Genomic DNA, 144,179 nt, shown 5'->3' on the forward strand with positions numbered 1-144,179 from the left:
CCATGCTAAAATTATTAAAATACACTTTTGTGGGGGGTTTTTTTTGGGGGGGGGGCTCAATAATGCATTTATTTTTTGCACAAGTGAGGTGTGACGTCACATCTGTCACGTGACCCGCGCACGTGGAAGCGTCACGCATTGTAGTGTAGCAGGTTAGCGCGCCGCGCTACGAATCCAGCGACCCGAGTTCGATTCCCGCTCACGGCCACCACCGGTGACGATTATTTCAACCGCTCCTGGGCCTCCCCTAGGTCGACTCAGCCTCAAACGAGTAACTGGTGTGTGAACATCGCCACTGGGAAGACAAAGGCGGCCGGGCGTGGTGGATCCAAGCTCGTGTGTATATAAAATACAGGATCAGAATCGTGAGTGTAAAGCCCAGTGAGCTTAAGGCCGACTCGACCGGTAGGCAACATCAAAGCATTCCACGGTTACAGTTCCGTATATCATCTCGAGAACGCTACGTTTGCTGCGAGACATTTCTATACGCGCGGTACAAGTGTTTGTTTTTATTCGCGCGAGTTACCCGTTAATCCACTTTATTAGGTAAACACATTCCTGCGGAGGGAGCTGGTAGGAACGTTGGGTTGCTCGGTCAATGGCCAGGGTCAACGGCGGCGTGGTGTATTCCGCAAATATGCCCGACTGAGGGCGGGCACAAGCCGGCGTGAGTAGGTTAAACGTTGAGTTTTATAAGGGCACCACGGGGTGACCAGCCCCTCCACAGCCAGCCCCACCCTCCCCACCCAGCCCCTCCCCACCCAGCCCCACCCAGCCCCACCCCTCCCACCCAGCCCCTCCCCACCCAGCCCCTCCGCACCCTCCCCTCTCCACCAAGCCCCTCCCTCCCTCCCCACCCAGCCCCTCCCCACCCAGCCCCTCCCCACCCAGCCCCACCCAGCCCCACCCCTCCCACCCAGCCCCTCCCCACCCAGCCCCTCCGCACCCTCCCCTCTCCACCAAGCCCCTCCCTCCCTCCCCACCCAGCCCCTCCCCACCAAGCCCCTCCCCACCCAGCCCCTCCCTACCCTCCCCTCTCCACCCAGCCCCACCCCTCCCATTTTTGGATGCACGACGGACGGAAACAATAATCCCCTGTGGGCTGGTGGAACCAGGTGGTTCCTACCAGTAAAACATCCCAGGTTGAGAAGACCCACTGCTCTAAGGAAGTGGTTACCATCCCCCCCGTTATCCGTGACTCAAATAAATGTCTTCAAGACGCCGGTGTATGGCAAGCAAGAGCTGTTGAGTTTAACACGGAGACTTTCGAGACCAATATCCATAATAGAGTTGTTGTTTTTTTGGGTTAGATCGCGTCAGGGACCGTCCATAAATGATGTCACGCACTTAGGGGGGGGGGGGGGTCAGAGAGTTTGTGACGATGTGTGAGGAGGGAGGGGGGGTTTGAGAAATGTGAGGTCACGTCAAAATGCGCAATTTTAAATAAATATAGACAACACGTTCTATTTAATTAAATAGACTTTTTAATAAATGTTTTCTCCTACAACATCAGAGTGCAGCGGCACATTAAATACGCACTACTATCCCAATAGTTTAAAGCGATTTGAAGCATGTTTTATTCTTTTTGAGGGGGGGTCTGACTATTTGTGACGCCGTGTGACGAGGGGGGGGGGGGGGGTCAAAAATCGTCCAAATTCGCGTGACGTCATTTATGGACGGCCCCTCAATATATAAATGTGTCGTTAAAACTCCGCCAACACACGAGTACAGCACTATACACTAGTGCTGTACTCGTGACAAATTGGCCACGTTCTGTTTACGTGACAACCCTTACTAGTTGGCCGTGTCGGGTGGTGGCGGGTTTGAACGACACATCTATATAACACGACCCTGCGGGGTGGGCTGGTAGGAACGAATAACCAAAGAATATAAACATCATGTATTATTACACTTGTTTAGCCAGGAAAGCCCCACTGAGTCAAAAGGTTTTTGTAGGGTCCTGCCAAGTGTTTGCAGTAGGGGGCGATGTTGATACACGGACGGACGGACCGACGGATTAATCTATTGGTGGTCTGGTCCACTTCGTTCCTACCAGTATTAGGCACTGATAAGGGGTTGACAGGTTTGATCTATATATTAGGCACTGATAAGGGGTTGACAGGTTTGATGTGCCAGCAACGTTCTTCCCCGGCCTGACTGGACATCTGTGAAAAAGAGCTTCATAGCTCATCGGATTCCTTCAGTATAAATACATGTGGTGTGATTCTGAAGTGCCTATTTTTACACGCCGTACGATGTACGATAATAGTGTTATCTTTTCCCCACACCTCCGATTACCACGATTGGCTATGTACGGTACGAAAGAAGTTGCACATAATAATATGATAATTCATCTTCTTGGTTCTTTCGGTAAAGTCACGTAGAATGGAAATAATAAAATAATAAAATTAAAACATAATAAAATAATTCTCACGACGTTTCGGCCATAACGCAAGCAGCCGTCCTCAGGTGGAGAACAGGTCTGTCGAGAAGACAGAGTCTGAATGACTCTGTCTCCACCTGAGGACGGCTGCTTGCGTTGTGGCCGAAACGTCGTGGGAATTATTATGTTTTATTATAATTATTTTATTATTTCCATTCTACGTGACTTTACCGAAAGAACCAAGAAGATGAATCCCTGCAGTCACGAAAGCTTTAAATCGAAATGTAATATGATAATTGGTTTTTTACCCTTTTATCTGGCAACAAAACTGACACCTTTTTTTACAAGGAGTCATGTTTGCAATGACCACAATACCTGCAATCGAAATGCAAACAAAAAACATAACTCTGATAATGTATGCACTGTCCTTGAAATTGATTGGTCCACACCCGAGACAGCTTTCTTTAGAGCCTAGTCTCACATGGTGTTGGACCAGATGACGCCAAAAGGCTCCAATGGTGAAGTTGCACATACATTCATTTTAGGTCAAGTCGACCTAGTGCATGCCCAGGACCTGTTCAGATATTTGTCACAGGTGTTGGCCGTGAGAAGGAATAGAACTCGCTGGTCGCTGGGTTCGTAAAAACTCCCCTCACCACCCGATTATAAACTACCACTTTGTAATGTGTGCGATACGTTTTGAAAAATGCTTTGCACTGGTTTTACAACAACCGTTTGGTAAATCGGTTTAAACCGGTTCATTTCCATATTTCGGGCAATTAGTGGGGAGTGGTGGCGCTCCGGTTAGCGCATTGCATCTCACCATCTTTCATTGACCAGCGTGGTGAAGTATGGTTAAACAACCCCCTCGACTAACGATATTGCAAGTCCTTCATCCAGTAGTGGAATGACAAAAGAGCTGAAATTAAGATAGTATGCGGTATGATTTCATATATTAAGTACTGTATTATAAACTATTGGTTATCCGTGTGATGAGTCATACTGAAATGTGAAACGATTAGAGAGATTAGTAGGGTGTAGTTGGTTTTAAATTGAACGGTTTTAGTCAAATCGGGTTTTCTGAACAAGTACATTTCGTCCGTAAGGAGCTAGTGGTACAAAGGGGTTTGCCTTTGAACAAAAATTCAGGTTTATTCTACCCAGCTGTCTATAAAACTTAACACGTGTTTTTTTTGGCTTGATTACGAATGGTGACTATCTGTAGGCTTTAGGGTTTTGGTTACGTATAGCAAGTTCTTCGGTCATAACTGCGATGACAGTGCTGAACGAGCACAAATAACAACAACAAAAACTCAATAGCTTACCTTCAATAGCACTGTGGCCTTAAAATACATTAATAAATATATTTAACTTAATATTTGTTTCAATTTAAAGGCAGTATTATTCACGCATGTATTGATTTTGTTGGTTAAATTGTAGGTGTGTATTTGGCAAAAAAAACCGTTTAAGGTATGTTCAGGGAATCCTAAAGTTTTAGTCCGTAAGTCTGGAGGCGTTTTTTTTTGCTTGTGATCTGGAAACACTGGTTTGGCGAGAAATCCACTCACTGCCCGCCCCCCTGCCCCTACAAAACAACAGCCGCCAATGCTGCTGCCAGATGTGGAGAATAAAAATACTGTGAACTCGGGCGCAAAATCCTCTAAATATAGTGAAACTTTGCGAAAACTACTAAACCAACCACCTCGATCGTGATGTTAGCTTTCAGTTGTCACATTCTCTCCCAGATAGGTAAAGGTGTTAAGGATCCTCAGGGTGGGGGGGGGTTATCGGAGCAGTGGTATCGTGGTTAGCGTGCTGTGGGATTGGAACCCAGCACCACAATGACTAACATGAGTGGCACAGTGATAACAGGATTGATCCTGTCAACCACCCCCCCACCACCCCCCCACCACCCCCCCCACCACCCCCCCACCACCCCCCCACCACCCCCTACCACCCCCCCACCACCCCCCACCACCCCCTACCACCCCCCACCAACCCGCACCGACCAGCATGCTGAAGTACATCTATGGGACCTTTTTTGCCAGAATCAAAATGATGAAAAATACTCTTAGGTTTTTTCAGTAAAGTCACGTAGGAATAAATAAATAAATAATAAATAATAGAAATAAAATAATGATGAAAAATATAAGAATAGGCTTTATCCTTTCTGGCATTAAAACAGGTGTTAAGATGTTCAAACACGAAATAGATACCTTTTGCAAGGCATCAGTTCTGCATTAACCACACGTACCTGTTGGTATAAAACATGTAAAACAAACATGGCTCTGATGATAATATATGCATTGTCTTTGAAACCGATTGGCCTAACTGCTCAACCCGAGCGATGATGCCCTGACACGTGCATGGTCGTTGTACTGGTCGCATTTTGGCGTTCTCTGGTCTGACACTGGTGAGACTAGGCCATAAAGAACAAGGCTGTCTCTGGTGTAGACCAATCAGTTTCAAAGACAATGCTTATGTTACCAGAGCACGTTGGTTTGCATGTTTTTCCACAAGGGGCCGTCCATAAATGACGTCACGCGATTTTGGACGATTCTTGACCCCCCCCTCGTCACACGGCGTCACAAATATGCCGTCACAAAGCTCTGCCCCTCCACAAAAAAAATAAAACATGCTTCAAATCGCTTAAAACTATTGTCATTGTAGTGCGTATTTAATGTGGCGCTGCACTCTGATGTTGTAGGAGAAAACATTTATCAAAAAGTCTATTTAATTAAGTAGAACGTGTTGTCTATATTTATTTAAAGTTGCGCATTTTGACGTGACGTCACATTTCTCAAACCCCCCCTCCCTCGTCACACATCGTCACAAATGTCTGACCCCCGCCCCCCTAGGTGCGTGACGTCATTTATGGACGGCCCCCAAGTCCGTGTGGTTATTGTAGACTTGGCGTTTGAACATCTTAACACCTCCTGGCCGCGAAAGCCTACGTGATAAACCTCCTGTTTTATTGCCAGACAGGGAGGGTAAAGTCTATGGTTATATTTTTCATGTCTTACAGCGTGAGGAGACCTTCATCCATTGGTGGATTGAGAATGACAATTTTTTTTTATTTTAAGGGATCCTATAAGAAATCCTAAAAGTCACAAATTCAAACCTGTCAACCCCTTATCAGCGCCTACCTTATACATCTCAACGTTCATCCTACAAAGTCCCATCACAAAGGAGAAACACAAACAAATAAACAAAAAATAAGTAATATTTAAAAATCCTTTTTTAAAAACACGCTTTAATGAAATGTACCGTACGAGTAATGGCAGAACTCCACGACTCCAGGAAATGGCCCCGAGGCTTTCTATAACGTAAGGGGCCTTGGTCATTTACAGCCAACGTCAGTTGAGCATGGACAATTAGACCCAAGGCGAAACATAACGTATAAAAAAGATGGTTTACAAATATTTTCTTTTCTTTTTAATGATAGAATACAGTATTGTCATCAGTATGACATAAGTATACAAAGTTTGTAGTCGATACCACATTGGGAAGTATCTTAAAATTGAGTTACAAGATTTGAGGATACGACAACAACAACAGACAGAGTGAGTTAATAGAAAGCGTGTAAAATAAATGGCCTGTATTGAAATGGCTGTATGCCATATCGACCCGAAAGCTCTATCCCTATACAAGAATACGGGTAAACCGTATGGGTTGATAGGTATACTTCTATACACTACTATACACTACACTATACACTACACTATAAACATTGCCCTATTGAAATGGCTGTACGCCGTATGGACCTGAAAACTCAATTGCACTCGACAAGAATATGGGGTAAACCCTATGGGTTAACAGCTTATGCGAATTCATACACGTCAACCCCAATCGGTTCAAATCGGTGGGACCCCCGACTGAAAAACGTTGGGAAAACCCCCAAAAAACTGAGAGAGAAACCCAAGAAAAGAGAGAGAGAACGCCAAGAAACTGGGAGGAAGCACCAAGGGATTGATCGATTCAAGAATCCAAGAATAAAACCCAATAATCAGAGTTACACACCAACTTAAGTGTCCCGCAGGTAAGGGCGAGTCCACTTTTGGAGAAGATGGGAAGAAGGTTGTCACTAAACAATGCTTGCATATCACAAATTAGTGAAACTCCCCCAAAGTAAACGATTCATATTGATAACCTTCAACAGTTGTTATTACTTTCCCGCTTCTTGCTCAGAGAGAGGCTGTGACTCTAGGCACACGTAAAGATCTAAGACCGGATCCAGCGGCAGTAGCTGCCGGTGCATTGCAGTAAAGAGGGCCCAGTCAAGTAGATTATTTACAACAGGTAAACAACAACAGACAACGCGAGGATCCATTGCGCGCCCCGTGAGACACTCAGCATAGATGACACTGGTCAACAAAAAAAAAATTCTGGCCTGGACTTTTGCAGCTGTTTTAGACTAATTTCAGGGTACTGATTCCAAATCTGATCTCAGATTTGCTCTATCACATCATTTTTATGCTATCGGCATACCCCATTTTCATTGATTTTACCCGAAATTAACTCTTGTCACTTATGATTGCAAGTTGTTGCGAGTCAGTGGCTGCTTTAGTGTTAAAATATGGTGCTGTATTTTTAGGATAGTGTGTTTATAATATTATTTTATGTAGATATCCACATTTATTTAATATTTTTCTTCTGCAGTTTTTATTCAAAATGCAATATTTGATATCTCAAAAACCTGATGTGATAGACAAAAACAGATTTGGAATCAGCACCTCAAAATTACCTTAAAACCTTTGGAATACCTTATGCCAGAAAAAGTGTGTTGACCAGTGTTATCAAGGGTAACTCGTGAGATTTGACACGTGTGCAACTTAGAGCTACTATCCCAAATGTCCTAAAGCTGTTTTAAAAACGAATTTATGCGATCTTGGGGGGCAACCACTGGTTTGGCAATTTTTTGACATTCACCCTCCCATTTAGTCTACCCCAAACGTTCATGATGATGAGATGTAGTGCAGCATTTGTTTAAACCATAACATCAGTGGCGAGTGATATCTTCCCCACTTTCACCGGTCAGCACTGGTCAGCCTGGCCAAACAAACACCCATGATTCACACGGCATGGGGAGGCATTTATTAAGCAGTGCATTTACAAAGGGCTGTCAATTTATTTCTGGGCTGTACAATTTGCATATCGCAGGACATGTAAAATATCAGACACAATTACAGAATAAAATAATAAAAATAAAATCAAACATAATAAAATCATTCTCACGACGTTTCGGCCACAACGCAAGCAGCCGTCCTCAGGTGAAAAACAGGTCTGTCGGAAAGACAGCTGTCTTTTCGACAGACCTGTTTTTTCCGACAGACCTGTTCTTCACCTGAGGACCGCTGCTTGCGTTGTGGCCGAAACGTCGTGAGAATTATGTTATCATGTTTTATTTTTATTATTTCCCTTCTACGTGACTTTACCGAAAGAACCAAGAAGATGAATCCCTGCAGTCACGAAAGCTTTAAATCGAAAAATACAATTACATAAATATAACAATCGTCACATATTCACACAACCTGCACCAAGATGCTCTTAAGCCACCCCTATTCATGTACAATACACACGACCATTATCTACTATAATACTCCAACTAGAAATCCCGGCTCCTAACCCACTTTAAAACCCGTCAGAAATTGACGTAACACCTCCACTTTCGCACACTGACACATTCACACCACCCCAATCGTCAACATGCCACTCCCACCCGCTCTGTCACACAGAGACATGCCATCAGGATCAAACGAACTCTTTATCCCCAACATCATACACACACACATACCCATCCTCATTATAAGACACACTCTAGTCTCAATCACAACACACAAGCACGCGACACACACACACGCGAGGCATGTGACGGTACTATAATCCCAACTATTAGATACGTTATCCAACAACCAAAACACCCAGACTATAAGAACACCCACCCTCAACATAACACACATTCATACCCCCCACCATAACCGCACTTGCCCCTACTACAGTGATAATACGCACTAAAAATCACCATCATCTGACACACTACAACAAAGACAAAGATGCCCCGTGTAGCCTCAACAGACTGTTGGGGCAAGTGCTGTTAGCGAGCACCTATGAAGGCCTGCGAATGTTTGAACCGGTCCTGGGTCTTCCCCTAGGTTGACTCAGCCTTAAATGAGTGCTTTGTGCGGTTGTGTGAAATCATCGTCAATCAGGAGACAAAGGCGGTTGTGCGTGGTTGCTGGCCACCCCACCCCCTCGTGTACCATAATACAACCCCCCCCCCCCACTATCAAACACACACACACCACTCCCCCATCATTCACACACTGACGTCCCCCCCCACCATTACCCATCCTATAACACACACACACAGACACAAATCCTCCACCCATCACGCCCACGCATATACAGCCCCACGACTGCATACAAACTCTCTCGTCACTCCCCCATCTTACACACACTCTCTCAGGCTAACCCCCCCCACCACCACCAATGTTTCTCACTCACAAAAGCATGACCCCCCCCCCACACACACAACACTCTCAGAGGGCCAATCCTCCATCTCTCCTCTCTCTGGCTCACATAGTCACACAGCTACGCCACTCCCTCATCTCTCACACGCAAACACTCCCCCATAGCCACACCCCCATCACGCAGACACACACACAGATCACAGCCCTCATACTCACAGTCCCACGCCACTCCCTCTGTCACACAGACACGCATTCCCCCATCACACACACACATCATACACAGTCTCACTCTACTCCCTCTGTCACACAGACACACATTCCTCCATCACACACACACACCTCATACACACAGTCTCACTCTACTTCCCTCTGTCACACAGACACACATTCCTCCATCACACACACACACATCATACACAGTCCCACGCCACTCCATTTGTCACACAGACACACATCCTCCATCACACACACCTTACACAGTCTCACTCTACTGCCCTGTCACACAGACACACATTCCCCCACCACACACACACACCTCATACACAGTCTCACTACTCCCTCTGTCACACAGACACACATTACTCCATCACACACACACATCATACACAGTCTCACTCTACTCTCTCTGTCACACAGACACACATTCCTCCATCACACACACACACATCATACACAGTCCCACGCCACTCCATCTGTCACACAGACACACATCCTCCATCACACACAATCTTACACAGTCTCACTCTACTGCCCTGTCACACAGACATACATCCTCCATCACACATACACATCATACACAGTCCCACGCCACTCCCTCTGTCACACAGACACACATTCCCCCATCACACACACACACACACACCTCATACACACAGTCTCACTCTACTGCCCTGTCACACAGACTCACATCCTCCATCACACACACACCTTCTCAGTCAAACAGTTCCACGCCACTCCCTCTGTCACACAGACACATTCCGCCACCACAAACACACATCACAGAACCCACCCCCTCACTCACAGTCCCACGCCACTGCCCTATCACACAGACACACATTCCCCCATCACACACACATCATACACAGTTACACGCCACTCCCTCTGTCACACAGACACACATTCCCCCATCACACACACCTCATACACACAGTCTCACTCTACTCCCTCTGTCACACAGACACACATTCCCCCATCACACACATCATACACAGTCTCACTCTACTCCCTCTGTCACACAGACACACATTCCTCCATCACACACACACATCATACACAGTCTCACTCTACTCCCTCTGTCACACAGACACACATTCCTCCATCACACACACACATCATACACAGTCCCACGCCACTGCCCTGTCACACAGACACACATTCCTCCATCACACGCACACAAAACCCACCCCTCACAGTCTCACGCAACACCCACACGTCTCTTTCTCTCGCACACACACACACACTCCCCCGTCACACACACACCTCAACACACACACACACCTCAACACACACACTCCCCCGTCACACACACACACCTCAACACACACCTCAACACACACACTCCCCCGTCACACACACACACCTCAACACACACACCTCAACACACACACCCCCGTCACACACACCTCAACACACACACACACCTCAACACACACACTCCCCCGTCACACACACACACCTCAACACACACACCTCAACACACACACACACGCCCGTCACACACACACACCTCAACACACACACACACACCCCCGTCACACACACCTCAACACACACACACACTCCCCCGTCACACACACACCTCAACACACACACACACTTCCCCGTCACACACACACCTCAACACACAGACACACACACACCTCAACACACACACCTCAACACACACACACACCCGTCACACACACACCTCAACACACACACACCCCCGTCACACACACCTCAACACACACACACACACCTCAACACACACACACACTTCCCCGTAACGCACACACACCTCAACACACACACACACCCGTCACACACACCCCTCAACACACACACCCGTCACACACACACACACCTCAACATACACACACACCTCAACACACACACACACTCCCCCATCACACACACCCCCCCGTCACGCACACACACACCTCAACATACACACACACCTCAACACACACACACACTCCCCCATCACACACACCCCCCCGTCACGCACACACACCTCAACACACACACACCCCCGTCACGCACACACACCTCAACATACACACACACACCCCCGTCACACACACACACCTCAACACACACACACCCCCGTCACGCACACACACCTCAACATACACACACACACCCGTCACACACACACCTCAACACACACGCACCCCCGTCACACACACACACCTCAACACACACACACACCCCCCCGTCACACACACACACACCTCAACACACACACACACTCCCCCGTCACACACACCTCAACACACACACCCGTCACACACACACACACACCCGTCACACACACACACCTCAACACACACACACACCCCCGTCACACACACACACACCTCAACACACACACACACACTCCCCCATCACACACACACACCTTAACACACACACACACTTCCCCGTAACGCACACACACCTCAACACACACACACCCCCGTCACACACCTCAACACACACACCCGTCACACACAAAGTCCCACATGACACAAAGACAAAGAATCCCGCTTACAGCCTTTCACAGCCTGTAGGGGGCAAGTGCTGTTAGCGAGTGGCCAGCACCACGCCCGGCCGCCTTTGTCTCCCCAGTCGCTACGTTTACTACACACGGAGCACCAAGTACTCATTTGAGGCTGAGTCGACTACCGCTATCAAGCACACGGTCTCAGACCACTGTCAAAACACAACACAGTGGTGTGAGACTGTCAAAAAACACAGCCACACACACACACACGCGCGTGTCACGTGACTCCCCCCATCTCACACAGTCACACACACAGCCATACGGCACTCCCCCATCACACACACTCCCCCATTACAAAGATTCCCCGTGTAGCCTTAACAGACTGTAGGGGCAAGTGCTGTTAGCGGGCACCTATAAAGGCCACGCACGTACTCTCTCCCTATCACACACGCACACAGCCCCCATCACACACACACTCCCCCATCACACACCACACACCCCCATCACACACACTTACCCCATCACACACACACTCCCCCATCACACACACACTCCCCCATCACACACCACACCCCCCATCACACACACACTCCCCCATCACACACACACTCTCCCATCACACACCACACACCCCCATCACACACACACTCCCCCATCACACACACACTCCCCCATCACACACCTCAACACACACACACCCCCATCACACACACACATTTACACCCATACGCCCCCACCACACACACACCACACACACACACCACACCCCCATCACACACAGACCACACACCCCCCCCCACCACACACCCCACACACACACACCACACACCCCCCACCACACATACACACACCCCCCCCACACACACCCCCCCCCCACACACACACCACACAACCCACACACACCCCCCCACACACACCACACACACACCCCAACACCCCACACATACACACACCACACACACACCCCAACACACACACACCCCACACACACACCACACACACCCCCCCCCCCACACACACCCCCCCCCCCCCCACACACACACCACACACCCCACACACACCACACACCCCCCACACACACCCCACACCACACACACACCCCACACCACCCCCCCACCACACACATACACACACCACACACACACCCCTCTCTCCCCTCCCCCACTGTGGCCATGATGCCGGAAGTGACTCGCGACTCCGCGCAGAGTTGCGGAATGGCGCTGGCGCGGCGGAGCGCGGCTCCTGCAGGCTCCTCGGTAGCGGCGAGGAGGAGGCGATCGCTCCTCCAGTGACACAGCCCCATCCTCAACCACGAGCAGAAGCAGCAGCAGCAGCCAGCCAGCCAGCCTTGCTCAGCCAGCACCCTGGGCGGTGTGGGGGTGAGGGCAGGAGGGAGGTTGGTGGGACGAGGGGTGAAAGAGCGGCGCTAAGGGGGCCGGAGCGCGGGTAGCCGGGGGTGGGGAGAAGGAGGGGACAGGGACACCCCCCCTCCTCCTCCTCTTCTTCCTCCTCCTCCTCAAAGCTCATCATCATCATCCTTCTCCTACCCCCCCCCCAAGCTCCTCTTCATCGCCGAGGCTTTGCTTGGGCCGTGCTGCGTTCGCGGTGTTCGAGGCGTCCATGGGGCGCCGTCACTTTCACGTTTGGCGCCTCAGCGTTGGCGACTGAGTGGGGATCGGTGGGGTGGAGGTAGGGGGGGGGGGGTCTTGTTGTTATTGTTTGTTGTTGTTGTTGGTTGTTGTTTTTGATTCCACCCTCCACCAACAAAGCATCCGACGGACGCATGTTGATGTTTGTGGTTATTATTCATGCGTTGTTGTTATCGGCGTAATCGTCATTAGCATCGTCGTCGTCATTTTTTCTTCTTCTTAAAGATGTTGTTTATTGTGAATTCCTTCCTCACCGCTACATTGTAATCGGCAGTATCTTTAAACGAATTTTCGCTGTTTTGTACTTGGGTAGATTTGCCTTTTCTTCTTCATAAGCATCATCATCATCGTCATCAACAACAACAGCAGCAGTCGTCTTTATCGCTCCATTGCTTGTTCTCTTGTTGTTTGAAGAGCTTGCTATTCTTGACACTAGCACCACCACCATCATCACCTTACCACCGCCAACAACAATCGTTCCGCTGTTTTAATCGCCCCCCTTTTGTCCCCTTTGATGGTCCACCACCATCACCACCGCCATCAACAACAACAACATTAGCGACATTACTAACAACCAACCAACCAACCATTATCACCACCACCACCACCTCGTCCAACGAAGAGCATGTACAAACACAAAAGACTTGCAGTGGTGCAACCACACTCCCAACAACAATCAATCGACGAGTATCTGTCCAGCCACGGCCTCTATCGGAAGTTCATAGCCAAAGATGGGTCCTGTCTCTTCAGAGTCGTGGCAGAGCAGGTAAGAGATGTTTGTGTGTTTGTTTGTGTGTTTGTTTGTGTTGTGGGTTTTAAAGATGTCATAGCCATCAACCCATACGATGTGGGGTTACTCTGTATTCTTGTACAGGGAAATTGAGTTTGCAGGTCCATACGGCCTACAGGCGTTTGAATGCGGGCACATTTTTGTTTTAATTTGTCTTTTTGTGTTGATCTCCTTGTGATGGGACTTTGTAGGATGAACGTTGAGATTTATAAGGGGACACGGGGTGACCATTGAGGTCTAACTTGGTCTGTGATAAGGTAGGGGGACACTGGTAAGGGGTTGACAGGTATGAAATGTATTTGTCGTTTTTGGTGAACTTAACATGCCGTATACGCTTGGTGTTGTGTCATGTTGCTATTGTGTTGTGTTGCTATTGTGTTGGTAGTAGTGGTGTGTGTGGTGGTTGTGGGTGAGTTTTGGAAAATGAACGAGCACATGTTGAAGTTGTTTCGTGACATCTGTGAACGTTACACGCCCACTTTCTGTCCCCCCCCCATCTTCATCATTTGTCTGGAAATGTTCATTGTTTTGAATACTCTACAACGTCCATTCACAATTTGACATGGCGTGAACATCATAATTACTGCTGCAGTTCACAACAACAATGGCATTATGACAGTAACATGCTTGGCCCATTGTTGTTGTTGTTGAATTACTCTTGTGGTGTCCTTTGTGTCCCCCGACTTGTGGCGTGTAGGTGTTCCACACACAGTCCCTCCATGTGGACGTAAGGAAAGCGTGCGTTGCCTTCCTACGAAGGAATAAAGACAAGTTTGAAGCGGTGAGTTCTGTCACTTGCGTCTTACATCACCTCGTGTTCAATGAGCCCTCGGGCTCCCATTTCTGGCGGTGTTCATTGATAACTTGCTTGATGGATTTAGACGTTATAGATCTTGACACAACCAGTGGCTTTAATCTTGTTTTATATACCGAGGGAGATTACGTTCATGGTTGTGATGGTGTTGCTGCTGGTAGCAATGGTGTGGGTGGAAGGTGATTACAATGGTGTGATATTGTATGCAGACTTCAGTTTGACAACAGTGCATTTTATTGAAAGTGTTTTCATTGGACCATCAGCCAAAGCCATTGCGCAGGAAGCGAAACATCAAAACAAGTTCTGTTACATTTGAAGTGAGAAGGCCAGAATTTCGGATCCTGGTTTTGAGGGTTCAACGGCATCCCTCCGCCGTTGATATGAAAATGAGTAATATTGCGTGACGTGAACATTGGCTGTCAATTTGGAAACAAATATTTACCATCGATGGGAATGTTGAATTGTCAGTAATTGACTCAGAGCCGCCAACACAGATTTTCACCAGGACATTTCTCAGCTGAGCAGCCACTTGCGTTTGTGCCGTATATACATACAAGACATCCTATTGTAAATGACGTTATCATCTTAGCCAACTCTCGCAGTGTTTCACCGACAACCTCGGCTTAGGATGTTAAGTTGTTTCGGTGTATTCATTTCGGCTGTGGACGCTTGCGCGAGGTCTTTCTTGGTTTTATATCTCATCCAGGCGGAATGAACGCGTCAAGAAATGTAAACTGACGCCGTTTATCATAAAAGTTACGACCCGTGGGTGTCTGTTAATCTCTTTCAACTACATCACGTTATTACCCAGTAGCTGCCGCTGTTGCTACAGCATTTACAAAGCATACATGAAAAAGATATGTTATAGTTGAGGAATCGTTACAAATCAGTTGTTTTGATGCTCCTAAATTAACTGTAGTATATATAAACACACTGTAAAAAAAATATATGACGTGTACAATTTTAAACAAAGCAGCCAGAGTAAAGTTTATATTTTGTAAAGAATGCAGTGAACAATTTGGTTAAAGTTCTTTCTGGAATCATCAACTTTATTATGACTATAATACTTATACACAGTCTTTTCTCAAAGCGTACATGAAACAGTTGGTAGAACTTTTTATCGCTTAAAAAGGGTTTTCGTCTGAAGCAATGTTTCTAAAGTTGGCTACACAGTACGGTACATTGCCAGGTGATATCACAATTGGGGTTGCTCCTAAGAACTCTCTGCACATCACGAATATTAATTACAACTACCAGTGCAGCCATAGATATTTTTGGAACGACGGTGTATACCTGAGTAGTCCCGCAGGAGAAAATACGGTGGATTATTTGTAATATCCCATGACTGTGAGAGATGGCGATGTCTTGAATGGGGGCTTGTTGCAGCAGTGGATGGATCTTGGCCGTTGATTATGACTGTGTGTACATATTCCACTGAGGTTTTTAATTGCGGAGATGCATTGTGTGATATTATGATCAACTATTGTTACAAATTGCCTGGTCCTGCCATCAAATTAACCGACCAATCAGTGTCAATGTTACCCCAGACTGAACAGTAGTAAAATACCGTGTGATTGGTTGGTTGTTGCCGGAAGGGTGGTTATTTGCTTTATTAAGGCCCGGTTGCCATGCCCATTTATAAGGTGGCTGTGGTCTTCCCTTAATGAAGCTGTAATTGGGGCTCTGTAACCAAGGCCTAGCAGTGGTGCTTTGGCGAGATCAATTACAATTGTATTTGTGTAATTCGTAATGGTTTGCCATCACAATGTAATTGTTACTATCATTTCAGCTCTACAATGCTCCCGTAATTATAATTATAACTGGCCCCAGGTATGGATGTCATAAGCTTGTCGTTCCTCAGCCACACTGGTCCTTTCACGCAACACAATTGACCCTGGGCTTCAGGGCTGACCTAGAAACCATTGTGAGGTTGTGGGGTCAACGTGACCCGGCGTTTACAGGCTGTGACATCACCACATCAACCGCTGACACCATGTTGGATTTGAAACAACACTCACACAAATTGCAAATGTTTGGGTGTTTTAAAAATATAGCCCGAGTAATGAGCTGCAACCATTGAGGGCGACCAATGCGGAGATGGAGCGATTAGATCTCTTCGTGTGCTGGAGCGAGATGGATTGTTACATCGTTGTATGCTGGTCGAGGGCTCGTGGTGGCATGGAGGGGCCTTCATCCAGCAGTGGATAGATGAAGATTTCAAATGCAATCCAAAGTGCACTTGCAATTACTGAGCATTCTCCAAGGTCTTCACATCCATGTCGTCTGCCTCAGGGAGGTGTGACGATGTTGGTGTGGATGAGTGCTTGTTCAGTTCGTTGTTGAAATGGAACAGTTATTTGTGACCAACTTAATACGTGATGCAGGAACCCATACGTGACCAGGTTTAAAGCCGGTATATATTTAACTGAGCAACTTATTTAAATGTTCTCATCAGAACGTTTGTGGATTTAATATTGTGGAGAGCACAGCGTGTGGGTTCAATAACATTTGCATTTTTTAGTGATTAGAAATTATTTGATTATTTTCCGTATTATTTTGTTTGAATATTAAATAAAATACATCGGAGCTCTGCTAAGGTGCTTTTTGGCCTCTTCATAAAAGGGGGCCATTTTTTATTCATTTTTCAGGATATATTGTCCATCTTGGTCTGCCTCCAGTGTACATAACCGACTTCGAGCTGAGTGAAACATTAGACCACTTTTTGAGGATCAATGGCTTGTAGCTGTGTTGGAGGAGGCTGGTTTTTTGGACCACTTTTTTGGTGAGGGAACAGATTGATTCTTAGTGGCATCACTTGAAGACTACTTGCCTCGACTGCATCAGCCATTGGCGTTCCCACATTTAATCGGGAATCTTACTGTCTGGCTGGCTGGTAAAAACCTGAAAATTACTTCTTTAGTGTAATGCTGACAATGCAGTCTTTCACAAGTTTTGCAGCGTTGTGATGGATGCACTGTGTAGGGGCGGGGGGGGGAGCAGTGGTAAAGTATTTGTGTACTGCACCACCACTTTTCTTCACTATATCTTTTACATGTCGACCTGAATGATTCCCGGCCACGGTTTACACCGTTGGCGAGTGATATCTGAACTTGCCCTGTGCCTCTCGTACTTTAACCACCTGCACTGACCACTGTGGCGCAGTATCGTCGAACAACCTCCGAAGACCAAAGGACAGAGGGAAGCCTCCAACCGAATTGGATTGCAAAAGGGCCGTTAATTTATTATTATGATGATTCCGAAGGTGGTAGAAATTGACTATTTTCTTTTAACAAAATAAATAAGCACACAATGTCTCTTTCATATGTGTGTCTCTCCACTTGAAGCATTTAAGTATTTCTCACGCAACCCATCGCCGCACAGCCTTTCTGGAAGTGCATAATTTCAGCGGCATTGACTCAGTACGCGCAAATTATGGACAGGTTTCGACATGTTAGTGGCTCATCAGCAGTGTCGGGCTTGTTTGATTCCTGTCTTTTTTGTTTACTTGAAGTTTGTAAATAACGGTGAGTAGCATGTAATGGTGTAAACATTCAACCTTACCTGGTGATTCGAGGAATATTTGACATTCTGGCTCTAAAATCAATTCAAGAATGCATTATTTATTTATCACTTAGTGGTTGCAGCGGTCACGTGAACCCATTACATATCTAAATATCGATTCTTACAAAAGTGATTTGACACGCGTATCGTGAGTTGAATAACGGGCATTGATCGATGCATCATTCTACCTCTTTAACTTGCTGACGCGCCCATACTAGACGTCTGAAAAGAGCTTCATAGCTCATCGGCTTCCTCTAGTCGAAATAAAGATTTTGATACTTGTAGCCAGTCAAAACCAGTATTTGAAGGAAATTGCAACCCAAATGAAGACATGCCTTGTTGATACAAACTTTCGCTGTGTTTTGGTCTACCCCAACATTATCTTCGCTCACAATGAAACGATTTTACGATCTGTACTATAGGTATTGGATTTACATAGCATCGAATTTCAACCGAATCTCAAGACACTTCTACAGAAAAGGAGTGGGACATGGGCATCCTGGAGAAAGGGGGCACAATTCACATTTACTTCCAAGGCACACAGTCTCGTGATGGAAATTACGGAGGTCAGACTGTTCTGTAATCGGACCAATGTGCTCCTGTTCTAAGTGACCTCAAACTGTACGAGTATTTTTTTCTTCTTCTTAATAACAGTTCAGGAAATACAGCCAAGGTTTTCTATTTGATGGTTGTGGTGCATGTTCATTTAAGGAGGTGTCGCTTACCTGTCTTAACGGCAGATCCATCGCTCATTACATATGTTTGCCCAAGGCCCCTGGACTAATTCAATGATGTGTTTTCACTTTTTCTGCACTCACTGGTGACCAGAAGGCACCTAATAATGCATCGTTTCACTGATTAAAACCAGGTCTTACTCTTGCGATACATGCATTGAATCATGAGCGTCAGAACCCATTATTAAGAGTTTACGCATATGATTGTTATACAGTTATCACACTTCAGATAGTGTAGCGAACAAAACGGTACAATAGAGGCAGAAAAAAGGAAAACAATACAAATGACACGGCAAAACACGATTACGAAAAAAACATTGATTCTGGCATTTAATCATGGCCTTATATCGGGGAAAACTCATCCAATTGCTGGAGAAGTTAATCATTGCGTGCCTAGTGACCAGGCTGAGACGGTCACATTTCTTGCACTCGCAAATCTCGTTCGGTCATGGTCGGCTGCCTGCACCGAAATCAACAATCTCGGATTTGCTGGCTCAGGGTTTCTGACTTTGTTGTTACGATTCTCCCCAACTGTCCAGCCACCTCATTGCCCATTATTTTTTTCAAAGAAAATACTTACCCATGACCAAATCATCCAGAATGCACCCGATGTTGTCACATCTCGGAAGTCAAGTATGGTTTATTCTGGTTAGTGCTTGGATGGGCGACCGCTATGAACAAACAGGTTGTTACAAGGGCTACGAGGCTGCCCTAGTTGGCAGCCGAGGGCAGTGCGGCAAAATCCGTTGTTGTGCCGCACTTCTATGTTCCCCTCCTATACACTCCCCACTCTCACCAACCCGCACTGACCGGCATGGTGAGGGTACGGTCAAATAACTTGGACACGCAAAGCGGGGAGGCCGCCGTCATTCAGCAGTGGATTTCCAAAAGGGGTCTACTTGAACTATTACACTTAATCAGTTTGACCCCGATCCTAAGTGAACATTTATCTGGCACACAATGGCCAACTGTTGGTGTTTGAGGCTATCCGCCACTGTTCACATCGTTGCGTTATCGGAAGAGGGGCTTCAAAAGCTGGCAAAGTGTTTGGAGCCAAGAGAGGAGTTTTCAAAATTGCCTCCAATTGTCCATGCTCTAATTTCTTCAGGAAGCTAAACATGGGAGCCTTTGTGGTAATGATACCAGTTAATTAAATGATTTGTAGTGTTAACCTCTGGTGTACGATACTCATGCACAAACATGCATTTGCCTATGCAACATTTAAAATAAGTTTGTTAACTCACAGCCTTTTTGTAAAGCTACTGCTGGATAAAGGCCTCCCCACATGTGCTGGTCATGAGGCTTGTTTCGCCATATTTCTCCCCACTGGTCAGTTCAGGCTAGTGAAGGAGGGACCCAAGACTGGTTCAAGTATCTCTTTCCACCAACATTCGCCGTGGCCGGGAATTGAACTCAGGGGTTGGTCTGGTTCAAAGCTCATTCTGCTAACCACTGCACCCACCACTCCATCCGGCATACGGATTCAATACGCTTTGTATATCCATATATAATTGATAAAAATCCAATACAGACGTAAAGTGCGGCGTTCATCCTGTAGTGGATAGTTCATGGCTTCTGATGATAATGAGAGATTTTAGATATTTGACAAATGTTCATTTTGGCAAGTTGAGTGTGATACCAATAACGGTTTGACCTTTATGAACATATTTGTTTGTTTTCCTTTCCGTGTTATTGTAGGAAAGAATGTGGTCCATACAGACTTGGTGTTCCTATCAGAAGTCACGTTTGCGTGCAAGCCCTTACGAGTGCCAGGTTTCTTCAGAGTGATTTAATTTGCATCCCCGTTACGTCAGGGAGAGGGGGTGCTGAAGGCTGAGCCCCCTTGTGTGGCGATGCCATTGTAGCGAAATGTTATCTGCCTCGTCCGGTATACAGGAGATCGTGGGTTCGATCCCAACCCTGATGTGCATGTGTTTTTGGAGTTTGCATATTCTTCCCGTGGTCACGTGGATTTTTCTCTGGGTTCTCCGGTTTTTCTGCCTGCATTTATAAACATTGGTTTCGAGTATTTAGCTGATATACATTTCCACACGATGAACTGCTTCGTTGCACTATCATTTGTGGCCAGGTTGCTTTTGAAAAAGAGCTGTATAGCTCAGTGGGCCTTACCTGGTAAAATGAAAAAAAATAGTTTTTAGATAATTCTAGTTTTCGTGTAAATTTTGAGAGGTTAAAGTTTGTTAAAAAAAATCTTAATCAATGTAATAACCGCATTCTTGCAAAACTTTCTTGGCTGCCTTTTAATAATAGAAAACAGATCCCCAAAGGGGGCTTCCGCTTGGCTAAATTCATTGTTGTGTAGAAACGTTAATACTCGAATGACTAGAACTTGTGAGAAGAAATTAAAATGCAATTAGTTACAGTGGCAAGAGCACTGAACTCAGTTGCAAGTTCACATTCTTCGCTGCGGGTTGACTTTGCCCGTAATACCTCCAGGGAGCAGAAAATAAGTAGCACTTTTTAAGGCATTTATCATGGTCGTCCTGTGGATACACCAGTTGCTGCCATAGGAATGTGGAATTTCCACCACTCTCTCAGGGCTGCCAAAGGAGATGAGCATCGCTGCACGCTTGCTCGACAATGTAGACACGTTGACCTGACTTTCACTGCAGGTTATTCATAGCGAAAAATTACAAATGAGTTCTGCAGCTGCGAAACTGTCTTTTTTCCACAAATCAGTGTTTTACAAAGAAAGGTCATGTTTAATCAATAAACCAATTAGCCAATCAATCCGTCACTCGATCAATGACCTTTATTTGTAACCAGGTCAGCGCACGGTGACACTCCGCCTCCCTCGGGTTTCTTCACTTTGGGAAGTTCAGCGAGTGCACAAAGTGCATGGGCCTAGAAACACTAACTGGCAGTTCTTCACATTTGCAGTGCAGCCGAGCTAGCTCAGCTGGAGGGGCCCAGTGTGTGGCTTTCCCTGCACTTGGCACCGTTCGTCAAGGCGGAGAAGTGTGCCGAGGGGCATTAGCGATCACCAGCAGCTGACTCCACGTCAGCTCGACGCAGCTGTTTGTTTAGTAGCAGAAACCGCGGCCCCCGCCAACGAATGAAATGCGCGGCACTGCCTTTAACACACAGGCCGAGCGAGAGCAGATATTAGCAACGACTGAAAAAATATATTGAGTTGGCCCGGGAGCTCGTGATGGCCGTGTCAGAATTACCGAGCCAATAGCAATACCAAAACTGTTATGAAACTGGGCTCTTATAATAAGAATAATGATATTCATTTACCACCGAGGCTAAAGAGCTTTTTTTTTCGGTGGGGCGGGGGGACATGCATTGGCTTCATGTGGAAGGTAAGCGCAGAGTAGGCAGAGCAATGCCCAATTGTATGAGGGGGTAACACTCAAGAGATCCCCGTGTATGAATTCAAGAATCGTATTGCTGTACTGCCATCTCCTGGCCCCTGGCAGCCTGCGCTAGCAATAGCTGGTATCCACTGGCCCGTAGTCTTTCTTTCAAGCACTAACCAGTGAAGCTGTAACGATGGGTAAATTAATCGATCAATGATCAAATCCTACATGCTCGTTTTTTTCACTTCACATATGTTGTGTGCAAAGGGTTCATTCGACCTCCGCTAACCAGGCTCGACTCCGCTTAGTTTCCGAGGGTCGCCGGGGTTCAAGTGTCATTCATGTGGCGAGTTGATGGTTGCTGTCCGGTCACCCATGACCATAAACAAAAAGAAAAATTGTGGAATTTACTGAATTCATCCTAACCCAGTTATGACTTCCAGAACTGTGTAGATCGAATAATTGATGTGGGGAACCACTCTCTTTGGTGGTCGATGTGATGGGTCTGTTGTCTGTGGTCGATAAACTTACAGCCGTTCTATGATATGAAATCAAGAGACCAGGATAGTCTCATTGCAAGTGACCTGTGCATCCTTTCCAGGGCCTCTTCCTGATGTGACGTGATGCATCGACTCATTGATTTAAAGCAATGTTTACATTCGCGATACATGTATCGAATGGTGTGTGCAATAATTATTCTATTTACAAATCATTATTTGCTGATGTTGCTTTTATGCTCATGTAGTCATGGGTGGAGTGGTTGGCGAACGCGGCCGTCTGAGTTTGATTTCTCTTAACGGCGAACATCCGTGGCGATGTGGTGTTTAAATCGGCTTTGGGTCACCGGTTCACCAACGAGAATTGATGAGCAAATGGTGAAGTATGATCAAACAAGCCCACATGACAGTACGTCATGGGTAAGCTTTCAATCCATCGGTGGATTAAAAAAGAGCCGAGATATGAAGACGTGCACATGGTAAAAATGAGACAAACAATAGCAATGAGACAGTATTTTTTTAATGTTTACTCCCGATTCATGACAATTCATCAAATTACTAAAGTTGGGTGAATTGTTAACTGGCAGAATATGAGGCTGTTTTCAATGTTCTCTGGTTCTTTCGGTAATGTCACGCAGATAGAAAGAATAATAAAAGAAACGCGACGTTTCGGTCGCAACACAACCACCTGCAGGGACTAGTACATCAGGTGATGACGGACGCTTGTGTTGCGACCAAAACGTCGTGTTTATTTTTTTTTATACCTACATGACTTTACCGAAAGAATCAGAAAGTATGGATTCCTGCAGTCACGGAAGCAAAATCCTGACTATAAATGAATACGCAACTTTTGCTTACGGATATGAGACGTCCCGTTGTATTTTGTGGCATCGTTGAACCATCTCGCGTCTGTGAAAATGTAATTGTGTTTCCACGATGTTCGGTGACGTGGAAACAGAATTTCACAAAATCCCGTTCACCATCCCGACATCTGCGCGTAATTGAAGCGTTTTATAAATTCAAGACAGCGTTTGATGGCATCTAATGATCCTCTTAACCGTATCATTATAAACTTCTCTCTTATTTTATGCACGCGAGATGACAAAGCTTATGCACCTTGGCGCGCATGAGGCACGGACACCACCTGCAGGGACTAATATACGTTGCTCTGTACACCGTGGAGTGCAGCTTGTGCACCGTATCTTCTGATTAGTTTGTAGAAATACGTATATATGTTGAACTTCTTTCACACCGTACGTAGCCAACCGTGCTAATTGGAGGCGCGAACATCGGAACCCTTTGGCATAGTGGCTCACGCACTACGCTACAATCTTGCCTATGGCCACATTACCTCGAATGTTTATGAAAAATAACACTCGACTCATTCATCTAAATTTCTACCGTTCGTGATACATCTCAGGAGTTTAAGCAGGGATGAGCCAGGTTAATGCTCCGATGGATGGCCACCACCAAGGATTGGTAGGCATTATAGCCATGGGGCTGCGAGGTGCGGCCGGGGATGGCAGTTCTGAGTGTCACCCACCCTCGTATGCTCGGTAGGTTTCCCCCGGGCTGTGGCTTCTTGCCACGTGATACCAAACTCTCATTAGTGGACACGACGACCAAACAATTTAAGGCAGGATCCTCCTCAATAGAGAGTGTTGAGACTTGGCGAGGCTTTCCATTATTATTAATATTAACCCAGATTTGATGCATGACCACTCATTATACCCGTGGCAGTGTGTTTCTGATCCCAGCTTGGACCTACCTTAGGTTGATTCAACCTCAAATGAGCACCTGGTAGAGTAGTTTGTCAGCGTCATTACAAATATGGTCAGGCATGAGTGGATCGTGCCACACCGTTCGTTGTGTGGTGTGTTGGCTTTTAACAGGTGCTCACAAACAGCATATCCTCGGCAATCATTTTAGCTAACGAACAGAACTTTGAGTTGTTAATGGAGGTGACAGTGGCATAGCGTTTAACACTGCACTGATCTTCAGTTCCGGTGACCAGATGTAATATTTGCTGGACACTGACATCTGTGGAACTTGGCTTTGTGTGGGTCTCTCCTAGGTTGACAGAGAATAAAATTAATACCTGGTACGAAAAGTTTCAACAAACATGAGCTCAGCCTTACCACCGCCACCTGTTCCATCACCACTTGCACAACCACCTTGTCATGCTTGCCAATAACAACACTTGCTTATACAAGTCAAGAAGGATTTCCACTTTTTATTTTCATTGTTTAGTTTGGAGAGGCTACTCGGTGGGAAGATGTTAACTGCCTCGCCTGGTATACAGGAGGTCCTGAGTTTGATCCCGACCCTAACGCCTGCATAGTTGGAGTTTGCATGTTCTCCCCGCGGTTGCGTGGATTTTTCTCCAGTTCCTCCGGTTTTTCCCTCTACGTTTAGGAACATGATTTCAGAGTATTTGGCTACTATAAATTTTGACCTGATAAGCCGCTTCGTTGAGTTATCGTTTATGGCTTGGTCGCTTGTGAAAAAGAGCTATACCGTACAGCTCAGTGGGCTTTACCTGGTAAAATAACAAGTTTAGTTTTGGAGAGCCTGACTTAGTCTCATGAGTTTTTTTAGGAGGCACCTGCCAAGTTTTTTTTTACAGTAGGGGGTGATTATTGCTATGTAGATTCCAATTGAGTAATTTAAAAAAGGATTATGCGGCAGTCATGTATTTATACACGGCATTACGCCTGTGTATGTTCCACCCCTTGTATTTTAATGCATATATATGAGAAGTAATTGGCTTCATTGCCTTGAAAGCGTTGACAGTGTTGTAATGATTGGGTGTTGTGTCCCAAGGGTTCATGCTGCACATGCCTAAAGACTTGTCTGATTCCTGCCACACTTAAACTATACACTTTTTTATTTTACCAGGTAAGGCCCACTGAGCTTTATAGAGCTCTTTTTCAGAAGCAACCTGGCCACAAATGATAGCTCAACGAAGTGGCTTATTACGTGGAAATTTATAGCAGCTAAAGACTCTAAATGTATAATGTTGATTCTAAATGTGGAGGGATAAAAATCCACGCGACCATGGGGTTAACATGCAAACTCCAAATTTTCAGCAGGCATTAGGGTCGGGATAGAATCCATGACCTGTTTACAAGGCGAGATAGTTAGCATCTTGACACCGTGGTATAAGAAGTTAGGAGTGGTAGTAGAGTGGTTGCACTACAAATCTGGCGACCAGAGTTCGATTCCCACTCATGGCTAACACCGTTGACGATTATCTGAGCCGGTCATGGGCCTCCCCTAGGTCGAATCAGCCTCACAATAAGTATGGTGTGGTGTGTAAACATCACTGGGGAGACAAAGGCGGCTGGGTATGGTGCTGGCCACCCATCCCCTCATCTACCCTGCAGGCCTTCATAGGTGTTAGTGAACAGCACTTGCCCCAAAAAGTCTGTTTCGGCTATACAGGGGGGGTCTGTACACTATGTGATGGCACACGCCTTTGATCTACAACCTTTGAAGCAAACTCTCACTGGGCTGCGAGGCGGTCAAGCGATGGCAGTTCATCAAATAGATTATTGAATACACGTGTGGAGCTTTGAATGTAATAGTTTTCTGCACTTTTGTCCACGTAAATAATTGGTTTATTATCATTATTAGCATCTCGTCATATTCATGGGTTTCTGCAGTTCATCTAGTTTCCTCGCCCATTAATTGACTTGGTAAATCTTTCCAACGTGTTACAGTATCCTCCTGACAGAGTCTTGAGGCTCGGTGAGGCTTTCCTCGATAAAAAAAGGCTCTCCGGACGGTTCTGATCAGGGGCCGACCCAGAGATATCTCCAGGAATGACGCATCTCTTGTTGATGATATTTCTCGACTTGAACACATTGTGTGTTCTTTTATGAAATGCTGACTCTGCTCTGCTGCCCAATACACATGAGAATATAAGAATAGGTTTTACACTTTCTGGCAATAAACCAAGTGTTAAGATGTTTAAACACCAAACAGAAACCTTTTGCAAGGAATCGTGTCTGCATTAACCACATATACAGGTACTCCTCTACTTACGATGGAGATGCGTTACGACGATCCCATTGTAAGTCGAATATATCGTAAGTCGAAGATGACCTAGCCTACTCAGGAGTCTTAAAGAATGGTGATAATTTAGCAAAACAGAGCAATTTACAGTAGCGTACTGTATAAACTATATACTGTATGTATTTATTAATTACAATACTGTATTGCACAGTAAAATGTAAAGTAAAAAACATGGTAAATTCTTAGCCTACCTATATGAACTTTAATTTAATAGAAAGTTTTTTCAGGAAACAATCCTATGCCATAAATACTTTTAACATGCATTGAACGCATCGTATCGTGGTAACCCTAAAATGAAATCGCTAAAGCTACGTATCATACATGCATTGAACGTATCGTAACGTACCACATTGTACTGTACTCGCCAAGATTCTGTCCGTCGTCTGCATACTTGAATGATGTTAGGTTGTTGATGGCAATTTTGTCGTATCGCCATCGTAAGATCTAAATATCGTAAGTCGGACCATCGTAACTCGGGGACTACCTGTACTTGTGGTGAACATGCAAACAAAAAACATGCTCTGGTAGTATATGCAGTGTCTTTGAAACTGATTGGTCCACACCAGAGGACAGCTTTCTTTCGAGCCTCGTCTCCCATGATGCCCACTTACACATTGGCTGCTGTCCCGAGAAGGGGAAGGGGTTTAGTCCATTTGGACCAAATGCCATTCTCGTTTATCGATCATCCTCTCTGGAGCTGTTGTCATCGCTCCATCCTTGTGGTAGGCACACTATCAGGCATGTTCTGTCTTTTGGTTTCCACTCTTGTCATGAGCGTCCACCAACGGGCATCATCTCTTTCAATGTTTTGCCCAAGACCACTGACTTTTTAAAGTCCTTTATATTAAGTTCACTTGCGCGCTTGCTTGCTTGCTTACGACCGTGCAAATCTTTCGGTCGTTTTTTAACCCACTTCCCGTGATCCAATCGAGCTGACATTTTCCACACAGACTCGTTGTGCTTGACAATTACTTTTCGTGAAAAAAATTTCCAAAATTTTACACTTTTTAGGACAAAAATATTATATTTAATTACCAATTGCTTAATGGTTGCATGCAATCATCTGACCCATAGGTGGCAGCCATCTCAAGCCAGAGGACGAGAGGACTCTAGCCGCCACGCATATAAAGGATTTATAGTGAAAAGCTTTGTTTTTACGGGTTAATTTTTTACCCAGTCAAATTCATCCCTCCGATTAGTGTTTGTTTCCCCGATTTACGTGTTCCTCTTCTTCCTATCTCTTTGACGCAATTCCAAACTTCCGTTATTCCTCCGTGTCTCTTACAAATTTGACATTGTTACGTCATCTATATTTTGTGATTGTCGTACTCGTGTTGTTTCTTGTCACCACAATTTATCCTTGAAAACAATTCCCCTTGTCTCCTGTGCAAAAACATGTTCTTTATCAGTTGTCCCTTGACCACTGATACCTGCTTGATGATGTAAAAACATATATAATAATAATAATCACATTTTCCACGTGCTTTACGTTTGGGTTTAAGAAACGTTTAAGTCTGGTCACCTAATTGTGAGTCGACCAGTGCTGTTTTTGGTGAGTTTTGTTGTATGGTGCGGAGGCCTGGACACTGCTTCAAGCTGATTTGAATCGGCTGCAATCCTTCCACTCGCGATGCCAAAGACGCCTTCTTGGCATCTTGACGGTTCGACTTTGTCAGAAATGTCACCGTTGCATCTGCGACCGGTCCCCTAGCGATTGAGAGCTTAGTTCGAGGGAGACGACTCACTCTGTAGACACGTCGCCCGTCTTGATGTGCAAACTTCAGGAAAGTTGCACTCCCTTCAGTTGGCGGTCCATGTTCGAAGTGAAAGCTGCGACCCTCAAGTTATGGTACCTCCCCCGTGGTCGCCTCCCGTGATGCGTGGATAAAACAAATTAGTCGAGACAACGGTGTATGGCAGCCAGAGCAGTTTATTCGAATGCTGTCGCAAGAAGTCACATGTTCGGCGAAGCGGTCCTTCGCAGACGATGTGTGTTGAATGAATGAATATACTTAGCAATCGTACTGCTATTTAAATAATCTGTGCCTCGAGTTTTCTGGCTGTCTGCTGGCTGGGCTCCTCACCACCCCAACTCTATTGTTTGGTGGCTGCTGCGGGCCGTTGCCACAGCAATGAGTTAAATAACTGTGTAAATGGGATTTTCCGTGTAACAAATAAACAGCGGGTTGAATTGAAACGGCGGCGTCAGATGTTCGGAGGACGTGTCGTAGATCACGGCACCAAAGATGTGGGAGTAGCGGAATGCCGAAGACTGACACGGTTTAAACTTTTTAATTTGTGCTTCTATTAATGTCATTCTTTTACCAGAATATTATTTACATGTTTAGAGAATATATAAAAAAACCCCACCTTAATGACATTATTTTGCCATTTTATTATTTTCAGTGCTCTGAGTACCGGATTGTGAGAAGAGTATGAAAATGTACATCTGTCTCTTATTTTTTATTGTAGTGAAATGGGTTCTCTACGATTAATGGTATACATGATAATAATACTTTATATTCGTTTGCCAATACACTGCTGGTTAAATGCTTCCCCAAGCTTTATTGGTCATGGAGGTTGTTTGACCATACATCACCACGCTGGTCAGTGCAGGTTGGTGAAAAGGGCAGGTGGGGAGGGTCCCAGGACCGGTTGTGATATCACACATGTGAGCCGTGGCCGGGGATTGAATTCGTGTCGTTCGCCGCATAAACCACTGCACCACCGCCGTTCGCTACGTGTATACGTTAGTTTGACTTAAAGTATTCTGGAACAATCTGATTTGTTTTCACGTGTAAGGCCAGCTATCCAAAACATTAATTTTCATTTTATCTCACTGAGACAAACAGCCACCCAGTTTGTATTGCGTCTATTTTTTTAAATGATAGCCGAATGCGGTCACTGAAGCAGCGATTCGCTGCATTATATCCTGCATGTATATATAATCTGCCCCATGTGCACGCAGCATTTGCTATGGCTTAAAGCCCTACTAGCCACCCAGCCAGTTCTCTTTTTATTGTTGTAAATGTTTGTTTAGAATTGACGGCGTCGATGTTAATCGACGTACAATCGTGTCTAACATAGGTGGCTCTGTCCGTGTATAAATGTTACAAAAGACAAAATGGGCAACCATAGTGTGGCATTGTGTCTGCTTCATGATCATTTTAATAGCCACCACTAATATCCAGACAAACGCCACACACAGGAATCAAGCCCCCTGTATGCAAGCTTCATAGAGCCTTCATTGAGCCTTCATTGAGTCTCTGTGTAAATATAGTTCCCTACACAATCAGGGGCCCTGTAAACAATCTGCACGCAGCTAAATCGAGTTGTGCTTGAAAACATTTTCCAAATGTGCGAAGAACCTCAAAAACAGTGTGTCTATGTAATTGTTTTAATAGTTTTAATGGGCATAATGGGACTGTCCTGACAAACACAAACACATATCTAGGCACACAGACACACAAAATGGAACAAAAGCTGGTAAGTGCGAAAAGGAGCGTGAATAAATAATGATTGGAGTGACATCTGGAGAGAAGGGGGAGGAACACATGGATTTGAAAACGCACTCAAGATAGAGACTTCTTATTTACCGTAATCTATGGGGCCCTTTTGCCAGTAGCAAGATGATGAAAAAACATTCTTGGCGGAAAGGGTGAAGCCTCTTCTTGGTTCTTTCGGTAAAGTCACGTAGAAGGGAAATAATAAAATAATAAAAATGAAACATAATAATAAAATATAAATTGTGAGAATTATTTTATTATGTTTTATTTTTATTATTTTATTATTTCCCTTCTACGTGACTTTACCAAAAGAACCAAGAAGATGAATCCCTGCAGTCACGAAAGCTTGAAATCGAAAGGGTAAAGCCTGTTCATTTTTTCATCATCTTGATACTGCCAAAAAGGGTCCCATATATTAAATTGTGTGACCCAAGCTATTAATGCTCTGATGTCTGCATTGCCTTTGTATTGTTCACTTTTTGGCGTTCTCTGGTCTGACACAGGTGAGACAGAGCCATGAAGGAGTCTCTCTGGTGTAGGCCAATGCGTACATTATTATCAAAGCATGTTTGTTAGCATGTTTGTTAGCATGTTTTGCTACAAGCATGTGTGGTTAACTTGATGTCTATTTGGTGTTTGAACATTTTAACACCTCCTGTATTCTTGCCGGAAAGGGCATTAAGCCTCTAAGATGTTTCATCTTCTTTTAAATCCTTTATATTAAGTTCATTGCTTGCTTGCGTGCTTACGACCCACTTCCCGTGATCCAATCTAGCTGACATTTTGCACACAGACTCGTTGTGCGTGACAATTTATTTTCGTGAAATTTTTTTCCCAAAATTTGACACTTTTTAGGAAAAAATAAATTATATTTAATTACCAATTGCTTAATGGTGGCAGGCAATCATCTGACCCATAGGTGGCAGCCATCTCAAGCCAGAGGACGAGAGGACTCTAGCCGCCACGCATATAAAGGATTTATAGTGAAAAACTTTGTTTTTACGGGTTAATTTTTTACTGTTATGAAAAGCAAGTGGGCTGGAACAGGACGCTTGGCTAGAAGGGACGATGGCCGGTGGTCTAAACTAATGACAGTGGCGGCAAAGGGAGAGAACATCCCTGAGATGGCAAACTCTGTAACGCATGTTAAACTATCATAACGGTGCACGTAACACACCGAAATTGACATTTATTAAAAAACTTTTTCTTGTAGAAATGCAAATGGCAGCAGCGTGTCCTTATATGTTTCCACAAGGGGACGGCATGTGTGGGTCACTGAAGATTTCAGCGTTGACATCGTCTCGTTTCTGGTTTTAATTTCATGTGTGGAATGCATATGTAAGTCGGATCATTTTCTCGAGGGACCAGAGGGAAGAGATGGTGTATTCTCTATTAATTGAACACCTGATGCATTTCCATGCAATTCCCTTCGACTGGTGTGACCCTTAAGTGGACTCCGTGGCCTTTAATTACGGTGCTCCCACGGTCATTGGCACTAATTCGGACAATCTAGAATGATCTTCTTGGTTCTTTCGGTAAAGTCACGTAGAAGGGAAATAATAAAATAATAAAAATAAAACATAATAAAATAATTCTCACGACGTTTCGGCCACAACGCAAGCAGCCGACAGACCTGTTCTTCACCTGAGGACGGCTGCTTGCGTTGTGGCCGAAACGTCGTGAGAATTATTTTATTATGTTTTATTTTTATTATTTTATTATTTCCATTCTACGTGACTTTACCGAAAGAACCAAGAAGATGAATCCCTGCAGTCACGAAAGCTTTAAATCGAAATCTAGAATGAGTATAAAAAAACAGTGAATAATTGGATAACACACGCATATGTATGTATGTTGAAATTCATTTGCACCGTACATAGCCATCCACGCTAATCGGAGGTGCGGTTGGATTAATATCAAAGTGACCCTTTGCTGTAATATGTGATAATTCCCCCTTTTGGCAATTTCATGAATTGTCACCGTTCAGGATCATGATTAGATTTATGAGTTTTTATATTTTTTCGTCTGTTTTTCCCTTACTCGTTTGTATTTAAATTTGGATTTGTTCACTTCATGATCATAAATGGAACATTTTCATGTCATTTCAATATATTTGCATATATTGTGTTCAATGAGGAGTTACACGTACGACTCATTGCATATATCATGCGCGAAAGATTCCACTATATTGATTAATTCATGCCCCGTGAACTGCCTAAAAATGAATCCTGGGAATTGCTCATTTCCATTGGCTTCCTTGAGCCATTATTGGAAATTCCACATTCCGTTGATAAGAATGAGGTCCATTTTTCAGTCAACCACTGATAAGTCGTTCTGTCTCATCTGCTGGTGCTTTGTTATTGATTTTTGAGGAATGACAATGACTGTTGAGGCCGTGTCATCCCTGACCAGGGTTTACACTTGCATATTCATAACTTCGGGAGGAAACTTTGCTGCTCTGTCCATTGAGCTGTATTGTACCTCGAACACAAAAGTACAAAACGTCCATGCTAGTGATCTTTATTGCAAGGCCCGTGGGCCACTGGCAGCCTCTGGAGGTCTTTCGTGCGGCCCCTGACAATACACAAATGTTAAAACACCCCCATTGTGCTGTCAAACCCCCCAATGGTTTCAAATGTGTGGCGGTCCTCACACTGATGATGTCTTACTGTCAAAAGCGGCCCCCTCTGAAAATGTGTGATAAACACTGCGTTTGTTGCAAACGCCACTCCACATGCAAACGTGTTGGCAAGCATGCTCTGTTTTACCAACGCAGTATTTTTTTTTTAAGATAGACATTCGATGATATTATGGATCGTATCTGTCATAGTTTGTGTGTCCAATGCAGCGCAGTGCGTGAGGTTGAGTGAATCCTCCGATGCAAACGCGGCAGTCGAGTTGGCAGGCGTTGGCCGAATAAGATTTTGAGATCACTTTTGGTGGATTAGTGTGAAGATTTTTGCAGTGATGGATGAATATCGTTTGTGGGCTCGATGAATTGATAGACTTCGTGTGTGCAGCGGACCGTGTAAATTAAAACGTCATGGGTCCCCCGTATGGCCCTTGGGGTCTGTAGGCTGTCCCAACTCTGGTTTAGGCACGCTTTTCTGAACAAGTGAATTAATATTCTTGGTTCTTTCGGTAAAGTCACGTAGAAGGGAAATAATACGATAATAAAAATATAAAACGATAAAATTATCACGACGTTTCGACTGCAACACGAAGCAATCGTCATCAGGTGTGAAATCCACAGCAAGAAAATGTTATAATTGTATTATTTCCCTTCTACAGTAGAACCTCTGGTCACGAATGCTTCTGACCACGACCCAATCGGGTTCCGACCAAAAAATTCACAATTTTTTAAAATCTGGTCACGAACACATACTCGGGTGGCGATCAAACACGGCCGCGCCCTTCCGCGCCATTTTTTTGTAAGCGCCAAATTTCCTGTTGTTTGTTTACAAAAAACAAACCTTGCACGTGGGTCGCTGTTGTTTACAAACAACAGCGACCCACACGCAAGGTTTGTTTCCTTGGTTATTTACGGTAATTTTTTTCCCTCTGTTATTTAAGTTTTTTTTTCTCTGTTTGAGGTTTTTTCTCTGTTCAAGGTTTTAAAATTTATATTTTACTATTAAACTGTTCATTATTTTTGTATAATTAATGATTTTTCAAACTTTAATTATGTTTTCTGTGCTTAAAACTCAAAACAAAACTGTGGGGTCTAGAACGGACTCGTGAAATTCGGAGAGAACTCTGAGTTAAGTTTTGTTTGTTTTGTTGAATTACACAAAGCGTAACAGTTATGTATATAACTTTTGTTATATTAAATTCCTAGTAAGATATTAATTCTGTGAGTGTAGTCATACCCCTCCCCCCTCATTCAAGCCGTAATTTAGAGAGTGAAAGCGCCGAGTACGTAAATCGCTAACATAAGAACTCGTTAATCTCTTCTCGCATCATTCATACGATGATGCGGTGAAGTAAACGTTCATACGATATTACGGTGAATGCTTCCAAAAACAATACTGTACCCAAATATTACTGTTAACTTACTTTCAATAGAAACATGAAATGCTCATATTAATATTCTCTCTCTCAGAATCGACCGACTTGTTGAACGATTCTAAACCTTGACGCGGCAATGTTCGTTTTCTCTGTTGTTCAAGGTTTTCTCAGTGTTATTCAATGTTTTTACATTTAGTTTACTATTACACTGAATTATATGGCATAATTAACTATTTCTGTGCTTAAAAATCTTTAAAAAACTACATTTATCTACCGTTCGTAGGAGTCTGGAACGAATTAATCGTATTTACATACAATCCAATGGGGAAAATTAAGTTTGAGTCACGACCAAATCGGGTTGCCTACCAAAGTTATGGAACGAATTATGGTCGTGACCAGAGGTTTTACTGTCCGTGACTTTACCGAAAGAACCAAGAATATGAATCCCTGCAGTCACGAAAGCTTTAAATCAAAATTTAAGTGAATTAATGTTTACAATGACGGTTTTATTTCATTGCAGTTCGTCGAAGGCTCGTTTGAAGATCATTTGCAGCAGCTTTCAAATCCGAAGGTAAAAATGTCACGATGTTACATCATTGTCGGTATTCATTTGCACGTCACTTCGCGTTGTATCGCTTTGCCAAATGGTAGGTCAATGTAATCATTCTAATTCCAGTTATTTACCCACTTCAGTCTCTGAGATTAAGAAAGTAAATTAAAACTAAACTTTTTTTTATTTTACCGGGTAAGGCCCACTAAGTTATATCGCTCTTTTTTAGAAGGCACCTAGCCACAAATGATAGCTCAATGAAATGGCTTCTCATATGGAAATTTATAGCAGCCATATACTCTAAACCATGGCTGGAAAAAACCCGATTTTTCCAGCGACAGGCATCGGGTTTTTTCTTTAATACAATTAAACCCGATTTCGGGGAATTAAAACCTGGTTTAATGAATACGAAACTCTGATCCAAGGCTTAGGGTGCTTCCTCGTCGGTGCTACTATCGTACTCGGGGCTGTCGGGCACGGGGTAGTCGTAGAATGCGGCGGGCAGGTTGGTCTTGATGAACACGAGCTTCTCCACAATCGTGGGCGCCAGTGAGTTCTTTGGCTTGGAATGGATGAAGCCCATCGTTGACAAGTTCCGCTCGGATGCCGCAATTAGAACCAATTAAACCGGATTTCTCTCAAACTCAGATGATCGGGTTTAATATAAAAAGACAATTAAACCCGATTGTAAAAAACCCGACTGTGCCACCCTTGCTCTAAACGCATGTTGATTCTAAATGTGGAGGGAAAAACAAGAGCACCAGAGAAAAATCCATGCGACCACAGGGAGAACATGCAAACTCCAAATATACAGCAGGCGTCAGTCAGGATCAAACTCCCGAACACCTGTATATCAGGCGCAGATATTAGGTGGATCAAGACATGATGGGATCATGAGGTGTGCGGGCGGCTTGGAGAGGCTTGAATCCAACAGTGGATTGACCGTGGCTGATGATGGTGATGATAATTCAGTGTACATTGTGAGTGCAAGAATTGCTTTTAATGGTCATTACCCACACTGCCATGTGAAGCTGAAGCGGAGTTGGCGTGTGTCACGTTGTTAGGAACGTTGCTAAGGTATCGTGGCTTTGTTGTTCGAAAGTCGTGATCAGCGTTTGAGAAAATGCCCGTCACCGCTTTTAAAAATTGTTCAGTGTGTCGTTGATGAGACGAACGGCATAACCCAGTGTGGTTCCCTGTCGTGTGTGTGTAAATATCATCCTGTGTCGATCTTACCAAAAATGATGCCTCCTTTAAACCCCCACAAAATGTGGAATAAAATGTATTTTGTGATACTGCATTGGCAGTGGTGTACAAGTAACAAAAAAAACTCAATACATTCGTCAAGAACACTGTGTGTGGCCTTAAAATGAAAATTACAATAGGTGTCATTTCGAGCAATGGCCCTTCATAGCACGAAGTGCACAAAGTAGCACAAAGTGTACGATGAAGCGCCACCGTGACATTTTGAGCAATCTTCATCGCATAAAGTGCTATGAAGTTTGAATCCTATGGATTCAATGTGCTACGAATGAGGGCCAATGCCAAAAACATCACCTATTACATATTTCCCAATTTAAGGCCACGTGGTGTTATTGACAAATCTGTCAATAACACATATTGACAAATGTGTTGATTTGTTTTTATTGTGCAGTACAGTGTTGTTTCTTTTCCTCCTTCCAATTCGGTGAAATTTGCCACGATTCGTGGTCACCACTCTATACAAGAATCGAGGGAGGAGGAGGAAGGTGGGGGGGTTTAGTCTGAATTTTCCGATCTTATTTGCCTTCTCTGGCTTTTGTTGCGCTCCGTCTCATTTGTTCTGTCGTGTTCATTGTATTCATATACAGGTACGTTAATGTGCAATTCGCACGTCACTTTCACAAATTGAACACAATCGGTGGCGAGGTGCGCGATTTTTGACGTGTGTTTCATGCACATTAGAATCGATTGTGATTCACGAATCCTCGCAAGCCCTAGTTATATTGTTTGCTTGCACCTGCATTACTTTGAAATTAAATCGCAGAAATTACTATGCACTCCGTTCAGTCCATTGAGATGCATCACCTCTTTCACAATGGGGGCCTGGCAAATTATTGGTGACAATGAGAAACATTTAGAGGTTGTGGGGGGGGTGAGTGAGAACTTCATGAAAGTTTGTCACGAACAAGAACATCAGTTTTTAAACAACTGCTCATTCGATTTCTTCCCGCAGGAATGGGGCGGCGACTTAGAAATAAATGCACTTTCCATAATGTACAGGTAAGTCCTCAGCGAGGCGGGATTTTCTTTTGCCGTCTAAGACTTAAAGGCGCTAAATCCGATTTTACCCAATGAACAATGACGTAAACGATGCCCCTAAAAGCCTTAAGTCCCAGCGTAAGCAAAGACACGCGCGTCCACATACACGTTCCCACCACAAATGTGCGTTTATTTTTCGATTTAAAGCGTTCGTGACTGCAGGGATTCATCTTCTTGGTTCTTTCAATAAAGTCATGTAGAATGGAAATAATAAAAATAAAACATAATAAAATAAATTCTCACGACGTTTCGGCCACAATGCAAGCAGCCGTCCTCAGGTGGAGAACAGGTCTGTCCATTCTACGTGACTTTACCGAAAGAACCAAGAAGATGTGCGTTTATTGTTCACTCAAAACATTTATTTTAAAAAGTCGTTCAGAAACCTTGAGAAACCAACGCCTTGCACAGTCACATGACCGACGATGACTCCGTTGCTCACAGAGCCTGCTGATTGGCCAGAGGCGAAATGTTTGTTGGGAAATGTTTCTCAAAGTAGAACGCGGGTCTGCTAATCCGGGAGACTTGTTGCTCTGCTTGGGGAAACGTCGCGCCTAAAGCGAAGGAAACACATTTTGTCTGGAAACGTGCGTCCTTGAGTGTGCCGGGCTTTCGAGGCACATAAAAAGGGTAGGGTAGGGATGTTTGATTTTAGTATCAGGGTCGACTGCCCTCAATCATGAAAAGCAATCGGCTGCATGGCGCTAATGCATGAGAAGTGTCCTGGAAGAAATTGTTATCCTTTGCATAAGCCTCCTTTCCATATCTGATTTCTACTCGTAAAGATACACGAGATTGTGTTTACACATCCCATTGTCCACGTGGCCTTCTAGGAGTGATTTATTTTTGAGCTGCATTGGTTCAATGCATACAAATTCTTGAACTGTTTTGACATTCACTGTCTCATCGGCAGAGTGAGGCTGTCTTAATCGAGGTTTTTAGGGTTAGATTCCGTAAATATAAATGTGTCGTTAAACCCGCCACCACCCGACACGGCCATTTAAAAAGGTTTGTCACGTCAACAAAATATGCCAATTCGTTACTAGTACAGCACAACATTTACAGTTTGAGTAGGACGTTTGATCAGTAATTACAACTAGCATCATCAGGCGACATACAGATTTGTGGAGAAATCCTGTTTCGGTCTTGAATAGAGGGATAAGTGTGAAGTCGTCACTTGTGAACCAATCAGGTGTGTAGGCTAGAGGGCGGCTCTGCCAGTCACTCAGAAACGTAGTAATAATGAGCACTCAATCTGGCCACTTAAAAACAAAAAACCTCATACTTTCAGGACAACGAGATGTGGGTTATCATGTTTTTCTTTCATATTTGTCCATAATTAATCCCTGGAGCATCTTAATTCAGAGCTCGTGAATAGTTGTATTAGCCACACCTGTGTTAATCGATGTCAGTTGATTGGTGTTTAACCACGAGTGATAATTTAATAGTTTATTCATAGTTGATCACTTGCATTCCACAACAAGTGTCAGCTGTATCTTGTCTAAGTGTTTTAAAGTGTTGCGTTTATTTGTGTAATTTTTGTTTCATTTTCTCTTTGCTCGTAGTCGAGATTTTATCATCTACCAAGAACCGGGGAGACCACCAGCAAACGTAACGGAGCATGGATTCAAAGACAAAGTACGAATCGACGGAGTTGAGCGTATCCATTGATTCACGTCACAGTCCTTAGAGCACGTTCAAATTCTTAGTCACTGCTTTTGCTCTGAGAAGCAGGACAAATATCTCCACTTATCTGTAGGAACATTGCAATGTTTTTGTTTAAATTTATTCCGTTTTTATTTAATGGCCACCACGACTATGGGCCTTGTGATTCATCCGTTGTTCTCACGGCATGCGTTCCACAACCTGGAGCTTACTTTTGCTTAAAACATATTCACTGCGTACGAGTGTTACTGAACTTGTGGTTCTAACAATAGGGCAAATCAAATGAAGCAGTTTGTTTCGGCTGATCCATCATCGGCGTGCGAATCTGCCTGTTAGACATTTCTGCCGTATAATGCTAATTTCAGCTTGTAACGCGCACGGTATTAGTTTCTTCTCGTAGACGGAGAGAACAACTCCGAGGCAAAAGGAGCCACAGACCAGCAGGAAGGCAGCCATGCAATGCGCCAGCGCCAACAATTGCCCAAGCTTTGCAGTCCTCTATATATTAAGGTGTTATCGGCCAATTTCACGAGTGGAAACCAGAGCACCCAGAGAAAACCCACGCGTGCGAGGGGGAAACACTCTATCCCACAGAGGCAGAACAGGTGGAGTCCACATTTTTTTGCTGTACCTCCTCTTGGCATGCCAGGGTATGTAATACTAATGAATGGCGTGTAGATTTGTAAGGGTTGTTTGTTGTTGTTGTTGTACACGATTCTTGGCTTTATTGGCAGATCCTGTTGTGTTTCTCAAACGGGAATCACTACGACAGCGTCTACTCGCGGAAGTTCCCGGCCGTCGCTGGGATCTGTCAGGGTGAGCCTACACACTGGGGTCACACAGCAAGCAAGCGCTTTGTCCTAAACCCTCTTGACGTAACGGGGCACCGGTTGCGCTTGCCGCTTGTTAATCAAGGCAGTTTGTATGTACATATGTACGTACGTATGTACATATGTACGTATGTATGTTCTGAGAATTGGAGGTGCGGGGGGAAGGACATCTGTTGCTTGTTAGACCTTGATAGGCGAAATAAGAAATTAATTCATTTGCCAACAAGCAACAAAAAAAATCTATTTTGTTTTATTATTGTCTGCCTCGCATGTTATTCCCACACTGCGTCTTTTGTTCAATGGAAGTGAATCCAGCAATTGAATGCGATTTCCGTAAATGGAAGCAATTGATTTTTACACATGCAATTTGAGGCTTGCATCATGAGATTAAGAATATCTTAATTGTTGAATCGATCAATCATTTGAGCAGTACATTGCCTACTAATGACATTATGACAGGGAGATCTGACACAATATTGCCACGGCAGATCTCTCGCCTACTTCAGCATTTTTCTTGCTGTGGTTGTTCCACCTGATGAAGATTGCTTGTGTTGTGATCGAAACGTCGTGATTTGTTTTATTATATTTTCTACCTTCGTGACTTTACCGAAAGAACCAAAGAGTATGGATTCCTGCAGTCACGAAAGCTTCAAATCAAGATTGAAGCTGTTTTATTGTTCACGACAGTGCCCATCTAACCACATATCCTGACCTATCGCACTGTGTGGTGAAGCTTTGTGTCTTTTTAAAGCCATTTTCATTATTTACGATTTACAAACGCATGGCACAGTTCCAACAATGAACACATGGCCCAGGTCCTAGGCATCCTTAATCACAGAGCCTACAGTTGGAATATCACAAAGGTTGGCTGTTCTTTTATTTTAATAAACACAAGAGGGGTAGGGAAAGATGGGGGGGGAGGTGTGAAGTAGAGGCCGACTGAAATTCGGTTTTGGTTTCGTCGCCGAAAGTTTGTAAATGGCCTGTTTCGGCATACTTTCGGTTTCGGCCAAAAGAAAATTTTTAACTTTCGGTCTGGATTCAGTTTCGGCCGAAACCAGGAATTCAGTTTCGGTTGGCCTCTAGTGTGAAGCTTTGGATTACACTGGTCAACAAAAAAAAAATATATTTCTGGCCTGGACTTTTGCAGCTGTTTTAGACTAATTTCAGGGTGCTGATTCCAAATCTGATCTCAGATTTGGTCTATCACATCATTTTTATGCTATCGGCATACCCCATTTTCATTGATTTTACCCGAAATTAACTCTGTCACTTATGATTGCAAGTTGTTGCGAGTCAGTGATTGCTTTAGTGTTAAAATATGGTGCTGTATTTTTAGGATAGTGTGTTTATAATATCATTTTATGTAGATATCCACATTTATTTAATATTTTTCTTCTGCAGTTTTTATTGAAACTGCAATATTTGATATCTCAAAAACCTGATGTGATCGACAAAAACTGATGCCAGATTTGGAGTCAGCACCCCAAAATTACATTAAAACCGTTGGAATACCTTATGCCAGAAAAAGTGTGTTGACCAGTGTTATTTAACACAGATTGCCTTTGACTTTCTCATTCACAACCCAGTCTGTCTGTCTGTTTCTGTTAAATGTCGTTGCTCCTTTACAGATCGTGTGTTGTCTGAGAACCCCATGTTGAGTAGATGTTTATCTCTTCACCTTCCGCAGTGCCTCGATTGCTTTTCGACTGCGGTCAACAGATATGCCTTGCAAATGCTAACGTTGAAAACCAGACGGAAGAGATGATTTGCATGACGCTGCGTTTGATGGAGCGGCTGCATTCATGCTGCTGTACTAGCGGATAAGAGGCTTTTGTTAATACCGAGATTAACAATGATGGTGATGATTAAACATGTAGCAATTCAACCCTCCAGAGATTCGATTTGTATTTATGAATTGGGGCTGTGATTCAATTGCAAAATATATATTTCAACTCGTCTTTGACCTTTTTTTTTATTGTGTTCCAACCAGTTTGGTTTTCCCCTTGAGCTTAATCGTAACATGAACGTAACAATTTCATAATTTTTTACACGAATTGTAAATAATCGGTTGGCACACACGCATGACTCGACTGAAGTGTAAGAGTATATTTTTATTGAACGCAGGGCCTCGATGGCGCCCTTCCCCCCTTCCCGCTCCGCACCTCCATTTAGCACGGTTAGCTCCATAAGGTGTGAAATAATTTCAACATACATACAACCAGAATGCCATTTCCGTGTCTCTCTCTGTCCACCTCCCGGCTCGCTCCCTCCCCCCTGCCAGCGGTGCTGTACGAGCTGCTGTACGAGCACGTGTTCGAGGTGAACAGGCAGACGCTACGGGCCTCCGTGGAGCTCTATCGCAGCCGCAAGAACCATGACAGCTCATCTGAGGAGGCCATCCTGGATAGTTTCGGGTGCGTTCTGCCTCCCACTGCCTCCCGTCCACCGACCTTCACCTCACCCCGCTTTGGTTGCATTTGAATCGCAGAACCTCCCCTCACCCGCCCCTTCCTCACCTCCCTTCTCTTCACCTCTTTTCTTTTTAAATCCTTTATATTAAGTTCACTTGCTTGCTTAGGACCGTGCAAATCTTTCGGTCGTTTTTTAACCCACTTCCCGTGATCCAATCGAGCTGACATTTTGCACACAGACTCGTTGTGCGTGACAATTAATGTTCGTGAAAATTTTTTTCCAAAATTTTACACTTTTTAGGACAAAAATATTATATTTAATTACCAATTGCTTAATGCTGCCATGCAATCATCTGACCCATAGGTGGCAGCCATCTCAAGCCAGAGGACGAGAGGACTTTAGCCGCCACGCATATAAAAGATTTATAGTGAAAAACTTAGTTTTTACGGGTTATACTTGTTTTCACCTTCCCTCGTCTCAACCTTTCCTCTCTTCACCTCACCTCCTCACCTCCCCTCCTCGCCTCACCTTACCTGACCTCCCCCTCCTCTTGCCTCACCTTCCCTCGCCTCACCTTCCCTCGCCTTGCCTCACCGCAACTCCCCTCATCTCTCCTTCCCTCGCCTCACCTCTCCTCGTCTCCCCTTCCCTCACTTCCCTAACCTCCCCACATCTCCCATCACACCACATCACAACCTCCCATAACCTTCCCTCACCTCACCTCCACCTCCTCTCGCTTCACCTCGCCGCACCTCCCCTCCCCCTCTTCTCTCTTCATCTCCCCTCGTCGCACCTTCTCTCACCTGAACTCCCCTCATCTCTCCTTCCTCTCGCCTCACCTTCCCACGCCTCACCTTCCCACGCCTCACCTACCCTCATCTCTCCTTCCTCTCGCCTCACCTTCCGTCACATACCCTGACCTCACGTCACCTTCCCTCACCTCACTTCCCTCACCTCCCCGCATCTCCCCTCACACCACATCACAACCTCCCATGACCTTCCCTCACCTTCCACCTCCCCTGCTTTGTGCCACGCTCATTCATTTCATGCAGTGGTTCAAGTTTCAAGTTTATCTTGTTTAACCAGGTCAGAACTCAAGAGATCAGGATAAAGTCTCATTTGCAAGAGTGACCTAGGCCACGAGTCTGCCAGTGGGGGGGGGGGGCGATGCTTGCCGTGTATAATCCCACTACAGTCATTTGACGGCTATTTTCGACTTTGGCAAATTTTGCGCACACTGCATTGCGTGGGTTTGGGCACGTCATTATGAACCCGCCGACGCCGAGTTCTATGCCCGACAATTAATTTCATCGGTGGCGAGTGGTATCCGAGCTGGTAGTGGGCCCCCACCTCTCCTTCCTTCGCCGGCTCGCGCTCACCAGCGTGGTGAAGTATGGTCAAACAACCCAACGGTTGACGTGGAATATGAGGAGGCCTTCATCCTGCAATGGATTGACGGGGGGGGGGCTGTAAAACAAATTGAGCGGTGTGGTGTACAAAGCGGAGTGTCAGCCTGGAGCTGAGTCAACATGTACAGTACATTGTCGTGTGTATAACAGTTGGACATTCATTACCTTGAGCAGTCGTGTTGCATTGGTAAAGTTACATGGAGTTGTTTTATTGATACTGTCCTTTTTACTTTGTCTTTCCAGGGGAGATATTGAGGTGAGCAATATACGATGATTTATTCTTCTTATGTTTTTAAAAGAATTGCATTATGTAATAGTGTTCAGTAACCCAAGCTAACACGATGACCCATTTCCCATTAACTGCCACAGTTTACTCGTCAACTAATCAGCAGCTAGCCTACCATGTTTACAAGTAAAATTAGTAAATGTATGGATGTTTAATTTATTCGGGGAATGCCGCATCTCGTGTCCGAGATTTTTACAGTTGGGTCCTGCACGTGGAGTTTTGGCAATTTCCATAAACACACGTTTTGCCTGTGAGAGCTAACTCGATTACCAAGGGAAAACCAGCACGTACGAGGGGATAACTCTTACAGCTTCGCACAGATGGATTTAAGAATCTGCTTCCTGTAGTGACATCTGAAGAACAGCTCGGAGCTCTACGTGTTTGGGCATTTTACAAATATTTTATTTTACAAAACTGCATGAGCCACCAACCTAAAATATAGGCACTTTCTGGAATAGATTTTATGATCATTGAACACGCCTGCAACGATGAAATGGGTTTTTGTGCAGGAGCTAGATGGATTGTTATCTTGCGTGTCTACGGGAGAATGGCAACTGCTCGGCAAGGCCTTCATCCAGCAGTGAATTGATCAAGGCTGCTGGTGTTGAACCTACATGGACGGTGTGCGCGTAGTTGATTGCGTGCGTGTGCTTGCGTGCGTGCTTACGATTGCAGTCCGTCCCATTCAGCGTCATGAAGTCGCTGGACCCGTTTGTGTACAGAAACGTGGAGTTTGAGGTGTGGGTTGCTTCCAGGAAAGGTAAATGTTGCTCTAGCCCACCCACCGCCTGTTGTCAAAGACAGACACCACAGGTATTGTTTGTCGTCAGCAAACAGTGCTGAACAAAGGGGGGCAGGGCAGAGTCTTGGTGTTGTGTATGAATGAGCGTTTTACAGTATGGGGCTTGTGCCTTTGTCATCCACTATGAAAATCGTGCCGGTCGCCATAGGGGTTGAGGAGCGTGAACGCCGCGGTGGCTAGGAGATGTTAACTACCTCGCCTGGTATACAGGAGATCGTGGGTTCCATCCCGACCCTGACGCCTGTTGTGTATTTGGAGTTTGCGTCTCTCTCTCGCTCATCATCACGGTGGCTAGGTGATGTTAACTACCTTGCCTCGTATGCAGGAGGTCGTGGGTTTGAGCCCGACCCTGACGCCTACTGTATATTTGGAGTGTGCAAGTTTCTCTCCCCGTGGTCGCGTGGATATTTCTCCAGGTCCTCTGGTTTTTCCCTCCACATTTAGGAACATGCGATTAAAGTATTTGGCTGCTATTAATTTCCACATCATTCGTTGCCAGGTCGCTTCTGAAAAAGAGCTATATAGCTCAGTGGGCCCTTACCTGGTAAAATAATTAGTAGCTTTAGTTTAGTTGAACTAATTTTATTAAAATAGTTCTAGTTTCGTTTCGCACGGGAGACGCGGGCGGCTCTTTCGTCATACACCTATGGACAATTGTGAATAGTATTCTTAGGTTTTTTCGGTAAAGTCACGTAGGTAAAACATTAAAATTAATAAAAATAAAATAAAAATCACGACGTTTCGGAGGCAACACAAGCTTCCGTCTTCAGGTGGAACCGTCACAGCCACGACAGCTGTATCAAGTATTTACTCACAGCCACGACAGCCGTATCAAGTATTTACTTGATACAGCTGTCGTGGCTGTGACGGTTCCACCTGAAGACGGAAGCTTGTGTTGCCTCCGAAACGTCGTGATTTTTATTTTATTTTACTTTTATTAATTTTAATGTTTTACCTACGTGACTTTACCGAAAAATCCTAAGAATATGAATCCTTGCAGTCATGAAAGCTTCAAATCTAGAATTGTGAATAGCCCACAGTGCGACTGTAAAATAAAAAAAACTCTCCTGTAGCAGTGTGCGACTGTGGTCATCCAGAACAGACCGTACAACGTGTAACGATGCAATGCCCCGATTCACAAATTTACGAAGGCGAAATCGCAGCGGTGTACAACTCCGCTCCTCCTGACGCCGTTATCTTGGCTTGAGCACCTGCATGTGACATTGTAGTTGTTGCTCTGCATCTACATCGGTGCCGATCTCAAACCGTGGGAAAGCGCATAGTGACGAAGCTGTTCGTGTTGATCATTCGCAGGCTGCATTAGAGATATTTACCACGGCGCTTGTGAAGCTGTCCGCTGGCTCCAGCGACCTCCACACGAGCATAGAAAACATTGCCGACCAACCAACTCCCCGCCATATAAACTGCCAATTTAGATTTGATTAATCGTTTTAATTTTAATATTTGAATAGTTCTCCCAGTTGGTCATGATGTGGATCTGTGAGTCCCAGTGATCGCGAATTCAACTTTGGCTGCCATCTTGCAGCTAAACTTTTGTACATGTGTCGACAAAACTTACTCCGTATTTAACGTTTGGCTCGTATGAAACCCAGATAATCCGCCCTCGGATAATCGAAGGTTAACTGCAATGTTGTGAACTCCGGCTGTACTTTTTTTAACATTCGAAAGCTTTGCCGAGGCAAATTGATCATGAGCGTGCCTACTTTCTGGCGCAGAGCAACACGAAGCAGATCATGGATCGGCTCCTGGAGTTCATTTCTCAGAAGGCGATCAGTGTCTGGTGAGCTCTCTTCCTATTCGCACTTTTGTGTGTTGTGTATGAGGACGTGATGCGACTGTTGCGCCCTTTGCCTCACTCTTGGGCATCGACACCCCCCACTGATGAATTGTTACATTCGTGGTCACATTTCAGTAAAGAATCGTCCGTTCTGTTTTGTTTCCACATGTGCTTTAGATCTTCGTGGACTGGACGATGATACGAATTTATTTAAATCTGCAAATTGAATGATCCTTGGCATGCTTACTCCGTTGTGTGCATGTTCGTTTCTTCCATTACGTAATATCTATAAACACGCGGTCGTATTTAGGCACTGTGTATATCCATATAGTGTTGTGTTTGATCGTCATGTGTTTGCGTGTTCGGCCGCTGCCAGGTGCGCGTTGAGGAGCGGGGAGACCGCTACTACCCCGCATACATCACGGAGATCTTCACGGAGAACGGGCCCGTCAACGTCTACGTGGAGGAGCTCAAGGGCAGGTGAGCACCGTTTTCTGGTTGCCGTTAGAAGGTCGCACTCGTTACACACAAAGTGCTTTCCACAAATAAACCACAATACTTTGCTGGTATTGTTGAAGGGCATAAACCGTCACGCGATCTCCGGTCGTTCTCTCAGCAGCAGCAGTCTGCAGCAATGGCTCTTGGCTGGCCATCGAACATAGATGGTTACTGCATCGTGCGCTTTCAGATGCGCTTCTGCGGCCGTCTGGAATGCTCTTCCTTTTGATATTAGGAATCCACTGGAGTTATGCACTTTTAAATGGAAATTGAAAACCCATTTTTTTAGAACTGCTTTTTGTGTTTAGTTTGTTGTCCTTCTCCCGCACCTCAGATTAGCAAGGTTGGCTACGTATGGTACGAAAGAAGTTGAACGTACACACGTTCTCGTGCTGTTGCTGGTGGTGGTTCGTTGTTGCTGGCACTGGCTTTGATGGTGACCAGCCGTAGCCGACGCCCCAATCATCCCATCAGGATGCAGCAGCTGTTTTTATTTTTGTTAGGAATGTTGAAGATAATGATGATGATCATGTTCGGGGGCTGTGTCACTCCTGATCAGGATTTGAACTTGCACTTTCATTCTTGGGAGTTTTTGTGTTTTGTCAATTGAGATGTGTATTGGCCATGTATAGTAAACTATTTAACAGGCACACGATTGCAAAGCATTATCTGACTTGTGAGATTTTGTATTTCTCTCTTAGTTACCTTAGCCGGGTGCGCGAATGTATAAGTGATAAGATATTAACTACCTCGCCTGGTATACAGAAGGTCGTGTTCAATACCGACCCTGCCGCCTGTATATTTGGAGTTTGCATGTTCTCCCCGTGGCCGCGTGGATTTTTCTCCGGTTCCTCTGTTTTTTTTCTCCACATTTAGAATCAACATGCATTTAGAGTATTTGGCTGCTGCAAATTTCCACGCAATAAGCCACTTCGTTGCGCTATCATTTGTGGCCAGGTCGCTTCTGAAAGAGAGCTATACTGTACAGCTCAGTGGGCCTTACCTGGTTGAAATAAAACATGTTTTTGTCAATGTGTGTCTCGGTGCGATTTCATGATAATGCGTGCGTGTGTTTCAGTAAATGTGTTGCCTTGAAGAATCTGAAGCCGCTCTCCTGGAACCCGACACTAACGTACTGGGGATCAGCTCCAGGTATCCTCTTACAGCGACGCGCGCGCACAAATTATTTATCAGGGCTGCCGTGTGGCCCCACACACGGGGGGTGAATACATTTCACTTTGATCGACAAAACTGCGCATGCCTCGTATCGCGTGGCTCGCAGCGCCAGCTGCGTTCATTCTGTTGACGTCAATGAGCGTTTTTTAGTACATGAGTAAGGTTAACACCTGATTATTTGAGCCACATTTAATTTGTACATTGTGTGCAATGCAATGCATGGCTCGGAATTCAACGACACGAGAGTTACCGACTTCAAGGTTCAGACTCTTAAAGCATCGCAACATAGTTTTGTTGATGTAAGCGGGCATAGACGTGGCAGTGAGTGGGGCACGTGTGCAGGATGGAGAAGGGCAGGATACCAGGATGCACATTTGGGTGACACCTGGAGGTTGGCGATCGTGGGAAAGCGCTAACGCCAGGTGCTGGCGAAGAAATTGACGGAATATACCTTGAAGGTGGATTGTTGGCACTGCAACAGCTAAGGCATCTGACGGGATGAAGGAAGCGATGGGCAGGCTTTGTATCATCGGTAACATTACCGGAGGACGACAGAACAGAAGAGGTGCACGGTAGCAGCACGTGGAGAGACAAAATCTGACCGGGTTTAGCAGAGCAACATTCGCTGCGATGAACTCTTGACCTCAAACTCAAATTATTTGCAGTGGTAAAGTAATTTTGACCAAATCACACTAACTGTGCCCGATTTTATCAGATCTCATGAGCTAAGCAGATTTTCAGCCTGGTTGATACTTACTCTTTGGTTCTTTCGGTAAAGTCACGTAGGTAGAAAAAAATAAATTGTGATATATTATTTTTTATTTTATTTTTCTACCTCCGTGATTTTACCGAAAGAACCAAAGAGTATGGATTCCTGCAGTCACGAAAGCTTCAAATCAAGATTGGTTAATACTTGGAGGGAAGACAACCAGAGCTTGCTAAGCATTTTAGGTGTCGGCCCGCAATGTGGCCAGGAATTGATGGCATCGACTTTTGCACAGATCTTCACGTCGGATGTTACGTTTACGTTCGTGCCCGATCTCTCCAGACTTGGCGGAGCAGGACGGCTGGAACAAGGGTGGGAAGAGGCGGGACGTGAGAGGACGCCCGGGAGAGAGGGAGGGCGCCCCCCGCGGTCAGATGAGCCTCCCCCCACGCATGCAGCAGCAGCAACAGCACAAGTCAGGGGCCATGCGCTCGCTGGCGCAGCACGACTGCAGCATGGAGTACAACCCGTCCATGATGGACTACTCTGGCCTCGTTCAGGGAGGGCCACCCAGCAAGGCAGTGGGGCCGGTCCATCAAGCAAGGTGGGTGTGTGTGCGTCTGTTAACGCTATACGGGGTATCTTTGTCTTTGGTGGTGGATCCGCCAGTTATCTCAGTAAGCTCATGGCATCTGGTCCGTTCCTTGACCTCCAGCCAGCCTTCGATACTTCATGTGGCCTTGGCAGTGCACCTGGCTTGGCACAAGCGCCTTGGTGACTTCAAGGCCACTTAGTGGCAAATGGCGGCTGTTGTTGTCTGTGTGTGCGCATGTAGTGGAAAACGGTCGTGTAGTGGTTATCACACTTTGCTATGAATCCAGCGACCTGAGTTACATTCCCTCTCACAGCCAATACCAGTGACGATTATCTGAACCGATCCTGGGCCTCCCCTACCTAGGTCGACTCGGCCTCAAATGAGTACCTGGAGCAGTGTGTCAACCACGACTGGTGCTTGGCCACCCACCATCTCGTGTATCGTTCCAGCCTTCGTAGGTGCTCACGAATAGCAATTACTCCCAAAGGTCCGTTAAGGCTATAAAGAGGAGGGGTCTTTGTCTTGTGCATGTAGTTTACGGCCAATAAAAGTGGCAAATATTTTGACTGGTCCTGGGCCTCCCCTAAGGTGACTCAGTCTTTAATGAGTTTTTAGGATTGTGGCCAAGCATGGTACTGGCCACCCATGCCCTCGTGTGCCGTGCCGTGCTCATCGGCGCTTGCTAACCACACTTGCCACAACAGTCTGTTCTATGCTATATGGAGTATCTTTACGTGTATGTTGTGGTGTATGAGTGTTAGCGCTTGTGTATGCGTGTGTGAGAGTCCACATCCAGCATTAAATAAGCACCTGGTGCAATATGCAAACATCAGTGCTGGGGGCATGATAGCAGTCGGAGACAGAGGAGGAGTACGGAAGGTCTTGAGCCTGGACTTGAACGGAGCCAGGGAGTTGACCGCACGGATGGCTGGAGGAAGGGAGTGCGTCATGGTGGCGAGATGTTAACTACCTCGCCTGGTGTACAGGAGGTCGTGGGTTCGATCCCGACCCTGACTCCCTGTATATTTGGAGTTTGCATGTTCTCCCCGTGGTCGCGTGTGTTGTTCAACGGGTCCTCCGGGTTTCTTTCTCCACATTTAGAATCAACTTGCGTTTAGAGTACTTGTCTGATATAAATTTCCATGCGATAAGCCGCTTCGTTGAGCTATCATTCGCTGTGGCGAGGTCGCTTCTGAAAATTATCTCTACAGCTCAGTGGGGCCTTACATACCTGGTACTTTAACATCATGCTAATCTCTCACATTATCTATGCTAAATTCCTCTGTTGATATGGAAACTCATTTGTCAAGGCGCTCTGCTCCTCTCACTCAGCTTAAATACGCTGACAAGCTTAGCGGTGTTCATTGGAGCGCTGTCTTTCCGACAGCTCTGTTCTTCACCTGAGGATGGCTGCTTGTGTTGTGGCCGAAACGTCGTGAGAATTGTATTTATTATGTTTTATTTTTATTTTATTATTTCCCTTCTACGTGTCTTTACCGAAAGAACCAAGAAGATGAATCCCTGCAGTCACGAAAGCTTTAAATGGAAAAAAATACCTGGTACCGTAAAATAAAATAGTTTATAGTTCTAGTATTATGATTGTACTCACTGGAGTTTCTTTCTCTCCTGTGTTGCCCAGAGCATTCGGGCGGATGCGGTCTCCTCAAGTGAGCGACCCGTGGTACCGACAGACGGCGGACGAAGGCCTAGTGCCCAGTGACACGGCCTTCCCAGCGCTTCCCGTGAGTTCACCGTCTCTCCTTTCGCCTTTTTCTTTGTACGTTGCGCCTAAAATGTGTGCGCCGATGTTTTTTGCTTTCATTTATTTTGTATTAGGAGAGTAATGATTTTCACCCCCCCCTCTCCCCTCGGCACCCACCACCACCTAATTCAGTGGCACGTAGCTTCGAGACACCAATCAAAAATAAACTCGGAAAGTTGGCCATTAATGCTTTCTTATAGAAGAAATGACACCTATGACCAAATCATCTGGAACACACCCGATCATAATATGTCCCGGAAGCTAAGCCGGCTTGAGCCTGGATAGTAGTAGGTGGGTGTGACTACGATGCTTAGAAGGTTGCTATCGGCTGCAGCAGAAATCCATTTTTGTATTGCTACTGTACTCCTCTCTCATCTGTGCTTTCACCCAACCTACACTGACCAGCGTGGTGAAGTATAGCTTGCCAGCATTCGGCACTTTTTTTCTTTCGTTGGGCAATGCAGACAGGGGCATGTAAAAAAAACAAGTTAAATCATCAAAGGAACTCGTTTTTCTACATAGTACTACAACACTGTAGCCTGAGACATTGAAAGTCCGTCTACTGCCTGACAGCAAACACAAGAGGGCGGTGGAGGCCCACGTAGCGCTGGGCATTTTGGGAAAGTTTTTTTTGATCAACGCATACTTTGGTGGGGTCTTAATACAGGTTTGTTTGGGTTAGATCGTGTAAATATATGAATGTGTCGTTAAACCCACCACCACCCAACACAGCAATTAGTAAGGTTTGTCACGTAAACAGAAGGTGCCAACTCGTTACGAGTACAGCACACCGGTGTGTTGGAGAGCCCAGCCACAACATTTACAATCTGAGGTGTGGGGTCTTCACAAATGTTCGTGGCCTACTTAGACAATGGGCCTGATTAATGTGTTGGCGAAAGTGCACTTTCTGCCAACGTTTGCCTTCCTACCAGCACATGAAAGTTGTTGATCAGCACAAACTATGGATGGGGTCTTCACAAATCTTCGTGGCCTGCTTGGACAATGGGCCTGATGAATGTGTTGGCAAAGTGCAATTTCTGCCAACGTTTGCCTTTCCACCAGCGCATAAATTAGGTTACTAAACGAGTCTTTGTAAAAATATACGAGTTAATTGTTGGGAAAAGTTACCTTTTTATATTACACTAAAGCAAATGTGTTGATGGAAAGTTGTGTGAATAAAAGGCAGTTCTGGAAAATTGTATTTAAACTTTATTTAGTGTGTACATAAGGAAAAAAAACGCATGTTATTTTTGGTGTGTAAGGTTGACCCTGCTGTGACTTGGATTCATGGGAGGAACTTGGTTATTTTATAGAATTGGTGGCTTAAAATAAGAAAACTACCTTTGTGTCAGTTTTATTCAGCTTGTACTATTGGTATCATGCCGTGAGACGAGGTATTATCCATTGCATCGACGCATGCGAGTGATTAGCGCATGGAAGAAGATCTCACAGAACTGCTTTATGAGATCACCTCCTCTTCAAACCTCTTATTTTCCACTTCCCTATGTGGCCTGTTGTAAAGATGTTGATCACACTGTCATCAAAACGTAAGATAAGTTATTTCATTTTCAGAGCTAGTCTTCTTTTGCCAAATCGATTGAAAATACTAATTTAATATTAGAATTTGTACGTGGACATTGGCGACCGGGTTGAGGCCCTCAACTTACTACGCTTGGCCAGATCGAAACCCACCATCTCAGCGGTGCCAGCCCAGTGTTCTCATCCAAAGTTACCTGGCGAGCTCTTGAATTGACAGTATTGAAATAAGTTGACTTTAGCTCCGCTTACATCCTATGTTCAAATATAACCACGGCACGAGGCAAGGAAACGTCCTTCCGAAATGTTGTTGTCAGCAGAGCATCGCGCCAAGTCAAGTGACACGAAAGAAGTACTTTTGGAGTCGCTTCATTGCGCTTGTAGATATCCTCTTCCGATCTGTAAATAATTGTTTTCTGCTTGTCAACTGTTTGGCGTGTACAAATTGGGTTGAGCACATAGGCTCTCTCGCGACCAATAGTATATCCATAATACAGATGTTTTGGGTTAGTGGTGGCGGTTTTAACGACACGTTTATATTTATGCGATCTAACCCAAGAAACCTTTATTATGGTGGGCAAATTTTAACTCTCGGAGCTGAACCTGCCAAACTAATTTAAAATCCACTTTTCATTTTACAGTTTCTCATAATCTCTGATTGTGGCGAGCTGAGACCATGAGACGCTGTCTTTCCGACAGACCTGTTCTTCACCTGAGGACGGCTGCTTGCGTTGTGGCCGAAACGTCGTGAGAATTATTTTATTATGTAAAATTTGTATTATTTTATTATTTCCCTTCTACGTGACTTTACCGAAAGAACCAAGAAGATGAACACCAAACTAGATTTGTGTTTTTATTTCATTTATACCTGATGATGATTGCTTGTGTTGCAATCGAAACGTCGTATGCTAGTCTTTAATTTATTCTTTTATCTTTATACGTGACTTTACCGAAAGAACCAAAGAGTGACACCAAACACGCCGCACTCCGTCGCTGGGCCGGTGTTTTTTCAGCGGTGGGCAATGCCGCTCTCTTTGTCTATTTCTGTGCCTTCACCGCGCGACTGAGGTCAGTTGTCTCTTTCCCCAACCTCCTCCCCTCGAAGCTGCCACACGTTGTTTAGCGAGCAGATGCCACCCACTGAGGCCATCGGCCGCTCCAAACAAACACCGCTGCGGAAGTAGTGGCCCCGCTGTGTCAACATGAGATGATCATCTTTTTTTGACTAACTTTGGCATTTCCCAAGATGAAACGAGGCTGCAAAGTGCGCAGTAACCTGCTTTTTTTTTTATTCCTGGCTATCGACTCTTGTGTTTTTTTTTTAAGAAATATATCTTTCACCGTTTGGCAGTCATCGTTTTTGGAAGTCAGATGAGGGTGCCGTCAAGATGGCATTTAAATAAGACGAAGGCAATATTTGTAGAGCACTTATATGGATTTGGGTTTGGGGCGATTGTCTCAGTGTGAGTCAAACATGAACTTTTCCGATGGGGTTGAACGAAAAACACAGCCTGGGGTGATGCTATTTGTGTATAGTTGTATGGGCTGATATGCACGGACTACATTTGGTTCAACACATTTGCATATACATTTGAGGTATAAGCAGTACTTTAATGACACTCCATTTAATTTGTTACTTGTATATTTATTTTTCCCTCAATTTTAACATGCATTTTTTAATAAAACTGATTTCCTAAATCTTTTAACTCGGTTTTGTGCAGAAATAACAAATATTTAAATCACCCGTTTTATAAACACATGTACAAGCGCAGGACAAATCACACGAAATGAATCATACTATTGTCTAAATATGTCTTCGCAAGTCTAAAGAAAACTCGCTAATCCGTGGTCAGGAATCGAACTCGGGTCGCCGGGTTCACAGCGCAGCGTGCTAACCGCGCGGGGGGCCACCTCTGAAGCAACAGACGTTGAGATGAACGTCACTGCCTCGCTTCATCTCCGCAGATTTCCCAAGCGCAGCAAAAAATCCGAAGCTCGAATGTGCATGAGGTTCCCGCAGTTTGTTTTCCAAAAATAAGGGTTGAATGTTCTTTTCCACCGGGCATGCCTTGCGCATGACTTGGCGCTAACTGCGCGTCGTAGTCGTATTTTACAAATTTGTGCCCGCTTGCACAATTCCTGCACCGTGAACAAAAAAAAATGTACAGAGAGGCGTTCGACCCTATCCCGACGCTTTTGCCCCCCAGCCACCCAAACGTTTTCGAATCCGCGCCGCGGTTCATCCGCGCCGCAGCTTCCGTCGCGGCGTAACCCAACGCGGGCCTAAATTAAGCGTGGCAGCCGTCATGTGGCAGCGCCGTGGGAGGTCCCTGCGTCTGTCGGCTCGCCTGGCTCTGCTGGCCCAACGTCGTTACTGCATACCTCCGATTAGCACGGTTGGCTCCGTACGGTGCGTAAGAAGTTCAACATACGTACGTCTTCACGGTCGCCACTGCCACCTTTCCTTTCACGGACCCTTTGTGGGTTTTTGTTAATTGCGGGCCTTCTTACCAAATGCACAAACACTATTGACACTAACACGTGCCCCTTCCACCCACCTGCGGGCATCAATACAGCAGGCAACGAACAGCTCTATTTGGAGTAAGAGACAATGCTTGACGTGACTCAGGGTCTTCAGTTTGTGTCCGTGTCAAACCATTTACTCTTTCATAAATAAGCCATGTTTTCTAAAACTATATAAAATCACCTTCACAGTGCCACCCCATACGTATTATTTATAATAAGGTTGACTTTGTGGCTGCCTAATCTGAGGATCGGCTTCCCAAGTGGCTCATTTTGGCAAACTTATCTTGGCTGCTGTGTGAGAGGAGCCATCTAGCTTCCATTGTGCAACCGTGTCTTTCCCTTTGGCGCAATGCATTATGCCCTCAGCTGGGAGAGAGTGTGTGTGTGTGGTCGATCGGCAATGGCTGGACTTGGACCACCGATCTCGATGCACACGCGAGAATCTCATTGCACTCTTGGGTACAACGCGCGACTTGACAATTTTGAACCGAGAGATGTATTCCAAACAATAGAATCGTGCATCTAGGAACACATTATTTATGGTTCGTGTATGAGTCATGCTAATTGTATGCCTGTATGCAATTATCTTTTTGGCAGGCATCTCTTGAGAAAAAAAAACATGGTTCATCTCATTGGGCTCAAAAGTTGATTTTAACGAATGCACGGCTGATGGGTCGAATGAGATGGAACTAGACGGGAAATACAAATGAGACGGTAAAATCAAGATGGATAATCACGTCTGCATTGAAACCGCGGCTGTGATTGCGTTGCAATTTTTTTAGTTGTCCCAAGCGGGGGGGGGAGGGGGGGATTGTTACTTGAAAAATTACCTCTGGAGGTGGCAATTTGCAATCCTTGCACAAACGCGTCAGCATCCTTGATCAACCTGGACTCTGCAATCAGCGACCGCCGTCACATGGTCTCATGGGCAAGGTGGGGCAACACTCAAATTCTGCCCTTGGTGGTGGGGTTGGTGGATTCCCTAGAGATCTCCGTGCATGTAATGTAGGGGGTGGTAATTGCATCCATTCAATATTAATTCTAAAGCGCACTATACTTGCGTGGAATCGCGTGCGTGAGGATGGCTGTTTATCGATTTGTGTATGTTGTAGGTCAACGAGTGTTCACGCCACCTACAGCCACAAGAGGTGCCACCGTTGACCACAATGTGAAATATAATCATTAGGTTCTGGAATCGTGACCCTGATGTACTTGCTCACAGACCAGCAAGGTAGTCTGTAGATGGCAGTAGAGCATGCAGACTGCTGACCCCCTTAATACAGATGTTTTAGAGTTCAGTGTTTTTAGGGATTTGTATCACATCCAAAACAAAGGAATTGTCCAGACATCATTTCCTGTGACAGAATCACCCTAAATATACGCCATCTCGTCATTTCTCGGAAGCTTAGCAGCATCCACCCTGGTTTAGGACTTAATAAGAATCTGAATATTTGTTTATACTGGAGGAATCCGTTGAGCTAGAAGGCTCTTTTTCGCAGATGTCCAGCACTTGTATGGGTAACTGCCACCGCTTGCCAGGCTATCAAAAGCGTGCAGGGATGCAAGCTGGCCAGTGTTGCCCCCATGTAAGCGTGGATTTTCTCCGGGTACTCCGGTTGCCTCCCTGATGCCAAATAAATGCTCGTCCCAATACAAGACCCATCTGAAAAAGTGTCTCGATACTAAATAATGAGCGGATAGATAAGGGTCTATCTTACCATGTAACTTAACTTAATGTTTCATCCATTAGCCTATGCGACTAAATGGTCCTCTGAATGGTTATGCTGCTGAAAAACATCAATACAGAAGGCCCGTAGGCTGACGGGACAAATGCTGTTTTATTTTTATTCAGTGAAACAGACCCATGTCTGTTTATTATATCGCTACCCACAACAGCGCGCGTGTAATACAATTCCCACTTTCTTGGAACTACTGCATTTCATACTCGCTACTTCGCTCCTTCCCTCCGCCAACGCTGAAGCGACTTCCATCTGCTCGATCAGTTCTCTTGACGAAAGAGAACGGACGAGCGCGTAGGTAGGGCTGGAGAATAGGGTAGGATTTTGGGGTGGGTGGAGGGGGGCGGGGGGCGGTAGGGGTGGGGTGGTGGGGGTAAAGCACAGGAGCGCAGTGTTTTTACTGAAAACACAGCGGCTTTTGGCTAACCATCGAACAAAGACGGTTACTGCATCGCACGCTTTCAGATGCGCTTCTGCGGCCGTCTGGAATGCCATTGCTTCCGATGTTAGGATGCCACTGGGAGCTTATGCACTTTTAAATAATCTAGCCCGAAAAGCCATTTCTTTATAACTGCTTTATGTGTTTTAGTTTGTTGTCGTTCCACCGCACCTCCGATTAGCATGGTTGGCCACGTACGGTGCGAAAGAAGTGCATCATGCGTACAGTCTGCTGTCTGAGACCCGGGCCCCCCGTGTGCCCACTCGCGGATTTGCTGTCATTCCACACGGCCCGGCCGTCATGCTTCCTCCACCACCCGCCTGGTCGACAGCCGCCGGGGTTGATGGATGCGCCGCTTCCCAGGGCAGCGCACAGCTACTGCTTTTGCCATCTGGGTATGACCTCATGACTGATGGTGCCTTGATGATGTCAGGTGGAGAAAGAAAAAAAAATCCCCCCCTTTCTGAAAATAAGTGCGCATCGCAATTTTTGCACGCAGGGCCCATCCGTGAACTTCCTCCGTCTCGTGGTGAAACCCGCCCGGTCTCAGAATGGGCGCTGCGCAGGTTTTTTTTGTTTCCTGCGTGGGTGTAATTGAATTTATGTTTTGTTGCTGTGTAGTTACAGATGAGTTTGACGGTTATATTTCGGGCCATTGTGGATGCAGTGTGGCCTAATCCTTACAAATGATGTCACAGAACGGTAAGCTTACGCTGCCCAATGTGCTTCTGTAATTTGCTGCAGAAGTTACCGGTTATAAATCAAAACTAATGGCCGTGAGTAGTGATTCATCGCCATATTCCCTAACATGCAACAATAATATCTCAAACCCTCTTAGGCGTCCTGGTTTGTGGATGTACCTATACACGTACATGTACATTCCTTTTGTCAATCCTCTGCTGAATGAGTGCCCTCCCCGTGCTGTGGGGGTTATTTGACCGTACTTTGCCATGTTTAGTAGCAGCTTTTGTCTCTCCATCGAACAAAGACGGTCGCTGCATCGCGGCGCTTTCAGATGCGCGTCTGCGGCTGTCTGGAACGCTCTTCCTTCCGATATTAGGAAGCCACTGTACACTTTTAAATCTAGATAGAAAACGAATTTCTTGAACTGATTTTGTGTTTAGTTTGTTGTCCTTCCCCCCCCCCCACACCTCCGATTAGCACAGTTGGCTACGTACGATGCGAAAGAAGTTCAACACACAGTACATGCATAGGTGTGGGTTGATAAAGGCCTGGAGGATAGATGTTGTGGCATAGTACAGTGCAACAATGGATTTTGCTCCACTGCCTTCTGTTGACAGCGTGATTTCGTTGTGATTTTAATGACTGGTGATACTTTACATTGAATCAAACCTATTTGTTACACACTTAATTGAAATAAATCCCTGCAGCATGATTTGAAGACTCGAGTCATTGTAGGATATTGTCTGGTGGAATCGTGGCTTTAAGTTCTATGCGATATCCATTTACTTTCAATAAATATATAAAGTCAAGATGCAAAAGCACTTTTACCCCAAAAAATACACAAGGGGACAGAGAGGAAACCATTAGAGACAATTAACGTCTGAAAATACGTTTACAAGACTCGGGACAAATAAGCTATAAAATGTGAAAGCCTGCCTGATGACAGTATAACATTCATTCATGAACACTAGACTCGCTGAAAAGACATAAAATGTCTCCTGTCAAACCCGTTTGGACGTTTAATGCTGCACGTTACAATGCACTCATACGTCTGAATTGTAAGTGAAATGGTAAAGTCCCAGGACCCAGATTAGCAGGCAAATTCAGCAGACCTGAGCCTGCTGCATGCAGTGTCTGAAAAAAGTATGACATCACCTTCTTGGCTGGCTCCCCAGTCTGGCGGCATCATACTTTCCGGTAGTTTCTGGGTTGAACTTTACACAGTTACATATGATGAAAGCTATTTGGTAAAACGTTTGTGGTGCAAGTATCCTTACCGAATGTTTCCAACCCATGTAACCCATTTTTCTGAGCTTATGAATGGTCCCGTTTGAAAAAACGATTTATTATTTATTTCTGCGTGCACAAGAAAATGCACTCGTAGAGTGTTAATTTAGGGGAAAAAATTCGTTTTGTTAAAGTCTCAGGCCGAGATAGGTTTGATATCACTGTAGAAGAGAAAGCCCTGATGACGATTGCTTGTGTTGCGATCGAAACGTCGTGATCTTTACCGAAAGAACTAAAGAGTAAGAGAGAGCCCCTTTTTCAAAACTGAATTTCCATGCCCAAGGCGAGAGACGGAGAGGAAGATAAAGTAACGTGTGTGTATGTCTGGTCTCTTCGCATCAACATATCTCTCACCTCCACGAAACCTCCGTGAATAGTTGGTGACAAAGCCATCTCTGTTGGGATCAATTTTTCAGCTCTTAGGGTCAGTAGGTCAAGGTTATAGTGCTCAAGAAGAGCTGTCGCAGGGAGCTAGGGTTACAGCGGTGGGGGAAGCCATATGTCTCCCCCACGCCTTTCTAGTTTTCCACTGCACTTTTTTCAACGGTTGACGGAGACTGCCGGCATTGTTTGGGGCTGTGTTTTGTGGGTCGGTTGATTGCTAGATTTAAAGTCAATGGGATGGCAGGTAAATGACGAAATTTCATAAGCCACAGTGGCCATTAACGCAAGACAGATTTGCTGGCCCAGTTAAAAAAAATATATGTACAAAAAAACATGTTTTCCAGACCACAAATTGATTTGTGGATGTGGAAGGAGTTAGGCTGTGATTTTTTCATTACTGGAAAATGTTGTTTATTTCACAATGTGTGCTCTCGAAGCGTAGCCCCCTGCATATCGACGAGGTTGTTGTGTGTACGTGCGGTGGTTGTCAATCGAGAAGGGAGAGAGTTTATTATCCACGTGCAGGTTTCTTCAAAGCCAGGTGGTATCATCTTTAAATACAGCGCTTGACTTCTTACCCGTCGTAGTTTTGGCTGCAAACCGTCGCAAGTGCGATTGCATTGTCACGGCAAGAGCTCACATCGTTGTTTCCGCAAACCTCCGCTCGTTTGTTTTGGAATTTCGAGACGGTGACGACGTTAGTTAAGCGAGCGACAGAAAAATTTAGGCACAATTGTCCGCGACCAACAATGTGTTTTTGAATGTAATTTACATCTCTTTATTACAAGTCCACCGTTGGATGTGGATTGCGCGACCACACTTCACGCTGGTCAGTGCGGGGTTCGTTCAAGCGGGGGAGCCAGGGGCGGTTTGGATATCACTCGCCACTGACGTCAGTCGTGGTGGCTGATTCGAACTGAGGCTCGAGCGCATTACGTGAACCAACAGCTCCAACGCTCGATGTCTCTTTCGCCAATTCCGTCACGTGGCGTGGGGGCATTGCCGTCGAGTGTTAAGTACACTCGGCAACTTGATCCCGTTGGCAAAACAAGCAAGATGAGTTGATGACGCAGCTCGGTCACTCGATTTTCACCGTCGATGTGTTTCCTCCTCCTCCTCCTGCTGCTGGTGCTGGTGCTGCTGAATACGGTGCACCTGGCGAGGCTGGATTTAGAGAGACTCTGGAGGGTTCTGTGTGTAGAGCTGCCCTCGCTTGGCTACTATATAGCTATACAAACAAGCTACAGTGACAAGTGTTACCTCACTATATACCAGCGAGGCGCAATGACTAAACTAGACGCAAACTTAGGCGGCCACGTTTCGTAAATGTGTTCTAAACCAGCCTTGTTGACTAAATCATCCACATTGGCTAAAACAGCCTGATTGACTTTGCCGTTTGCATCGACTAAACCAACCACATTGACTAAACCAGTGACATTAACTAAACAAGTCATGTTAGTTCAACCACCCACTTTCATTAAACTGGCCACTTTTATTGGAACAGCCCCATTGACCGTCTTAAGTAATTATAATTACTTAAGACAGTCGCATGAAAATCTTCAACCACACAGGGCACGTCAGCCGCATTGGCGAAATACCTGCCACATTCACCAGCCTGGCTACACGACCACACACCACCCGCACGAAATACGGCAGCCCCCGCTGAGTTTACAAACCGCGGCGGCGGCGGCGGCGACCACACCAACCGCACAGTGCGCATCGGTGCCTGCGCCGGGTTTTCCCTGTCTGCGCCGACGTGCGTGCTTGTGCGTCAAGGGAGATCGGGAGGGACTCGGGAGGGGGGGGGGTGGAAGGGTGCGGGTAACATTTGGCAACGATGATGTGGAAAGGGCCCTCGGGGATGGAAAGAAGGCGGAGAAATGAGACGGACGAGCAGAGAGAGTTCGTTACGTGAATGAGGGGCGGCAGGGAAACTGTGTCTAACCCCCCGGGGACATGGGTGCAGTCGGTGGCCACTGTCAGGTGTCATTTTGAAAATGATTATTATTATGAATTGTACCTTGGAAACAATTTCTTTTAGAAGTGTGAGAACGATTGCATGAATGTAAATTTTTCCTCCTTTCGACTCATGATTGTAACCATTAGGCATAAAAAATGTTTTCTAAGTAAGTTTAAATGTTTGTTTTTGGCCACTATTATACGAGTCCAGTCCATCATGAATGCGTTCTGTTGAGACGCATAGGACAAGTACCATACTACAGGTTGGCCCAAAAGTTTGGACACAAATCGCCTCGGTTTATTTAATTGAATTTAACACACGTTAAAGCTCACTGCCATTAACATTAATGCATATACATGAATTCTCTTTTGAAGTTAATTTAGGACTTTTTTTTTAATCATCGCTGCCTTCTTTAGCGTACAAAAAACTAATTGAACTAATTTGTTTTCAGTTAATTTTCTTTCCACTTTTAAATGTCACCTGAAAAGGAAGAGGAAACATAGATATCAATCGTGATAATAGATACTTAATGAGCAGACAAATATAATGTTTTAATGCCAGTGTTAAATTAAATGAAATAACCCTGTTTGACCTTACTTTTGAGCCATCCTGTACAATCAATAACTTGAATCTTCGTTATGTATATGTCCACATGAATATAAAATATGTTTCAGTCTGTTGAGTAAGTGGCCTTCCTGATGTATGCACGCATGTATTCATTTGTTCGCATTTACCTGGAAAATCTCTTTAATGCAACGTCTCATTTTACAAAGTCGTCAAGGGTGTCCACTGAGTTACGGTAACCAAGCAGCATTTGTTTAAGAAAACCACGACTGGCTTCACCATTACGGGTCTCATCAGCAGAATGAAGTGGTCCATTTGTTTATTATTGTATTTACCCAGACTGGCTACATTACTGCATTTCGTGCCTTTTTCGTGCTGTAAGTCTGGTTTCATTATCGCAGTGTAATAAAATGTGGGGAGAAAGATGGTTAAGTAGACAAAGTGGAATTTTAAGGAAAAATTACATCTTGGGTAGGATGCAAGATACACGGTTTATACAATCGTTCAAAGCTTTCGTGAAATTCGTCTTGAAGGGATCGTAGAAAAGCCAAGGCAAAATGCATTATTTCTTAAAGCGGTTTTTGGAGTGGCTTCTTGGCCTTGTGTGGCTGGTGACGAGCCAGCCCACTGTGGGGCCGCCGTGGTCAAATCCGCAGCCTCTCCATCACCCCCCCCCCTCCGCCTTCTCTCCCACAGACGCACGCTACAACAATCTGTCCCCTTTGGGGACTCGTCCACCAACTGTGTGCTCAGCAGCTAAGCATTTTCTTAAAATTACTTTTTAAATGTGTTTGCGGTGGGGGGTGCTTAGAAGGATTTAATGCACACAGAAGTTTTGGGACCGGGTGGCGGGGATGGGAAAAATGAGAAGGAATTTTTTTGTAGCAAATGATATTGGCTTCCAGTAGCGCCAGCCCAGTTTTACGTTTGCTTAGCCGTCAGGTCTGCAGAATTTGTTGCTACTGTGTCCTAAATTCTGTTTGACCTTTAAGGGGTCAGCAGAATACAAATAAGAGCGTTTATAAGAAGGGGTAGGGATCGGTGGTGTTGCGGTGGTTTACATCTGCACTGCAACACCAGCTGTCTGGGTTCTACAGCAGACCTGGTCTGCAATGCACCTCGGTGGACTTGGCCTTGAGTGGATATCTCATCCCATAAATATGTACATTCTAAATTTGAGTTCCTGGCCATGGCTAACATCAATGGTGAGTGACAGCAGCACCAGTTCTTGCTCTCGCCGAGTTCGACTCAGCCAAAATTGAAAACAGGATGTTGTTTGTAAACATCAGCCCTGGGGAGACAAAGGCGGTGTGGTGTGGAGTGCTAGTCACACCACCCTCTCATGCGCCATGACTGTAAAAGGCTGTATGGGGGGGCCTTTGTATGTGTGGCATTGTTAAGAACACAGGTGGTACATCTGTCAATCATTTCCATCGTTTAAAACCCTGGCCTCTCCTGTGGCCTCCTGCCTTCGAGCCTTCCACACTTTACACGGCCTCGAAGTGCACCTAACCTGACACAAGCGGTGTCGTGATATCACCATCGCTTAGTGGCCGTTTGGTGACTGTTTAAAGTGTTCACTCACGTGTGCATGTTACGTGCGTGCATTATAGCTGTGGTTGTTTGTGGGCATTCATATGCACACACTTGTATGCATGTGTGTGACACGTCGTGCCGTCTTTGAGCCCCGGCCCCCTCCCTCCCGATACGTTCTATTCATTGGCTACCACATTCTAATGAGCTCCGCCCCCCTCTCCTCCCCCCTCAACTTGCTTTTAAGGGATTACATCTTGAATCATTGCCTCACTTGATGCAGCAAATCTGGCTGTGACGGTCCCACCTGATGACGGAGACTTGTGTTGCCTCCGAAACGTCGTGATTTTTATTTTATTTTACTTTCATTAATTTTAATGTTTTACCTACGTGACTTTACCGAAAAAACCTAAGAATGTGTGACAAGTGTACGTACATGTGCACGTGTGTGTATCTGCCACGCCGAGTGTGTGTGTCCGCATACGGACTGCGCTTTGAACGCGATTCCCGGTCACGGCTCATATCAGTTACACTGGTCAACACACTTTTTCTGGCATAAGGTATTCCAACGGGTTTAATGTAATTTTGGGGTTCTGATTCCAAATCTGGCATCAGTTTTCGTCTATCACATCAGGTTTTTGAGATAGCAAATATTGCATTTTCAATAAAAACTGCAGAAGAAAAATATTAAATAAATGTGGATATCTACATAAAATTAAATTATAAACACACTAGCCTAAAAATACAGCACCATATTTTAACACTAAAGCAGTCACTGACTCGCAACAACTTGCAATCATAAGTGACAGAGTTAATTTCGGCTAAAATCAATGAAAATGGGGTATGCCGATAGCATAAAAATGAGATGTGATAGAGCAAATCTGAGATCAGATTTGGAATCAGCACCCTGAAATTAGTCTAAAACAGCTGCAAAAGTCCAGGCCAGAATTTTTTTTGTTGACCTGTGTTATAATCTGACCTGCTCGTGGCCCTTCCTTAGGTCGACTCAGCCTCAAACGAGTACCTTGTGCCATGTGTAAACATGTGTAAACATGTGTAAACATCGGCACTAGGGAGACAAAAGCTGCTGGGCATGTTGCTGGCTACTTGCCCCCTCGTGTGCCATGCCGGCCATCATCTCCGCTCAGTAACAAAGACTTGCCTCAACAGTCAATTGAGGCTATACCGGGGCGCGGGGGGAGGGGGCCGGATCTTTGTCTACGTGTCTACGTGTGTGCGTGTTGTCCTGTTCGGGAATTCCTCGCGGCTGTGCGGCGTCCACATTCCCAGCAGCAGTCGGGGTTCCCTTCCGGCGGTGGCTGGCACGGCCGCCCCACCCCCTGTGCCGGATTGTTGGAGCCCCGGGATCGGCGCGGCCGCGGCCCATTTACGGAAACCTGTCCGGGGTTCTCGCTCTGCCCAATGAAAAAAAACGAAAGAAATAAATGATAGCGAATCGCACGCGGGTCTGCGCGACTCGCGTGCTTGGCATCACAGTGGGCGTTCGTGTTGTGTGTATGTACGTTCAATTTCTTTCATGTGTTGTTTTTAGGTTATGCGTATCCCTCTTGTCAGCCGCCTAAGGATTCGCTCACCTCCGATCCGATGAGCTTGCAACTCGCCAATTGAAGATTCTATTATTATTTTTCCATGGTAGTGTGTACCAGCTGCTGTGTAGCGGCTGCATGGATCGCACGAATTAATTACCGACATGTACGCAGCAAAATATGTTGGTTTGATTAATGATTCGTGAGTTTTAAGAATCAACTTTAATCAATGAATAATCATTACTGTCCTTCCAGAAGTGTGTACAGTATGAAGTAGGCATCTTGGCATTTTTTAATCTACTCTGTTATAAAACCTGCGAGCTAAACTATATCGACTATCATCTGTGGCGTGGTCGCTTCTGGAAAAAAGCTATATACCGTAGCTCAGTGGGCCTTACCTGGTAAAAGAAAAAAATGTTTTTAGTTTTATAGTTTGTCAGCCATGGCTGGGAATCAAACCCGGGCCGTCGGGTTTATAGCGTGGTGCGTGATTCATTGCGGCACGACCCCTCCGCATCAACGTATTTGTTTATAATTAGCGACGCAGTACCACATTTCCCGCTGTACGCTCGCATGCAGTAGACTTGGCAAAATTCTGCGGTCATCATAAAACTGAAATCATGAACCAATTCCTGTGCTTGTGCCAACGCACGGGTAACTTGAGCACATGTTTTGTTTGTGGAAATTTTGGACGAGCATGTGGTGTTGATTTTTGCTAGGATTTTGCACAAAGTAGGAAATGATGCACGGGTGCCAATCCCATAGAATGAAGTGCACGCACAGACACGCATGCACAGACACGCACCCACAGACACACACGCACCCACAGACACGCGCACCCACAGACACGCACCCACAGACACACGCACCCACAGACACGCATGCACAAATACGCATGCACTACTCTGCGGTCCCAGTCGTAGCTCCTTTCTTTCTTTCCCCCCCCCTATGCTTTACTGCATTTATATAGGGTGGTGGGTTTCAATTGCTGGTGACGTCATGAATCAAACGTGAAGCATTGTTCATTGATTGAAGGAAAATTTAAGCCAAAAAATAGTTCTTGACTTAACGCAAACGATTTAAATCCAACAGCAAAATGTAAAGGATGTGGATCCTATTGTAAAATGATACATTGAATCATGACGATTCGTCAAGTAACAGCTGTTGTGAATCATTACGTGCCTATGTATATGTATAAACCAAATAACGGCAATTTGTATTCAGTAACTTATGGAAATAGTACGCATGGGACTTCTTTAAAATGCTGTCTTATTTAGCAGACATTCCAAAATACATCGTGGTGTTTTAGACTATTTCCATTCCCATGTATAGAAGGACTGCATTGTGTGTCGTGAAGTATGTATAAAAGACAAAGATCACCCGTATAGCCTTACCAGACTGTTGGGGCAAGTGCTGTTAGCGAGCAGCACCCATGAAGGCTGAAATGGCACACACGGGGGTGGGTGGCCAGCACCATGCCCGGCCACATTTGTCTCCCAAGTGGCAATAGTTACCGCACCGCACAAGGTACTCATTTGAGACAGATTTGTGAGTCTCAAACTGACCGGGCCACAAGGTTGTGCCGCATGCAGATGGGTTGTGAAGTGGCCCGTGTGGGCTCACAACTTATTATCATAAAATGGTGTGCGGCAGGTTTCCCCTTTTCCTGTCGTCGGTTTTGCTCTCCTGCGCAAAACATGCACCACCAAAATTGATTTCTTACACATCCTATCAGCCTCGAGGCCCCCTGGGGAGTGTCGCCTCTATGTGCAGTGTTGAGTCTATGGGCAGTGTTGAGTGTATGGGCAGTGTTGAGGCTATGGGTGGTGTTGAGTCTATGGGTAGTGTTGAGTCTATGGGCAGTCTTAGTCTATGGTGCAGTGTTGAGTCTATGGGCAGTGTTGAGGCTATGGGTAGTGTTGAGTCTATGGGTAGTGTTGAGGCTATGGGTAGTGTTGAGTCTATGGGCAGTGTTGAGGCTATGGGTAGTGTTGAGTCTATGGGCAGTGTTGAGGCTATGGGTAGTGTTGAGGCTATGGGTAGTGTTGAGGCTATGGGTAGTGTTGAGTCTATGGGCAGTGTTGAGTCTATGGGTAGTGTTGAGTCTATGGGCAGTGTTGAGTCTATGGGCAGTGTTGAGTCTATGGGCAGTGTTGAGTCTATGGGCAGTGTTGAGTCTATGGGTAGTGTTGAGTCTATGGGCAGTGTTGAGTCTATGGGCAGTATTGAGTCTATGGGCAGTGTTGAGGCTATGGGCAGTGTTGAGTCTATGGGTAGTGTTGAGTCGATGGGCAGTGTTGAGTCTATGGGCAGTGTTGAGTCTATGGGTAGTGTGGAGTCTATGGGCAGTCTTAGTCTATGGGTAGTGTTAAGTCTATGGGCAGTGTTGAGTCTATGGGTAGTGTTGAGTCTATGGGTAGTGTTGAGTCTATGGGCAGTGTTGAGTCTATGGGTAGTGTTGAGTCTATGGGTAGTGTTGAGTCTATGGGTAGTGTTAAGTCTATGGGCAGTGTTGAGTCTATGGGTAGTGTTGAGTCTATGGGTAGTGTTGAGTCTATGGGCAGTGTTGAGTCTATTAGGCTGGCCTCGACACAGTCAGGGCAGCCAGGCCTGGTGAACTGCCAGATTTTCCATAGGTAAGGACCCTTTCCTATAACCATAGACCTCAGTTCGACGTGAAATTCTGATATGTGACGCAATATAAACATGAGCGTAGTCGTGGAGAGTATAAAACCGGCCCAATACCTCGGTGCCTCGAGTCTCCTGAAGATTCTGGAGACGTTGAGGGCTTACCCTCATTATGGGTTAGAGCGATGGTGGAGTGGGTTGCTCACTACAATATGAACCCATACTCTTTGGTTCTTTCGGTAAAGTCACGTAGTTAACCTCTTGCGACGGCAGCTCTCTCGCCCACTTCAGTAGTTATTTCTTGCTGTGGTTGTCACACCTGATGAAGATTGCTTGTGTTGCAATCGAAACGTCGTGATTTATTTTATTTTTCTACCTACGTGACTTTACCGAAAGAACCAAAGAGTATGGATTCCTGCAGTCACGAAAACTTCAAATCAAGATTGAATTTGAACCCAGTGACCTGAGTTTGATTCCCAGTTCCAGCTAAAAATCAGTGGGGAGTGATATCTGAACTGATCCAGGACGGTCCCTCCTCCTTCGCCCAAGCCTTACTAACCTGTGTGGTGATGTGTGGCCAAACCACCCCCTCCGGCACGTGGCGTATGGCGGCCTTCATTCGGCAGTGGATGGACAGGGTTGGACATTGTTATAACTCTTATTAAAACCAGTGGAGTGGACGTTTGGCAGTGCAGTGACGTAATTCCCAAGTTTACGCTATTATGTGCTGATGTAATGATGCTTATTTTCCAATCATGAAAAATACCCACAGCGGCTGATTTAATTTAAATTATCCTTCTGTCAGGGCATTGATGTTGTAAATAAGTTGTATACAACTCAGTGCCTCTAGAACCCGTATATATATGTATTAAAGAAACCTATAAAGAAATATAAACTTTAACACGTAGGCTTTCGCGACCAATATCATCCATAATAGAGGATTTTGGGTTAGATCGCGTAAATATATAAATGTGTCGTTGCCCCCCCCCACATTGTGCAAGAACGCAGCTGCGTGGTCAACACATCTACGCCTGTATATAAGGAACGAAACAGTAAGACTTCTCCACAAATCTGGCTGTCGCCTGATGAAGCTGGTTGTAATTACTGGCGAAACGTTGTACTCAGATTGTAAATGTTGTGGCTTGGCTCTCCAACACACAACCGGTGTGCTGTACTAGTGACGAATTGGCACGTTCTGTTTACGTGACAACCCTTACTAGTTGGCTGTGTCGGGTGGTGGCGGGTTTTAACGACACATTTATATATTTACGCGATCTAACCAAAAAACCTCTATTATGGAAAATATTAACTTGATAATGGTCTCATTTACCCGTAGAAAGAGTCTGAAGACCTCTGTTTCAGGAGAATCCTCAATTACATTGTTTGCCCAATTCCAATCAAATTAACTTTGGCTTTCTGTGGGAGAAAACCGCAGATAGAACCCACAAAGGAGGTGACACACAGCACTGCCATCTCTTGCATTCGCCTTGTAGCCCCCACACCTACAACAGCTGGCAAGCATCCGCTTGTCAATAAACTGGCCAGACTCGAATCCTGATAAGTTTAGAACATCTGAGGAAATCTGGTTTTGAGTATTCGGCTGCTGTGCATTTCCACGTGATAAGCCACTTCGTTGAGCTATCATTTGTGATGTCCAGGTTGTTTCTGAAACGGAGCTACGTAGCTCAGTGGGGCCTTAGCTGGTAAAATAAAAAATACTTCAGTACTTGAATTTAAGGTGATGTATGGTAATTCGGTTCTACTATGTTAAAATATATATTATTACATTAGCATATATGATCGAAATAGCCTGCATATATGACTCGGATACACATTGACGCAGTGTTCATTATCTATTGACTGACTTAAGCCAGTGGTGGAAGTTACGCATTCCCATGGCAGGGGTGGTGGGGGGGGGGCATTTTTCTCCATGGAGTAACAGCTGGTGACTTCCCACGCAGTAGTGCTAATTTTATTGACCCGCACTGGGATGATCGGTAGAGCTGACCTCAGCTATAATTCTATTGCAAGTTCCTCTTGTACCACCCGGCCTCGTGAGCTATCGCGGTTACACACACACACTGCACGTGTATTATACACTACGTAACACGATTTCTGTCCCTGGGTAGCATTCCCATGGCAGGGGTGGTGGGGGGGGGGCATTTTTCTCCATGGAGTAACAGCTGGTGACTTCCCACACAGTAGTGCTAATTTTATTGACCCGCACTGGGATGATCGGTAGAGCTGACCTCAGCTATAATTCTATTGCAAGTTCCTCTTGTACCACCCGGCCTCGTGAGCTATCGCGGTTACACACACACACTGCACGTGTATTATACACTACGTAACACGATTTCTGTCCCTGGGTAGTAAGTGTTATTTTCTAATTGCTTATGCCTCAAAAGTATAGAAAATGGCAGTTATTCCCTACAAACTTTGCTTTTGTGATGAGGGCTTTATGTGAAGGAATTACACAAATGCACACGTTTTCTCATTGAAAATAGGTACATTTCAAAATATCACTGTCCTGGTCACAAAAGCAAAGTTTGTGGGGAATAATAGCCATTTTCTGTACCTTTGAGGCATAAGCAATTAGGAAATAACACTTACTACTCAGGAACAAAACACATTTTTGGCGCCCTGCATGTGCTTGTTCCCTGCCCGAAGCAATACGCTCCACGCTCGCTGGGTCTCTGCAGAAGTTTTAGTTTTGGCACTCCTGAGCAGAGGTGTGGACTCGAGTCATGTGACTTGGACTCGAGTCAGACTCGAGTCATGAATTTGATGACTTGCGACTCGACTTGGACTTGCATAACAATGACTTTGTCCCACCTCTGCTCCTGAGTGACATCCCTTGGAATTTTTTGGATTCTCGGGACACGGCCAGAAATTTTGTCCCCCACCCCCTCCCCTCCCCAAACCCATTGACAATTGACGACTCCCAGGTGAGAAACGATATATATTGTAAATCGCACCTTTCGGCTCCGCAGATGTTTATACGATTTAATTGGCTTACGTTTTAATCTGTTGAGCGTCGTGACAAATTCGTGGGCACCATCCCACACCTACTGCGCAAATAGTTTTGAGGACAGGACTTGCTTTGGGCTGTTTAAAATGCCTCTCGAGAATTTACGGCTACCATAATTTGCCTTTCATAATTCACAATTATTGAGCGGTGGCCAAAGACACCAGTGGGAACCGCACGTGATGGCCAAAGACGCCAGTTAGACTGGTGCCTGTGACTAAAACTTCCCAGAATGTGCCGAATCCCATCAGATCTCTGAAGCATGGTTGAGCTTGGTTAGTATTTGGAAGGATGTTGCAGGCTTGGGCCGGGAACTGCCCAGGAGACGGCAGTAGAGCAATGCAATGAAGCTAACCGTGTGGAAGCGCGTGTGCTTGACAAATTTTTTGCTGGCGTCCTCCCACATGACGCTCAATAAGGGGACGAGCTCAACATCTGAATTTAGGAGGACCCTCTATAAAAAGAGTTGGGGCATACGTTGATGGGGCTTTTCCGGGTGTACTAAATCCATACAATGCCCTCTTTGTCCCTTCCCTGTGCGTGCGCGTGCGCAGTCGGCCAGAGTGTACTCCTCCACGCTGTCATCTTCGGCGCAAGTCGGCACGCGCTTGCCGGATCACAAGCCCAAGGGCTCTGTTCTGGAGCCCGCGTTCGCCCACGCCCTGAAGACGGCCAAGATGCCGCCCGACGGCCAGCTGGGAGGGGGCGGCGTTGGTGGCGCCGCCGCGGTGGGAGGCACGAGGGGAGGACCGGCTTCCTTCGGCGGGCCTGTGCCCATGCCTGGTCACAGCGCCACGTCCATCATTAGCTCCATGCTGCACAACCTCTCGCCGCAGGTGGGCCTCTAGAGCAGGATGCTGCCTGCTGGGGCTGCTCCCAAGATAATCAATCGATCAATCTTCATGTTGTGTGTCAATGTCGCCCTCAATAAAGTAGGAATTGACGCACATTTACAGCGGAAGGGTTGGTAAATTAATGGCAGGTGCCTGTAATGCAATGATCGACCTTGCACCTGCACACCAGCTGATTCCATGGCTCCCATCTCCATAGTGCACCACTGCTCCACACATTGCCCTGTAATTATCTGAGTAAGCCTCAACCAATTCTCCAGTCTTGAATCTATGGGCAGTGTTGAGTCTATGGGTAGTGTTTGTCTATGGGTAGTGTTGAGTTTATGGGTAGTGTTTGTCTATGGGCAGTGTTGAGTCTATGGGCAGTGTTGAGTCTATGGGTAGTGTTGAGTTTATGAGTAGTGTTGAGTCTATGGGTAGTGTTGAGTCTATGGATAGTGTTGAGTCTATGGGCAGTGTTTGTCTATGAGTAGTGTTGAGTCTATGGGTAGTGTTGAGTCTATGGATAGTGTTGAGTCTATGGGCAGTGTTTGTCTATGGGTAGTGTTGAGTCTATGTGTAGTGTTGAGTCTATGGATAGTGTTGAGTCTATGGGCAGTGTTTGTCTATGAGTAGTGTTGAGTCTATGGGTAGTGTTGAGTCTATGGGCAGTGTTTGTCTATGAGTAGTGTTGAGTCTATGGGCAGTGTTGAGTCTATGGATAGTGTTGAGTCTATGGGTAGTGTTGAGTCTATGGGTAGTGTTTGTCTATGGGTAGTGTTGAGTCTATGGATAGTGTTAGTCTATGGGCAGTGTTGAGTCTATGGGTAGTGTTGAGTCTATGGATAGTGTTAGTCTATGGGCAGTGTTGAGTCTATGGATAGTGTTAGTCTATGGGCAGTGTTGAGTCTATGGGTAGTGTTGAGTCTATGGGCAGTGTTGAGTCTATGGGTAGTGTTGAGTCTATGGGTAGTGTTGAGTCTATGGGCAGTGTTGAGTCTATGGGCAGTGTTGAGTCTATGAGTAGTGTTGAGTCTATGGGTAGTGTTGAGTCTATGGGCAGTGTTGAGTCTATGGGTAGTGTTGAGTCTATGGGTAGTGTTGAGTCTATGGGCAGTGTTGAGTCTATGGGTAGTGTTGAGTCTATGGGCAGTGTTGAGTCTATGGGTAGTGTTGAGTCTATGGGCAGTGTTGAGTCTATGGGCAGTGTTGAGTCTATGGGCAGTGTTGAGTCTATGGGTAGTGTTGAGTCTATGGGCAGTGTTGAGTCTATGGGTAGTGTTGAGTCTATGGGCTAGTGTTGAGTCTATGGGCAGTGTTGAGTCTATGGGCAGTGTTGAGTCTATGGGTAGTGTTGAGTCTATGGGCTAGTGTTGAGTCTATGGGTAGTGTTGAGTCTATGGGTAGTGTTGAGTCTATGGGCTAGTGTTGAGTCTATGGGTAGTGTTGAGTCTATGGGTAGTGTTGAGTCTATGGGCTAGTGTTGAGTCTATGGCTAGTGTTGAGTCTATGGGCAGTATGTATTACGTTGAACTTCTTTCGCACCGTATGTCGCCAACTGTGCTAATCAGAGGTGCGGGGGGGGGAAGGACAACAACTCTCATGGGCTCGCACAATCTTGAAGAGCCCATAAGAGAGCACCGCAGGGATAAACACACAAGACAAACATGAAAACAATGATCCCCCACGTAGCATTTTCTCATTTAGCACGAAGCATTCCTTCAATTTTGACTTAAAGCTTTCGTAACTGCAGGGATTCGTGTTCTTTCGGTCTTTCGGTAAAGTCACGTAGATAGGTTCAAAGAAAATAACAAAAAATAACAAAAAACTACGACGTTTCGATCGCAACACAAGCGTTCGTCATCCCCCTCTTCCTGGTTTCTTTGAACCTATCTACGTGACTTTACCGAAAGACCCAAAGAATATTCCTGCAATATGGCGTTCCATTCCGAACCAGGGGCACAATCGGCAGCAAGTGTCAACCTGTGTTGGGGCTTGCTTAGATCAACTCGGCCTTAAATGAGGACTTGGCCATGGTGTGTAAGTAAGCTTCAGCATGTGGTGCTCACTCAGACGAGACTGTGCGGATAACATTTTCCCTCAAGCTTTTTCCATGCTGCCAACGTCATTGTAACCAACGTCAGGAGACTGTCTGCCGCTCTTTATTGTGCTAACCCTTCACCCCGCCGTTACGAAAACATCTTAGTTTCCCCCTTGACCTGACACTCACCCCCAACTCACGAGGAAAAAAAATGTTCGGCTCGTTTTCCATTCTGCCCCCGACGATAAAAAGCAAAACCCCTCCCCGTAACCACAGCAAAAACAGCTTGCGTCCTGCCTGGTTGGCATTCCATTCCAGCACCTGACTTCTAAGGCGCATAGCCCTGCATCTCGAGCTTTAATCCACGGATTTATGATCCATCTGTAATGCATTGATTCCCCCGGATAGCAAGGTCGGCAGTTCAAATCGCAGTTGTGGTTGACGAGGCCTCATCGATGTTGCGTTTACGATGTCGGCAGACTGAGCACCGGCCCATGTGGCTGTTGCACAGGTGTTGGGAATGCTAAATGATGCACCAAGGGACAGGCTGAGACTAATCGAGGGCTGGTTCCTGCCCCAGGAATGTTGTATTACCGATACCATAGTAGGTCTAAGAACTATGGAAACAAATGTTGATGGCAACACTGATTTAAATAATTCTACGATCGACTTGGTTATGAAACATGCTGGTTCCCATCGTAAAAATGTGGAATTTTCACCACTGGCTCGGCACCATTAGTGGAAACGGTTAGTGCGCACACTGGGTGCAATGAAACATCGATTCACCCATTAACCTCTTATTCTCAAGATCAAGCTGTGTGCCACTGGAGGCGCTACCATTCACCATAATGTAAAATAAAAAATCTTGAATTGAATCGCAGCCCTGAATTGCAACAGTTCACAAAATCGTGGGGCGGGAGTGGGGGCAGAGCCTCCCACTTGTTTAGCAGGGGTGGGAAACCTCTGACTCGCAGCACGCACGCAGCTCTTGACTTCATACGGCCGACGGCCACGCGAGCCCTACTACCACTTCTGAACAGCCTTTCAAATGAGAGGGGAATGTTTTCGACCTCGGTGCACTCGACTCGCTGCTTTTGACTGCGAGGGCATGTTGCATTCATCGTAACCGCGAGGGCATCCGTCAATGTGTTGCTCGCCGAACCTGCGGCCCTCGGTAAGGAAGATGTTCCCGCACCCCCTTAGCGCTGCTCGTACAGCAATCCAACTCTTTGACGTTGCCCGCACGTCTCACCGTCTCTTCCTCCTCCTCCTCCTCGACGCCCCTTGCTCTGAAGGTTACAATGTCGGTGTCGCAGCCACGCACTCTGTTGCTGCCCGGCGGAGGGATGGGCGTTCCTCTCCCGGGCGGCCCCACCGTAGCGCCGACACCGCTGCCCATCAGCAGGCCCCGCTCGAGCCCCTCGGTGGCGGTCGGCTCGACCACCCACGCGTGCTCGCCCCTCGCAGTCACGCTGCCCGCGCTGCACCCTCCGGCCGTGCTCTCCTCGGCCGTCAAGCCCTCCCAGGTAACTGCGCAAAGATTAATTTACACCGCTGGGTTTTAAGCAGGCTTTTAACTCGCTACGCTCCCGCTCGACCCCAACACGCAAACGTACACCTTCGGCCATGCAGAATGTTCCCGCGTTCAGTTATTGTCCTCTGGTTAGTACCTCTTCCGGCCGTCGCGGCACGTTTGGGAGTGGGCGATGTATTAGCAGGACGTCATTAGCCCGCGAGCAGCCCCCCCATAGTCGTCGTGGTAAACGTACCTCCCGTCGTTTCAGGCCATCTTGGCTCCGATCGCGGCGCTCATCCCGCCGTGCCCGACGCCCGGCGCCATGAGCTCTTCGTCCCCGGCCATGATCGGGCCTTACTCATCCTCGGGTCCACCGCCACTGCACTCCTACAACCACGCCGCGCTGGGCGGCCACCCCGCCATGGGGCCCCCGTCGCCCTTCCACGGACACCAGAAGATCCTTTCGCTCTCGACCCAGGCGAGCGCGGACGGCGGAGGCGGCGGCGGCGGCCAGCGGGACCGGGCGACGCCGCTCAACGGCTTCAGCCCCTCGGCGCTGTCGGTGAGCGGTGACGGCGTGGGGTCCCAGCCGTCCGCAATGGCCGGTGGTGGCGGCAACACGTCTCCTGCCGGGGTGTCGGGGGACGCCGCGCAGAATGGAGCTCTGCTGGCCGCCGCCAGGGGTGGGGGGGCGTCGGAGCGGAGTGCAGCCGGCGCAGAGGACAGGACCTCGATCGCCGGCATGGCGTCGGGGCAGAAAGCGTCGCTCGACTCGCAAGGTGACGACGCCTGCGCAGGGGCTGCGTTGGCGCGCGCCTCCCGGGGTGGTACATTTGGGGGCTTGTGCTGAGATTGTGTGTGAGAAGCTCCCAGCCTCGTGTGGCGAGATGTTAACTGCCTCGCATGTTATACAGGAAGTCGTGGGTTTGATGCCGACCCGCACGCCTGTTGTAGATTTATAGTTTGTGTTTTCTCTCTCCCCGTGGTCACGTGGATTTTTCCTCCGGGTCCTCCGGGTTTTTTTCCTCCACATTTCGAATCAACATCAAGCGTTTAGAGTATTTGGCTGATATTAATTTCCACATGTTAAGCCACTGCGTTGAGCTATCATTTGTGGCCAGGCCGCTTCTGAAAAAGAGATATATAGCTCAGTGGGCCTTACCTGTAAAATAAAAATAGTTTTAGTTTTTACAAATCGTTTAAGATAAAAAATAGTTTATATTTGTCGTGTACTGAGGAGGTGGCCTGGGCAAACAGCTGGGCCAATGCCAGCTGTTTGCCCAGTAGCAAGTTCAACAACTATCAACTTGCGTCACGTACTCCCGGAAGTTATTACCACAGCACATGGGTTTGTGAAACAATTTATTCAGACCTTTAGGTGTTTACCCTCGTGTGTGCGTATTGTGTCTCCACGTATTCTATTTTGCTCCTGCATGAAAAACATTATTTAAGACGGAATTAGACAACCATCCAAAAGCATGACTTGTCTGAAAAGAAAAGTCTTGACTCCTTGATAAATAAAGGACATTGTTATTTATTACCAGGATCATACTGCATCACACTAACGGCTACACCACCACTCTAGCCGTGATGTGCAAAACATATTTTAAAAAATTATTATAAAAGTTTCCTGACCAATGGCCATTTTCCCGGACGAATAAATATATTTTATTTTTCCAGTAAATTATTTTTATATTTTCAGTAATTCTTTAATGGATAAATTCCATGTGCTCTGATTTACACTGGGTTGGCTTACACAGTGAGCCTCATCTCAAGGGAGCCGACAATGCACTCTTCCACTGTTAAACGACCTATGAACCCGAGCAGCCAGATGCACCGCATGATGCCACACTTGGGCTCTCCAAAGCTGAATAACACACGTGGCTTTGCGAGCAGTGATGGTCGCTGGATGACACGGCATCGCAGCTGTGAGCCCCGTTTTCACGTAGAGCAGAGCTGGGGTTCCTACGGGCCGGAGGCGCTGTCGTACCCGTCCCACCACGGTGTTTCATACGGCACACGGACACACGAGGCCCACCACTTGGAATTGCACCGCAGATTATTTTTTATCCGTTTCCGCAAACATCTTAGCTGCACTAATCGGGCACGAGAGAGGGGGAATATTGTCAACCTCGGCAACGACACTACTTTCAGCGCCGCTGTCAGTGACTTCTGTGACTGCCGCTGTGTACTTCTAGATTTGAAGTTTTCGTGACTGCAAGGATTCATACTCTTAGTTTTTTTCGGTAAAGTCACCTAGGTAAAAAAATTTAATAAATTAACTCACGACGTTTCGGAAGCAACACAAGCCTCCATCATCAGGTGTAACTGCTCGAGTAAAATTGCTGTAGCGTATGAAGAGAGCTATTCAGAGACACGGGTTTTTATATAGGGTGCTAGGCAGGGAGGAGCCAATGAGGCGGGGGGAGATAACCATCTCGGTGCTTGTACAATAAATGTACGGTGCCTGTATGATGAATGGCGAATGAGAATGAAACACTGTTGTAAATAAAAATTTCTTAGTGATGGTGGTGTATCATCAGGCTGGATATGACTGTAAAAGTATAATAATCAATATGGATATGCTGTGTACTTGTTCAATACGCGTATTGTTTATCACGTTATTGATGAACACTGCTCAAGTCTATATTGATGTACTAAAGTTCTAATCGACCTTGTATAAGGAAAAGAGGGTTCTCCAGCTTTACGTTAGAGGGGACTGGTGTGTGATTTGCCCTGTTTGTAATTACAGCTGCGGCTGGGTCCATGTCTCTGTCGGATCCGTTCGATGCCCTCTCTCTCTACTCCAAAGACCCCGATGGCCGGGATCTACCCGAAGGTAACGCAGCAGTAGTCCTGCCCTTTTTCTGCCCTGCAAAGTCACTTGAGGCCATTCTCGGGGGTCTACTTTGGTCAGGCATTGAATTACCCAGTCGTAGAACGGAGCCCTAAGTACCCTGCTATCGCTGTCACTCATGACTAAATCCTTGTACCCACCTAAATCATTCTGTCACCGTTTTGTAAGCTATGTCAGGCGCTTTGAGTGACGGCACTCTATAAATATAAATTAGATGCTGTATGTCAGATTGCCACCTGCTGTGGAAACGAGTTGGTGCCCCGTAGGGACGGTTGCAGCAAGTTAGGCGGCAGACGAATCTCAGTGGAGTTCTGAGCGTTATCTTTTTGGTGTGCGCACGCGTTTGCTCCAGTTCGTCTGCAGTGAATATCACAATTCATTGGCCAATATTCATATATTAAAACTCGTGCAGGGAGACTTGGGTTGACTTTAATGGGAACAAATTTGAAATGAAGTTATCCCCAAAATAGTGACATGCGTTTGTTCCAAAATAACTATACGCAAACGTTTGTGTGATGGGAACGTGTGTTGTGTTTTTTTTACTGTTGGTAACGAATCCCGAATGAACTCGGTATTTGCATTTGAATGAGCAGAGTTTTGTGTCCCAATGAGAGGCACCTTTACATTGGCGTTACATCGCACGTTCACGTGTACAGCCTGCGCTGTGCACAGCACGCTTAGTTTGTTGTCGTTCTGCCCGCACCTTCGAATAGCACGGTTAGCTACGTACAGTGCACATTTATGTAACCTTTTGTGCCTTCGTTTGTGTTTGCAGACCAGAGGCTTCTGCAATTTTTCTTCAATTACGGAATTCAAGTAAGTCGTTTAAATTATTATTTTGGTACTCATTTTGTTCAAAGCCACAATTCATGATGTTGCAATGGGAAATGTGTGCACGTCTTGAGGGTGCTTTGCGTCATCTCTCTGTGCGGTGCGAAGAAGTACAGTTCAACACATTCAGATGTAGTTGGGTAGAGGTGTAGCTATATGGGTGGCCAATGTATCGGGGTAACATGGGGTTTTTTAAACTGATATATATTTTTTTCTCTTGAACGACTGGTACGGAAGTGGAGGGAACTCATTGCAGCCTCATCTCCCATAGGGGATGAGGGGCATGTAGCTTGATGAACGCGCGTAGGTTTTAGTTTGTTCTCGATTTGACCTTTCCGTAATTAGATTACGTCTCTTTACATGTGGATTATTTATTTTTTAAATGTACTTCATCCTTTATGCATTTGTACATTTTTTGGGAAGGAAACATACTTTTTTTTATGCATCCCATCCATTTTCCAAGCAATATTAGTTTTGATTAATTAAATAAGTAGCACTTAATTAGAAACCCACAAATGTGTGATGTCACTTTAATTTCACGTCATTACGTGGTCCAAGCAGACTGGGGCTGAAAAGAAAAACAAAAGCAGTTTGATGTTATTTGGCAGCTCAATACATTTTTGTGTTTAATGAAAACATTGAATAAAAAATTGTGTCTACATGAAGGGGGCCGCTGGCATTTATCGTAGGCTTTTATATTAACACATTACTTTTATAAGCCCTTGCCAATCTCACCTTTAGCATTGGCTTTTACACAGTAGCAAGCTATGAGAGAAACTAGCCAACCAATACAAGCTGGGGAGAAACTAATTCCAGATGGTGAGCATACCTCAGTGTTTGTGTTTAGTATTTTATTGCTGTTAACGTATACAAAATATTAATTTACACCAATAATTGTATCCAGTTAAAAACACATTTTTTTTGGGAACTGTGGCTCATACTTTCAAAGGCAATCAACCACTTTTATAGAATCTGGTGTGAAATGCAACACATGGTAACCATAAATTCCAACACAAGGAGGTGTGTACTGGGTGTAATAAGCACAGAAAGAGACTTGGCTCTCTGGCTTACAAGCGCAAGGACACAGACTCTTCTATTAGGCTTCCAGCCGTTACCACCTCCCGCGCCCCACCCACCCCTTTGATGAATCTTCATAAATCTGGGTCGTGATTTGCTTGAACGATCGATTGTTTTTCCGATTGGCACGTATCGTTTCCCCCCCCCCCCCGCGCTTTCTGCCTCATTTGCACAGATTGTTCACTCCCATTATCCTAAATGTCAAACTAGTGCTGGATGAAGGCATCTCTGCCCATGCCGTGCTAGCAATGGGCTGTTTACCATACTTCAACATGCTCGTCAGTATGGGTTGGTTTAAGGGAGGATCTCACTCGCCACTGATGTTACTGTGCTCATCATTCAGTGCGCTAACGACTGTGATACCTCTACCAATATAATTTTCACTAATTGTAAATAGTAAATCTTTACATGCACGATTTGATGCACATATTGTCACTGCATCTATTGCAGTCAATGCATTAATGCATTGTTGCATGCCTGTGGCTTCTATTTATTGTTGAATCTTATTCATACATTTTTTCAAATATGCTTTGGAAAAGTAGATATGCAGGTTTGCTTAGTTTTGTTTTACAAGAATTCAAATAAATCTGCACCCGTGCTCAAGTTTCAAGTTCATTTTGTCTCGACAGACGAGAACTCAAGAGACCAGGATAGCCTCATTTGCAAGAGTGACTTGAGTCACCAAAAAACGAAGTACAGCAATGAAGCAAGTAGCAATGGGAACAAAAAAAACCGGTGTAATGGCATGCATGCCATCACACACTTATTGAAACCTCGCTTAGATATAAAGAAATGTATTCCAATTCTTAGTGATTTGGAACATTTTCAAACGTGCGCGAATGTTTTCATACGTTGTGTGTATTGGTGGTTATCGGTGAAATGTTTTTGGTCAATGAAGCATTGATAACTTTATTTAGGAAAGTGGGTCGATGTGTATGTTCGTGTCATAGTGAAAACATCTAAGAGTAAAACTTGTTGCTGACCTTCCTCTGAACACTTTCCAACTATAAATGCTTATTTGCGCAATGGCTGGTAAACACCTCATTGGCAAGTCACATGGCTCAACTCAAAATAGAATGTTTGCGAGATCACATACCATCATCCCTGTGGAGTAGTCGATAAAATGAGTATCACTTTACATTCAGATGGGCTACGATTTACACGCAGTGCTGCATTTTCAGGAGACTAACAGAGATAGCACTGTGCATTGCTCATTTTAAGCTGCGGTTGGTTTTGGTAACTTTTGATCAGACCTAGAGCACAACCACACTTGGACTATCAATAACTAACTATTATTCTCATCCACCTCCACCATTTGTGCTCCAGGCGTTTGCGCAGGCACGCTGGCTGGGCCCCTACCAGTCTCTGCCGGGGCCCTGGACGTCCGTGTACCCTCCGGCCTCCTATGGCCTCACGCCCTCCCCGCAGCAGTCGCGCTACTTCCCGGCGGGCGACGTGAGCTGGCCATCCGCGCAGTCCAACCCGGCGAACAGCCACAACGGCGACTCGCTGGACGTGTGGGCGGCGTCCCCCGGCACTGCCTCCCACGTGCCCGACGCCGCCAAGGAGTGGCCGCCCCCTCAAGCCGTTGGAAGTGGCGGCGGCGGCGGCGGCGGGGGCGGCTGGCCCCTCAACAACGGCGCGGTGGGCGATCAGCTCAAGGAGCAAGATGGCTCCGGCGGCGATGCCTTTGCCAATGGTATGGAGGCGGGCTCCATGTTTAACGCAACGAGCGGCGCGCAGGCTCACTTTCGAGGGGCGTGGGGCAGCGGCGGCGGTGGGGCCGGCGGGGCTCAGGGTGACGGCGGGCCGGGCGGCAGCGCGTACGGCGTGTCCTCCTGGCTCAACCACATGCAGGGAGGAGCGGTGGGCGGCCCACCCGACTTCCCGTCGCAGGGCTGCAAGGCGCAGTCCCTGTTCGATGGCGGCGGCGGCGAGCAGCAGGGCAAGGTGAACACGTCCGGCGTGGCCATGGGCTTCCCCATGGACGTGCGCAGCCTCACGTCGCAGGCCGGCATGGGGCTGCTGAGCGTGCCGCCGCCGCCACCGCCGCCCCACTTCTCGGACCCGCAACCCGGCGGGGGCGGCGCTTCTGTGCCGCCCCCGCCGCCGCTGCCGCCGCCGCCATTCGGCCCGTGCCCCGTCAGTTTCGCTGACGGCGGCGTGGGCCCTCCGTTCCCGCCGTTCCAGACGGCGCAGGCGGATATGGCGCTCGCCTCGAACAGCGCCGACTTCCGACCGAGCCCAAACTACTTTGCGATGGGCGTAGCGCACGGCCACCACGCGCAGCAGCACGGCCTGGAGTTCGGCGTCCCCAGGATGCCGCCGCCTCCGCCGGCGCCGGCGCCACAGGGTATCGTGGGCAGCGGTGCGCGGGTTAGGGGCGAGGGGTCGCAGTTTGCCGGAGACCAGTGGTATCGGGGCGGGCTGGAGTGCTACGCCGACCCGGGCGGCGCGAGCCAGGTGCGGGCCGAAGCGATGCAGCGGGCGGTGAGGGATGGGGGAGCGGCTCCGCCGATGAGCACCGGCCCCTACACCGCGGGCGGAGGCAATGGCTTTCAGGTGTGGGGCTACGGCTACCAGTTTGTCCGTTTGCCACAGACCGAAGGCAGCCGGCCATTAGACCCACGAGGGCAGCCGGGATTTGAGAACAACCCGGCGATGTAATTTTTGGCGAGGGTGGGTGGGCGAGTGGGGGGGCAGGGGTGACGCCACACGGTGACGCGCGTATATACGGAGGGGTTAGGGGGGGGGGTGGGAAACGCGAAGAAACATTTCTGAAGAGCTGATGTCAAATCGCACCGTTTTGTTTGCTTGGCTTTTTTTTTAGATTTTTTTTTCATTAAAATGTTTTCGTAACGTTAGCGTGAAAATATCGTTAAATGCGTTCGGCGTAAAAAAACGCAGCGGAAAATAAACTAAAACCGAGAGGTGCGCGGTTAGCTAATCATGCTGAAATTAGCTGTAGTACAAAGCAGAGAGGAAAAAGATTGTGAAAGTTACACATCGTCTCACATTTAATGAAATCCACAAATTAGAATAATAAGTGGAGGAAATGGACAATGCCCTCGGGTAATTGTGTTCACAAGGCCTGCTAATGTTCAGCCAATGAAAGGCTCACATGTTGTGCATTCGAGAGGTTGAAGTGAGTAAATTGGGTCTGAATGAGTTAATATTTTTAGTTGGAAAAGGCAACTAGCATAGCAGCTTGTACCGCATTTCGTATGTATTCTTCTGTTTTAACATTGTTATTAATCTAGAAAGTAAACACAAATTCAAAACCGATACCCAGTGCTAATTTACATTTTAAAACATCCAAAATTTAGTACGCGCAAATTGTGTTCCTGATGTTATTTGTAGTTGTCACACCGGCAGCCATTGATGCTTGCGTTATCATAACGAATTCGATTATTTGTGTCGCAATAAATGGCGCAATAAGAGGGATACATTGCTGGAAAATTGAGAAGATGATGTGGGTTATTGTGTTCACCAAGCAGAGTTCAGTACAACTCACTGGACCTTGAGAAGGTCTTTTCTCTGGGTCGTTAGCGAACGAGCGTCGATATTTTCTCTGCTTAGTTTAATTCCTGATTATTTTTTTTCTTCCCTTTCTTTAAAAAATAAAAATGAAATATTAAATGCCGACGCAACAGAATGCTCGTATTTCTTGACAGTTTGATGAAAATCATAATTGACGCGCCATGACACGCACACGCGGTCGTGTTTTTACCGTTTAGAAACGTTCTTACCGGCGCCGGGAGTAAGGGGAAAATTTATCCTTCGAGCGATTTTATCCGTTTTGTACTGATATTTTAATAATAAGAATTAAAATGTTTTCTTCTTTTTTTTTTCACAGTATGTCGTGTAATCTTTAAGCGGAGGACGTCGAAATCGCCTTACGTTGGCGGATTTCAAATACCTAGTCGGGGTTCTTGTGTTGCAATCAATCTAGGGAAGGCCTTGTAGACAAATGTGATGTCAAACCTTCCAGATTTCAGGGGGTTCTCGTTGACTGTCCACACATCAATAATCATGCCGCAGAAAGGGGTGAATAATTACAGAAGGAAACTACAAATACTGGACAGTACATTACTCGACGGTATGCATAATGCAGATGAAGTCAAACGGGCGCTGTGCTTTGCAGCTTTTTTTACCTACTGAAGTTTTGAGTCAACACGATTGCTTTTTTGGTGGTTAAAGTACAGCCTGAACTCGTGTATCAGCAGCAGAACAGATGAAATGTCAACTGACAGACAACAATGAAAACTGGTGCTAATGTAATTGACAAGCGCGTAGTGCTTTGGTGTCCAATTTTGTTGTTCCGCACTTTGCGAAGGGCGGCCTGGATGCGGCATATCGGCCCAAAGATAGTTTTTCTCCACCTCCCAATTCGGGCCTTGGGGAGAATATGCCCGCGAGCTGTTTGGTGCATCTATGGGATAATTCACTCCCCGGTTAAATGCGCTATCGGCCGTTTTTTTGAAGCACAAAGTGGAAAAGGGGACACGTGGCACTAAGCCAACTGTCCGCTTTTACCGACTTGCCATTCGTAGAAATTTTGCCTGCAGGAGCTTATTCCTGCGAGTTAAAAGAAATGCTGAGACAGGATGCGGCTAAAATCCCTCTCCTTGGTCTGGAAGGTTTTACATTGGCATACAAAGAAGGAAAGCTGCAGAACTATGCATTTAAACAGTACCACCAACAGTGCAGTGGCGGTCTATCTTCATGGGTGAGGGGTTGTCAGCGTTCTTATTTCACACCATTGTTCTGCTCTCTTCGTCTGACGTCTCGTAATTCGTCACCCGCAACTGTACTCACCACAAAGCCAATCTCGATTCTGCTCGGCAATTAACAAGTGATTTTACAAAAATGGTTTGTGCAGAATCGTACGCAGGAATATTTTTTCGAAATGACATTGGTAATTTTCATTCATCATCGACAGCCATGGAAGGCCTGCCCACATTATCACCATGCCTCAAGGTCTCGCCATGCTACGATCCATCTCCCTCCTGCCCATGTTCACTGGGTTGGCTGCCGTACGTTTACAAAGGAATGAACACGTGGCCGGAATTGGCAATCTGGTGGTTTTAACTCCTGAGTTAGGCAAGGGTTCTGTTGGTATCAGACGGTATCACTGGCATTCTCACACACTGGCAAATCATTTGTGGAAAATGCAATGCTCTTCCTGGCAGGAAGAAGACTGCGAGAGCCAGCTGTATGGGATATAATTCCTTACTTTCAATTTCAGATTGGGATGGTATTGCAACACACCGTTCTGTCCTTGGGTTCATTCATCCTCACTTTATATGCCACTGCTACTGTTGGAAGAAAAGCTCGACGCAAAAGTGAACGTCGTTTTTCATTGCGTGTGCGTAGATTTTGTCGAAGAGAATTTACCCCAAAACCCGTCGTCGTCTTTTTTTGTTCCATGTGCGTGCGTGCGGGTTGGGGGGGGGGGGGATAGGGTTGACAAAAAAACAGAAACGCGTAATATGCGATTTAAAGTAAAAACAAACAAAAAACTATTTTCTTATCACGTTTAAATGTATTACGTCGCCTGTGCCTATATGAATACAAGCGGAAATGCGATTGCCAAAGCTCTCAAGGGTCTGTGTGTTTGATATTTGTATTGGCGTCAAAGCAATGCGTACCAAAATGGCTACAGACGTCTCCACCCCACTTCAACCGTGACGTTCAACAAACCGTATCATGGCTACTTGCCCCAACCATGACTGGATCTAGCTCGCACACGTCGTGGTGTGCAGTCAGATATCTGACCAGGCGTGTAACGACGCATCGGTTAATAGTCGTTTGGTGGGCTCACGATGCACACGTGGCATCATGCGTGTAAAAATCGATCTACGATCCGTGCAAATGACACTCAAAACGGTTTGCAAAAGTTGCATTGAGTACTGTGTAAATGAGTGAAATTGTGATTTTTCTTTTCAAATGAGAAAATACAAACGATATGGAAATTAACAACTTGGAACAGATCCCTGAATTATATCACAACCTGAAAGTGTGACAGTCGAATCGCTCTGTGGGGTGAATGGTTAGCAAACTATTTCTGACGCCTAATTATTTACGATGTGGGGACGAGAGGCCATTTGTGAAATGTGTTTGATTTGAGTGATTTAACGAATGAGCATCGTATACTAAAGTTCATCCATTGGAATTTTGTGATTTAATTCCATACCATTCTTCGATTTAAAAAAAAAATGTCACCTCTTATCCCATTTATTAGCATGGTTAGCTATGCACGGTGCAAAATAACCTCTACATAATATAAAATACAGTAAATTATACAGTTTTATATTCGTTCAAATGATGGCTGTAAAACTGTTATTTCTCAAACGAAGTTTTTGGCCTCAAATTGGCTTCTTTGTTGCCGTAGCTTGGATCTTGCACCTCTTCCAAATAAGCCATGACCATTAGATGGTTACAGCACAGGAGTGGAGGGCCCACACACCTTTTGAAAATAATTGCAATCGTATATATAAATGACGCGACCGTCTTGCTTGAGGGAAGTATGCCATGATACAAAGATTGAAGCAAAAAAAAAAGTGCTTTCAGAAAAAAGTTACTTGGTATTGTTACATTAAAAGGCTTACCAATGACCTGCGGATTTCACTGGCAATATGCCCAGCAGGAGAACATAGGAAAAACAACAAGCCCTTTGCGAGTGCGAATACATGCATGTATATACACGTCCAAACCTTTAATGGCATTGACTGGGGAAACAGAAATCCATACTGGACAACAATTAACGACATGCATTTTTTAACCTTGGAACCTCATGAGGAAATAGGACTTAATGGAACCAAAAAAAATATGCAGTGCGCCCGAGTTGAAATGTGTTGAGTCTTTGGGTCACTGTGGGAGGTGAAAATTAGTATATGCTAAGGAGTGTAAATTAACCTGACAATTCGTGGTCCGAACCCATGTTAAATTTAGCAACTGTCTGAAACAGTGGGGGTTTTATAAGAATTACCTGTCTGAGTTAGGCAGGTGGTTCAGAGGTCAAAGTGCAAAGCTAGCACTGCTCACATCCTGGGTTCGAATCTAGGCAGCTGTGATTAAGATCGGCTATCTCGTGTGCAATGCTGATGTTCTCAGCCGAATCACCAATAATTCTACACAAACTTAATAGAACTAGATTTTGCACTTGATTTTAATCCATTAAAGCACGGGCAATTTAACTTGTTTTGCCTCATTCGATTATATTATAATTATCTCACAGCAGAGGTTGTAAGTGTCCAGGATGAAACGGCCACTTGCAATTTTTTTTAGGAGTTTTCTGAGAAGTCACGTGTCCAGGGCAAGATGGGTGCACGGCCAATAGCACAATTGGGATACATTTTGGTGGAAAGGTACAAATAAGGACTTGCTCGCCACGCATTGTTTTAAATTGACGTTAACGTTTTTGTGATTTAAATAAATTAAAGTATGATCCCTTTACTTAAGGTAATAATTGTGTGTTTCTTTTGTATGGAGGTAAATAACGTAACAAACATGACACTTCACATTGTCAATGTTAATTTGAAACATTTGTGTGGCGCGTACAATTCAAGAATATTTCTATACCTGAAAAAATATTAAGTTGCCGTTAAATGATAGCACTGCATCAGAAGATTAATGAGTTCACATTTTATTTGGGAAAACTTCATTCATTTGTTTAATCACTGGGGGGGGGGGGGGGGTCCTAAAAACAACTTAAGAAGCCTTATGGAGATGCAATTCTTGGTTAGAAAATGTGTGTTGTTTGGCCACAGATCTTATTCATGCCCCCTGTATGGCTTTCAAAGCTCCGTATTTCTTTTAATCCTGTCAGATAGCCCACTGAAACCTCCCCCATCGTTGCTGTGTTTGGGCCACAGGTGATGACATTTCTCGGTACGCGATGATTGTACGCTTGTACAATGCCGTGAAGGCAGGTGATGTGCGGACATCTGTGTAAGGGCGGGTGGGAAAGCAGGGCTGTGAGGTTGACCCGTTTTGTATCCGAGCATTGCCTTATTATACGCGTTAAATAAAAGCTTCGTGCGCGCATTTTGTGTGTGTTTTCTACATCAGTGCCTCCGATTAGCACGGTTGGGTGCATACGGTGTGAAATAAGTTCAAAATACAGTGCATACAATGCCCCCATCCACAAGTCTTTACATTTAGCATATTCCCGCAGGAGCAGGGAATTTGTGCAGAGTAGGCTTTTGACGGTGGCTATTCAGTGCCTGTCTCTGCCACCTAACATACCCTGACGTCTACCCACAATCCTTCACTTTCTCCAATGTGCCACGAGCAAATGCATCGTGGGCTAAATCCACCAATTTGCAATTTGGCATCATTATTGTATGGCATGAAGTGTATTATACAAGGATAGTGACATATAGGAATATCAGAAGAATGCGTTTTAAATTGTATTTTTTTAAGTTTCCTATAACACTGTCCCAAAAATATTCCATCTTGAAAATATAAATTGTGTATTCTGCTGTGGCAAATTGACACTTGTTTATTTTGAAACGTGTTTAACCATGAAAGCTTCACCGAGTCTCAACTAATTTTAAGGGGTCCGACCACGTTTTTGAAGTAGGGGCGATGCTGCTTTGTGTAATCCCGATTTAATAATTTGCGGGCAATCTTTCGGCATCGGCACGTGGGGCCAATACCAGTTACATTGTGCGTTGCTTTTCGCTATGGGCGTAAACCAGGGTAAACGCATGCCGAACAGCGGGAGAACATACACATTGCACACAAAACCCCAATTCGGGCATCGAGGGATGATTACCACTGCGTCACGCAGCCGCCTCATCGGCAGTGTCCACAATGTCGAAATTTGGTCGTCATTGCGTGAAATCTAAACCGGTGGAGGAGGCAAGGCTGGACACATTCAGCTGCTCAAATTGTTTAAACCGTTAGAACCCATAACATGAGTTGAAAAGACCCGTCGTGTTCGGAGGGATGGTTTTTTTTCTGAGACCCAAGTCAGCATGAGGACACTAAAGCGGCCCTTTTTGGCTCAAGTGAATGTCGTCGCAGGCACACCACTCGGTAAGTGCTTTAAGTTTGGTGCAACCTGGTGGCTCATTAGACAAATGATTGCATCTTGGCCTGAAGCTCCAATGACAAGTATGCAGGGTCCTGGGTGTATCCCACAGTCAAGTACACGAGAGAGTGTTAAAACGAGAGTAATATTGGAAAGCTTATTACAGATTTCCCTCGCTTTATCTGGTAGATGAATACCAAAGAAGGGGCGCGAGAAGCAAACCCGCATGAGACGGCTGCCTGCGGGGTAGCGCAGACAGATCCCACGTATATCCTGAACAGACTGTTGGGGCTAGTCTTGTTAGCGAGTGGCAACACGAGGGGGTGGGTGGCCAGCACCACGCCCGGCCACCTTTGTCTCCAGTGGCGATGTTTACTACACACCGCTCCCTATAGCGCAAACAGTCCACAACAATGATGTCCCACGGCCGACCGCATATGAGTGAATTCAAAACGCATATAGCGAATTTTGAGTAGAATTAGGTTAACGACATATGTATATACACACACGCACATAAACCGAACTCGGATAAAGCAAGGGAAACTGGCAGTGATTCAGTTGGTTTAAAGGACTCTGTTGATCTCCAGGTAAAACCTTTGTGTTTGTTTTTATTGCAACTCAAATCCGGGCTCGGAATACGCCAAATAATTTGGGGTAAGCCAGAATTGCTACCAATATAAATTAGGGGAATAGGTACATAATTGCCACAAAATAAGTTACGCCAATCCGCATGCATCAGTTTGAAACAACATAAAACGCGAGATGTTGCTTATCAACATTTGGGGAAGTTTAAGACGCTGTCCCGAAACCATTTCTTGCGTGTGGCAAGGAAATAATTACGGTCAGTGTTACAACGTTCGCGTAATTATCGAGCTGTGTACGTGTGTATCTTTTGTGGCATTTTGGTGAAAACCCCATACCCTGGGAGGCATTGGGCTTTCCACGCAATGGCAGAGCCAGGATTTTCAGGTAGGTGGGGGGGGGGGCAACCCCTCCAGCAATGAAAAATGATAGAGGAGTTGTTAGTAAGTAAGGACTTGGCCCTTGCTTTTTATTCGACGCGTGTGCGGCGATGGCCCAGCCACCGATCGAGGGTCGATTTCGAACCGCGTTGTGTGATCGGCATCGCGCTCGCTGAAGGTGTTGATGCCTTCAGGTAAGTCGTGTCCTGTAGACGCAACTGCGCACAATTCTGAGTCACTTATAACCGCTTTGCCGTTACTCATTGCCAATTATGGACTCAGACAATTGCCCTATCATCTCATAGAGTCCCTGGCACATAATAATATGCTACACAGTGGCAGTGGGGGTCGCAAAATGCCGATTTATTACTAATAAACCCTAATGATCCGATCGAAATTTGGGACTTAGATCGGATCATTGGGGGGGGGGGGGGGGTGGGGCACATGCCACCCCCCACTGGCTCGGGCAGTCTTCCCACGTGCTCTGTCAGTGCATTCTCTCACATACCGGGTGCTTCAACATTTGTTTAAACACTTATATGCGACTATCGTTTTCAATGGAAAAAGAACGGATAATACCAGTGGCGGCTCCTGCAAAATCTCTCAGGGGGGGCAAATGTCTGGATGATTGATAAGGATAAGGTCCACCCATGCAATGGATAAATTAACAGCTTAAGCATGTAAAGGCAACTTCACTTCTTTAATATTAATGAAAAAAAAAGTGACTCTTACAATACATCTTGTTTGTTTCTATACTCACTATTAAAACAAACCACTCAAGTTTCTTTTATTAAAGATTCCATTAGGTGGCGACAAATAATATTGTTGGATGAAACGTGCTTACGTATGATGACGTAAGCACGTTAGTGCGAGCCCTCCCGGAAGCCATAGAGAATGCATTGCAGCGCCCCCCGTTCGAAAAAAAACATCTTTGAATGTAAGTCTATGGGGCCACTCGGGGCGATTCTCAGCCGGACTGAAATCGCCCAAAAAGAGGCGGTACTCCACAGAACGTAGCATGACGCTGATTGGACTATATCCAGAGGCACAGTGACGGCTAGCGTGACTCTGTGGTTGAATGACATTGGTGGTGCGTCGCCCAATCGCCCTAATGAAGAAACCACCCCAGGATAATACACTGTAACATGATACCAAATGTATGTTAACAGCTTCAAAAAGTTAGTCTCTCACTTGGGGGCCGTCCATAAATGACGTCACGCACCTGGGGGGGGGTGGGGGTCAGACATTTGTGACGATGTGTGACGAGGGGGGGGGGGGTGAGAAATGTGACGTCACATCAAAATGCGCAACTTTAAATTAATATAAACAACACGTTCTACTTGATTAAATAGACTTTTTAATAAATGTTTTCTCCTACAACATCAGAGTGCAGCACCACATTAAATACGCACTACAATGACAATATATTCTTGGTTCTTTCGGTACAGTCACGTAGAAGGGAAATAATAAAAATATAAAACAATATTTTATTATTTCCCTTCTACGTGACTTTACCGAAAGAACCAAGAATATGAATCCCTGCAGTCACGAAAGCTTAAAATCAAAATAGGAAATATATTCCCTTTATAACGTTGCAACGTTCGGTTTTACGTCGTGGGAGCTCGCAAACCGGAACCACTTTGTGGGGCAGAGAGCGGAGTCGCTCTGCAACAGGATACAATTAATCCGCGACAAAATTAATACATGTTTTGTTTGTTAATTAATGAGACATTATGTTAATGTGGTAGGTAGGCAATTGGGGGCGGGGCGGGGGGGGGGCGCGCGCGCGAACCCCGTCCACCGATTTGAATGCAAGTCTCGCGTCAGCTTGAATTCCCGCGAGCCGGTCTTTGGTTCGCGAAGTCTCGCGATACTTTGACGCCGCCGCTCAAATTTGTGTGGCTCCCGGAGAGGCCGCGTCCAGGCGCTCGCCTCAGCGTGTGAGTTCGCGATTGAGTTGTGGTGGTGGTTGTTGGTGGTTGGTGTTGGTGGTTGTTGGTGGTGGTGGTTGTTGGTGGTGGTTGTGGTGGTTGGTGGTGGTGGTTGTGGTGGTGGTTGGTAGGTGGTTGTGGGTGGTGTTAGTGGTTGGTAGGTGGTTGTGGGTGGTGGTTGGTGGTGTTAGTGGTTGGTGGTGGTGTGCGCGTTGTGTTTGTTGTGCGCCTTGTGTTCTGCGGGTCATTGTGCTGCTTCCCTGCGCCGCGTGTGGTGTTTGCTGCTGCTGCTGCGAGGGGGAGCGGTGGTGTCGTAGTCGTTAGCGCTACGCTACGAACCCGGCGACCCGAGTTCGATTCCCGCACACGGCCCACCACCAACACCCGGTGACGATTATCCGAACTCCCTACGCGCCTCCCCTAACGCCTCCTCATCCTCTCAATCGAGTACCGTGTACGGTGTGTAATAAACATCGCCTTCATAGGGTTAACAGCACTTGCCCCTACAGCCTGTTAAAGTCTAGAGTCGCTAGGCCTCACCGCAATGCATGGGGGGAGGGCCTCCAGTCCGCTCTGTGTGCTCTGTACTTGAACACAATTCACTGTGTGAGCCGTGCTAGGTGTGCTGTGTGTGCTGTGTAACACGACGACTGCCTGGGTCACGGTACGATACTTCTAGAACGACTGTCAGTGCTACCCTGTGTGGCAGTGGTTGTGATCACTGTGGTGTAGCAAGTTCACGTGGTGAGGCACTGCCACACACATCGACTTGGGGGGCATCCTTGCCCCCAAGTGCTGTGGCATTCTTCTGTGGATTTGAAGCTTTGGTGACCGCAAGGATTCATACTCTTAGGTTTTTTTCGGTAAAGTCACGTAAAAAATAAATCGAAATAATAATAGAAATAATTTGTTTTATATAATTAATAAAATAATATTGATATTATTTGCATTATTTATTTTTTTCGGTAAAGTCACGTAGTTACAAATAAAAGAAAAAAATAATCGAAATAATAATAGAAATAAAATAATTAATATTATTATTTATATTATGCTTATTATTTATTTTTAACTACGGGACTTTACCGAAAAAACCTAAGAGCATTCTTCTGTGGCCCTGAAGCGTTGTCTGCTGTGAGGACGGTGCATTTGTCTCCTTTGTTTAATGCAGTGAGTGGATTGTCTTTCGTGAGGTGCTGCAGTATCATTACCCGTCCAAGCACTTGTCAGTGGACTACCTTTGATTGTGGGCAAATTCAGATGTTATTGGTCATCCCGTGCCATGTTAATCTCAGCGTTCTTCCTACAAAGTACCATCACAAGGAGAGAAACACAAACACATAGACATGATGTTGACAGTATTGAAACGGTTGTACGCTGTATGGACCTGAAAACTCAATGTCCCTGTACAAGAATACGGGGTAAATCGTATGGATTGACGGCTATGATAGTGTAGTGTATAGTGTAGGGTACAGTAAAGTGTAGGGTATAGGAGTGTATGGTAGTGTGTAGTGTCAAGTGCAAACCTGTCAACCCCTTATCAGTGCCTATCTTGTTACAGACAAATTCAGATCATATTGGTCACCCCGTGCCCCTTATACATCTCAACGTTAAAGCTACAAAGTCCCATCACAGGGAGATAAACACAAAAAATTGTTGTTGCCCGCATTGAAATGGCATTGGCCATATGGACGAGAAAACTCAATTTCCCTGTACAAGAATACGGGGTAAACCATGTGGGTTGTGTAATAAAGTGAACTCTATAATTGTGTGTGTACTGCGTATGATTGTATAGTGAACTGGGAATACAATATACATGTAGCGTGATGAGTGTACTAGAAGTATTATGCTGGATAATATTCTGTATTATACCACATAATACACTGCCTATTTTGTATGTAACTGTCTATTTTGTTGTAGTGTATGGTTTTTGTGAACTGTATTATGTAGTGTACTTTTTGTATTGTGTGTGTAGTGTTGTACTGTGTGTTGTGCTACAGTCTATTGATATGTTGTGTTTTACCGGTGCGTATTTTACGTTATCGTGAGTGTCCCTGGCAATTGCAGCAGTTTTGCTTTTACAGGTATGAACAACAGGTTCCACACTGCCCACCAGGGATTATTTGTCTGTCGTGAATATGGGGAGGGGTGGGGCTGGGTGGGGTGGGGCTGGGTGGGGAGGGGCTGGTCACCCCGTGGTGCCCTTATAAAACTCAACGTTTAACCTACTCACTACACTATACACGACACGATACACTACACTTACACAGGTAGGAACAACAGGTTCCACATTGATAATTATTTTTTTTTACCCTTCTATCTAGCAACAAAACTGACACCTTTTTTTCCCACATTGCCCACCAGGGATTATTTGTCTATCTGTCGTGCACGAATGCGCTGTCCAACCAAGTTCCTACCTGCCCACTCCGAAAGAACGTGTTAATTCCTAAAGGTTGCCTGCTCAAGCACAGCTACGCAGCGTTGAAAAGTCAAGGGCTAAACCGGCAAATAAACCGATCTCATGCCATAGTTGGGGTGGGGGGCCCATCGGTCCTTTGCAGAACCTCACCAACTCATCGCTTGAATTGCGTGTGAAGATGTCTAGCTAAATATGTTCCCTATTTAATGGTGAAAGCCAGCAGACCTTCAGTTGCAGTCAGTTTGTGGGGTCAGTTTCTCACAGCGGTCAATGTGCACCTTCACGCAGTCTGTTAATAAGCACGTTGTTTTTTCGCATTGCATCGTCCGCTCAGTGGCTGTGCGGATTTTTCTCGCGTGTGCAGAGAGCTCTTAACGTTTAAAGTAGGCAGTGGCATTTTTGCGTGCGTCAAATTCCACACAACCTCGCATTAAAACAAATACTTCACGCTCCTCCACTTTGCCTTTCATTATGATGGGCTTGTTACGTTTGGGGTTTTACTGGCTTTTTCAATGTCAGCACTTCAATGTTAACAATTAGATGTATACGGTATTATATCCCTGGTGTCTTAATGGTGAGTTAGCCCAATGGCCAAATCAATCTGGCATATTTCTGGAAATTGAATACAATTCTTGAATTGATTTTCTTTCTGGGAATTTTTTTGCAGCTGAGCTTTTGATTTGAGGATGAAGAAACAAGCCCATGTCATTGTTTACATTTTCTATTGTTGCACATCTGTATACCCTGACAACCCCAGCATTCTTAATCAAGTGAAATACAACTAATTACGAAATCGTGTATCACGTGTTCAGTTTAATTGGCCACTTGATTGTATATGTGCTTTGTACACACTGGCACAGTGTTTACACTGATACAGTCTTAACACAAACATAAGCTATTTTTGTTATCCCTTTAATTGCTTATGTAGTTTAATACCAAAGGGTATGTTATCTTGTGAGTAATTCACGTGGCCAAGCTATTGCCAACACGGTCCTAACGCTCCCATGCCGAGGTGTATCACCACAAAGGCAAGAAGATGGGGAAAATCTGATGGTCTTGTTCGCAGCCTTTGAGGGCTGTCATGTTACATAGCAGCAAGCACAGGATGTTTTACTGGTAGGAACCACCTGGTTCCACCAGCCCACAGGGGATTATTGTGTCCGTCCGTCGTGCATCAAAAAATAGGAGGGGTCGGGCTGGGTGGGGAGGGTGGGGAGGGGCTGGGTGGGGAGGGTGGGGCTGGGTGGGAGGGGAGGGGCTGGTCACCCCGTGGTGCCCTTATAAAACTCAATGTTTAACCTACTCACGCCGGCTTGTGCCCGCCCTCACAGTCGGGCATAGTTGCGGAATACACCACGCCGCCGTTGACCCTGGCCATTGACCGAGCAACCCAACGTTCCTACCAGCTCCCTCCGCAGGAATGTGTTTGCTTTACTGATAGGCACGGATTAAGCTGATGGTAGCCAAGACTACAATTCCAATACGCGACACACCCACGGTATGAAAAAAAGAGAGACAATGAGGAATAATGACATTAAATTGTGACTTCCATAACACCACCCCCTCCCACCTCACAATTTCTATTCCAGTGCTCCCTTTTGACCCCGTTGATGCGGTGAAGAAAAAAAAAATATTTCTGCTTTCACTTACGGGATGGATACATTTGGGGACGACTGAGCTATGCAGCAGATTCACCGGGTTGATGCGATTTGCAGCTACCTACGGGGATGGTAACGCTTGGAGTAAACAAGACTGCTTATGATGGGAATACAGGCTTGAGGTCTCGTTTTCTTTTATTTGTTAGTGTTGGAAGGTGAATTACTTCTCGGCAAGGTTTGGCCTGGAGGGCCCAAGGTTAGCTCTTAAAATATTTTTGCTGTTATTGTACCTGAGGGAGTAGAGAGGATTGTGGAAAAGAACCCTAAACCAAATTTATACTCTGGTCGTGTCGTCGTTTATTGTTTGGGAAACTTTAAAAAATGTTGGCACTTCAAGTTACGTATATGCACCAGGCGTGTTATTTCAAATACACGTGTGTACCTAAAAAAATAATGTGAATTATCCTTGTTAATTTAAGCATGCCAAATGATTCGTTAAATGTGTGTTTTTTTTTATTAATCTCACAATAAAATTGATATCCAGTATCCGCATACACTGAAATGTCTAATGTTAAATACATATTACAATTATTATTAAATATACAGTACAGGCAGACCTCGCTTAGTGCTCAAGGTGCGTTCCTGGAGAAGGGAGTGCGATCGAATTGGCACTAAAAGGGGGCATTATGCCATTGTATGTATGGGGATGCGTTCCTGAGAGCGTTATTTCTTTCGTATGAGCAATATATGAGGGTTTCATTGGGGGTATCGGTAATGGCGCTATTAATAATACAGATGGTAAACATGATTTCATTAATTTAAATAATAAATGTTTTTTAACACCATAAGTATTATGTACTGCACTCACGAGTGCATTCTCCTGTACACCTCCGATTAGCATGGTGGGCCACGTATGGTGCGAAAGAAGTCCATGCATATGTAGTGACGACAGGGACGGTCGAGCGTGAGGCAACACCCGTGTATTAACACTTATGTAGGTACAGCGTATAACTGAAGAGGTAGCGGCCCCTTCACCCGTTTATTAAGGGTAAGTAATCCCAGGCTAGCTCCCACTTATTCTCACACCCGTCCTCTCAAGGAGACGACCTGATCTTGGCCCTGGCTAGGCACAGATCCCGACTACCAGCCACACGAAGTCGGCCCTTAGAAGGACGTCGACCTGCGTGGCTCTGGAGTCGCGCACCGCTGGCTTGCTCTGGCCGGCCCCTTAGAAGGGCAGCGACCAGAGGAGTTCCAGGGACTAGCTAGCTGGCCTTCGATCTTCACTGGTTCTTCATCTTGACCCGTTCCCAACGTCTGCCTCGAACTCTCTGGCTCTCTCCGCCTTTTATACCAACTTGCCACCGAGGGGCGGGGCTGTGTGGGATCACAGCATCCCCCCACAGCCCCACAGGGTGGTAACCGTTGTGGACGTGATTGTGGACACCCCTGTGTAACCGTCCGTTTTCCTCCCGTAACACCCCTACACATGCAAGGCAGCGGTGGGAATAGAGGTTGGAGCTGCTGCGCTCCCCAATCGGGGTCATGGTGTGATGTCCTTGGTCAACATTTCTGTGTTGGCGGATCTTTTATGTGGTGCCTGAGACTCTAGTCTGGTCTCGTGAGTTCTCACCTGGCTAAACGCACCGATAGCAAAACATCTCTCGTGACCACAATTCGTTATAATCAAATTTCGTTTTTTTGTTGTAAAACATTTCTGCAGAATGAAGAGCAGTATAACGGATCGGCGTTCCGTGGAGTCGTGCGAAGCAAGGTCTCCCTGTATTCCGTGAAATAATAGAACTTGTCAACTTTGGCGTTTGCATTGTCCTTGTATTGTTCGCCTTTTGGTGGCCTATGCTCTATAGCACCGGTGAGACAAAGCCATGCAAGAGACTGTCTCTGGTGTAGGCCTATCAGTTTCAAGGACAATGCATACATTATCAAAGCATATTTGTATGTTTTACCGCAAGTATGTGTAATTAATGCACCCTTGATGCTTTGTAATAGATGTCTATTTGATGTTTGAACATCTTAACACCTGTATTTATTCCAGAAAGGGTAAAATATTTTCTTGATACTGGCAAAAAGGGTCCCAAAAATATTATTGAAACAATTTCTTATTTTAAAATATGGCTAACAATGTTCTTACATATCCTGTATTGCGATGTTCTTTGAAGCGCTACTTTAACCAGATTCACACGAGCAATGCACTTCGAGTCTTTCCCAACTTCTTCTTTCATATGGATTAAGAGCAGCAGATTCAATATGTAATTTTAGATTTGTTATCCACTCAATTGTCTGTTCAGAAGCAGAGTGGATCTCGTCCATTCCTCCTTTAAATGGGTGAACACAGCAGCCTGTTTACAATGTGGTTGATGTTTCGATTTAAAGCTTTCGTGACTGCAGGGATTCATCTTCTTGGTTCTTTCGGTAAAGTCACGTAGAAGGGAAGTTATAAAATAATAAAAATAAAACATAATAAAATAAAATAATTCTCACGACGTTTCGGCTACAACGCAAGCAGCCGTCTTCAGGTGAAGAATGAGACACTGCCAAGCTTGGCAGTTTCAAGGACAAAGCTTGGCAGTGTCTCATGAGACATTGCCAAGCTTGACAGTGTCTCATTCTTCACCTGAAGATGGCTGCTTGCGTTGTAGCCGAAACGTCGTGAGAATTATTTTATTTTATTATGTTTTATTTTTATTATTTTATCACTTCCCTTCTACGTGACTTTACCGAAAGAACCAAGAAGATGAATGTGGTTGATGGTTTGGGATTTGTGGCCACACTCGCAGTCCGCCATATTTTTGACTTGCCATTTGTGCATCAGGTGGCCGCATCCGGCCGTGCCCGGTGCTGATTCGGTAGATGGGTCGACCATTGGCGGCGTGGAATGTTGAAACCGGGAGGTCTTTCCCATCACGTCACCTGTTGACAAATAGTGACTGACAATGTGAGGACAGGATGAGTAATAAGTCAATGTATCGAATTGTGGCAATCTCTTCCTCGCTGTTGAGTTACTGCAACACTTGGAAGGGAGGCATGAAAACTTGCGTCACATTTCTCTACACAGGTGCCTTTGTGTTTAAGTGTTCCCGGGAAACATCCTCGAGTTTTAGAGGCCGCCGCCGCTACGAAACGTTCTGTTCCTTCCAAATTGGCAGTGTGCACGGACGAACTTTGTTTACCCCTCGATTGCACGGAACTCTGTAACCTTGCCGCATTTGCCCCATTTCCTTGCAGGAGAATTTGACTCTCATCATCTTGGATATTCCTCTAAACGTACAGTATTTAGATTGATTATTTTCAATGCAACTTTGTCATTTCGATTTAAAGCTTTCGTGACTGCAGGGATTCATCTTCTTGGTTCTTTCGGTAAAGTCACGTAGAAGGAAAATAATAAAATAATAAAAATAAAACATAATAAAATAATTCTCACGACGTTTCGGCCACAACGCAAGCAGCCGTCTTCAGGTGGAGAACAAGTACTTGACAGACCTGTTCTCCACCTGAAGACGGCTGCTTGCGTTGTGGCCGAAACGTCGTGAGAATTATTTTATTATGTTTTATTTTTATTATTTTCCTTCTACGTGATTTTACCGAAAGAACCAAGAAGATTAACTTTGTCATTGTTATGAAAAGAAAGTACAATACATGGTAGAGGAACATACCCGCACTTGGGGATGGCCTGAGGTAGGAAGAAGGTGGAGGTGTGATTGAAAAATGAGTGAACATCGAAGGAGAAGGGAAAGATCTTGAGATCGAGAGGGAGTTGGTCATGCAAATGTGCAGCAGAGAGAGAGTTGCAAACGTGACGGGTATCTGAGAATAAAGAGCCACCACTGACTGCGCGGAAGTTCACAAGGGGTTATATTTTCAGTATGCCTTGGTGTATTAGTTTGAGAGTAGAGTGAGGTGAGAGGTAGGCTGAAGAAAAATCATTTAGGATCCTAATAATGATGGGGGAATTCTTGTATTTTATCCTTGGTTGAATCTGCAGCCCGGGTAGGGATCTCCCAGAATGTTGTCGGTGTAATGAATGCCAAGCAATGAGATGCGTGGTTTATGGTTTCAGGATTTCAGCAAACGTCACTATGAACAGCAAAACCCCAGCAGGTGAAGACCCCAAGAAGTTGGAGAGGACGGGGCGAGTGCGGGAGATTGGCTCCCAGGCTGTGTGGTCGCTCTCCTCCTGCAAGCCTGGTGAGTCTTCGACAGATGGCTCTTGTCATTACCAATGCCGTGAGCCTTTGCGCTTCCCTCATTCCACTGCCGCTGCTTATAGGATGAGCAGCGCCGCATTTAACAAAAACAAGACCGATTGAAAGATACGCATTCCCCTCTCCAATTCCGCTTGGGCCACTCGCATATTGTGCGGATGATGCACTGCCAACTTAACCACTTTAACAATCAGACTTTGTATTTAAAATATTCTGTTAATATTCGTACAGGGCATGGGAGACACTTGATAACGTTGATGTTTGTTTAATTTTCCACGTTATATTTTTTTGTTGTGACACTGGGTTGTTCAGTTACCTTGATCTCTGCAGATTATATAGCTCTGAGAACCTGGTGGGCAGGGGCAATGAATGGGAAGCAGATGAGGGGAGGTACAGCCACAGGCAAAAAGTGCCATAGGCATCCCTGTAACGTGCATGTAGCGAGTCTCGTTTCTGTGTCTTGCAATAGCCTTTTGGTTGGACACAAAGTCATTTCGTCAGTACCCCAAGACCGTTAACTTGCCCTATGTGCACGTTTTCTGTTCATTGTAGTATACGACTCTCAAGTCCTTGTTCTTAACGTGACATTACCTGCTCACCTATGCCACTGTGACCACCAGGATTTGGCGTGGATCAACTGCGGGATGACAACCTGGAGACGTACTGGCAGTCGGATGGCTCCCAGCCGCACCTGGTCAACATCCAGTTCAGGTGAGAGCCTGTAGTCAGCCGAGGTTCGCCTTGCCCTCCACTGCTGCCCATGGTGGTGTAGTCAAGGGGCAAGATGCATGGCCAGATCTTTCATGCACGTTGTTAAACACAGAATCCAAATATGTATTTATCTTGCAGAAAACAGATGAGCTATGAAGCTCTTTTTCACAGATGTCCAGTAATACAACTATGACCAAATCACCCGGAATATGCCCAAGCTTGGAAGCTACGCAAGGTTAAGCCTCGACATCGTTGGAAGGCGGAACACTACACACAGATGTTAAAGGCTGTAGACTGCGGAGCAGCGTTTTGAACAGCAGAGGACAGTTCTAGATTTGAAGCTTTCGTGACTGCAAGGATTTATACGCTTAGTTCTTTCGGTAAAGTCACGTAGGTAAAAAAAATGAAATAAAAATTAATAAAAATTAAATAATAAAATCACGACGTTTCGGAGGCAACACAAGTCTCCGTCATCAGGTGGGACTGTCACAGCCAGATTTGCTGCATCAAGTGAGGCAGGGATTCCTAGATGCAAGCTCTTAAATACAAGTTAAGGAGGAGGAGAGGGGGGGAGTTTATCAGAATGTGGTAGCCAATGGGCAGTGCATCAAAAACCATTGTACTCTACCGCTATGTTTACAAAGTTATGCACACCATTTTTACCACCCTAGAATGGCCAGGATGGGGAAGTATGGTCAAGTTACCCCCTTGACCCGCACAGCATCGAAAGGTCTCCATCCAGTAGCCAACTGACGGAATTGCCGTATAAGTACGTGTCCTTAAATCTGGTGTTGGTCACCAGAATGCAGTGTGGTGCGCCTCTGCGTCCCCTGTGCCACAGCTAAGTTTTGCACAGTCTATTGCACAGTCGCATTACTTTGGCGTTTTAACAGCGATGGCGGCTTGCTAAGTGATCAATATTTTACAGATGAGAAAAGAGGAATGTCTTTCATGTGGCACTCGCTGCGGCAGGTGGAGGGCCCCTTTTTCGAGGGGCGTTTAAACTGCTCTTCAGTGACTTTCACGCTCGGCAGTCTTGTGGATTTGCCTGGAGTGGCATAGTTTTGGCAGAAATGCTAATAACTGCCAATAACATTTCATAAATGGTTTCCGTATGGGTGCTATGGGGGACTGTTTTGGTCCAACTTTTTTTACCATAGGACGTTACCGGTATTAGTGGCCTTGGCAAAATTACGTCTTGGACACAGATTGTCGTGAAATTTCCAAAATGCGTCGGGAGCCGTGGAAATATTTGAACGTGTTTGATTGGCAGCATGTTCGCGTAATGATTCGTGAGTTGGATCGAGGATAATTACGTCAAAAATTTGATCAGAATTGAAGTGTTTTTGCCAAAAAATGTGAATATCGTAAAGAATTTTTGCATGTACATAAAAAGCTAAGCCAAGGAAAGCATATTGTACTCGCTCTGGAAAACCTGTAGTTAAAAAAACATCTAATGTGAACTCCACATGAATGAATGAATGTGTCTTATCAATCTTGGTAATACATATTCTGGCAAAACGCTGTGTCCATCATGGGTGTTTTTGAAGGGGGGGCTAGAGTCAAATCAGATAACAACACTTGCCAATCTCCTCAAGGAGCATAACCCATCACGTGAACTCCGGTCATCGTCGCAGCGGCGTCTTTTGGCTGGCCACGAATAAACGCGGTGGTCACCACATGGCGCGCTTTCAAACGCCCTTCTTCACCGTCTGGAACGCGCTCCTCCTCCCGATATTCGGAAGCCACTTGAGCGATGCACTATTATATCTAGATTTAAAACTCATTTAATGAAGAATAGCTTTTTGTGTTGAGTGTGTTGTCCTTCCCCCCGCACCTCCGATTAGTGTGGTTGGTTACGTATGGCACGAAAGAAGTTCAACATACATACATACGTTGGCCGTGGCAAGGCTTCGAACTCGGGTCTCCTCCGGGGTTACTTTGCGAAAAGTATTTGTAGTTTGAATGAGTGAATTTATATATGTAATGACACGATGTTTGCGTGTTATATCACAGCTTGTGATATGCTTTTTTATCATTCATCAAATGCGGTAAAATCGAATTGTAATTTTTTGAAATAGAAAAATATATTCAATCACCAGCTTCTGCAAACTTATAAGTATTCTACATGTTGGATTTATAGAACTAAGAAACTGTATGAATTGGTGGTTTAGTGGTATTTTAGTCGGCTGTGGGTGTAGTCATGGATATTTGGCTGCATGCCTGTGGTTTTAGATTACCAATTGCCGAAGACAATGGATCGAAAGATGTCTGCATTCCTTAACTTTGTTGGGGTTACATCGAAGTCAAAATAAAACTGGGAAGTTAATAATGCACATTAACATACATGCAACATTGAAAAGGTTTGACTTCATTAAGAGTTTCAGGCCAAAAATGTGAATAATGAGCCCTGTTTAATTCCCTGGTATATATGTTTTTTGTAACCCAACCTTGTTTTTACTCGGGGGGGCGGAGTGGTGCTCGAAGTCACCAGACGGGTCAAGCCTCTACCACTCAGGATATTAGCTTCATGCGCAATTTCAGCAGGAAATTGGTTACGAGGAAATCACGACAACCGGGTTGTGGGTCGACTTCTTGCTCGCTCTCACGATGACGTGAGGGTATTTAACGTTCTCCACAAGGTCATTTTCACGCCTTGCCGGGGGGCCACCGTGAAGCGCGTGGTTGTGCGGCGACGTTTTTTTGTTTGTTGCGTTTCGTTTGGCCTCCTCCAGGAGGAAAACGACGGTGAAGATGGTGTGCATCTACGCGGACTACAAGGCTGACGAGAGCTACACGCCCAGCCGCATCTCCATCCGCGTCGGCAATAACTTCCATGACCTCCAGGATGTGCAGGTAGGAGTCCACACACCGGCTTTTGGTTCACTCGCCCAACTTTTAAGTCACCCAGCCACTGTAACTGTAGTTGTGAATAATAGGAATGTGTCCGATACACACCTCTTAAATCATCCAACCACTGTCACTGAAGTTGTGAACAATAGAGATGTAACCGATTTTTTATTTCAGCTGTTAAAATCCCCATTATCAGGCTCGGAATGCACGCGTCGAATCGTGCGTGCAGGAGTTGCTTATTTCTGATCCGGATATGTTTTGCGCTGCCTCTGAACAAGTCTTTCAGGATTTTGCCGATCTTGTCGGACAGCGGAAACTCGGCGAGCTTAATCGCGGATAGGATTTGGATAGGCGGCCGCCATGCATAACAGGTTGTTGTAGGCTACTGCGGGGCTCCGTGGTCAGCAGAGGGCACTTGCAATACTCTGCTCCAACGTTTTTGCTCTCCGCCTTCATAAATCTGCACTGACAAGCACGGCAAGGTGGGGGAGGCCCTCATCCGGCTGCAGGTTGCAAAATTGTTGTGTGTTATGCAGTGGGCTAAGGGTCCAAGATGTGCTACAATGGACGTTAGAGCATCTATTTGAGAAGCAATCTTGAACCTTAATGTTGACAATTTGTTGAATCAAAGTAAAGTAGCGTGCAAATTGTATGGCGATTATAGGGAGTGTGCCAAGGGTGTGTTTTGGATTTAGTTGCAAGAGGGGCCTTTATTTGTTTTTATAGACAATGGCACTTTAGTGGTGAGCGCACAGTGCTTACAAAGTTGAATGCTAAATTATAAGAAAGGCAGGTAACTGTAACGTATTGTTGGTGTGAAATATTCAGCTTATTTTAGCCAGCGCTATATATGTATATACATTGTGGTACAGATTTATTTGCAAGCGGTCTTGTAAAATGGGTGTAAATGTTTATGGTCTACTCCATGCTTACCACCACTATTCACCATAGTTGTTTCATAGTTGTTTCTTTCAAGCACGGATTACGCTGTAGTTCAATGGAGTTGGCAGGTTGATGTAAACCCTCATTATGGAGGCACCAATTAATTACCTTCCCACATGCGAAAGCCTACTCCAGTTTCCTTGCATCTATTCACCTCCCTTTAACATTTGGGCGAGACGTATGAGCGAGGAGGCAGCTCTTTTTGTTGAACTTGCATCTTGCCGTGGTATCGACTGGTGGGAGGTTTTTTCCTACAGTGCATTGACTTCACGACATAGGTTATTCACATTCATCGCGCGGATTTTTAGTTAAACGCGCTAAAAAGTGACGCACAAGGTCAAGACGTGTGAAGTTCTAGGAATAACAATGCCGCCCAGTTTGACACTTTAATGTGCTTAATTTTGCTTGGCAGACTAAACCAGTGGTGTGACAGACCGACTTAAAAAAACTGTCCAATTTCATGCGGTGTCTCTGTTTCAGAATCTTCCATTTCCATGATGACGATTGGAAGTTTGCTCACCGACATTTGGGTTAGAATTCATATTTCGATGTCTCTGTGCGGTCTGGCACCATTAAGTCGAGCGCTACATTTTTCCTTTCTTTGAGAGAGAGACCTTGCCGGATTTATTGAACACGTTAATTCAGTGCGTGATGGCGCTGCTAAACGCGGTGAAGCTTGTTTACAAGAATGCCCCCCATGAGTTTTTCAGACAGGTGAAGCGATGGTGTTGGAGTAAATTGGCCGCAAGCCAGGGGACCAGTCTCCGCAGGAGGCTAGACTTGTATGGAGGCCCCCCCGTGGGATTTAGAGTCGACAGGAAGACGGGACAGAAGGCTAGACTCCCTGAGGGCCCAGCCGTTTCTAATGCGTTGCTTTTCCAGTCTGGCGAGGCAGGTGAGGACATTCTGACAGCCGTCACATTGCATAGCATTAACAGCTGAAGCTAGGTGTGTGTTTGTTCAAGCCCTTCTGGGGGTAATATTCCACAGTGCGGGGGAAAAAATAAGAAATTATACAATTTGCTCACTGTTTTTTTTTCTTTCTGGGAAAAATAATGAATGAATAGCTTTCGTTTGTTTTTACTGAATTGGTTCTAAATAAAGTTCATTGTTTGGAGTGTTGAAGTGATGAAGACGTACTGTTGTGAAAGTACATTCTTTTTGTAGTTTGTAGGATGTCTCCTTAATGCGTCATTCTCCAAAGACGGGTCAAGAAAATAAGAATTTGAGTGAAGACCACGCTGCTTTTATTTCCATTGAACAGTTAAAACAAAAGTTTCCAATAGCAACAAGAGCTTAAAGAACATTATACATATAAAGGAAAAGAAACATTGAAAAAGGTTGAGAGGAAGTTGGAGTGTAATTGAGCTAATCAGTGATGCTGAGTGGAGAGGCGAGTAAATGTGATGATAATGTCAAAGGAGTGAACGTCTCAGTCTGTTTTCTTTATGATGCCATGCTCTCTAATGGTTACCTGGCCCAGGATCAGGTTTCAAACTTTCAGACGGCAAACCTTCAATTAGCGAGGCCAGCCCATGACATCATCGCCAAGCCAGCCACTGTGGAATACTTTAATTGATTTGCATTCCATGACTGATTAAGTGCAACCCCATTTCCACTCGGCTATTAGCATTTTTTGTCAAAAAATATTTTTAATTTTCAAAACGTCTGTACTTCGTCATGCATTCAATCAATTATTTCAGCAGTCCTTTATTTCAGGGAAGGTGGGAGTCCGTAGAGTTCTGAGGTGAGTAGCCAGTGAGGTTACCACCGCAACTCTATCCAGATTTCATTAGCTGTGTACCTAAAATTCAAACTACGAACTATTTTTTATTTTACCGGGTTAAGGCCCACGGAGCTACATTGCTCTTTTTAACAAGCGACTTGACCACAAGTAATAGCTCAACAAGAAGTGGCTTATCACGTGGAAATGTATAGCAGCCATACTTTAACACATTTTTCTAAATGTGGAGGAAATAATCCGAGCACCCTGAGAAAAATCCATGTGACCACGGGGAGAATGGGCAAACTCCAAATATACAGGCGTCAGGGTCAGGATCGAACCCACGACCAGTTTACCAGGTGAGATAGTTAACATCTCACCACTGCAACACCCTAGCAGATCCTGGTGTGTGGAGAGGTTTTTTTCCAACCAGATATTGTTAACGCTGCTTCCAGGATGCATTAGCCTGTAATTCACAACTTGAGCGGCAATGGTTGTTGAATTACATGGAATTGGAAAACTCCCAAATCCACTGGGCTGCAAAATGCTCAGATGGCAGCACATCAAGTGGGTTTGTGAACGTGTCTGCGCAGATTTGTAGCCTCCCTTATCATGTATAGATTTATATCGTGCCTTATTCTAAAGCTGCTTTACAGCGATCATGAAATTGTGCATAAGATGACAGTGGTTGCGATGAAGAGAGGGATTATAATTAAAAGCGGTGGTGTAGTTGCATGGTTTTTCTCCGACTACTTCCCACATGCAAAACACTTGCCAATAGACGTGGAAAAACATGGCAATCCTGGATTAAGGTCACCCCACGCCATGTCGGTAATAGGGGTTATTTCACCATACTTCAAAAACGCTGGTTTGGTGAAGGTGGTAACCTAAACTGGTCCAGATATCACTCACTACTCGTCATGACCAGGAAGCGAACTCAGGTCGCTGGGTTCATAGCGCAACATGCTTACCACTACGCTGTTGCTCCCCATGGCAAATATTCTCCTGAAAAATGATTGACCCTCAGTGATACTTTAGTGTTTAAATAAATCACATTCTATTTTCATGATAACAAATTAAATTCAATTGTACGTAATTGTTGATGGACGATCTACCCATATACTGCATCTCTCAGAGGCGACGCATTCCTACTGATTTCCATTATTGAAATCTGCAAGCTGAGAGCGAGGAGTCAGAATTTTTTTTTTATTTTTGCTGAGAGAGAACTTCTTAAAGGGCTCGGTTTTTCTCCGTAGGGGTGTTAATTTGGTTTGGGCTGCTCGCTCACTCGCGAACAAACGAGACGACGGAGCCCTCAAATTCCCTCCATTAGAAGCGGCCTTCGCCTGCCTGGCATATTCACGGCGAGCGCCAAACTATTCGCAGCGAGTCACATTTCTCCCAAGGGAAAGGAAAATATATAAACTTTCCCCGTAAAATTCCTTCTCCAAAATACCTCGCCGTTTCTGATAAAACTGTGGTCATGGGAGTGCCACTCGGCATCGTGATCACTTTGGATTGCGTTCAAGCCCAGGCTGTCTCTCTTAAATAGAACGTTGCCTCTTTGTTTCTTTTCGTTCATTTAAAATGTGATGTGTTGCAGTGTTCCTGAGACAACAGAGCATGTCTATTATGCACTTCCAATAAAACAACTTTTGTAATCCAGAATGCTCATATGATCCTTATGGCGGTACCCTGGGGTATCAAATAATACTAAATGGCCGAGGCAATTAAATATTTTATTTCTGGGACACTATTCTTTCCAGGAGTGTACTTAACTCCGCGACTGGGGTACCAATCAATCCGAAATCAGTGCTACTCCGCGATGTCTAAACGCAGCGAGGACGATTGCGCTGAAGCCCTGAATGCTCGTACGCACCATAGTGGTACATCGTGTACAGCTCGTCGAGATGAGTCGATTGCCGCATCGCCGACCATCAACAGACTAAACATGACTGCATCACGGACATTGTGCGAGAGCCAGGGTACTATGGTACCAAGGGGGACCGCCATAATGTTCATATTAAAACATAACACTTTTGTAAATACATATAAAATGTGCAGTTGGGGCGGTGGCACAGTGGTTTGCGCACTGCACTATAAACCTGCTGCTGCCCGGCCACGGCTAACCCAATATCTGAAAGGGTCTTGCCCCCCGCACACCCCCCTATCCCGCTTGAAAAAACCCCAGCTGACCAGCGTGGTAAAGTATGGTTAAACAACCCCTGATGGCATGCATTCAACAGTGTATTGATAAGGCTCTCTATTTATGATGTATTATAGACGTCCTTCTCGATGACATATCACTGTGACCCAACGCACCCGTGTGTGTGTATCTTCAGTGTGCGAACCTAGAAAGCCGATCACTCCCACAGCAAACAAAGAGTTCCGCGTTAGGTCTGCGCAAGTTGTCTATCCTCACGCAAACGGGGAACACACATGTGTTGGTTGATAGTAATGGCAGCACCCGTGTGATGGCCTTTACACGGTACAATTTTGTTTGGTATAGTATCTCGATGCTGCAACAACAACGACGACGACACTCAATGTGTTATACAAAAGTGAGACACGTGCTTCAGGAGGAAAATAAATATTTCAAGGATTATACGTCTTGATTTGAAGCTTTCGTGACTGCAAGGATTCATATTCTTAGTTTTTTTCGGTAAAGTCACGTAGGTAAAACATTAAAATTAATAAAAGTAAAATAAATTAAAAATCACGACGTTTCGGAGGCAACACAAGCTTCCGTCGTGGCTGTGACGGTTCCACCTGAAGACGGAAGCTTGTGTTGCCTCCGAAACGTCGTGATTTTTATTTTATTTTACTTTTATTAATTTTAATGTTTTACCTACGTGACTTTACCGAAAAAACCTAAGAATATTATACGTCTTGTTTTTTGAGACGAGATAGACAGTCACAGGCAAGGATTCTAAGAAGGTGTTGTGCCTGGACTGGAGCAGGGATCAGCGAGTCTAGGGTGGTGACTTCCAGACTGTGTGGCCAGTGCAGGGGAGACTGAGCGACAATCCGCCGAGTGAATTTGACTGGGGTCTTAGACAGACGAAAAAAACCCGCATTTGTCACCGGAATGCGTGAAGGGGAGTAGAGTGAGATGAGAGGGGAGAAAGGGGATGGGGGAGAAAGTCCCATGGAGGATGTTGAAGGTGGTGAGGGCGATCTTTTCCTTGCGGCTCCCCTTCGGGTGGTTATGAGTCACGGCGCTGCTCTCGGCGAGTGCTCATGAGTGGGGAATGCTTGGTCAGCAAAGTTGTGGGTGGCCTTGTCCCATCACATTTCGTTACACTCATTCTCCGTGCACGAGGTTCTCATTGTTTAGGGACGAGTGGAATTTCTGGGATGGCGAGCTTCCCTCTGAGCACAGTCGCCACAGTCATGCGACTGGAGCTCATCTTTGACAGCATTAGACCTTTTGAAAGAGGAACACGCCATTCACAATAGTCACTGCGGATGCAACGATGAGTCGCATCACACTGTTCAGATATATTCTTGGTCTGACGATACATGCCCTGAATTGTACATGTAAAAATAACTATTTAACATTCACACTTGAATATGCCACTGTAGTTGAATGCGGGTCGTATGACAATTCATCGGAAATAGCAGATGTGAATTGTTAAATCCCACTAAGCCACACACACTTATCAACTGCACTGTGTCACCTGATGTATGCTGCTGGTGCTGCTCAGTGCAAATCCCATGAATGGTCACCCCCTCTAATTGGAACGCACTGCCCTCGAGGAGCAGAGCATCTCATCAGCTCGTCATTCACACCGCACTATGGAACTCCTCTTCTCCACAACGGATAAACCCGGATAGTAGGATGAGTATGGCGTGCATGTCCTATTCTCCGTGAACATTTACAGACAATGGGATAAAGGTTGATGCTTCCAAAATACTTTTACGTGGATCAACTTGTACAACAGAACGCATATTCGAAGGGATCCCCTTTAGCCATGCACTCTCCTTATCCTCAGAATTAGCTACTGTTTGAGATGTGTTTCGTATGGTGCGAAATAAGTTATACATACATTATATTTATCTGTGAACAATTAGCAGATGTAGCGCTCTGTGGCGAACCGCCCCTGGGTGCTTCTTTCACAGGGAGAGTAAAACAGAAAACATGACGAATCTTGCCAAAACTCCTGTGATTCACAAAAAAAGCATGGATATTTGCAGTTTTTACAGTTCAGTTGGGGTCTGCAGGTTAATCGGAAGAACAGGCACTAGGGTTGCGGATAAGAGGAGTTTAACAGCACCAACGTCATAACAGGACTGGTGAGAATTCACCCGACTGCAGTGGTGGTGATGATTGCCAATGAGCATCTGCTGCAAGTCTGGTTGCAGATATATACGCTGTCAGGAGTTGATCCTAGCTGGCCACAATTTAATTGCAGTTCTCTTTAACCACACAAATGTTTGCATTTTTTCCATTGCGTAGCCCTGCCACCACCCGCTGCCACTACCACTTGGGCATTAGATAATAATAATAATGTGTTCTTGGTTCTTTCGGTAAAGTCACGTAGAAGGGAAAAAGAATAAAAAGAAAATATTATTTTATTATTTCCCTTCTAATAATAATAAAATATTATTTTATTATTTCCCTTCTACGTGACTTTACCGAAAGAACCAAGAATATGAATCCCTGCAGTCACGAACGTTTTAAATCAAAATAATAATATAGCTGGCATGCTGGCGATTGCCGGGTTGTTGTTGGGCATCCTCTATAAGCGCGCACCGTGGAGTTCTGCTCAGTTTTGCCGTTGCTCAGAGCTACTGCAATGGCAAGCAAAGGCAAGGAATTGCGAGCCGTTCACAGTACCTGTTCAGTTTTATCCCCGCTTATTATTGCTGGCCTCGAAGAACATTTGAAACACATAAAAATGGCTTTTTTTCCACACGTTTAGTTAAGCTTAATGTATAATTCCTGCATAGATGAATGCCATCTCTACTATCTCAAGCATCCTATTGAATACTTTGGCATGTAGGGCTGTGTAGATCTTGCCGTTTGGTAATGTTTATAATTTTTACTGTTTGTAAACATTTGGAAAGCCCTAGCTAAAAGTGCTATCATGATCAAGATATTAATCATCACCACGTGATAATGGGCAACATTTCTAGCATTTAAAAATTATATTTTCATGTTTATTATTTCTGAGTAATGCCAATTATTTTTTCTAAGCAAGCTGTTTATTTTCCCGAGGAGGCTGCTTGCCTGGTTTGTGCTGACAATCTTTAAGCACCAAGGTGCATATTTTCGAATATTTTTTTTTCTCGTCCGACTTGCCAAACACTCCTGGGTCTCCATCGGCTTCCGGTTGAGCTTCGTGCACATTTTCAATGACCGTGTTGAAGTCACAAGGTGCAGAGCTATCTGCAGCTGCCTCACTATTTGACTTGAGAAATCTGCAGCCCTACGAAAATTATTGGGAATGAATAACACTGAGGGCTGCAGGATGGAAAAGAAACCCCATGGAATTCAAAAGACCGATAACAAAACTCAACACTCAGTCCCTGAAAAACTGAGACTCGTATGGATTGTTTTCTACGTGACATTATCTTGTTGAGCTATCGTTAGATGCCTTGAATTAGATTTCTTGTTCGAGTATACCTGTATATTTTGAATAAATCTGGGCATTTCTTGTTATTTCGAGTCTGAAATCGTGCGCAATTCCATTATTGGATTCGAATACCATTCCTAAAGTTGATCAGAAGAGCGGACTTGGCGGGGGCGATCGGGCTGCACAGTGATGGGCGTGGTGTTCCGGCAAGAAGTAGGTCCTGGCTGGCCCAGAGGAATCACGATTGTAACGTGTGGCCAATACCCATGCAATACAACTTCTGTGGGGATTCTGGTCAATACTGGCCACAGCTGGTTTCAACCTCAATACCAGCCGGCCAGAATCGCCAGTGTCGCTCACTGACACTTATTACATCGGCATCGGACGTATGTTGCAGCGGCGATGCATGAAACTGGTCTCGTAACGCTCTATTTCCTGTGTGGCTTAGGCAATACAACGGGCCCAACAGGGGCTCAGTGATGACTCGCGTGCTCCCTGAGACCGGTGTTTTGACAACAAGAAGCATCGCAGCTACCAGTTGGTTTACTGGGTCCACTAGCACTCGGATCGGTGGATTCACTGGGATCATCACCAAGACCCCCCCCAGTAACTATCACACTAGTGGGGGCCACTACTGTGGCTGCCACAACTACCAATGGGACTTAATTCTAGATTTGAAGCTTTCGTGACTGCAAGGCAATGGGACTACCAGAACTGCAAGGATGCTTATGTATGTGTACATGTTCGTACATTATTCGTAACGATGCGTGTGTACGCATACATGTGCTCCACCTCGTAGGCATATCTTAACATCGGGTAGCTCAGAGAAGAATTATAATTTCGTCAGGAATCGTCCAAGTTGGAATGGTATGAATTGAGTATGGTCCCTATGGGAATCGCTCACCTCTAATGTCAAATAATGTCTTAAGTAAATTTCTGGAGTATAATTTACAGTTGAAGGAGAAATAATTCGTCTGCGAATCAAAGGAACTGAAAAATAAACGGATAAATTATGATTTACTTCACTTAAAACCTGGGCCGCCTTCCATATTTCACCCCAGAGATCCCATAATTGTAGTTCTTTTAATGGTGACGTATTCCGAGCGGTTTTGACTGGTTTTGACAGGATCGTCACTGAAGCTGCCAGAATACTCACATAAACCAGATACTGTGCTGCGCCCGCTGGCAGCTGCTAATGAGCGTACAAACACATCTCAAACAGTAGTGAAACTTTTCAGTGCTTCTGTGTGACGCATATTCATTTTTATGGTTTTTTTTTACTACATATTTCCCTCAATTGATGCCAAGTAATGAGTGGTAGCTAAGGAATGGTAGTGCGTCTCGGGTTACAAACTCTATTACGAAGGTGACATTAATTTAAAATCTAGGGTTATAGCAATGCAGACATTCATGGATTACCATCATTTTTCAAGGATCTCAACAAAATGTATCGAACGGTTATGATGACAACGATGGTAATACTGTGGTTGATAACCACGATGCTGGTTCTGAAGCTGATATTGATTTGTCTTTGATATGGCAACATCCTATGTGCCAGCGCATCTTGGAGCACTTGAGCTCTCATCTCAAACGTTTCAAAGGGTCCCCCCTATGGCAGCTGTCCCTGTGGGCGTAAGGTTACCCAGCATCTGCCCTATAAATAGGCATTAGTCTGCCAGTAGGGTTGCGATAATTGCTACGAATAAATCCCAACCGAGTAATTTGCGGGAATGTTTATAATTTGGTGCATTTGGCCTCTGACGCCAGCGCACGATGACCTTCTCTTGAGTGAAGCATCATGGTTATATAAGCACAGTAGTAATGAGGGCGGCCGCTGGATTCTAACCCTAACCTCTGCAACAAGTGGCGAACGCGCTGCCGTCCCCCCCCCCCCCCCCCCCACGTTGATGACAATGCTGCTGCGGATGATGCTGCTGCTGTTGCTGCTGTTGCTGCTCATGATGATATTTTTGGTATTAATGATGATGACGATGATAACAATCCTGCTGCTGCTTTTGATGAGGGTAGGATAATTATTTATTCTTTGGGCACTGCAGTTTTTTCCCCAATGGCAAAATATCGTTTCAGAAATTGACCAAACGTCCCAATGCAGAACCCGACTGAAAAAAACTTTTAAGACTCAGTGAGGTTTCCTGATTAAAGGGTATAATTGTTATGCATGTTGTGATCTATCACTTAATTTTCATAGTTGGCAAAACCGATTTCGTCTGTGGTTCATCAATGGAGGAATAGCAAAACTACACTAACTCTCTCCCGAAGCCCTCTCTTCGCAGCTAGGAGACCTCCACATTGGAATTTAGCTCCTGAACACATTTATGCTGCCTTCTTGCTCAAGAATGTAATTACAGCAGCATCCAGACATGCAAGTGACAGCCAATCATTTCATCAATGAATATAACAAGAATTGGTGGAATTTTTCGATTTAAAGCTTTCGTGACTGCACGAAAGCTTGTCTGTCTTTCTGACAGCCCTGTTCTCCACCTGAGGACGGCTGCTTGCGTTGTGGCCGAAACGTCGTGAGAATTGTATTTTATTATGTTTTATTTTTATTATTTTATTATTTCCCTTCTACGTGACTTTACCGAAAGCCCTGTTCTTCACCTGAGGACGGCTGCTTGCGTTGTGGCCGAAACGTCGTGAGAATAGTATTTTATTATGTTTTATTCTTATTATTTTATTATTTCCCTTCTACGTGACTTTACCGAATGCCCTGTTCTTCACCTGAGGACGGCTGCTTGCGTTGTGGCCGAAACGTCGTGAGAATAGTATTTTATTATGTTTTATTTTTATTATTTTATTATTTCCCTTCTACGTGACTTTACCGAAAGCCCTGTTCTTCACCTGAGGATGGCTGCTTGCGTTGTGGCCGAAACCTTGTGAGAATTGTATTTTAATATGTTTTATTTTTATTATTTTATTATTTCCCTTCTACGTGACGTCACCGAAAGAACCAAGAAATATTGGTGGAATATTTAAATTTTCTAATGTTTCAAAATTTGCATCCTTTACTTGTATCATCGTGTGTAAGTCTGCATGTTAATCTTAACACTAGTTGGAAGATATAAATTAGTCTGGCATGGAATCATTCATTACCACGATTCCAGCACCGATTTACAAGTTATGTACTCACTATAATATCTTGGCAAATTACTAAATAATGTCAAATGTTAGCCGTTTATTTACACGTTCATGAATGGTTCATAAAAACAAAACAAACATTTTTAATAATCTCATTTCATGTCATTTTGAATTATATTCATCGCACGGACAGTTTAATGGGCTGCTTGGAAATAAAACTTTTTTTTATTTTACCAGGTAAGCCCCACTGAGCTATATAGCTCTTTTTCAGAAGTGATCTGGCCACAAATGAAAGCTTAACGAAGTGGCTTATCATGTGGACATTTATAGCAGCCAACTACTTGAAATGCATGTTTCTAAGTGTGGAGGGAAAGGACCCGGAGAAAAATCCACGCGACCACGGGGAGAACATGCAAACTCAAAATATACAGGTGTCAGGATTGGAATCGAACCCACCACCTCCTGTATACCCGGGCGAGGTAGTTAACATCTCGCCACCGTGGCACCCCAAATGCACTGAGAGACAGAAAAAGGAACACACGGATCAGGGGAGAAACTCAATCGGAGACATCGTATTGACAATCGGTGAGAAAAGTAAACGGGCTTTGGCAGGAAACATCACTATACAGGGGGGACGAGACTGGTGACGAAACGGCATCCAACGGAAAGAACGAGCGCAGGAGGCCGACCGCCTGGGGATTTAGCGATGAGGTCATTTTTTTCTCCAGACGAGAGATTAATGGTAGTGGGCACTGGCCCACGAGGTATTGTGAAGGTTTTGGGGGAGGCCTTCGTTTAGCAGCGGATGGGCAATGGCTGATGACAGTGTTGAATAGTTTGTGAAAACAAAAGCTGTCGAATTACTTAATTTCGCGTAATTATCAAGTGTATTTTTGGCACAGGCAGTTGATGGCCTGTTGTAAAATGGAGTATTCAAGATCCACTTTACTTTAGATGGTGAGCATGGTAAGTTATTGCAGAAGCGAATGCGATACTCTGCCTCGAAGCTTCTTGTGATAATGTCAACAAAATCCTGTGCATTGTGTTTAAATGAGCAAAGAAATCATTTAAGTATTGAATGAAGCAGTTTTAGTTTGGCCATGCAAAGGAAAATTATGCTTGGCATGAAATGTAATACTTTAAGAGTGTTTGTATTGGCTGTTTGCTATCCGATGAAGCCAAAAAAAATCGCCACCACAAAGTGTGTGATATGATCTGCTCTACAAAACTTTTGCACGGACAAAAGTGGTACCATTTTTACTCTGGAAGATGTATCACTTTCATTTTTTAAATAATTTTCCTTTACAGACACATTCTTTGGTTCTCTGAAGGACTTTGTTTATTGTTTCAATAACCTTAAAAATTTCCATATTAACCAAACTAAATGGTCTAGGTTTTCACGGTATAATTTCTATGCAATTTCCCCTTTCTCGTTGAGCGTGCAAAGGCTTGCCTCATGCAATTCCGAGTCTATGCTCTGCTTGAAATTCGGTAATTGAGATGCAGCTACAAATAACTTAGTGTATACTAACTGAATGAGTGTCACTTTCTCAGAAAAAAGGGCTCGCAAGAGTAAAAAAATATCCACATTTGCGCGCGGTTTCGACAGCATGGCCAGACAGGAAAGCTACACCAATACATTAAAGGCTTATTAATCTCCAGCTGTGCTCGAGGTGACGACCTTAGCAGGATGTTCTGCACATGGAAGATCCATCTCCTTCCTGTGAGGGTGGCTCTATCATCTGCCCTTCATCTCCAGCTCCACGTAATGCCTCGTCACGTTACGCGGGTCCCATGCGTATTGGACACCACTTGTTATCTGAGCCCCGGCTCATTCAATACTGTCCTCCAGTGTGACCGTATGCACACAAAGCTGCATTGTGAAGTCTCTCTGTTTCGACAAGCGGTCAGCACGGCTCGCCGTGGCTGGTTTGTAAGGGGGGCATTTACCAGTTTTCCGATTGTTTGCATGAGTGAAGTTTTATTTGATTCAAAATTGTTTAGAAAATGTGTATGACATCTTCGGAGTTGATGCCTCCTTGCAAATAACCTAACCTACCCACGACCGAGATGTATATTTATATATTTTAAATGTATACGTCGATGTTAGTTTTGTGAACGACTACATTTAGGTTGCAGCAAATGAGAAGTAAGTTTAAAATTACAATCGTGATGAATTCCATCCAATTACGGATTGTTATTATCAGGAAGCTTGCCATGAAAGTCTACTTAGGATAATGGATAGTTACATAATTTAAGCCAATAAAATGTTTCCAATTTTTATACAGATTTTTTTTTAGTTATCGACTGCTTTTTAATGGGAACACAGCGATTGGTTAAATTTTCTATGGCGGCCACCAGGTGATTTGTTTGGTGTCCGGCTACTCGTATTAATGACTCTATGATATAATTTTCATGAACAGGCTGTCAAAGTATTAATTTCACAGCCAAAAAGTCAAAATGTTATTCTAACCCACAACTATAATTAATAATGACCTCTATTTACTCAGGGAAGCCTTGGTGAGTCTGAAGACCTTCATGTTGGTCCTGTATCAGGATACTTGGCCAATTCCATGATTGAGAGGTTATATGTAAATTCCCCCAATTCTTTGAAAGATAATTAAATAATTGAGATAATGCATGTGATTCCCAAAACCCTGCCTCAAACTATCCAGTGTTATAATAATAGGTTTTACCCTTTTTTCTGGCAACAAAACTGACACCTTTTTTGAAGGAAGCATGTTTGCATTAACCACAATACGCCTTTTGGCGTCATCTGGTCCAACACCATATGAGACTGGGCTCTAAGAAGAGCTGTCTCTGGTGTGGACCAATAAATTTCAAGGACAATGCATACATTATCAGAGTTGTTTTTTTGTTTGCATTCTGACCGCAGGCATTGTGGGTAATGCAAACATGATCCCTTGAAAAAAGGTGTCAGTTTTGTTGCCAGGAAAAAGGGTGAAAAACCTATTATTATATTTTGCTACTGGCAAAAGAGGCCTCATGATGGTGTCGTGAGAATTATTTTATTATGTTTTATTTTTATTATTTTATTACTTCCCTTCTACGTGACTTTACCGAAAGAACCAAGAAGATGATGTCCAGTGTTAATTGACCTTCATGTGCCCAAGTGATCACAATATACTTGCAGTCCAGAAGGCACGAGGTTCTGTTATGCTAAACCGTGCCAGAAGACCGTATTCATGCTCCTCTACACGCACCTGAATTCTTCCCCGTGAATTCAGCTGCTCTGTCTGTTATAGTAAAACCCTGCCAAGCTATGCTCAAGAAAAAGGCCACTTCTACATTTACATGGCTTAAATACGAATATTTCCACTCTCCTGCTCTGCGAAATGAATGAGCAGTTTGTGATAATTGAAATAACATTAATAATCCATAATATGGTTTGTTTTTGTAATAAACATTTTCATTTCTGGTCGAGAGCAATAAAGCAGTGTTAAGGAAAGTTAGTCACGTGCCCTTCATCTTCAGAATTTGTAGTAATGGTCATTTTCCATATGACTTAGTGTTATGACAGTGCTTGTGGGAGTTGGTAAGTCAGCAAATAATCTGTAAAATAATGCTTTGACAAGATCTGCATTTTGATTGGACTTGGCCAAGGAGGGTCAACACTGGCAGTCTTATTTCTGTCCATCGCTGCGTCTTTCGAGTGGCAAAACGTCAAATGTTTGGTGACCTCCAGTCAGTCTTCTACTCGAATTGTCTTAGAGTGTTTCCCCCATCACCATCCTTTGTAGCTGGTGACCAACCATCCTGATTATTGTAATTAGTGGTGAGAACAGGCAGAATGTATTATTATTATTATTAAGCCTTTTTGACGAGGAAAGGCACTTTTTTTCAGGATGGTGTTGCCAATGTTTTCACAGTAGGGGGCAATGTTGCTACATAAAATTTAAATTAAGTAATTTAAAGGTTTTTTTTCACAATTGGAATGTTTTGGCCAACACAGGTGTCAGTCGATTCACGCGTAAAAAGGAAATGTCATTAATCGAAATGAATGGCTGTTCCCAATTAATTTAATACAAAAAATTAGGGGTGTGTTTCGGACACATCATTCCAACTCTACTCATAACCTAAAAATGTATTCCTATATCACTTTTCACGAAACAAAAATAACAGTAAAGAACATACATATTAAAACGATTGAAAGTAATTAATTGAAAACAAAAACAATTCACCATTTCGGGGAACTCGCCAAAAGATATATGCAAGTTGGAACGATTGGCAAGGCGATGTGGAGGGCATTACTGTTGCACTGTGGGTGATACCGTGACGCTGTCGCGGATGGATGACGGGTGCCTCTTGATGATCCTGTGGTGCGTGCCGTGTGAAGTTTCGTTCATTGAGCAGTGTCCATAATTTGTCAATTGAGTTCACGCGAAATTTCGTAAAACTGAACGTTTCCCAAATCGAGGGGCACCCGTTCCAGTCGCGTTGTATGGTCTTTAGAAAATCGGCCATGAGGGAGACCATACCAGCGGCGCCTCACAAAAAGAAAACCCAAGTCGGCAATTGAATCTCGGGTCTAGAGACTCGAGGCCCTTCTTGCGACGAGACACGAAGTGTTTCCACTGCGCCGCCTCGTTGGAGAATTAGCCGTTGCGGCAAATTGGATGCGAGTCTGAAAGTCCATTCCACAGGTGCCACTTTGAGTGGCTTATTGTGCTGGCACAGTGGTTGCATTTAATTAGGGAGCTGCAAGAGGGGCCCTAACCTGCTGAATGTCTGTGGACCACTTACCCAAGCACCCAGCCTTCCAGCGAGCCCTAATAACTTCAGCACTGCTGCGTGGTGCTCGTGCGACATGCTCTGAGCATGACGTCACACATACCATCACAATGAGACTCTTCAAAGCCACTTTGTTCAATGCATTTTCCTTTTAACTGCCAATGCAGTCTACACTGTGCCGCTCAACCTATAACCTAAATTCATTCCGACGTCTCTACTTTAAAAGAAATGTTTACAGATGCGATCACTTTTGGCCGTCCTGAGCAAATGTAGTTAAGTAACATAAATAAACGAGCAGCAGCGATATCTTCTTTGTTGTTGCACATTCACAACTGTGTATAACACTCAGAGTAGTAGAATGATTTTCTGCGATACCATCTGCAAGGTGTTACTTTTAACATCTCATTTCCGTTTTTATGAAGACTACCTTTGGTGTAGATTTCATCAGTGGAAAGGTATTCTGACGATCAGCAGGCTCGTCAATGAACTATTGTTTCAGAGGCTCGGCTTAAATTCATACAGATGCTTGGTAACCCTCTCCGAAGTTTCTTGTGCGGTAGATGCGCTGAAGAATGGCCCCATGGCCCGTACCTTAATCTTCGGCGAGGTTTTACACCGAAGGCTGCGCTAGCCCGATGATGTGGCCCCGGGACCCAAAAGATCCGGCATTCTATCTCACAAATGGGACTATCCTGGGCACACCAACTTGAAACTTGGTATTCGTACACTAGACATTTAACATCTCCTATTGTGAGCAAACATGCATTACTGCTTGATGGGTTTTTTTCCACGCAAAACCACCGGAACAGTGTGGAGAATTTCAGGGGTGTAGGGTTAATGATGCAGTTGGTGAGTTGGAATTTAATTTGTGCCTGAGCAATGCTGTCAATGGAGTCTCTCCTAGGTTTGTGTTTGTCCTCTAAGGTAGATATTTCAGCACGTTAAGTACTTTGTAGAAAGGTGCTTTTTAAACGTATTTTATTAGAAATTTATGAATAATTATGTTCGACATATCCATCTGCAAGAGTGGGGCAATGTGTGCTTGTGTCATAACTCACGTCCCGTATTTTAAGTTCCCCCTTAACTCATTCACAGGGAACTCGTGTTAATGGGTTCCTGTGGGCTCATGCTGTCCTCCTTTGCAGAAGAATATATCTCAATTCCCGTTCACTAAGCTATAAATTAGACGTTAAATCTTTGCTGTACTTTTCATTGCCCATTGAGCGGACGTATATTAATATCCTGAAAAAATGTAGCCCATCGTAATCCATCTCCTGGACCACGTTAGCCGCGAGTGCTTTACGCACCTTTCCTGACGACAACGTAAAGCTGTTGTGTCCAAATAACTCTACCGTTTGTCAAGCTGGTAGCACATCATAATGTCTGCTTTTGTAACCAAAAAATCGGCTGTATGTTTTTCATATTTTTTTTGCGCTGGATGCACACTACGCGTACACACAGAGAGCACGCCAACCCCAGCACACAGCTGGTTGTTTATTTAAAGAGCCGCAGGCGACAGATATTTGAAATGCACCTTAATTTAATTGATGTCTCGCCATTAAACGGCAAGCAGGAGGGTGACTGCCAGTGGATCTACTGTCGAGTCAGGATCCCATTGCTGATGTTGCGTCCGACCCGTGGATGAAAGACGCATTGAAGGCAGCAGACGGCTTGTTTTAAAACTCGCAGATTTATTGTCCGTGCGGATTCTAGGTGTTTTTGAAGCGTTAATGGAATATCCAAGGTCATTTTCCATGACATATGCCACCGGTCCGCAAGCCGTTTAATGTCGGTACCTCCAGAGACATTTGGGCTGTTGCCAGTGGCATCTCAGCCCCCCCCCCTCCCGAGTAAAAATATTATTGCTGAAACTTGACCCAGCAGGGGGTAGCTGCTGCTTGGCAGACGTGCTGGAATTTTTAAACTTAAATTTCAGCGCGTTTACGCGGGGCCGGAACACACTGGTGGCACTGTGGAAGGCCGGCCGTTCCGTCGAAGCGATGCGTTGCCGAGCGCTGGCGTGTCCCTTCCGAGCGACGGTTCGCTTTATTTACCGCTCCAACGTGCGCTGCCTGCCCCTCCGTGAACCCGATCGCCGTCGACGCTCGCGCGCGACACAAGGGTCGGATTGTCCGCGCAAGCGTTGCCCAGGGTTTCCGCGGCGCATGCGGAGAATGGCCCACGGCGATCGGTGGAATAAATTTGTGTAAGTGTAAAAAAAAAAGCAAAGGGGTCTCCTCTCGGCTCCTGTGTTGCCTGTTGCATTCTTGGGCAGCTTAGGCGTGCGCTCAAGTTCACGTTTCGGTGTCCCTTTTATCTACCCAGGTGAGAGCTCCGTGTGGTTCTTTGACAAGCCCTACCCAGGTAATTGTTGTTACTCTGGGACACTGTGTTACGTGACAATTTAGCTGCAGGTAAAATTGATAATTTGAAGTTTGAACAATGACACGGGCACAAATTGGCCTAAACTTGCAAGTAATGTGACAGGGTCTTTAAAGCAGACGTTTATATTAATATTCTTCCAAGGACATTACTTCAGTGGCTGTTGGCAAGGTTAATCACTTTCAAAACGTATAACATTTTCAACGGCTGCCAGAGAGTTCTCGGTACAGCACTTGGGTTCATGAAGGCATTTGTTATGACCTGTAAGTATTACCCCCTTATTTGCATGGGTTTCCTGTGGGTACTGCAGTATAATCCAATATGAAAAACATAATTTAAAATAAGATTGTAAATGTTGTGGCTTTGCTCTCCAACACACCGGTGTGCTGTACTAGTGACGAATTGGCCACGTTCTTTTTACGTAACAATCCTTACTGCTTGTCTGTGTCGGGTGGTGGCGGGTTTTAGCGACACATTTATATATTTACGCGATCTAACCCAAAAAAAACCTCTTATGGAAACTATGATGAGCCAAACCAAACAGGGTAGGATCCTCCAGAAAAGGTATTGCGACTTAGTAAGGTTTTAATTGTAGATGCAGTAATTTTAGCTGTGACGGTCCCACCTGATGACGGAGACTTGTGTTGCCTCCGAAACGTCGTGATTTATTATTTTATTTTATTTCCATTATTACTTTTATTAATTTTTAATTTTATTTTTTTACCTACGTGACTTTACCGAAAAAACCTAACAGTATGACTTAGTGAGGCTTTCCTGCCTAAATAGATGACATTATTGTTATTTTGGTGAAAATGTTGTTTGAAAATGAGTTTGTCGAGCGGCCCACTGAATTAACGTTACGAATAGCCAGATGAGCAGAAATGCAGCACACTTAGATCTCGCTTCGTGCTCAAGATGCATTCGTGGGGAAGTGCGCGCGAATCAAATCGGCACTAAAAGGGGTCATTATACCATTGTATATTTGGGAATGCGTTCCCGACAGCGTTATTACTTTTTTTTTTGCAATATATGGAGGTTTCATTGGGGTGCTAATAATCCAGATGGTTAACATTTTAGAAATAAGAATAATTGATTTTAAAAACATCAGCCAATATTATGTACTGTACTCACGAGTGCATCCACCTTGCACTCACCCGCCTCGACCCGCCTCATCACTTGCATTTTAACATCCAAAGAAATGCTTTTCCTTGACACTTTGGTGATGTTTCCAGCGCTAACACTTGTGGGGACTTTTCCCAGACATTATGGATCTAAAATTCTCTACATGAACACACAGAGATACGGCCGAGAGAACAAGGCGGAGTAAACGCACGTCGGTGGGTGGATTTATTATAAATTATTAATAAGGAGATATATTTTTTCTTTTTAAATAAGTCCGAGAGAGAGAGAGAGACCAAGGCGAATTAAACACACATCGGTTGGTGGATTATTATTGTGTATTTAATCGGCTAGGGATGCATGGCTCAGAGCGGACTGAAGTAACATTGAATAACAAGTATTTGAATAACGCAAAAAAAACAATGAAATGTACCGTAATCAAATCGCGGGGGGCGGGGGTGCTAGATGGCTCAGTGCGTACGCACACACCTCATTGGTCGAGTAAATGGTGGTGGTGGGTGGTGGGGGGCGTTTCCTTGGTGCTGTGTGTTCTCACTCGTAAGAGCTTTTTAGATATTTGGATTTTCTTCATTTTTGTAAAGTAAAATTTTCATACATTTTAAAGTAAAGTTTCTCCAGGCCGAAGAGCGCTATAACGAAGCGGCGTTCTTACGCGGCCGTGCCAAGCGAGGTCTGCCTGTTTAGTCCAAGTCTAACAGTTTGTTACGGTAAGGATAAATCGTGCGTGTGGTGACACCACCACCAAGTGTCACGTGTGTGGGAATGGCTTGGCTGCAGTAAATAGCACGAGGAGATTGCGCAATATTGGCATGTCGATAGCTGGGTCTAAATTGGTTGAGTGCAGGTGGACGGCTCTTTAGGCCCCGTCCCTATCATGCGCCACACGTGGGCAGACACGTGACTCGAAAGACAGAGTCACGTGGCACGCCGAGAGGGGGGGCTCGGACATGGGTGTGCTGTGTCCGCAGGCCGAGTCGTGGTCACGTTACAGGCCCTGTTGGTGTGCGAATAAACGGGCCCTCATCGTGGTTCATCTCCATCAACTTGAGACTCCCATGTGTGCGGTCGCGGGTGTGTGAGAGATTGTGGCGTGGATGTGCTGCAACGCCAGAGAGTGACAGGGCCAATGACACAGAGTGCCACGGAACTTTGACCAATGTAATTATTGACGACCACCGCTGTGTTCTTGGTGAAGATCATGGCCAGAAGAACGAGACACAGCATCGGTGGGTGCACCAGCAAGCAATGATCCTTTGCTTTTGTAAAGTTTATGACCACTCCACCAAGCCTGCGGTGAGTTAGGGCTCAATTGTTGATTCCAAATACCACGTAAGTACTTTTGTATCTGATGAGATTTCCAGATAATTTCAAAATTCTTAGCCTTCTTGCAGCATTGCATTATTTGTCTGTAAAAACACCTCTCGTGCCAACTTGGTACTCATGTGTAAGAGTCGTAAAACCCCTTGCAGGCATCGTTACTCTTCCAATTGGATAACTGCATTACATAGAATCTCAATAATTATAATGGACAAAACACATTTTTTATATATGTATGTTGAACTTCTTTCGCACTGTACATAGCCAACCGTAACTAACTTAGAGCTTATCATTTGCAATGATGGCCAACGCATGTGAGCACTTTTGCAGGCATTAAAAGTTTTCTTTCATACCTAAGCATGAGATTACAAGCTCATTGGCACGATACGATGTCTCTGATTAAGCCATTTTAAACTTTACTTGTCCATTTAGAATTTCTACTATTAAGTTTTAAATGTTAATTTATCATTTAATTTCCCGCTCGCTGGATGAAGGCCTTCCCGCACCTTATCGGTCAGTTGGGGATATTTGACCTCGTTTCACTTGTCTGCTCAGTGCAGGTTCGTGAAGCGAGGGCCCAAGACCTGCTCATAATATCACTCGCCACTGATATTAGCTGTGGCCCGCAATTTAACTCAGATTGCCAGGTTCATGGTTGAGTACTAACCACCACTGCGCCATGACCCCCCCCCCCCCCTTTATAATTGCTAAGATGGTAATATCAATGAAATTGCAAGATAACAATAAAGAAAACGCAAGCCATCCTTCGTCGAAGACTTTTGGTTTCCAGAGTGACTACACGTGCGTGTGCGCGCACCTTTTATGAACGACATTTTGCACCCTCGGTCTCTCTCTGTGATCCTGCAAAGGATCACCCAGTCGCTTGTTTAAACAAGCGAACCATTGCCATAAGCCGCGCGCAGTGACAAGAGAAGCCCCCCTCCCGCCCCCACTGTTATGCGCACAGTCACGGTCTTTCACGGCCCCGTCGCATCCAAAGGCAACCGCAAAAAATTGCAACCGAAGGCTGCGGTGAGCGGAATGTTTGCGGACGGAGGAGCATCAAAAGGGATCACGGGCGCGCAAGCGCCATTTGATGTTGCGGACCTTTGAAGGGGGTGGCCTCTCCTTTGGGTGCAATTTAATTTCCTGTCTACATGCACACCAGCGCGCGCTCGGAATGCCCTCCATCTCATTGTTAACACCTGCGGCTGGGGTAATGGGAGACCGCGTCGGCCCGCACAGGTGTAGGAAAGTATTCCTCCCGCTGAATCTTACCTCTAGCTCACTGCAGCAAGTAAACACTTAATCGCCACATTCGTCATTAGCACTGCCTTATTAACACTCGACACATACGAAGGCTGCTCAGGCTGCTGGGTTGCACCCGTTCCCTTTAGTCCCAGCAAGGGTCGTATTTCATTTTGTGTAACGATGTGGGTTCATGAACCCGTCTGTGTAGCCCTGAGAGTGTTATCCGCTTGCATCCGTGGGTTATCTCTGGGTAATTTAGCTTTCTCCCACGTGACTCCACCTATGCGAGACTTGTGCTTTACGCCCAAGCAGGACCTGAAAAATAGGTTTGAGACGAACTCGGGCATGACTGGATAAACAAACAGCATTGTTATGATTAAATTTGCCTTATGCTTGTAGCAATGACCCATTCTCTGTTCTGAGGAAGTGCCATTACTCAAAACATCAGCCAAGTGAATATTTCTTCTGTTAGAATGTCGGAGTTAATGATGAATGTGGCGATTTACTAAATATACATGCGCGTCAGTGCAGTCCCTTCATTTTTTATTTATTAAAATTTTACCCAAGCATTTTGCTTGTGCAGTGTGTGCACACATGTGGTCAGTTGACTACTGACTATTGGAAGTGGCAGCTGCCAGTTTATTTACCAAACACGTGGGCCAAGCACTCGCACACGTTCAAGTCGGTGCCCTGTTCTGCAGCGCAGCATTTCTTTAATGAATGAACCCAGGTGCTTTGGAATCGGTGGCAGCCTAAACGTGACGACCAACCTAACAAGCAGGGATGACCAAAGGTAGCGATGGAGCGATGTTGTCATGGGCACATGCGGGAGTGAGATTGATATCAGCTGCAGAGGGTGCGTTTAAAGCGATGTTAGTTGGAATGGAGGTTCCTTCCAACAAGCAGTGGATAACGGTGTGGATGCGCCTGCTGCTGATGGTTGTGGTGTTCATGACGTGTGTGTCGCAGTGTTGGAAGTTCACTGCGTGTTCTGACAATGCCGCGCGATGTGTTGATGATGATAATGGGGCATGTGGGTGGGGCAGTGACGCTTGCCTTTGAGTAGCTGTAGGTCAGTGTGTTCCCTCTTGGAAAAAAATACATTTCTCTGTGAGCCATTGTGCACGGGGGAAATCTGTACAGGGATTACTTTTATGAGAAGTAATTCAAATGCTCGCAACCAAAGCACATTGTAATGTATGTTATCCCTCGCTTTTAACCACCATTATATGACAACAAAAAAGTTACAATAGTTACAGCCCTTGTCAGTACTGCTGAATAAAGGCCACGCTGTGTCAATTCACAGGGTTTTTTCAACCATACTTCATCACATTGGTCAGTGCAGGTTTTATGGTCAGTGCCGGTTGATGTCGACGAGCGAAACTGATTCTAAATTCAAACTAAACTATTTAAATGTTGTCAGATAAGGCCCACTGAGCTATGTAGCTCTTTTTCAGAATCGACCTGGCCACAAATGATAGCTCAACGAAGTGGCTTATCATGTGGAAATTGATAGCATCCAAATACTCTGAACGAGACCACGGGGATAACATGCAAACCCTAAAATTTACAGTCGTCAGGGTTGGGATTGAACCCACGACCTCCTGTATACCAGGCGAGGTAGTTAACATCTCCTAGCCACCGTAATGATGATGATGAGAGAGAGACACGCAAACTCCAAATATACAGCAGGCGTCAAGGTCGAGATCGAACCCACGACCTCCTGTATACCAGGCGAGGTAGTTAACATCTCATAGCCACCGTAATGATGATGATGAGAGAGAGACACGCAAACTCCAAATATACAGCAGCAGGCGTCAAGGTCGAGATCGAACCCACGACCTCCTGTATACCAGGCGAGGTAGTTAACATCTCATAGCCACCGTGACACTTGCACTGATGGTGGCTGTGGCTGGAAATCGAGTTCGGGTCACAGTATTCATAGCGCAGTGTATTAGCCACTGTGCCACCAACCCCTTCCTCTCCACCTATTCTCATCAAATTAACAACTATCAGTATGATTAACTTATTGATATAATAAATTATGCCTTTTTCATATGTGCAGTATTCAAACATAGAAATATATTCAGAAGTGTTTGTTTAATCAAGCAATGGACACCCAGTTTTTTCAGTAGAACCCAAAGAGCCATTGATTTTTTTTATAACCACAAGGATCCACTTGGTCTCTTTACAGTTTTCGTGGCCTATGGCAACAGATTTGTTGATAACGATATTTTCTTTTGTGCCGTCATTGCATATTCCATTGTATTATTGCCACAGCTGTAAATGAATGCCATGTTGCAACCCGCTTTTATGCTAGTTAAATTTGTATTAATGAGAGCATGGTACGCTCGTAAATGTGTTGTCCCTATTCAACCTCGCTGGAGCCTTATTCGTTGTTTCCATGGGCTTGGAAAAATACCTGCTGGTCAAAACGTTGGCATTTGTTATCACTAATTCGGAAAAATAACAACTATGTGCGTTCCACACGGATGTATTATATATATGAAAAATTCCACTACCTAGATTTTTTTTTTATAGAAGATTAAGCAACATCTGTAAACACCAGTCTGCAAATTGTCAAAACTCAACTAGATTTCTAAAACTGAAGATTTTTTTGTTGCAGAATCGTTTTTTGGAACTGTTACTTCTACTGGGGGTTCGTTGTTGTTATACAATCCCATTTTTAAGACGTGGAAGCAACAGTGGTTTGCTGCCTCGCTGGAGGGAGGCTGCCGTGCCTGGTAATACCATACTGCCGCGCACACACGTACATTTTTCCGCCAAGACCGACAGATCCCAGCCGTGACTTCCTTCGCCGTCCGAGCCCTCGAGACACCTCGATGATGAAAGGCCCCATCCAGGACGGCTGCACTTTTACTTGCGCCGAAATTTGTGGACGGGAGCGTGCCTCTTCCCCCCCCTCCTCCCCCTTTTTCTCATTTGATGGTATTTTAATGCCTGTAGCAGACCGCCGCGACGGCTGGTAACCAGGGACGGGACGTCGGGATCGGTGTGCGTGGTCCTACGGTGGCGGCGCCGTGATGCCACGGGGGTAGCTCGGGGATTTCTCCAGGTATTCACGAACCCCCTAATGGGGATGCAGCCATCATGATTAGGTGGTCTGTTAAAAGGCTAAAGTGGGAGGGGGGTGGGTGTCCACGCAGTTACCAAGGGGTTGACGAAGACAAAGAAAGATCCGTGTGCCAGAGTGGGGCAAAACCACTCGCCACTCCCCCCCCCCGCCCCTTTGGCTGCTGGAGCTTCAGCGAGCGGATTATTCGTGAATACGTTCCACTGCTCCCACGTTTACAGCTACTGCAACTGCTCACTCGAGTTTGGAGTTCATGCGGTGAGGGGTAGGCATGTAACTGTTATAATGCATTTCGCGTTCCGATTCCTGCATTGATTCGTGCATGTAAGAATCGGTTGTTATTATGATTACTACAATTTGTGGAAGTGGATGTGCAAATGCCAATCTAACACGCAGGCTAGCGGAGTGAAAACAAATTTACTAATGAGACGGAAAAATGAGAAACGGAACGAACAAATCCGTAAAATGAGAAAAGTAGATTCTTGAAGGAAGCCAATCGCAACCCTTAATGGTGGCAATTCATCGAATGGCTGGGTGGGTGACACACATCACTAGCCTGTTGAGAACGCTCGCGCGTTGCTCATGCAAGTGGCATGCGGTGGGAACTTTGGAGTCGGTGTGTGAATTGCACCGTTGCCTATCAATCATCGTGGTGGCGGTGACCCCATGACCCACACCTGCCGTGCGAAGTCTGGGACTAGCCGCCCGGCCACCGACGTGACAGGGTGCCCTGGTTGCCGGGGAATCAAAAGCGTCATCGCTCATTTCCCACCGGGTTGTGCGCCTGCGGACGGGGGACTTTCGCCGTGCGTTGTGACGTCCACCCTGAGTTGTGACGTCCACCCTGAGTTGTGACGTCCAACCCGTGGAGACGGAGAGACGAAATGTGCTCGTGTGCAGGAGCTTGATGGAATGTTTGCGTCACGTGACCGTGGCAAGTGGATAATGGCGAATGATGATGATTGGCTCAAACAGCGTTGTTTATGCCTCGAACTGCAGCTGATGAGCAGGTGATGTGTCCACGAGAACTTGTGTTGAAAAAAACAAGCGTGGATGATAGATAAAAGTGTGAACAGCAGTGAAGGGAAGCCTTCAAATGGCTCGCTGAGAAATAGAGTACTGGCAAGCTGAGCTATAGAAGATCTGCATTTAACACGTATCAACATGATTTTTCATTAGGTGTTTTTATGCTGTACATTTAATCTGTGTAATGCAGCAACATATTGAATAAGGAAATACCATGATGTATTGTTTTTGTGTTTTTTTTAATATCTCCCTATAATGTTGACGGTGGTATGGCGAGTAAATCGTGAATAACAATTTTTGGAGTCTGGGTTTAAATTACCCAACCAGGCCTTCCCATCTAGTTAATTTGGCAGGGTGTCTGATCTTCCCACTTGGAAAAGTGGTTGGTGGATCATGCAAGAATTGGACTTACTTGATACACCCACCAGCAGGAGACAGTACATCAAGTAGGTTATATTCCCATCTGCATGGAGTCTTGAGAGTGTTCCTTAAGAATTACTTAAATAATTGACCAAACACATGTTGTTTCATGTCATGGTGTAAACCGTCTGCTTATAGCGCGCAAGGCATAGCATCATACTCGCCTTTTGGAAAAAGTTAGATTTCAAAAAGAAATCTTGTTTGTGGACAAAATAGGGGAATATTTTTAAAATTATTGCAGTACGTTCACTCCACCGCAGCGGTGAGCCAACAGCTGCGAGATGACGGCAAGTCTCGCCATCGCGCGGTGCTCGTGACTTGGAAAACCTTAGAAATTTCATTTTGCATGAAAACTTTGGTTCATTTTACGAATTATTTTCTGGCTTACACGATGTCATCCGTAATGTTACGCCATGGGTATGCAGCATGTATACTAATCAGGTTAAGCTGGTTTCTTGTGCCATTGAGTTTGAAAGCAGGAGTTTCCTGCAGACTTGCCAGTCTTTCTGTGTGAGTGTGCGCGTGTACACGTGTGTGCGTGTGTACACCCGTGAAGATGTGGCGTGTGAGTTCGTGCGACCTGGCTGCAGTTACTGGCCTTGTCCGTGGTTGGGTGATACTCGGTGTTTTAACCTGTTATGTTTCCCCGCTTGGTTGATTCAGCCTTAAATGAGTGCCTGGTGCAATGTGTGAACGTCAGCACCCTGGGAGATGAAGGTCGCTGCGCACAGTCCTGGCCAAACCTCCCTCCTGTATATAGCGTCTGGCCTTCGTAGTTGCACGCTAACTTCCTCCTCCAGTCGATGACGCTAACCGTGGGGAATTTTGTCTGCGTGCGTTGCGAATGTGTTGTGAATATCTGAACCGGTCCTGAACCTCCGACAGTTCGACTCAAACATGTACTTAGCCTTCTTGGTTCTTTCGGTAAAGTCACGTAGAAGGGAAGTAATAAAATAATAAAAATAAAACATAATAAAATAATTCTCACGACGTTTCGGCCACAACGCGGCTGCTTGCGTTGTGGCCGAAACGTCGTGAGAATTATTTTATTATGTTTTATTTTTATTATTTTATTATTTCCCTTCTACGTGACTTTACCGAAAGAACCAAGAAGATGACTCCCTGCGGTCACGAAAGCTTTAAATCGAAATGTACTTAGCCCTACATGGTGCTGTGTGTGTATAAACATCGTCACCGGGGAGACGGAGGCAACGGGCTTGTTGCTAGCCACACCACTTACTCGTGCACCGTGCCAGCCTTAATAGGTGCTCGCTAACAGCACCTGCCCCCACAGGCTGTTACATCACACGATGAGGGCACCACCGCATGGACAGCATCGTGGGCAGTGGCGGCCGCGGTTAACGTAAAAAAGTTCAGGAACGACTTTGCGCCCCGTCGTTTCGTTCAAAGGCCATAACGGAGAAACTTTTTCTTCTGCGCGTGCGTGCGGAAAGCAGCAGCTGGAGCTTGTGGAGCCCAGCGGCTGGGTGCACATCCCGCTGACGGACGCCGACGGCAAGCCCCTGCGCACCTTCATGATCCAGATGGCAGTGCTGGCGAACCACCAGAACGGGCGCGACACGCACATGCGGCAGATCCGCGTCTACACGCCCGTGGAGGAGAGCACCGTGGGTAACCTGCCGCGCCTCTCCACCGTCGGGTGCCTCGTGTACAGCACCGTCCGTTGAGGGGCGGCGCGAGAACGCGGCGCGGTTCTCTCGGCGACGCGCCGTTACGAACCCACGGAATCCCCAACGGTGTTCGCAAAGCCGCGCGTGTCACGACCCTTCGCGGTGGTTTTAACGCCCCCCCCCCCCCGCCTGCCCCTGTCCACCTTGGCATGATGAGAGTCCAGTTGTTCTCGCCCTGCAGGCGCACGCCACAATTCTTCTCGTGCCGTCTTACAGGCCTGGTGAAATTACAACTTTGCCAAAGATGAAAGCTGTAGATGGGTCAAGAATGCTGTGATCGTAATGGGGCTTTAAATGTCACAGGCTGCCCCACTTTAAAGCAGGACCATTTCCCAAAACGTTAGCCTGCGAAATGGTATTTATATCTGTTACTCTGTAGGTTTCCGAAGCTGTGCTGTATACATCTCTCCGATGTGTTTTCTGGTTCTACCATGTTATGTTCGACACGGTGTCTGACGTGACTCTCCACACAGTTCCTGAAGAAGCTCCCAGCGGGTGGAGTGAAACGTCGGATGTCGTGCCGAACAACACGCGGTACGACCCGAAAACACGTTGGAGATCTGTTTATTTCCATTGCACGGCAGAGTTGGTGATGATGGTAGCGAGGCTTTTTATCGCCCGTTTCTACACCCTTTGGCAATGCAGTCGTGAAAGTTTTATTCGAAACTTGAAGCTCGTACAAAGCCCACTGGAGTTTGCTTGCTGCCACAAATATACGGCCACTATCCTGGCTGCTTGCCAGCTCTCTACGTGATTAACTTTAACTCGTCACGGGCCTCGTGCCTATTTTTTGTTTGGTATAGAATCAAATCTCTCCCGGACAGAATGGCCAAGCCTTGTTTGCGATGACAGATTTTCAATTTGGAAGCCACACGTTACGCGATTAGTTTTAATTTTGCCGAGCGCCAATTAAATGACCTTTGTGTAACGGCCAAGTGTCATTGTCTCACCGCAGATGTGTCCATTGGTGTTCCGTTCACTGCCATATGCTCCGCAAGGATACGGTGCACTCTCATGTTGTATATCAGCCACTATGAGTGTAGAACAAACAACGAGACCACAAAACTGGTTGAATCAAATTAACTCTCATCATCGTCTTATTTTCAAAATTGAAGTCGTCACGTTCGCACTCGCACAATACACACGTGTGCACGTTCACACAGCCTTCATATGTGTTCTCCTTCACGGGCTCACTGAAACAACTTGGCAAAACATCAGCTGCAAACAATTGCCCCCTTAATTGTCTACACTTGCCAAACCTTTCAAAGGCTAGCATGAATCACGTGTATGACATAATAAGCATACTTAAGTTTCCTCTTCAGGGAAATGAATGCTGCCATAGAGATAAATAAATATTTGTCGACAATTTGTCCTGTTTCTGCTGAACGGCGGTATTGCATGTATGTACGTTGAACTTCTTTCACACCGTACGCAGCCAACCATGCTAATCGTCGGTGCGGGAGAAGGACAACAATCGGCAGTTCTGTTGCTACTGGAAAATGTGACCATCCAAGAAAATGTGATTTAAGAATTCTGGGAGGGGGAGCACACATGGAGGGCACTGGCTCTCACATTGATTCATGCTGCACATGTCATTTTCTTGTATGCGATGAATAATTATTATTCATCGTGAGAGGGGAGCTGTTTACTTTGTGCTGGCATGATACGTATTGTTTACAGGGAAGCTCATTTCTCCGCTTGCACCGGAAGCCTTGTTTACGAATTCGTGTCTCAGGAGGGCTTCAGACCAGACCAGATATTGTGTCGAGCGGTTTTGGCCCTCAGCCAGGAAACTATGTCTTAACGCCCCCACTCAGTGTCTTCATGAAAGGGCACTATGCGAAGACTGAGTTTAGTTTTTTCTTATTGTAGGTTAATGATTCCAGACTGGCTGTAGATATGGTCGTCAGGCTTCTTGTTGGCCATCATCTCAGTGGATGAGGGCTCAATTTCCTTGTGTCTCTGTCTAACCAATTGTAACATTTTTTATGGTTTCAAAATAATGGCTTTGCAATATAGGTTGGCTAGCGGCAACATGCTCACGTATCATGAATTGGCAAATAATACTCGCCATGGGACCTGGAGTTGGGGAGAACCTGGAATTATACCAGCATATGACTGATTAACTTATGTTTCTTCTTGGCAAAGCAGACACAGCTGGAAAAGGGTACCCAGCGAATCGTCCATTGCGGTCCAAAGAGTTTTGAGTGCCAGTGGTGTGGACTCTGGGGACCGAGTGAAATGAGTGTTCCACTGCGTTGACACTTGTCTAAGCCACATCCCCTAAACATTCGCCACCAGAATTAAATTAACATGTGGTCAGTTTTGAGGACATGTGTCTGGAGATGTACATGCAATGTGTGTCTGTGCGGTCTTGGGGGAAGGGGAAAAACCCCATTGCTCAAAGAATATCATAGGATACAGTGGGGTTGACCCTGCTGGTGCTGCTGTGCCTCAAATATTGAAGGAAGTGGCTGCTTATTTTGAGTGGTTGGCTGAAGTTGCATCTCTTAAGGAAGTCCGAAGGGCGATGCGGAGCTTGAAACCAGGTAAAGCGCCAGGGAGAGTTGACCTCGGGAGGGAGGGTGGCGTTTGTTGCGCAAACTGCTCTATGTGATGTCATCACAACTGTCAGGTCCACAGGAAGGTTTCCGCAGGGTTGGAAGGATGCCCTGGTGGTCCCTATTTTAAAAAAGGGGGGGACCGCACTGATGTTAACAACTACTCGGGCATTTCCCTCCTCAGTGTGTCCCGGGAAAGGTCCTGGAGAGGATGATTATCGCCTTGCCAGACATGCTAGGAGAAGTTTGTGGATACCCATTGTGGTTTCAGATCGAGGATTGTCAAAGTTCATGAACTCTTTTGCTCAATTTTGCCCAAAAAATATATTTTAAACGTACATTTCTGAAAATTGAATGTAAATATATATGTAATTTTCTGATTTTTTTAAGACTTTTTTTCTGCTTTAAATGTGTTTAAAGTGAGGTTGTGGTTATTTCTTATTTTTATTATGCTGAGAAACATAAAAAATGTGATGTTTTTATCTGAAGTTAGGTAGAACGTATTTGGCCACATTTCACCGAGCATTACATAACAGCCACCATAATAAGACTGCAATTTGTCATATTTACATAAATATCGTGGTGGTGGGGTCTTTGTGTTCCAGTGACCCTCAGAGCTATGTCGCCTGGTAGGGTAGGGTCTCCCTTGACGAACAGATTTTGGGGGGAGGTTCCACACAAATAACGGTCCAAACAAAAGCCCCTCATGAATGGTTCGGAAATATACAAATCGGAGAACCTCCCCCGGACAAGGTATACCCCCCTGGAGCCAGGCCTGGGGGTGGTGTTCACCAGCAAGCACCTTGTGGTCGGGTGATCCACATAACCTGGTCGGGCCCAGCCCGAAATGGTTACGTGGCGCTGTCCTGTGGGCCCACCGTCCGCAGGATGAAGGGTGAGGGGCGGGTGTGAGTGATGCCAGTTTGGTAGGGAGAGTGATGGTCTCAGACGGACTGGCCCTTGGCAATGGACACCAGCTATTGGGACATGGAATGTCACATCACTGGGGGGGAAAGAGCCGGAGCTGGTGGAGGAGGTGGAAAGGTACTGACTAGACATAGTCAGCCTCACCTCCACACGCAGCATTGGCATTGGAACCAAAGTTCTCGATGGGGGGTAATCTCTTATTCCAGAGTAACCCCTGGTGAGAGGCGGTGTGGGGATACCCACAAGCTTCCGGCTGGGTGCTGTTCAGTTGGAGTTTGTCCCAGTGGATGAGAGGGTCGCCTCAGTGAGACCTCGGGTCTCGGAAAGGAAAACTCTGATTTGTCTGTGCGTATTACCAAACAGCAGTTCAGAGTATTAAGACTTCTTCGAGAAGGTGGATGCAGTGCTCGATAGAGTGCTGCCTACCGACTCCATATTCTGACTGGACTTCAATGGTCATGTGGTCAACGATGGAGATACCTGGAGAGGCATGATTGGGAGGAATGGCCCCCCTGATCTGAACCCGAATGGTGAGATGTTATTAGAATTCTTCGCTAGTCACTTAATGTCAATAGCAAGCACCGTGTTCGAACACAAGGATGCTCATAAGTGTACTTGGTACCAGAGCACCTTGGGCCGAAGGTCAATGATTGACTTTATAGTTGTATCATCGGACCTAAGGCTGTATGTTCTGGACACTCGAGTGAGGAGAGGGGCAGAGCTGTCAACTGATTACCACCTGGTGGTAAGTTGGATCCGACGCTTTGACACCGACCAGATAGACGTGAAAGGCCCAAACGAATAGTGCGAGTTCTTTGGGAACGTCCTGCGGAAGACCCAGTGCAGAAGGTTTTCAACTTCCACCTCCGGGAAAATGTCTCCTACACTCCAGGGGGAGGTTATGGACATTGAGTCCGAGCGGACGATGTTCAGGACCTCAATTGTTGATGCAGCTGCGAAAAGCTGTGGCCTGAAGGCAGTTGGTGCCTGTCATGGCGGTGGACACCAGTGGTGAGGGGAGCTGTCAAGTTGAAGAAGGAGGCTTCGGAAAAAGGTTTCGCGACTCGATTGAGAGGTACTCGCTTGCCAAGAGGGCGGTAGCAGTCGCTGAAGTGAAAGCCCAGGCGGGGGGGGGGGGGGGAGTTTGTAGAGGCCATGGAGAGGGACTACCGGGCAGCCGCAAAGATGTTATGGCAAACAATGCCACACCTTAGGAGGGGGTCGACGGGACGTGGCCCAGGTTGTTCTCAGGAAGGGTGGCGGCGTAACATTGAACTCAACTAAGGAGATAGTCTAGAGGTGGAAGGAACACTTTGAGGAGCTCCTCCACCCTGTGGACATGCCCTCCTATTACGAGGCAGCCCTGGGAACAGCTGGGGGGGGTCTCATCCATCACGGCTGCTGAAGCCGCTGCGGCGGTCGAAGGCCTTCATAGCGGAAAAGCTGCTGGAGTGGATGAGATTCGCCCAGAGTTGTTGAAAGCGCTGGACAGTTTCGGGGTGTTGGGGTTAACACGCCTCTTCAATGTTGCTTAGAAGGGGGGTACAGTACCTCTGGATTGGCAAACTGGGGTCGTGGTCCTGATTTTTAAGAAAGGGGACCAGAGGGTGTGCTCCAACTGCAGAGGGATCAGACTTCTCAGTGTCCCAGATAAAGCCGATGCCAGAGTGCTGGAGAGAAGGCTTTGCCCAGTGGTCGAACCTCAGATTCAGGAGAAACGATGCGGATTCCGTCAGGGTCGTGGACTAATGGACCAGCTCTTTTCTCTCTCATATATTTGAGGAGTCTTGGGCGTATCCTTCGGTCTTCCTCTGCTTCGTAGACTTGTGTTCCCCGGAATGTCTTGTGGGAGGTGCTGCGGGAGTATGATGCACCGGTGTCGTTTTCGTGTGATATCCGGTCCCTCTATTCCCAGAGTGAGAGCTGTGTCTGTATTCTTGGTGTTAAATCAAGGTCGTTCACTGTAGGTGTTGGACTGTGCCAAGGGTGCGTCTTGTCTCCACTCCCGTTTGTGATTTTCATGGACAGGATATCAAAATGCAGCTGAGGTATGGAGAGTATCCGGTACGGGGGCATGGAGGTGGCGTCGTCGCTGCTTTTTGCAGATGACGTTGTCCTCTTTGCTTCGTCAGTCTGTGATCTCCAGCGTGCACTTGAACGGTTTGATGCCGAGTGTGAAGCGGCCGGGATGAGGATCATCACCTCCAAATCTGAGGTCGTGGTTCACTTCCCGGAGATGGCGGAGTATGCTGTCCAGGTGAGGGGGGAAAGCTGCCTTTAGTGGAGGAGTTTAAGTACCTAGGGGTCTCTTTCGCGAGTGATGGTAAGTGGGAGCGGGTTCTCGCCGGGCGGATCGGTGTGGAGTCCGCAGTGTTGCGGGTACCGTTCCATGGTAGCGAAGCGGGAGCTGAGTTCCCGAACAAAGCTCTCGGTTTACAGGTCGATCTGCATTCCGGCCCTCACCTATGGTCATGAGCGTTGGGTAATGACCCTAAAGATGAGATCGCGGGTACAATGGGCCGAAATGAGGTTTTGAGCCACTGCTCCTCCGGATTGAGAGGAGCCAGTTAAGGTGGTTCGGCCATCAGGATGCCCCTCGGTCAATGGCGGAGCCAGGATTATCAGGTAGGGGGGGCAACCCTTCCATCAATGAAACATGATCGAGGAGTTAGTAAGTAAGGATTTGTCCCTTGCTTTTTATTCTACGCGTGTGCGGCAATGGTGCAGCCATCGATCGAGGGTCGAATTCGAACCGCGTTGTGTGATCGGCATCGCGCTCGCTGAAGGTGTTGATGCCTTCAGGGAAGTCGTGTACTGTATTCGCAACTGCGCACAATTCTGAGTCACTTATAACTGCTTTGCCATTACTTATTGCCAATTACGGACTCAGACTATTGTCCTATCATCTCATAGAGTCACTGGCACTTAATAACATGCTACACAGTGGCAGTGGGGGTTGCAAAATTCCGATTTGTTACTAATAAACCCCAATTATGTAATCGAAATTAGGGATTTGGATCGGATCATTGGGGGGGCACGTGCCACTCCACCCACCCCCCACCCCCCCACCCACTGGCTCCGCCAGTGCCCCCGGTAGACTCCCCCTGGTACTTTACCGGGCACGTCCCACTTGGCGAAGACCCCGGGGCCGGCCCAGCACACGCTGGTGGGACTATGTCGCTCGGCTGGCCTGGGAACACCTGGGAATTCTCCAGCTAGAGTCCTTTGTCAGGGAAAGGGAGGTCTGGAACGCCCTACTACTCAACATGCTGCTGCCGCCGCCCTCACCAGGACAAGCGGATTGAGAAATGAACGAACGAACCTAAGATACTTACATAAACATTAGATTCTTGAAACTATATTGTCAATAAAATGTTTTTCAATTTCATTTTGTGCGTCAGTGTCCACCATGTCGGTTACGGTATTCCTGCAGATGGAGTGGTAGCTGATGGAGTGGTAGCTGATGGAGTGGTAGCTGATGGAGTGGTAGCTGCCATCTGCAGGCAGCAGACTCGGAATCAATCGACTAATGTTTATTTTGCTTTAAAGCTTTCGTGACTGCAGCGATTCATATTCCTGGTTCTTTCGGTAAAGTCACGTAGAAGGGAAATAATAAAATAATATAAATATAAAACAATAGAAATTCTCACGACGTTTCGACTGCAACACAAGCAATCATCATCAGGTGTGAAATCCACAGCAAGAAAATTTTAAAATTTAGAAAATTAGAAAATTTTAAAAAAATTTCTTGCTGTTGATTCCACACCTGATGATGATTGCTTGTGTTGCAGTCGAAACGTCGTGAGAATTTTTATTGTTTTATATTAATATTATTTTATTATTTCCCTTCTACGTGATTTTACCGAAAGATCCAATAATATAATGTTTATTTGTTACTCGGAAAGTCACGTGTTTAGCTAATTACCCAGCTGTGGTTTGCAAGGGAGATGCATGGTGCTGTCGGCAGAGGACAAGGACAACAACATCAAAGGGATGCGTACGGAAATGCGGGCGCTCTTCCATTTTAGAGGCGCTGCCATGTGACCTTGATAATTCTAGATTTGAAGCTTTCATGACTGCAAGGATTCATATTCTTAGGTGTTTTCGGTAAAGTCACGTAGGTAAAAAATTTAAATTAATAAAAGTAAAATAAAATTAAATTAAAATCACGACGTTTCGGAGGCAACACCTGAAGACGGAAGCTTGTGTTGCCTCCGAAACGTCGTGATTTATATTTTATTATTATTTTATTTTACTTTGATTAATTTTAATTTTTTACCTACGTGACTTTACCGAAAAAACCTAAGAATGCGACCTGGATATTTGTGAAAAAGAGATTTATAGCTCATCGGACTCTTCCAGTATAAATATTCTGATTCTGACCTTTCCACCACCAACCATCACTCTTGTCTCTGCACAGGCCGTACAGACGGAGGGAACCACGCTTAAAAGCATCTTGGAATGTATTTGGTTTTGCTGAATTAAATTCTACGGTTTAACTCTGGCAGTCTATGCAGGCTAGTTTTCATAATTTTTTTCTCGGGGGTTTTCAATGTAGCCAAGTTTGAGTTTATCATACAGGGCATCCCTCAATATACGGAACGGATACTTTCCACGAGAATTGCACATAAAGCGAAAATCTATTTATCGAACCCTATTTTCCCATTGACATACATTATTTCATTGGAGATGCGTTCCTTACGGAACATATTTCGACCCCAAGACGAAGAATAACATCACACTTAAGTGTTTTAAGCACATTTAGTGGAATAATCTGTAATTTTATGATACAATATTAATTGTACTCAAAAGTCGCGAAATAAAAAAAATGACTGCACAGTAAGAAACTTGTGATTGCCGTTTGAGGAGGTCGTTGTTTTGCACTTTGGCTGTCGCTTGCGCTTAATGGCCTCTTTCCAACATCTCGAGTTACATTACTGAAGTAAGAACGTTTTGAAAAAGGGGTGAAATCCTGTACAGCAGCAGGCGTTATTAACACCGAAACAACAAGCCAAGCGTGAGGCGTTGGCACCTAAAATCGCAGGAACCCAGTATAGTGCAAAACCGTTGGAAATTCAGAAAAATACATAATTTAGATATTCAAAATTCCGTAAATGCAAATGTAACGCTTCGTATCGAATTCGTTCCTCAATTTATATGTAACCTTATATAATTATTCCGTATATATTGAGTTGAGTTGACATAACGAGGGATTGGTGTCTTTGCCGCATATTGACGTCGCCGATGACGACGGACAGGTGTTGTCTTTGTGGGACGGCGATCTCTCAGACGTGACCTCGAAGCAAAGTTCTTCACCTGCCTCGACTTCACCCACAACATCGACTGCTTCTAGGCCTGTCAGAATTTGCTGAAGCTGGAGAGGAAGGAGGGCACGGATGAATTTGCCTCGCAAAACTCTTCCCTGCCTGCTCGATCGGCAAACGGTGACGGCGGTGGCGATGGTAAATCTCCATCGGTTACCTTGCTTGAAACCTCTCCTATAGGATACTGGGAAGTATTGTCGGGGGCCCGAGTCGGAGCAACGCTCAGAGCGGTTCACCTGGCGGGGGCCGACCACCCTGGCAGACAGTGGCTGCATCCTGGCTCACGAATTAATTAATGGGTGCTCGACTCAGCAAAGCCTCTGACGCCTCTGTCCAACGAATTCTTGTCAGAATGTGCACGAGGATGAAGACCCTTTCTCTGTCCTGGGAGAAGAGAGGATGATGCTGCCCGCGTGACCTCCGACCCGCGTAATGTACGCGCCTGTTGGGTGCAAAGATTCGCCAGCGCAGGTCACCGCTGATAGCGCCGTTCTGTTGCAAAGAGAGCCCCGCTAGACACGCTTGCACAGCGTCCGCCTCCACAGCCGTTGCCACACGGGGAGTAGATCCGCTGCTTCACAGCGAGACGCGCTGCATCTCGGCATCGGGAATTGTTTTTGGCCGATTGGTGTGGGGGTTGAACGGAGGAGTTGTTACACGCTTTCATTTAACTCACTCTGTCTGTTGTTGTCGTCGTTGTTGTATCCTCAAATCTTGTAACTCAATTTTAACCCACTTCCCAATGTGGCATCGACTGCAAACTTGGTATACTTATGTCATACTGATGACAATACTATATTCTATCAGAAAACAATATATATTTAGAATTTTTTTTTAATAAGTTATGTTTAGGCTTGTGTGTAATTGTCCACGGTCAACTGATGTTGGCTGTAATTGGCCACGGTCCCTTACGCTATGGCAAGCTTCGGGGCCACTTCCTGGAGTCGTGGAGTTCTGCCATTACTAGTACGGTACATTTCATAAAAGCGTGTTTTTAAAAAAGTGTTTAAAAATATGACTTATTTTTTTTACCGCACCAGTGTGCAGGTGACTGCTGTGGACCAGGAAGTGCTGTATGTCAAGACACACCCGCGTGTGTCTTTACAGGTGTACACATTTCCCAAACTGTGGATTCCGAATTCTATTTAGGAATTGGAACAATAATCGTCTGTATCCGCCTCCTGTTTGCCTTGGATCTCCTTGGCATTGTTTTTGTATGCAAGCCATAAACTTGTTCCGTTTAGCGCGCATACCTTTGTGTTCATGCTGTGTTTTGCCAAGGCACCCCAATCAACCTTTCTTTATGCAATTTCATTCCCACCAACCGCAGTCGTGCGTGGGTCACGAGGTGCGCTGTGTGGGTTTGTGTTTTTGCAAACGAGCCCAAAGGCAATACAATATTCACAGCATATGTGTATCTTGCATATACTGAAATGAGCCCGTGTATTGATACTTTTACTATTTTGCTCTGTATGTTGAACTTTTTCGCACCGTACGTAGCCAACCGTGCTTATGCGGAGGGCTGCTGGAGATACGTGGGTTTTAAAATGTATATTTCTCATTTGAAAAAAAAACGGGCAAGACGCACGTGTAATGCCAGCCAGCGTTGTAATTGGTAAAGCTGCCAATAAAAACATCGCAGACGACTTACCTCACGGCTATAATTTCTCAAGAGTTTTTGTTTATTTTAAAAGGCTGTAAAATAATATAAGCCCTTCGGTTGCCCTCTGTCACTCTTCGCTCTTCGTATCTGCACGATGCACGATCGGCGATTTGAGCTCAGTCGGCAATCTGACCGATGGATCTCCACAAGCGTGAAGCTGCGCTCTAAATCTGCCATTGTACAACTCGCTCGCTTCCGTGAATCCAGTGAAAATGCATTCGAGTGGTTTGGGGAAAGCCAGTGAAATCGTTTATTTTCGCTGGGTTCCTCCAACGGGATATGGTGTCTGCTGTACAACTGAGTTCATTTAATCCAGTTGAAATGTGTTTTGATTAGTTGTGGCATGTAAACGTCTTCAGTATTTTAGCTAAAGTGATATTATTCCACATGTTATTGGTTTCGTGCTAAAATTAACAGTTGATTAACCCTTATCACCCAAATAATTAGCTCGTTCACGGAATAACATTTTTTGTTTCAATGAATCACCGATATCTCATGTAGTATTTATGGAAAGCTGGGCATTGCTTTAGTGATGTGCCACATACGGGAATATCGGAAATTGCTTTGAAAATATCAAAGTTTGTGTTGACAGACATTTAAAAATGTACAGCCCTTTGCACAGCCACTGCTAGATAAAGGCCTTCCCACGCCACGTTTGTCACGGGGGTCCTTTGGCCAAAATCACCACGCCGGTCAGTACAGGTGGATGAAGGGAATGACCCACGCCCTAGTTCAGATATGATCCGCCACGGTTAGCCTTGGTGCCGAATGAAACTCAGAATAAAAGGGCACCACGGTGGCGAGATGTCGTCTCCTTTGCTTGGTACGCAGGAGGTCGTGGGTTCGATCCTGACCCTGACGATGCTTGTTGTCTATTTGGAGTTGGCGTGTTCTCCCAGTGATCGCGCGGATTTTTCTCCAGGTTCCTCCGGGTTTCACCTCAACGTTTACAAGCATGCGTTTGGAGTGTTTGGCAGCTACGATAAATTCCCATGTGTGATGATAGAAGCCACTTCGATGAGCTATCAAGTGTGGCCAGGTCGCCTCTAAAACAGAGCTCATTGGGTTTTACCTGGTAAATAAAATCGTTATAGTTATAAATTCGGCTTGTCAGATACATTCCTGGGTTCATAGTGCAGTACACGAACCACCGCACCACCGTTCCAACATTTAATTGTAGCACTGTTTTGCAAGTGTCTAGTGATTCGTCGATTTGACAATACTTGCCTCGAAAATTGTGCGTGTACGAATATGTCCTTTACATT

General features: G+C 45.4%; 3 protein-coding genes across 7 annotated transcripts; all 3 read left to right on the plus strand.

Annotated features, from left to right (window-relative positions):
• Positions 1-12,673: 12,673 nt before the first annotated feature.
• OTUD4 (OTU deubiquitinase 4) lies at positions 12,674-46,525 on the plus strand. 4 transcript variants are annotated; one of them, XM_078863014.1, is made up of 10 exons: positions 12,928-13,225; positions 13,745-13,951; positions 14,673-14,756; positions 35,016-35,066; positions 37,261-37,307; positions 38,909-38,981; positions 39,743-39,824; positions 42,123-42,255; positions 43,906-44,589; positions 46,502-46,525. In XM_078863014.1, exons 2-9 carry the CDS (start codon positions 13,811-13,813, stop codon positions 43,934-43,936), a joined length of 642 nt encoding a protein of 213 aa, XP_078719140.1. In that variant the 5' UTR covers positions 12,928-13,225; positions 13,745-13,810; the 3' UTR covers positions 43,937-44,589; positions 46,502-46,525. The 4 variants fall into 4 exon arrangements, with proteins under 4 accessions (XP_078719139.1, XP_078719140.1, XP_078719137.1 ...); XM_078863013.1 differs by lacking the exons at positions 12,928-13,225; positions 43,906-44,589; positions 46,502-46,525 and adding an exon at positions 12,674-12,915 and having other exon boundaries at positions 42,123-42,369; XM_078863011.1 differs by lacking the exons at positions 43,906-44,589; positions 46,502-46,525 and having other exon boundaries at positions 42,123-42,369.
• On the plus strand, positions 44,593-84,943 carry LOC144936125 (uncharacterized). Of its 2 annotated transcripts, none has more exons than XM_078863007.1 (12): positions 44,593-44,708; positions 46,487-46,551; positions 46,925-47,028; positions 48,125-48,198; positions 49,271-49,532; positions 51,163-51,265; positions 71,692-71,973; positions 75,304-75,534; positions 75,793-76,303; positions 78,277-78,363; positions 79,157-79,197; positions 81,616-84,943. In XM_078863007.1, the coding sequence occupies exons 1-12, from the start codon at positions 44,642-44,644 to the stop codon at positions 82,954-82,956; spliced, it is 3,168 nt and encodes a 1,055-aa protein (XP_078719133.1). In that variant the 5' UTR covers positions 44,593-44,641; the 3' UTR covers positions 82,957-84,943. The 2 variants fall into 2 exon arrangements, with proteins under 2 accessions (XP_078719133.1, XP_078719134.1); XM_078863008.1 differs by having other exon boundaries at positions 44,597-44,708; positions 46,499-46,551.
• A 7,207-nt stretch (positions 84,944-92,150) lies between these two features.
• Positions 92,151-139,620, plus strand: ANAPC10 (anaphase promoting complex subunit 10). Its single transcript, XM_078863003.1, has 5 exons — positions 92,151-92,231; positions 100,315-100,442; positions 101,080-101,170; positions 103,906-104,026; positions 132,206-139,620. Exons 2-5 carry the CDS (start codon positions 100,334-100,336, stop codon positions 132,434-132,436), a joined length of 552 nt encoding a protein of 183 aa, XP_078719129.1. The 5' UTR covers positions 92,151-92,231; positions 100,315-100,333; the 3' UTR covers positions 132,437-139,620.
• Positions 139,621-144,179: the final 4,559 nt, after the last annotated feature.

Source organism: Lampetra fluviatilis, chromosome 15 (genome assembly GCF_964198595.1).
Source record: "Lampetra fluviatilis chromosome 15, kcLamFluv1.1, whole genome shotgun sequence".
NCBI lineage: Eukaryota > Metazoa > Chordata > Hyperoartia > Petromyzontiformes > Petromyzontidae > Lampetra > Lampetra fluviatilis.

Bases quoted from the DNA above. Each gene is read 5' to 3' on its own strand.
- OTUD4 (XM_078863013.1), top strand. From the start codon at position 13,811: ATGTACAAACACAAAAGACTTGCAGTGGTGCAACCACACTCCCAACAA. The intron at 37,308-38,908 runs GTAAGTCCTCAG...CTTTGCTCGTAG, and splicing joins GCACTTTCCATAATGTACAG to TCGAGATTTTATCATCTACC. The intron at 38,982-39,742 runs GTACGAATCGAC...CTTTATTGGCAG, and splicing joins AGCATGGATTCAAAGACAAA to ATCCTGTTGTGTTTCTCAAA.
- ANAPC10 (XM_078863003.1), top strand. From the start codon at position 100,334: ATGAACAGCAAAACCCCAGCAGGTGAAGACCCCAAGAAGTTGGAGAGG. The intron at 100,443-101,079 runs GTGAGTCTTCGA...TGTGACCACCAG, and splicing joins GCTCTCCTCCTGCAAGCCTG to GATTTGGCGTGGATCAACTG. The intron at 104,027-132,205 runs GTAGGAGTCCAC...TGCGGAAAGCAG, and splicing joins ATGACCTCCAGGATGTGCAG to CAGCTGGAGCTTGTGGAGCC.
- LOC144936125 (XM_078863007.1), top strand. From the start codon at position 44,642: ATGAAGTCGCTGGACCCGTTTGTGTACAGAAACGTGGAGTTTGAGGTG. The intron at 46,552-46,924 runs GTGAGCTCTCTT...GGCCGCTGCCAG, and splicing joins CAGAAGGCGATCAGTGTCTG to GTGCGCGTTGAGGAGCGGGG. The intron at 78,364-79,156 runs GTAACGCAGCAG...TTGTGTTTGCAG, and splicing joins TGGCCGGGATCTACCCGAAG to ACCAGAGGCTTCTGCAATTT.